This window comes from Trichomycterus rosablanca, chromosome 6, assembly GCF_030014385.1.
Source record: "Trichomycterus rosablanca isolate fTriRos1 chromosome 6, fTriRos1.hap1, whole genome shotgun sequence".
Taxonomy (NCBI): Eukaryota; Metazoa; Chordata; class Actinopteri; order Siluriformes; family Trichomycteridae; genus Trichomycterus; species Trichomycterus rosablanca.
Genome location: NC_085993.1, coordinates 7,856,780 through 7,977,305, shown reverse-complemented (window position 1 = coordinate 7,977,305; position 120,526 = coordinate 7,856,780). Strand labels below are relative to the sequence as shown.

General features: G+C 40.5%; 4 protein-coding genes across 5 annotated transcripts; 1 reads left to right on the top strand and 3 right to left on the bottom strand.

Annotated features, from left to right (window-relative positions):
- The first annotated feature begins 1,088 nt into the window (after nucleotides 1–1,088).
- Nucleotides 1,089–23,264, top strand: rhot1b (ras homolog family member T1). The gene is given in 21 exon segments (XM_062996570.1): nucleotides 1,089–1,125; nucleotides 2,323–2,381; nucleotides 2,466–2,547; nucleotides 3,259–3,302; nucleotides 3,386–3,439; nucleotides 3,766–3,818; nucleotides 4,420–4,528; nucleotides 5,435–5,536; nucleotides 6,382–6,480; nucleotides 6,567–6,675; nucleotides 8,307–8,427; nucleotides 9,313–9,397; nucleotides 9,512–9,657; nucleotides 10,276–10,376; nucleotides 11,515–11,645; nucleotides 12,530–12,613; nucleotides 13,775–13,897; nucleotides 14,420–14,536; nucleotides 14,538–14,623; nucleotides 21,937–22,059; nucleotides 23,097–23,264. Coding segments are annotated over 21 exon segments (1,980 nt in total). The 3' UTR covers nucleotides 23,212–23,264.
- A 5,515-nt stretch (nucleotides 23,265–28,779) lies between these two features.
- cd7al (cd7 antigen-like) lies at nucleotides 28,780–37,056 on the bottom strand. Its single transcript, XM_062996569.1, has 4 exons — nucleotides 36,968–37,056; nucleotides 34,803–35,159; nucleotides 30,673–30,794; nucleotides 28,780–29,378 (listed from the first exon to the last, which is right to left on the bottom strand). Exons 1-4 carry the CDS (start codon nucleotides 37,041–37,043, stop codon nucleotides 29,241–29,243), a joined length of 693 nt encoding a protein of 230 aa, XP_062852639.1. The 5' UTR covers nucleotides 37,044–37,056; the 3' UTR covers nucleotides 28,780–29,240.
- Nucleotides 37,057–40,486: 3,430 nt separating this feature from the next.
- znf207b (zinc finger protein 207, b) lies at nucleotides 40,487–47,054 on the bottom strand. Its single transcript, XM_062997349.1, has 10 exons — nucleotides 46,898–47,054; nucleotides 45,293–45,419; nucleotides 45,041–45,179; nucleotides 44,204–44,344; nucleotides 43,842–43,926; nucleotides 43,662–43,732; nucleotides 43,322–43,467; nucleotides 42,708–42,926; nucleotides 42,251–42,389; nucleotides 40,487–41,393 (listed from the first exon to the last, which is right to left on the bottom strand). Exons 1-10 carry the CDS (start codon nucleotides 46,936–46,938, stop codon nucleotides 41,305–41,307), a joined length of 1,197 nt encoding a protein of 398 aa, XP_062853419.1. The 5' UTR covers nucleotides 46,939–47,054; the 3' UTR covers nucleotides 40,487–41,304.
- Nucleotides 47,055–55,535: 8,481 nt separating this feature from the next.
- On the bottom strand, nucleotides 55,536–89,234 carry rhbdl3 (rhomboid, veinlet-like 3 (Drosophila)). 2 transcript variants are annotated; one of them, XM_062996568.1, is made up of 10 exons: nucleotides 89,049–89,234; nucleotides 85,878–85,898; nucleotides 73,868–74,035; nucleotides 67,858–67,877; nucleotides 66,204–66,423; nucleotides 63,319–63,467; nucleotides 62,891–63,003; nucleotides 59,133–59,233; nucleotides 56,137–56,197; nucleotides 55,536–55,977 (listed from the first exon to the last, which is right to left on the bottom strand). In XM_062996568.1, the coding sequence occupies exons 1-10, from the start codon at nucleotides 89,160–89,162 to the stop codon at nucleotides 55,682–55,684; spliced, it is 1,263 nt and encodes a 420-aa protein (XP_062852638.1). In that variant the 5' UTR covers nucleotides 89,163–89,234; the 3' UTR covers nucleotides 55,536–55,681. The 2 variants fall into 2 exon arrangements, with proteins under 2 accessions (XP_062852638.1, XP_062852636.1); XM_062996566.1 differs by lacking the exon at nucleotides 67,858–67,877 and having other exon boundaries at nucleotides 66,204–66,428; nucleotides 73,877–74,035; nucleotides 85,878–85,901.
- Nucleotides 89,235–120,526: the final 31,292 nt, after the last annotated feature.

Here is a 120,526-nt window from a genome sequence, read left to right as displayed (position 1 = left end):
TGTTATAGACAGAATTTAATGCTCACAAAAAAAAAAAAACTCCTTTAATTTCCTTCGGGATCAATAAAGTATCCATCCATCCATCCATCCTGATAAATCCCTATCTTATGGTCCCATATCTTTATGACTTTGAAGTATGTCTGTGGAAATTTGTTCCCATTCAGTCAAATAAGGATGTGTATGGCTGGGCACTGATGATGTTAAAGAAAGCCTCAGTTGATGTTCCACTTTATTTCAGATGTTTAAGTGGGGCTGAGATTAACCTTTTCTTCACCTCTTTATAGACCTTGCTTTGTGCGCAGGTACACATTCAGGATTTACAGCATAATTTATAATAATCTAGTTTGTAAACCAGGATCTAAACATCAGAGCAACATGGGGTTCTGGGGGCCCTCCATGACATCAACTCAACCCCCTACTGCACCCCATTGGCTGCACTCGGCAGGTCGTTATTATTATAATACAATATTTTTGTTAAAAATATTAAAATAACTAAAAAAAATTGTTGAGGGGGCCCATTAAATTTTTTTTTTATTTTGCACTGTGGCCCATGTCTGAAGAATTTCCGGTCCTGCAGAGTGAATGTTTGAAGATATATATGTTGGTAGAGTTCAGTAATCCTTTTTATTTTTGAATGTTATTCAGTGAGTCTGTTTCCAGTATAAGGAAATACGTCCACAGATTTGGGGAAACTGACATTGGATTGAATTATTTGATAGTATTTATTTAATAGAAGGCTGAGGTAGACTCGCGTTCGAATACGACATGACTGACGTGTTACTGAACCAATCAGTGCATTGCTGCTTGACCTTCTAGCCAATCAGACTAAGGAAAACGCGGTCTGCCGTTATTATTTATTTGCCGAAGCGGTTAGTTTACATTCAAAGTCCAAATAAAAGTAGCGTATCGTTAAACTAAATACGTAAATAACTGTTATTATATTAAACTAATAATTTAATTAATGTTTTTGATTTGACACATCTGAAGCCCGGAGCCTTTGCGCATGCGCAGTATTTCACCGGTATATGAGCGGTTTATTATAGGAGCTTGTTTGAATGAGATGTAACAGAGATTAAGAATTAGGAAACATGAAGAAGGATGTGCGGATTTTACTGGTCGGCGAGCGTAAGTAGTGTGTATGACTGTGTGTGAGTGTGTGTGTTGTGTGTGTATACATATTTTTTGTCGTTTTACAACATGTAGCACCAAAATAGGCTCCATCTATTTGGATAACAGTTGTATTTATTATTATCACTTATTTCTTCTTACTCACATCTAGTGCACGTTCTTATATTGCTGAGATTATATAATAATAATAATAATAATAGGAATAATAATAATAGTAATAATAAGAATCAGGATTTAATACCACAGACAGACAGTAATACTGTACAGTACAGTACTGATCTCAGCTGCTATGCAGGCTGCTTTGCATTTCATTGCTTACTGCTGTGTGTGTGTGCATGCATTCCTGCAGTTACAGTAAGAAGTGTGTAATGCTTAATGTTTAAAGGCTTTTTTTTTGCTACAACTTCATTAATTTAGCCCATAAAAGCACCCTAATGAGAATTAAACGAGCAGGACAGGACAGGCTGATCTTGTCTTTCTTTAGGATTTGCATGGCGGTTTTATATAATAAGGTAAATATTTGTCAAGTTATGCTCGATCATCTTTGTATTTGTTTTTACTATTGCAAATAAAAAGTGGAATAATAAGATGCATGAAGTCTGAGACAAAGTTTTTGAAACAATGTGAATTGTCAGAAGCGTCATTAAGACTATTTGTTTTTATAAGAAAGACATCTGCAAAAACATTGTTTACATCTGCTCTGCTAGTCATGTTATAGACAGAATGTCATGCTCACAAATAAAAAAAAATCCTGATAAATCCCTATCTTATGGTTCCATATCTTTATGACTTTGAAGTATGTCTGTGGAAATTTGTGCCCATTCAGTCACATAAGGATGTGTATGGCTGGGCACTGATGTTGGTTAAGAAAGCCTCAGTTGATGTTCTACTTTATTTCAAATCTTTAAGTGGGGCTGAGATTAACCTTTTCTTTATGGACCTTGCTTTGTGAACAGGTACACGTTCAGGATTTACAGCATAACTTATAATAATCTAGCTTGTAAACCAGGAGCTAAACATCATAGCAACATGACTACCGAGAAAAACATTTTCAAACTGTCAACCAATATTTTTGGAGTGGACTCTCATTGATAGAATATTGAAATACTTTAAGTCTGAAAAACAAGGTTTAGATTTTTTGTCAATACAACATCTAACAATGCTTGTTTTATTATTGTGTTTATGTAAGAACAGCCAGTGTGGGCAAGACCTCCCTCATCATGTCTCTGGTCAGCGAGGAGTTTCCTGAAGTGGTAAGAACTATTAATATTTTATTATTTATTTGTTTACCCACAGTGGTACTGTGGTAGCTGATGTGTTTACATTCATCTCTGTAGGTTCCTTACAAAGTGGAGGATATCACCATTCCTGCTGACGTCACCCCTGAGGGAGTCCCTACACACATCGTTGATTATTCAGGTGCTCACATAAATACCACATGTCAGTTTTGGGCCCCCTGAAAATGTCCCCCATGCATGTCTGAATAAGAACAAACATAGCTACTGGGGTTCAGGGTCGAAACCTAGGTCTGCTATAGGCCAGATTGACATCTACATACAGATATGATTGGTGTGTTGCTTCATTGCACCCAGTGATACTGAGGAAACCAGACCCACCGAATTCAAGGATAAATGGATGGATGGATGCAGCTCAAATGCATGATATGGTAAAAAGTATATGGACATCCCTTCTAATTATTGAGTTGAAGTGTTTTAAGCATCCTCATTACAAACAGGTGTAGAACCAACTATATGCTTAACTTTGTGGCAGCAGTTTGTGGAAGGCTTCTTCCTGTTCCAACATGACAGTGCCCTTGTGCACAAATTAAGAAATGGTGTCAATTAACTCCAGTGGCTTGCACAGAGACTTCAACCCCACTGAACACCTTTGGTCAATCGCAAGCCAGGCATTCTTGTCCAAGATCAGTGCCCGACCTTGGCACAAATTCTATTTTAGAGGAATGAAGGCTGTTATAGCTTAATATAGAGGGACAACTTCATGGTTTTGCAATCAGAAGTTAAACAAGTAAGGTGTCTACATTCTTTTGGCCATACCATTATAGTGGAAGATGATCAGATTTTTTGGTCCCTATTGATTAGTAACTGATGTTGGATGTTTATATGTGGACAGAAGCTGAACAGACGGATGAGCAGCTTTATCAGGAGATATCAAAGGTACAAATTAGATGAAATACAGCAGTAATATGGTGGTTTGGTCAGAGACTGATGTTATTATCTGTCTGTTTGTCTGTTTACAGGCTAATGTCATTTGCATAGTATACTCGGTCAATAATAGTAAATCGATTGAGAAGGTGAGTCAGAAAAATTCTCATGTTTTAGTTGTTAATGTATTACTGTTATGTGTATTTTGTTAAAAATCAAGTCAAGTGTTTGCGGTATGGTTTCTTGTAAAAATCCACCACTGGCTGTTGGAGAGGGCAGGTGCCAGATTGTGGCTCTCCTCAGCTCTCCATCGTGTGGGTGGTTTAAGTGACAGAGTGGAAAATTAGAAAGGACAAAATTGCAACACCAAGCAAAACCTGTTTAAACCTGATTATTTTGTTGTATAATTGATAAACACTGAATTAATATGAATGTTTTAGCACTAGCTTAAAATGATCCTGGTTCGATTCTTCAGGTGACCAGCCACTGGATCCCCCTGATTAATGAGAGGATGGATAAAGACAGCAGGTCAGTGTATGATGGACAGATAGATTAACATCACTCATTTCACAATCTTTATTTATTTTTTATTTTTTTCTTGGACTTGGGCAGCTGTAAAAAGTTCACTGGTGAAAAAGTAATTGCCCCCCTTTTCTATTCCCTTTGTTATTGCATAGTTGTAATTAAAACATGTTAATACATAAAGAACTACTTTCAAAAGTTACCACAAAAAGCTGCCAGAACTCTTTACAAACAGTTGAAAATGTGGGTGTTAAATAGCTGACGACCCAAGTGCAGACAGGAAATATTTAGTAGGCTACAGCTGAGGGAGGGAGAGGAAAGGAGAGAGAAATGGATGGTGCCTGTGTGGGGTTTTATTATGTCATCAGAGACGTCCACGTTCTGACTGATGATTCTTAATTTGGAAGGCAGACGAACATGTGCACTATACACTATATAAACCACTAATGCACATCACTGTATATCATTATTTAATACTAGTGTGTGTGTGTATATGTGAGCGTTGGGGGTGGTTGTGGGTTGTATGTTTTTGTAGTTTGTTCCATTCCACTGGGTCAGATGTGTGTTTTTTTTTTTTTTATTGCTGTTTGTGTGTTTTATGTGTAAGGGTTCCTCTGATCTTGGTGGGGAACAAGTCTGATTTGGTTGAGCACAGCAGTATGGAGACTGTACTGCCCATCATGAACAAGTACACTGAGATCGAGACTTGTGTTGAGGTACAACCTTTTTTAACCTTGCACTTACTAATAATAATAATAATAATACATTTTATTTATATAGCGCTTTTCAAGATACTCAAAGACGCTTTACATAAGACAAATAATCAAAATACTAATGTACTTTGTGAACTGATTGACATTTCTCTCTTGAAGTTTAGCACAAAGTGGTTATATTTATCTCAGCAGCATGATGGGTTTCTCATGCAGGCCCGAAGACATTTAACAGTAGTTTCCAGGCTTGGCCTACACAAAGTGAAATTTCCTGAATCTTTTTTACAATATTAAGTTCTGTCATGAACTTCTGACTACTGATTATGAAATCCTGGTTAAAACATATCTAAATCAATTTATACACAACAATTGATAACAAGTGTAATAAATCAGTTAGATCAAGAATATGCTTCCAATTTTGCAGCAACAGTTTAGGAAAGTTCCTGTTCCAGCATGACTGTGCCCATGTGCACAATGCAAAATCTATAAAGAAATGAAGAAAAGTTTGGTTTAAAGAAACTCCAGTGTCCTGCATGGAGCCCTGACCTCCGCCCCACTGAATAGCTTTGGAATAAACTGGAACTTCAGTTTTAGGAGCACCAGGCTTTCTTAACCAACATCAGTGCCCAGCCATACAAATGCTGTTTTGACTGAATGGGTACAAAGTCTTGTGAGAAGCCTCCTCAGATGAGTGGCTTTTGCTATAGCTGAAAAGAGGTCATTCTATTTTAAAAACATTTGTTTTTAAAATGGGATGTCCAACAAGCTCATGGTCAGGTGTCCAAATACTTTTGGCTATATAGTGTACCTTCATTAAAAAGCTGCTCAACTTTGTACATTTAAAAAGTTCCTTTGTCTTATAATTTTTCATTTTTAGTTCATTTAGCATTTTTATGTTCATGTGTTTTTCAGTGCTCGGCAAAGAATCTGAAGAACATCTCAGAACTGTTTTATTATGCTCAGAAAGCTGTGCTCCACCCATCAGGACCGCTCTATTGCCCCGAAAGCAGAGAGGTGGAGTGAATTATTTTCATTTTTTTTCTCCAAAGACATTAGAAGTATAATAAATTGTTTTCATACTTCTTTATTAAAGGTGCCATGTTTAGTTCTGTTGGTTACAATGTAAACTACAACAGGAGATCCGGTGCAATTATACTATAATATAATGCTAAACTTTTAGTAAAGGTATCAGCCATGTTTTTATCTGTTAGCAATAAATATTGGCATGGTGTGACAGGCTTGTATGTGCATGTCTGTATTGTGTATAGCAGGAGTGTGTGAACGAGCCAGATCTCTGCTGTGTTTTTTAAATGCTGGTTTCTCAGCCATATGAAGTTGTTTTAGAAATACAGTATGTGGACACCCCTCCTTATTGAATTCCAGTGTTTTTGACACACCAGTTGCTAACAATTGCTTATAGCTGTTCCAGCATGACCTCACCCCTGTTAAATGCTTTTGGGGTTAATTGGAATGTCAGTGGCAAGCCAGGTTCTCTCATTAATATCAGTGGCTGATCTCACAGTTGCTCACTGAACTGAATTGAAATTAATTTAATTGCATCATACAAACTTCAAACTGTAAACTTCAAAAGTCTTCTGGATTGGACTCTCGGATTGTAGCCAGAAAAGTAAAATTATGGCCTTCGGTTTTTAATAGAACAATTGTCCAAGCAGGTGGTCAGGGATAGCAGGAAATAAGGGATAGTGATGATGAATAAAGAATATTAAACAGTCCATTTTTATTACTGTTCATTATGTGTACTTTGATGCTGTTTACCTGAGCAGTTTTCCTCTGAACTGGAGAATATTTGATCATTATTGTGTTACACATGATGAACATGTATGTTTTACTTTCTCTAGATGAAACCAGGATGTGTTCGGGCTCTCACTCGCATCTTCAAGATTTCTGATTTGGATAATGATGGAATCCTCAACGACAATGAGCTGAACTTCTTCCAGGTCTGAAAGATACCAAGATTAGGTCTAGTATTTCATCTAAATATATTAATGATCTAATAACCTGATGTGTGATATTTTTTGTTTAGAGAGTGTGTTTCAGCACGCCGCTCGCCCCTCAAGCTCTGGAAGACGTGAAGAATGTGGTGAGGAAGAACACTGCTGATGGAGTGCATAAGAACGGCCTGACTCTACAGGGTGAGAGACAGAAACACACCAACATCATGTTTGCACCAGAGGTGTAAAATGCCAGAAGTTCTCAACATTCTTTGTCCAGTGAACCCACCTACAATAAAGAATCATCCTATTTCTCTTACTACATTAATGTAAAGAGGTTCATATTGACCAGTGATAGATACATGATTATAATATTTGATAATAAGGAAACTATCACACATGAGATGCCTTTTGATTCATTATAACCAAGCCTAAACAGACCTGATTAATACACCAACCAGCAGGGCTAGGCAGCGAGTCGCCATGCGGTCAGGCAAAATGCTATTGCACATTTATGGTTAGTCAAGGTGCTTTTCACTTCAAAAATATTTTCATGGTTGTGACAGAAGCTCCAAATGAAATGATGGTAGGGTAAGAGCCTCCTCATTCTTGTTTATATTTATTAGTTAAGTTTGTCTGCTTAAAGTCCCCACATGAGCTTGCTGACAAAACCCATTTGTATTATGGCCACCTACAATTATACACTCACACTCACTCACTTTCTTAACCGCTTATCTAATTAGGGTAGGGGGGGTGGAGGGGGGTGCTGGAGCCTATCCCAGCTTTTATAATGGGCGCAAGGCACACAGTAACACCCTGGACGCCAGTCCATCGCAGGGCAGACACGCATACACACACACACATACACACACCCATTCACCTTTAGGCCAATTCAGTGTCTCCATTTACTCTGGCTGCATGTTTTTGGACTGTGGGAGGAAACCGGACACCCTGGAGGAAACCCACACAGACACTGGGAGAACAAGCAAAGTCCTCACAGAGAGGATCCCCGCCTGGTGATCGAACCCAGGACCTTTTTGCTGTGAGGCGACAGTGCTACCCACCGAGCCACCGCGCCTCCCTCAATTATACATTGTAAATAAACTATATCCAACTCTGTAACTATGAGGCTTTCAACCAAAAGCCAACTACGCTGGTTAAATTCTGAAGTCAAATGGCCAAATATCTAACCAGATTTGTACCAGAAGCTTGCTGATCTCAAAAAAAGTGCTGAATAAAGTGAAAACAGCTAAGGGATTTCAAGTAAACCCAAAATAAACAGAGATACTCCAGTTTTCTTCCACCTTCCAGAAACATGCAGAAGGTTGACTGGTTCCCTGACGAAGCCCTTAAGTGTGAGTATGTACATGAGTGAGTGAATAAGCGAGTGTGAGAAAATGACTGAATGTTTAATACCCTGTGTTGGCCTGTCCAGGATGTTTGCCCATATTACACCCAGGGTTTGTGGAACATTTCTTATATCTGCCACACTGACAAAATATAATAGCTTATTGAGGATGAATGAATGTGAGACAAAAAAAAAAGACTTGTTTATAAGGAAGTACAATAAATTAAACCACCAAAAAGTGAATGTGGAAACATTTTGAAAGGATGTAGAGGAACAATTTATGATGCAATGCACTCAAGTGCTTCTTCTAAAGGAACTTAAATGTGTTAAAAGTTTCTTAACCATTTAGTCACAGAACAAGAACAGTTGCAGAAATAGACATCCCAGAACTGCTATTGCGTAAAAGTCCCTTACAGGTGTATGTAAACTTTTGCCATGTATTATGAACTGCAGTTTTATTTTTGATGTTTATTATTTGTTTCAGGCTTCATCTTTCTGCAGATGCTCTTCATTCAGAGGGGACGTCATGAGACCACGTGGACGGTTCTGCGTTGTTTCGGCTACGATGATGACCTGGAGCTTCATCAGGACTTCCTTTTCCCTCTGTGAGAATTTTCATCTGCTGTTAACACTACCCCCTCCTACCTGCCCTTACCTACTGCCTCTCCTGTTAGCCACACCACAAAACTTGTTTCTCCTATTAGCCCCACCCACATTGCATGTTTCTTCTCTTAGCCCTGCCCACATCACCTCTTCTTCATGTCAGTCCCACCAACACCATGTTTCTCCTGTTAGCCCTGTCCACTTTACATTTTTCTTATTAGCCCTATCCACATCACTGGTTCCACCCACCTGTTATCCCTGTCCACATCACTGGTTCCACCCACCTGTTATCCCTGTCCACATCACTGGTTCCACCCACCTGTTATCCCTGTCCACATCACTGGTTCCACCCACCTGTTAGCCCTGTCCACATCACTGGTTCCACTTGTTAGCCCTGTCCACATCACTGGTTCCACCCACCTGTTAGCCCTGTCCACATCACTGGTTTTACCCACCTGTTAGCCCTGTCCACATCACTGGTTCCACTTGTTAGCCCTGTCCACATAACTGGTTCCACCTGTTAGCCCTGTCCACATAACTTGTTCTACCTGTTAGCCTTGTCCACTTCTACCTGTTGGCCCTGCCCACATCACCTACTCCTCTGGTAAGCCAGGCCATTACATGTTACATGTGTTAGCCCTGCCCACATCACCTTCTTCTTATGTCAGCCCCACCTAAACCACATGTTATGGTTTACTATCATTTCTTCCACCTGATTTACATGTTATCCCTCCCAGGTCTCCCTATGGCCTATTTCTTTTGTCTTCTTTTAGCTGATTTATCTGTCTTTTTGAGGCTCTACCCCTAAAGATTTGTTCTTCTAAATCTACTCTAAATTACCTAGTTTACATAATTAATATTGTTTCCTGCATGTGGTGTTTCTGCAGATTAAAAACTCCTCCAGACTGCAGCACAGAGCTGAATCAGAACGCCTCCTTGTTCCTGCAGAGTATCTTTGATAAACATGACAAGGTAACGACCCTTCTGCTATTTGAATAGTGTGCACTCTCACTCTTTTGAGGTGATCGAGTCGAGATCGAGCACTCTTTCACAGAAGTACACATTATGACTGATTGATTATTTCAGGACAGAGACGGTGCTTTGTGTCCGATCGAGCTGAAGGATGTGTTTGAGGTTTTTCCCTACATGCCGTGGGGGCCGGACGTGAATAACACGGTGTGTACGAACGAACACGGGTGGATCACAAATCAGGGCTTCATCTCTCAGTGGACGTGAGTCTTTTACTTTTAAATTTATTGTGACAATGACTAACAGAAGAGTTGATGCAAGAAGATGATAGCACATTATACTGTATATTACATACAACTATACTATATGGTCAAAAGTATTGGGACACTCTTTTTAAGTATTAAATTCAAGTTTCTGCTACAATAATTGCTAAAACTGAACAGCTTTGGAATTAACTGGAACATCAATTGAGACTTTCTCCACCAACGTTATTGCCCAGCTATGCAAATGGAGAAATGCAAATGCAGAAATTCCCTTCATACTTCATAGTCTTGTGGAAAGCCTTCTCAGAAGAGTAGCTGCTGTTCAAGCTGAAAAGATCACACAGAGGTCACTCTATTTTAATACCATTTGGTTTTTAAATGGACTGTCCACACGCTCATTGTCAAGTGTCCAAATACTTTTGACCATATAGTTTATTTACTACAGCAAGAAAATAATTCTTGGCCACAGATGACATGCCTGATTGTGATTCAGTTCAAGTTATTTAGAATAATAAGGACTAAATAATAAGGAGATTAATGGAATAGGAGAGTCTGGGTTCTGTGCATAGTCATGGGAACTAGTGATGATAAAAAATCAAAACTGTATTTCCTTTGCAGGTTAACAACTTACCTGGATGTCCAGCGGTGCCTGGAGTACCTCGGTTACCTTGGTTACTCCATTGTAGCTGAGCAAGAGTCACAAGCCGCGGCCATCACAGGTTAGTTATCATGTGTTACCACTCAAATGCCCCTCTCATCTGGGTGTATTCATGTTAGGCCAGGAGTCTAACAGGTGTAACTGGCCTGTGCCTGAAGAAGGCTGATGGATGGGGGTTTCATTGCCACTGCAAAAGTGTGACCTCTGCTGGCTGGCACATATTGCAAGCATTCGAATCTTTTCTATTTTACATCAAATTTGATGATGTATCATCTCCTTCTATTGGTCCGACATGCTTATGTCAACTGTTTTGAGTGGATGGGGAGATTTTAGTAAATTAGCAAATGTTTTTTAAAGGGAAGGGAAAATGATCCTGTTTTTAAAAATATCAGCTGATTTGGACAGAATAAATAAATCTTGATGTGTTGAACATGGCCACTTGGTGGCGCTCTTAATGCGTCATCCAGCTGTGGATAAGTGAATATATGAATGTGTTTAAGTGTATTTTAAACACCTCAGTGTGTGTGTGATACAGAGAGAGCTGCACACTAGCAGCACTCTTCATACACACCTGCCACCAGGTGAGAGACAGGGAGTGACCATGTCTGACACACACACGCACGCACGCACACAACTCATTTTCATTCTTATTACTACCTCATTACTGTTAATGTTATCATTGTTATTGTTACTGTTTTCACTGTTTTTATTATTATTTTATTGTATTCTATTTTGTGCATCTCTATTCTCTAACTATTTTGTATATATTTGTTATTTTTTTATTGTTTTATTTTTCTTTTCTCTGTAACTGAGCTTTGGCAAAACAAATGTCCTTATTTGTCATGCCAATAAAGCCTCCTTTGAGTTGAGTTGAGTTAAGATGAGAGAGAGAGAGAGAGAGTGTGTGTGTGTGTGTGTGTGTGTGTGTGTGTGTGTGTGTGTGTGTGTGTGTGTGATTTGGAGGTGTGCAGATGTTGCTGAACGTCTGAGGTGCTTCATCAGATGCACGGTGTGAAATTTTCATTAGATAAACGTCACACCTGTGACACTGATGTGGAACTGGGATCCACAGATATGAAGTGTCACTGTGAGGATTTCACTGGGATTCCTTACCCTAACTCACTAGTACAAATTCTGGGTGTAATCTCAAGATGTGTATTCTTGTGTGTGTGTTGGTGTGTGTGTGTGTGTGTTGTCAGTAACACGTAGTAAGGATGTGGACCTGCAGCAGAAACAGACTCAGAGATGTGTGTTTCTTTGCAACGTGTTTGGCAGCTACGGCAGTGGCAAGACCAGTTTCCTACAGGCCTTTCTTGGACGCAACCTCACTGTATGTACACACACACAGAGATACACATGCAATTATTTATTAATTCATCTGCTATTAATCATGGGCAGTCAATCAACATACAGATGGTTTAAGAGGTGAAAGGAAACCCACCCAGACATGGGGGAAACATGCCAAACTCTTTACAAACTAAAGGCGAAGACTGAACCCAGGACCCTACCTCTCTAAAACAATGCTTTATCCTGAACACTAGATGTGTTCCATCACAGGACGTCACACACGTGCCCAATAAAGCAACCATTCCACCTTCTGGAAAACCATGTGAACAAGTGAATAACATGTAAATGTGGAGACCAGATTCAAACCCAGGTTTTCAGGACATGTTGCTGTGTTTCAGCATTTAGGAGCAACAAAGTTCTTTTGTAAATAATTTATGATTTATTTATTTTTACCCAAATAGTTATGCTGAATCAATGGTGTTTAATGAAAATACCACCAGAAGTCAGCTCTTCCATCTGGCTGGGCTGGGCGGCTGCATGAACAACGATTGGCTGTTGTTCATACAGGGTTGGAGCCAGATAGGGACTTCTCATAACTGAGCGAATTGCGACCTCTGCTAGCTGGTTGATGGCGTCTGCACAGAGTCAGGAAATAATGCTGATCAGGGTGTGGCTCTCCGTGCACAAAGCTGATCGCATATGAACTCTCCTCGTGCAGGTGAAAAGATGCAGTCGGCTACTGCACACGTGTCGGAGGGGGTATGTGACAGTCTCGCTCACCTCAATTAGGGTGGGGGTCAGCTCCAGTGGAGAGGAAGCATAACGCAATCGGGTATAAATTGGACGCGCTAAAATTGGGGAAAAAATGGATTAAAAAATCTTTTTGCCAGCGTTACATTTGTGTGAGCATTTGGGTTTCTGTTGCAGCATCAGCAGGCGATGACAGAAGAACACAAATCGTACTATGCAATTAATACAGTGCACGTCTTCGGCCAGGAAAAATACCTACTGGTAAGATTCTGCTATATTATTATTTACTATTGTTTACCTGTTACCATATCAAGCATTGGGGTGGTAAAAGTGGCAGGAGAATTGCAATAAGTTAATTGGCTATGATTGGGGGGAAATGAGAAAGATACAAAAAAGTGGGAAAAATACAAAACAAAAATTTTCAGGTGACATGAATGATACATTTTCTTCCTCAGATAAATGAAACATTTACATTTACATTTACGGCATTTAGCAGACGCTCTTATCCAGAACAACTTACAGAAGTGCTTCCATAGTAAACATTACCTTACTCTAGTTAAAGTAATCAACAGTCCAAGAACACAAATCTGCCGAAACCTGTTAGAATCAAAGTTTTTTTTTTTTTGCAAGAAATGAATGAGTGTTAGTAAGTAAGTACATGACAGCTTAAGTGTTTGTAAAGAGGTGATGAAGGTTTTTAAGCATTTTTTTAAAGACAGCAAGACACTCAGATGTTCTGACAGACGGAGGAAGTTCTTTCCACCACTTGGGTGCCAGTACAGAGAAGAGCCTTGATGCTCGTCTTCATCGAGTCCTGGGTGGAGGATCAAGTCGAGCGAGACTAGTGGCTTGGACGTTGCGTGGTACAGAGCAGGGTTTGATTAGACCCGAAGGTCCATTTTTGGCTTTGTAGGCGAGCATCAGTGTTTTAAACTGAATGCGTGCAGCTACAGGAAGCCAGTGAAGAGAACGCAGCAGTGGGGTGATGTGGCAGTGTTTAGGATGGTTAAAAACCAGACGGGCAGCTGCAGTTTGAATGAGCTGCTCCTATGATAGTGGACATAGGAACACCTGCCAGGAGGGAGTTGCAGCAACAAAAAGTTCTGTGTGTGTAATAAAGTTCACTTTGTTATATCATTTTGTTTAATGGCTAAAATCAGCAAGGGTGCCATTACTTTTTTACACCATTGTAATTATTTTTATTTCATTTTCATGTTAAACCACTGCTTTATCCTGGTCCCACGATGGATTGGCATCCTGTCTGGCATGTGTTACTTCATTATGCCCAGTAATTCCAGTGAAACCAGACCCACCGTGACCCTGACCAGGATAAAGAGGTGGTAGAACATGTAAATAAATGCAGAAATGTACTGTATATTCACACACTGAAGCATCAAATCTTCGTTGTTTTTTTCCCTGCAGCTGCATGAGATCTGCTCTGATTTAGATTTCCTGTCTGAGTCTGATCTCTCATGTGATATCGTGTGTCTGATCTATGATGTCAGCGATCCCCACTCATTCGAGTACTGCACTCAAGCGTTTGAGGTGGGTGAATTTCACATGACAACTTATGCAGAGTATAAATATAAAGTATAAATGAACAACATTAAAACCACACTGGCATCTGTCGAGGGGTGAGATATATTAGGCAGCAGGTGAACAGTCAGTTCTTGAAGTTGGAAGCAGGACCAATGGACAAGCATAAGGATCTGAGCGCCAAATTGCAATGGTTAGACAACTGGGTCAGTGCATCCCCAAAATAGCAGGGGTGTGGTGTTACTGGCATGCAGTGGATAGTACCTATCAAAAGTGGTCCAAAGAAAGACAACCGGTGAACCGGTGACAGGGGTCATGAGCACCCAAGGCTCACTGATGCATGTTGGGATTGAAGGCTAACCCTTCTGATCCAGTCTTACAAAAAAGCTACTGTAGCACAAACAGCTGAAAATGTTCATGCTGACTAGATATGACAGAAGTTCAGACAGACAGAAAGACAGACAGACAGACAGGTGAAGGCAGATTATTACCGCTGGTCTGTAATTATTTCTGTCTCTGTCGTATCTGCAGCAGTGTTTTTTGGACAGTAGGGTGCCGGTACTTTTGGTGGCCATGAAATCGGACTTGCAGGAGGAGAGACAGCAGTACAGCATCACACCACATGACTTCTGCAGAACCTACACCATCCCCCCCACCTCAACCCTACAGCTCTAATACTGCAGGAGCACCCGGCCGAGACATCTTCATCAACCTCGCTACCATAGCAACCTACCCGTCAGTACCAACACACACACACACACACACACACTATCATCAGCCTTACTACCACAGCAACCTACCCGTCAGTACCAACACACACACACACCATCATCATCAGCCTTACTACCACAGCAACCTACCCGTCAGTACCAACACACACACACACCATCATCATCAGCCTTACTACCACAGCAACCTACTCGTCAGTACCAACACACACACACACCATCATCATCAGCCTTACTACTACAGCAACCTACCCGTCAGTACCAACACACACACACACCATCATCATCAGCCTTACTACCACAGCAACCTACCCGTCAGTACCAACACACACACACACACCATCATCATCAGCCTTACTACCACAGCAACCTACCCGTCAGTACCAACACACACACACACACACACTATCATCAGCCTTACTACTACAGCAACCTACCCGTCAGTACCAACACACACACACACACACTATCATCATCAGCCTTACTACTACAGCAACCTACCCGTCAGTACCAACACACACACACACCATCATCATCAGCCTTACTACTACAGCAACCTACCCGTCAGTACCAACACACACACACACCATCATCATCAGCCTTACTACCACAGCAACCTACCCGTCAGTACCAACACACACACACACACCATCATCATCAGCCTTACTACCACAGCAACCTACCCGTCAGTACCAACACACACACACACACACACTATCATCAGCCTTACTACTACAGCAACCTACCCGTCAGTACCAACACACACACACACTATCATCATCAGCCTTACTACTACAGCAACCTACCCGTCAGTACCAACACACACACACACACCATCATCAGCCTTACTACCACAGCAACCTACCCGTCAGTACCAACACACACACACACACACACCATCATCATCAGCCTTACTACTACAGCAACCTACCCGTCAGTACCAACACACACACACACACACCATCATCATCAGCCTTACTACCACAGCAACCTACCCGTCAGTACCAACACACACACACACACACACACTATCATCAGCCTTACTACCACAGCAACCTACCCGTCAGTACCAACACACACACACACCATCATCATCAGCCTTACTACCACAGCAACCTACCCGTCAGTACCAACACACACACACACCATCATCATCAGCCTTACTACTACAGCAACCTACCCGTCAGTACCAACACACACACACACACCATCATCATCAGCCTTACTACCACAGCAACCTACCCGTCAGTACCAACACACACACACACACCATCATCATCAGCCTTACTACCACAGCAACCTACCCGTCAGTACCAACACACACACACACCATCATCATCAGCCTTACTACTACAGCAACCTACCCGTCAGTACCAACACACACACACACCATCATCATCAGCCTTACTACCACAGCTACCTACCCGTCAGTACCAACACACACACACACACCATCATCATCAGCCTTACTACCACAGCAACCTACCCGTCAGTACCAACACACACACACACACACACTATCATCAGCCTTACTACTACAGCAACCTACCCGTCAGTACCAACACACACACACACACACTATCATCATCAGCCTTACTACTACAGCAACCTACCCGTCAGTACCAACACACACACACACCATCATCATCAGCCTTACTACTACAGCAACCTACCCGTCAGTACCAACACACACACACACCATCATCATCAGCCTTACTACCACAGCAACCTACCCGTCAGTACCAACACACACACACACACCATCATCATCAGCCTTACTACCACAGCAACCTACCCGTCAGTACCAACACACACACACACACACACTATCATCAGCCTTACTACTACAGCAACCTACCCGTCAGTACCAACACACACACACACTATCATCATCAGCCTTACTACTACAGCAACCTACCCGTCAGTACCAACACACACACACACACCATCATCATCAGCCTTACTACCACAGCAACCTACCCGTCAGTACCAACACACACACACACACACACCATCATCATCAGCCTTACTACTACAGCAACCTACCCGTCAGTACCAACACACACACACACACACCATCATCATCAGCCTTACTACCACAGCAACCTACCCGTCAGTACCAACACACACACACACACACCATCATCATCAGCCTTACTACCACAGCAACCTACCCGTCAGTACCAACACACACACACACCATCATCATCAGCCTTACTACCACAGCAACCTACCCGTCAGTACCAACACACACACACACCATCATCATCAGCCTTACTACCACAGCAACCTACCCGTCAGTACCAACACACACACACACCATCATCATCAGCCTTACTACTACAGCAACCTACCCGTCAGTACCAACACACACACACACCATCATCATCAGCCTTACTACCACAGCAACCTACCCGTCAGTACCAACACACACACACACACACCATCATCATCAGCCTTACTACTACAGCAACCTACCCGTCAGTACCAACACACACACACACCATCATCATCAGCCTTACTACCACAGCAACCTACCCGTCAGTACCAACACACACACACACACACCATCATCATCAGCCTTACTACCACAGCAACCTACCCGTCAGTACCAACACACACACACACCATCATCATCAGCCTTACTACCACAGCAACCTACCCGTCAGTACCAACACACACACACAGCATCATCATCATCAGCCTTACTACCACAGCAACCTACCCGTCAGTACCAACACACACACACACACCATCATCATCAGCCTTACTACCACAGCAACCTACCCGTCAGTACCAACACACACACACACACACACTATCATCAGCCTTACTACTACAGCAACCTACCCGTCAGTACCAACACACACACACACACACCATCATCATCATCAGCCTTACTACTACAGCAACCTACCCGTTAGTACCAACACACACACACACGCCCACACCATCATCATCAGCCTTACTACTATAGCAACCTACCCGTCAGTACCAACACACACACACACACACACACCATCATCATCAGCCTTACTACTACAGCAACCTACCCGTCAGTACCAACACACACACACACACACACATCATCATCGACTTTACTACCATAGCAACCTACCTGTCAGTATTAACACACACACATTATCTGTTGATGCATGCTCAATAATCAATAAAGACACACATGGCCATTGTAATTAATGGTCATTGTGAATTTCATATGGACCTGATCACCAGTTCCATTGTTATGCAATGGGCAGTGATCAGTCGTTATGCAAATCAACTGCATATAAGGTTGGGTTATTCACCACCAGCTCAGACTGAAGAAGTCATTCGGATTGAGTGACGAAACGTATCTCTACAACAACCTTGTGTCCAGATGAACTGATTCAACTTTGTGGACACACACATTATCATCAGCCTTACTACCATAGCAACCTACCTGTCAGTATTAACACACACACATTATCATCAGCCTTACTACCATAGCAACATACCTGTCAGTATTAACACACATACATGATCAGCTTTACTACAATAGCAACATACCCGTCAGTATTAACACACACACATTATCATCAGCCTTACTGCCATAGCAACCTACCTGTCAGTATTAACACACACACATTATTATCAGCCTTACTACCATAGCAACCTACCTGTCAGTATTAACACACACACATTATCATCAGCCTTACTGCCATAGCAACCTACCTGTCAGTATTAACACACACACACATTATCATCAGCCTTACTACCATAGCAACATACCTGTCAGTATTAACACACATACATGATCAGCTTTACTACAATAGCAACATACCCGTCAGTATTAACACACACACACATTATCATCAGCCTTACTGCCATAGCAACCTACCTGTCAGTATTAACACACACACACATTATCATCAGCCTTACTGCCATAGCAACCTACCTGTCAGTATTAACACACACACATTATCATCAGCCTTACTACCATAGCAACATACCTGTCAGTATTAACACACATACATGATCAGCTTTACTACAATAGCAACATACCCGTCAGTATTAACACACACACATTATCATCAGCCTTACTGCCATAGCAACATACCTGTCAGTATTAACACACACACATTATCATCAGCCTTACTACCATAGCAACCTACCTGTCAGTATTAACACACACACATTATCATCAGCCTTACTGCCATAGCAACATACCTGTCAGTATTAACACACACACATTATCATCAGCCTTACTACCATAGCAACATACCTGTCAGTATTAACACACATACATGATCAGCCTTACTACAATAGCAACCTACCCGTCAGTATAAACACACACACATTATCATCAGCCTTACTGCCATAGCAACATACCTGTCAGTATTAACACACACACATTATCATCAGCCTTACTACCATAGCAACCTACCTGTCAGTATTAACACACACACACATTATCATCAGCCTTACTGCCATAGCAACCTACCTGTCAGTATTAACACACACACATTATCATCAGCCTTACTACCATAGCAACATACCTGTCAGTATTAACACACATACATGATCACCCTTACTACAATAGCAACCTACCCGTCAGTATTAACACACACACATTATCATCAGCCTTACTGCCATAGCAACCTACCTGTCAGTATTAACACATACACATTATCATCAGCCTTACTACAATAGCAACCTACCCGTCAGTATAAACACACACACATTATCATCAGCCTTACTGCCATAGCAACATACCTGTCAGTATTAACACACACACATTATCATCAGCCTTACTACCATAGCAACCTACCTGTCAGTATTAACACACACACACATTATCATCAGCCTTACTGCCATAGCAACCTACCTGTCAGTATTAACACACACACATTATCATCAGCCTTACTACCATAGCAACATACCTGTCAGTATTAACACACATACATGATCACCCTTACTACAATAGCAACCTACCCGTCAGTATTAACACACACACATTATCATCAGCCTTACTGCCATAGCAACCTACCTGTCAGTATTAACACATACACATTATCATCAGCCTTACTACAATAGCAACCTACCCGTCAGTATTAACACACACACATTATCATCAGCCTTACTACCATAGCAACCTACCTGTCAGTATTAACACACACACATTATCATCAGCCTTACTACCATAGCAACCTACCTGTCAGTATTAACACACACACATTATCATCAGCCTTACTACCATAGCAACCTACCTGTCAGTATTAATACACACACATTATCATCAGCCTTACTGCCATAGCAACCTACCTGTCAGTATTAACACACACACATTATCATCAGCCTTACTACCATAGCAACATACCTGTCAGTATTAACACACATACATGATCAGCCTTACTACAATAGCAACCTACCCGTCAGTATTAACACACACACATTATCATCAGCCTTACTACAATAGCAACCTACCTGTCAGTATTAACACACACACATTATCATCAGCCTTACTACCATAGCAACCTACCTGTCAGTATTAACACACACACATTATCATCAGCCTTACTGCCATAGCAACCTACCCGTCAGTATTAACACACACACATTATCATCAGCCTTACTACAATAGCAACCTACCTGTCAGTATTAACACACACACATTATCATCAGCCTTACTGCCATAGCAACCTACCCGTCAGTATTAACACACACACATTATCATCAGCCTTACTACCATAGCAACCTACCTGTCAGTATTAATACACACACATTATCATCAGCCTTACTGCCATAGCAACCTACCTGTCAGTATTAACACACACACATTATCATCAGCCTTACTACCATAGCAACATACCTGTCAGTATTAACACACATACATGATCAGCCTTACTACAATAGCAACCTACCCGTCAGTATTAACACACACACATTATCATCAGCCTTACTACAATAGCAACCTACCTGTCAGTATTAACACACACACATTATCATCAGCCTTACTACCATAGCAACCTACCTGTCAGTATTAACACACACACATTATCATCAGCCTTACTGCCATAGCAACCTACCCGTCAGTATTAACACACACACATTATCATCAGCCTTACTGCCATAGCAACCTACCCGTCAGTATTAACACACACACATTATCATCAGCCTTACTACAATAGCAACCTACCTGTCAGTATTAACACACACACATTATCATCAGCCTTACTACAATAGCAACCTACCTGTCAGTATTAACACACACACATTATCATCAGCCTTACTACAATAGCAACCTACCCATCAGTATTAACACACACAAACGCATTATCAGCCTTATCGCCATAGCAACCTACCCGTCAGTATTAACACACACATACACACTATCATCATCAGCCTTACTACCATAGCAACCTACCTGTCAGTATTAACACACACACTATCATCAGCCTTACTGCCATAGCAATCTACCTGTCAGTATTAACACACACACACACACACACACACACACACACACACACATCATCATCAGCCTTACTACCATAGCAACCTACCTGTCAGTATTAACACACACACTATCATCAGCCTTACTGCCATAGCAACCAACCGGTCAGTATTAAAACACACACACACACACACATCATCATCAGCCTTACTACCATAGCAACCTACCTGTCAGTATTAACACACATATTATCATCAGCCTTACTGCCATAGCAACCTACCTGTCAGTATTAACACACACACATTATCATCAGCCTTACTACCATAGCAACCTACCTGTCAGTATTAACACACACAAACGCATTATCAGCCTTATCGCCATAGCAACCTACCCGTCAGTATTAACACACACACACACACATCATCATCATCAGCCTTACTACCATAGCAACCTACCTGTCAGTATTAACACACACACTATCATCAGCCTTACTGCCATAGCAACCAACCGGTCAGTATGAACACACACACATTATCATCATCAGCCTCACTGCCATAGCAACCTACCTGTCAGTATTAACACACACACACACACACACACACACACACACATCATCATCATCATCATCAGCCTTACTACCATAGCAACCAACCCATCAGCACCAACACACATCATCAGCTTTACTACCAAAGTTGTGTTTAATAGAGGGGGGGAGGGGGGGGGGGGGGGTAACAAGCCCTGTTTGACTCCCTGTCCAGGGTCTTCCTTCCTCGCACCCAGTGTTTTGTGGTGGAATAGTTCTTCAAATTTCTACTGTCATTCAAATGGTTTGGACCTTAACCCTTCTGATGTACAAGTGTAACACTTAAGTGTGTGTGTGTGTGTTGCAGGCACCTGCGGCTGCGCAGTATGTGTACCTGTAACAGGTGTACAGCCTGCTTCTGTCAGAACTTCCTCAACTCTGAACTACTACACACTGTCAAAGTCAAACTGCACACCTTCATCTCCAGCAGGTCCAACCACTCCTCTGTTCTACCCCTCCTCTTTTTACCCCTTTTCTGTTCTACCTCTCCTCTGTTCTACCCCTCCTCTGTCCTTCTCTTGCTATGTTTTGTTGAGGTCAGTTTATTCTTGATGGATAGCTAGGAACCTCCTGCATCAGAGTTAGATGTGCTTCTGAGGAGGCTTCTCACAGACCGCATATTTAAATGTTGGTGGAACCTTGACTAATTGGGTATGACCAGCATTGTGTTTTTATATTGTCACTTTGTCACTCAGTATCACAAAGAAAGTTGTCTAAAGTTTCTTCCTATGTCTGTTTTTTGTTTTTTTTACACTGCTGATGGGTACAAATGGCCAATATTAATATCATTTTCATTTTTCAGATGCAGTACAGAACCAAGTTCTTATAATCTTCTGTTTCTTCAGCTGCTGTTCAGTCTTTCAGTTCCTCTTAAACACTTCATTATTCCTTTATTACTTAAGCCTGTTTCACCAAGTCCACTTTCACAGTTTCCTTTTGTCTGTACAGCTTTAGACACAGCATGTGCTTACCCTTTTTCACCTTTATGCTTTTCTCCATGGCTCTAACATGGCGTAAAAATTCCAAATAAATAAATAAATAAAATTCTCCATGGCTCTGTTCACTTTTCAGTCTTAATTTGTGACACAGATCTGTTTTTTTTCACTGAGTGGTCTAAAGGGCTACCCCACCATTGTTGAGCTCTCAAGCTGTTGTTGGTATTCTAGCTGTGCTATCATCCATTCAGGCTCCCACTCAGACACTTGGCTGTGTCTGAGCGAGGGAGATTGAAGGAGTTACTCATTGCTACTGCAGTGGCAGCTTCTGCCGGCTGGTCAAGGCACCTGCATGTGAGAAATTGGTTTCTCTCCCTCCACATTGCCCCAGGGCTAACAGAATGATATGAGGATAAAAATAATGTTTAAGGAACACATTAGATGTTGACCTCTGAACAGTTTTGGAATGAACATGAACAGAAATCAGGGCTTTCTTACATGATCATATGATTTCTATCTGTGTGTGTTTCAGGTGTTTGATGGTGGAGGATATGAGAAGTTCTGTCTGGTTTCGGGTCAGTTGTGGGGTGGCGCCGATCTCCATGTTGGGATTTACTGTGTACAGACTTCTGATTAAACTCCGGTGATGCAAAAAAAACCACTTTTTAGATTTTATACTGCAGATTTTGCTGCCTTCATATAATCAGAATTATTGCCGCTGCAGGTTCCTGATCTAAAATTTGCAAAGTATTTTTTTAATAGTAGTATTTGAGTAAGGTGGTTTTGGCCACTTTACTCACCTTATAAGACAACATATGCAGTATTTTTACTTTTATTTCATTGAAACAAAAGTTCCCGTCTTGAAAATCTGGCTAATGTTGCAATAAGCTCAAATGTCATCTTTTTGAGCATTTTTGAGCATCTACAGCTCTGGAATATGAACTACACAGAATTGTTTTGAGCAAAGAGGATTTTATTTCCTACATACAGGTAACATCTAACTTTGATGTACTAAAGTGATGTTTGTTATCAAGCCGTAGCTTAGTGGTTAAGGAACTGGACTAGTAATCAGAAGGTCACTGGTTCAAGCCCCACCACTGTGAGGTTGCTGCTGTTGGGCCCTTGAGCAAGGCCCTTAACCCTCAATTGCTCAGACTGTATACTGTAATGTAAGTCGCTCTGGATAAAAGCATCTGCTAAATGCTGAAAATGTAAATGTGTAGTAAAGATAAAATCTCTCGAAGGATTTGGAATGTGTGGTTAAAGTTCAGGATGACTAAATTTTGACTCTTTCAGTTCATGGCAGGCCTCCAGGATTAAAACTGGAGAAGTGTACAGGCATCATCTTTGCTCATGTATTTTGTCATTAACTACCAACTTTGTAAAAAAAAAAGTCTTATATGAACTTGTTTTAAAATCACATTCGTCTCTGCTAGATTTGACAGTTTTTCTTTTAAGTTAACGCGGAATGTAAAAGGTTTTAAATTCACTTTAATTAAACCGGTCCAGGAGAAGAGAGACTCTTCTGTTTCATTATATTTTCTTCTTGTTCTTCTGTCTTGTGTGTGTGATCAGTATTAGGTTGTAGATAAGTAGATACTGAAACCACCACAGCACGAGCAGGTAATGAGGTCTTTTAAATACTCAATTAAAAATGACAAATTCAATGGAAAAATATTTGTTATGAGCATTTGTTCATTTATAACAAGATAACTCAGAATCTTATTGAAAAGAAAACACCGTAAGTCCATGGGCACAGCAAACAAATACTAATACACATCCAGAATCATCTGAGAGAAGTGCTAAACATGCTGGATTGTATAATATCATTTCTGTTTTTTCCGTGGAAGCAGATTAATTCTGTTTAAGGTCATACAGTGTTAAATGTAAACACACAGCAGATAAATAAAAGGCATGAAGCTCATTATACAACTTATTTGCTTAACCAATCATAAAGGTTTAGAGATACACTATACAGTCTAAGTATGTGGACACACATACTAACCAGTGTACAAAATTAATTAAAAAAAATATATAATATGCTTTTAACTTTGTGGCAGCACTTTAGAAAAGGTAATTTCCTTTTTCTGCATGACTCCGCTCCTGTGCTCAGCATGAGGGCCATTAATCTTATAAATGAAGTTTTGACAACTGACAAAAGTCCCACAAATACACTCCAAAATCCTGTGGAAAGCCTATTCAGAAAAGTGATGGCTGATGTAGACGCACTGGTGCCCAATAAGCTCAAGTCAGGCATTTACATGTAGCTACCCTGCCTGGCCAAAAAAAGGTCACACACTCTAATATTTCGTTGGCCCGCCTTTAGCTTTGATTATGGCACACATTCGCTGTGGCATCGTTTCCACAAGCTTCTGCAATGTTACAACATTTAGTCTCATGCTCCCTGAACCACTCTTTCATAATTTGAGCCCGATGAATCCTGGCATTGTCATCTTGGGATATGCCCGTGCCATCAGGGAAGAAAAAAATCCTTTATGGAATAACCTGGTGGTTCAGTATATTCAGGTAGTCAGCTGACCTCATTCTTTGGGCACATAACGTTGCTGAACCTAGACCTGACCAACTGCAGCAACCCCAGATCATAGTACTGCCCCCACAGGCTTGTATGGTAGGCACTAGGCATGATGGGTGCATCACTTCAGCCGCCTCTCTTCTTACCCTGATGCGCCCATTACTCTGGAACAGGGTAAATCTGGACTCATCAGACCACATGACCTTCTCCCATTGCTCCAGAGTCCAACCTTTATGCTCCCTAGCAAACTGAAGTCGTTTTTGCCGGTTAGCCTCACTGACAAGTGGTTTTCTTAAGGCTACACAGTTTAGTCCCAATCCCTTGAGTTCCCTTCGCATTGTGCGTGTGGAAATGCTCTTACTTTCACTATTAAACATTTCCCTGAGTTCTACTGGAGTTTTTCTACCATTTGATTTCACCAAACGTTTAAGTGATCGCCAATCACGATCATTCAAGATTTTTTTTCCCACCACATTCCTTCCTCGAAGATGATGTTTCCCCACCATCCTTCCAATTTTAATAATGCGTTAGACAGTTCTTAACCCGATTTTAGTAGTTTTAGCTTCTCCTTAGATGTTTTCTCTGCTTGATGCATGCCAATAATTTGACCCTTCTGAAAGAGATTAACATCTTTTCCACGACCACAGGATGTCTTTCGACATGGGTGTTTAACAAATGAGAAGCTACTCACTGCATCAGTTAGGTTTAAATAACTTGTTGCCAGCTAAAACATAATCACCCATGCAGTAATTATCCAATGTGAGGGTCTTACCTATTTGCTTAGTTAAATCCAGGTGGTGACCTTTTTTTTGGCCAGGCAGTGTATATAGTGTAAGTTAAATATTTTATATAATGCTTATTATAGAAAGTTAGCAAAACACACACACACACACACACACACACACACACACACTACAGCAATGTGTTGCATGTGTTCACAATTATGCAAGATTCATTTCACAAACAGTTACAGGAAGAAATGTTGCACATAAAATCACGCGGCAGCTTTAAAAACAGAGAAACTTGAGCACGAATTTGTGCAACAGCAGTCTGATTATCAAATATGACAAATGGTTCTGATACAATATTTAATTATGATGAACCTGCTAATAAAGAAACTTCATAAATACAGATACACACCAGAAATCCGTGTGTCTGCTCAGATTCCCCTTCTCTCACGTCCTAGTAGATAAAGACTGTAAACTGTGATCTTGACTTACATCGACTGCTTTGCTACACAAAGTTAGAAAACACACACACACACACACACGTAAACAAATTAAAGGCCTCATCAAACCATAATGAATGCATTCACACAGTCTGAACAGAGGTGATTCTTACTAAATAATCTTAATTTCCTTAATTCAGGAAATAAGGAGTGTAAGGTTTTAGGATAAAAAAGTGCTTGTTGATAATAATAATTTGGGGAAGCTTTAACATGAGTTGGATTTTGGGTGCAGAAACTGAACATGTGTGTTTAAGTGTGTTCATTGCAGAAATAAAGTTTATGATTAATGAATTATGATTATGCATTAATTGTTTAGGATTATGCAATAAACAATCACCCACTCTCCAGTGGCTTTTACTTAATACTAATACCTTTAGGACTGGAATTAGATTCTGGACTACAAAGAGAGTCTTTACAACACATGTAATTTTAATAAACTCACTGTCAACAAGACAGTAAATGCCAAACGCAAATTATATTTCTGGGATGTTTTTTGCTTAGTTTTAATTGAACTGATCCTGTAGAAGAGAGCCTGTGGTGTGTGATTATTTTTCTTGACTGCCCTGTGTGTGTGATCAGTGTTAGGTTGTAGATCTGTAGATAGTGAGGCCACTGCAACACAAGTAGGTAAATACTCGACTAAAAATTACAAATCCTTCGATGGAATTCAGGGTATTTTTCTTAATGGTAGTTTTTGTTATCATGACAAATTGCTACTGAAATCAGATTATCAGATTATTATTGACCATGTAAACACAGAGTGAAATGTAAGTAACATCTACTGCCAATAGGTATTAAGAATCCATTATTTGAAATACATAAAATGCTTTTAACTTTGCAGAAACAGTTTAGGGAAGGCTCCTTCCTGTTCCAGCATGACAGGTTCAGGTCAGGCATCCACATTTGGGCATATAGTGTACATTTAATATTTTATATAATGCTTATTATACAGAGTTGGTGAAACACATACACACACACACATACACAATACAGCAATGTGTTCACAATTATGCAAGATTCATTTCAGTAACAGGAAGAGATGTTGCACATAAAATCACACGGCAGCTTTAAGAACAAACTTGAGCAGGAATTTGTGCAACATGAACTACATCAGTCTGATTATCAAATATGACAAATGCTCCTAATAAAATATTCAATTATGATGAACCTGCTAATAAAGAAACTTCATAAATACAGATACACACCAGAAATCAAACCTGCACAATGTGAACAATATTATGAAAAATAACATTAAACAAAATATCTCAACAGACTGGTGAAACTGTCTCCTGAAGAGGGAGAAGTGCTTACAGTTAATATTAATGTTAATGGTTTTTGAATGGAATGTCCAACCAGCTCATGGTAAGATGTCCACTTACTTTTGTCCACAGTGTATTTTAACTGCAAAAGCTAACATATATGAAAAAAGCAACTATAAATACTGTATAATCCCAATGTTAGAAAAATGAGAACTCACAGGCATCACTAATATTTCAGTTAGAGATTACCTGAACGGCTGTAGACTCCGAGAATTCGCAGGGGTGCAGAGGTGGTATTATTAAACTGTACAGAACGTTTACTCAGCACCTGCAATACAGCAAGCTGCTTTACAACCAAGACCCAAGTTTTTATTCGCCGTCTCATCCTTTAACAGAGCCTGTGTTGTGGGTTTAACTTTGTCAGAGATTTTTTGAGAGGCTTTTTAAGCTTAGGGTAGCACGATGGCTCAGTGGGTAGAACTGTCGCCTCACAGCAAGAAGGTCTTGGGTTCGATCCCCAGGTGGGGCGGTCTTGGTCCTTTTTTTTTTCCTTTCCTATTTAGCACACTAAATTTTGTCTCCCGCTGCTAAGAGATACCAGATTGCATCTGAGGAGAGCACGTCATCGTACACGCCTCTTCCGACACGTGTACAGCCCTCCTCTTCTCGCCCCTGCATTCTGCACAGGCATATCTTCCGCCAATCAGGATCCTTACACAGCGTATAAAGATACACCCACCCACACATAGTCCGGCCCCCACCCTGCAGATACGGTGGCCAATTACTATCTGCTGCAGGCACTGCCAATTATGCCCACTAGATGGCGGCCAGCCGACCGGTGGCAACACCGAGTTTCGAACCGAGGAGTTCAGAAACTCGGTGCTGGTGTGCAAGTGGAATAACTGCACCACCTGGGCGCTCCGTCTTGGTCCTTTCTGTGTGGGGTTTGCATGTTCTTCCTGTGTCTGCGTGGGTTTACTCTGGGAGCTCCGGTTTCCTACCACAGTCCAAAGACATGCAGTCAGGTTAATTGGAGATAAAAAATGTCCATAACTGTTGACATTAAACTTGAACTGATGAATCTTGTGTAATGAGTAACTACCGTTTCTGTCATGAATGTAACCAAAGTGTGTGAAGCATGATGGTAAATCGTAATAAATAACTTTTTAAGCTTGAATGTTCTTTATTGGCCAGTTTTCTTTCTTAATATTTACTAAACACATTATAACAATAACTGCCAAAACTGCAGGACCAAAGTATTAACATAAAAACAGATTTAAAAAATAGAGGAAGCACAGAAAGATTGGCTCTTAAATACAGAGCATGTTCAGAGCTGCGAGCTGTAGACCAAATGATCAAATATGAGAACTGTATGAGAACAGTATGAGAACTGTTGCTGGAATTAATAAACATGAATTATTCAGATATAAAATTGAAAACTCCCTGTATCAGGCTGTACATGGAACAGAGAAGAGGCACTGCTTCAGACAACAAACTGAATGGCTGTGTCTCAATCTGCACTCTTTTTGCTATATATTGCACATTCTTCAGTGAATAGCACATAATTTGAAACACCCTACAACCTCATTTTGGAAAATGGCATGTAATCTTAAATTTTTTACTCTTTCTTCTCCTTTTCACCTGCCTGTGCAGTCATTAGTTGATGTATGGGTTCTCTTTTTTGGGATGGGCGTAAGTAGCGTCTTCAGTATTCTTCTTTAGTTTCTCTCTCGCACCGCTCATCTCCTCATAGATGGGAACAGTTAACTGTGGGCTTGGTTTGTTTCTTCTGCTCTGTATTTTTGACAGACAAAAAAGGAAGTTAGAACAAGGGAGGAGTTCACACATGTCCACACACACACACACACGCACACACACAGGTGTAACCAAACCAACTGCCTCCTCAAACCACAACGGATGAATTTACACATTACTACACCCATATGGTGGTCATATGGTGGCCCACGCCCACACACGAACACTCAGTTTCCTGGGTGAGATTTCACACTCTGATATGAACAGTGGTGATTCTGATCTACAGCTTCAAAGTTCATACGGAAACCTGTTTCATTTCTCTGCTCTGTAAACATAAACAACTCGACATTCAAACATCTAAACACTCCTCACTCAAAGTAAAAGTGCAAATATATTTTAAATACTCTGCTAAAAGCTACAAATCGCATCTATTATTTTTACCCGAGTATAAAATACACTGCATGGCAAGCATGTCCATGAGAGTGATAGACATCTAGTTCTAAAACCATAAACAGTAAACTTGGAGTGTTCATTCATTTTTTAAATATTTTTATTTAAGCATTTTCTCTCCTTTTTCTCCCTTTTTTTGTAGCGCGTCCAACTGCCCGATTGCGTCATGCTTCCTCTCCACCAATGCCGATCCCTGCTCTGATTAAGGAGAACAAAGCTATACCATTCCCCTCCCCGACATGCATCTTATCACCTACACTTTGACGAGTGCAGTGCAGCTCAGCACTGTGTACGGAGAGACACACCCTGAGAACACTCCTTTCTCACCATCAATCAGCCAACAGAGGTCGTAATTGCATTAGTTATGAGAGAGAGAGAGAGAGAGAGAGACCCTATCCAGCTTAATCCCACCCATATCTGAACAACAGGCCAATCGTTGTTCATGTGCTCAGCCTAGCTGGCAGGTCGAGCTGAGATTTGTTACGATGTATTGAAGATCCCAGCTCTGGTTTCAGTGTGTGTTTTTACCGCTGCGCCACCTGAGCGGCTGGAGTGTACATTCATTTAAAGGAACGTTTGTAGGGTCAGAGACTAACGTAAATGAGAAGGTGTAGCTCGCTTTAATTTCAGCCCTGTTCAATTGGGTTGAGGTCAGGGCTCATCAAAGTCATGCTGGACCTTACGTATTTATGAAGCCATAACATCTGAACACAGTAATAAGGAGGGGTAACCTCATACCTTTGGCTATATGATGCATTAGGCATAAGTACCTCTAATTATTTATTATACACACAATCTATATTGCTTTTAGTCAAAGTCACTTATAACCCCCCCCCCCCCCCCACACACACACACACACACGTACACAATCAGTGTTACTTACACGATAGGCTGCAGCAAGGATGAGTAGAATGATGAAGAGCAGTCCTGCTGCAGCTGAGAGAGCGAACAGCAACGGCTCATGATTAGAACGACTGCAATCTGTTGCTTCTGATGATAAAAGAGCTGAGGAGCATAGAACCAGATATCAGATGTGCTGTCTGTATATTTTTGATTTAGCAGATTTTGTCACTACAAACAAGTAAAGCTACCCAGAGCTGTTTCTTCAATTAACATTTTTGATTAACAACATTAAAACTCAAAGACTGGGATGTTACATAATTTAGGGAGCCAAGCCTTTGTGGGAGCCAAGTAAAAAAACTGCTTAGCTTTGCTCTGATTTAATATTTAATTAGTTGATTTAATTCTTAACATCGTCTGTCATGCATTATGTAAAGAACATCGTATATATTCACTTTTTACATTATTTATGTCTAATTAAGTTATTTTATGTGACAGAGTTGTCTGTTCCCAATTCCCCTCTTGCAATTCCGTTGTCATTTGTACCTCACCCGCACTGGCCAAGATAAGCTAACATCATCTCACCACTCTCTATAAACACAAAGCAAATTTGATGAATGGAGAGTTGCACTTCATAAAAAAGTTCACTTTTTAATGAGGTCTGACTAGAACTACAACTCCCATAATGCAATGTGCCATTTGGCCATGCATGTAATGAATGACCCAAGACAAGGAATTGGAAGATGTGACGTGAGACCATGAGATTCAGCCCAAATCTGTGCCACTTGAGACGTATGCTAAGGCAAGGTGGAATTTCATTCAATCCATAAGCTTTATAAAATATCTTATTAATTAAACTAATTTGACTTGTAATGACAGCACCAGGAGTCCAACCTGTCATGAAAAATGGTTTCAGGATACTTTGGGTCAGGCACGTGCACAGATAGACCCCTAGTGGTGCTCAAGCACCTGCCCTTTTGCCCTGGATGAGAAAAGTGCCCTTTTTGCTGGAGCCCATTTTTTTCTACATTCATCAACATTTAAAAATAAATATTACCCTCTCTGTCATCAATTTCCCATAAAGTGTTTCACTAGTTTTGTTTTATTTAAAATCTTACTTATTTTGATGTGAAAGCCTGAAAAAAAAACATGAGCACAAACATTTTGCAGGAGAATGTCAAGTAGCTCTCACAGTAAAGTGTTGAAAATAGATACAAACATACAATATTTTATAATTACAGCATCCTGGCCAAAACGCCGTGTAGGAAAAGTCACCTTTAGTCAAGGAGTTATTTTCATGCAAGCATTTATACTTCAACAGTTTACAAATGAGGAATAATTTTGCTAGGTAATTAACATTACAAACTAATATTTGTAGAAGGCTAAATATAATGCTCTATGATATAGAACAGCATACAAAAAATGATGAATAAATAGGAAAATGTTATTTAACTGTTTACTTTATTTTATTGGCATAATAAAAGGCCCATTGTTAACATTAACTACCCAAAGTGGGTTTCTGATTTGAAATCAAAGGTAGGTCTTAAGTTGAGCTATTTTTTGATGATTATTTAATATATTGTTTGGTTATTAAAAAGCGTGCACAATATGGCCTTGTTTTTGTCTGTTTTTTATTTATTTATTCAATTTGATAATTTGGGTTATTTGATTAGATGTGTATTGATTGTGTTAACAAAAATGAACATATAAGTTAAATATCCTACTGTGTTTTTTTTTTTGTTTTTTTTATTAATAATTTTGGTGATGGGTGCCCTTTTTTTGGCTTGAGCACCTGCCCCCAAAAATGTCTGTGCACGTGCCTGCTTTGGGTGTATGTCTGGTTTCCCTCAGGGACCCCATTTTAAATTTCAAATCAAATTTTCTTGTTTTTTCTTGCCTCTGTTGCCTTCAACTCACTCATTAGGGGTTTTTGGACCTGGAATCTGTAAAGTTGCTTTTATTTATTATTTTTATGACTGTCCATTGTAAAAAAAATTATATGAATCTAAATTGGACTCTACTTAACATCATAGTAATACACCACGGTTAAAATGTTTTTGCCTCCCTCAAGATTTCCTGGGTGTTTTTTTTTGCATACTTGTCACACTTAATAGTTTCAGATGCTCATATATGTCGAAAAGAGAACATGAAAAAAATCCCAGTTTCCAAATGATTATTACATTTCATTACTGAAAGAAAATAATAATGCAGCACCTACAGTGGATTAGGAACGTATTCAAATCCCTTGACCTTTTGCACACATTATTGTGTGGATTTGACTTTTACATAATAGATATAATTATAAATGTTACCATTAATCTACATTCAATTTCTGTTGGCAGTAATTACAGCTGCAGTCTGTCAGACAGGATGGCAAGCATACAGTATGTGAACTGCCAGCTTTAGGTCTCTCCACCTATAAGAGCTTTTTCTTTTTTTTTTCTTTCTTTTAGCCAAACATTCCTTTAGTAATGTGAACACAGCATGACAATGTGTCAACATTTCCTAGTCATTATCTCCTTATTCTTCTTCCTCTTTCTCTTTATCCTTCCTTACACTTCTTTATCTGTTCTACTCACTCGTGTTTTTGTTTCCCTTTCTTTGCTCTTTAGGGAGCTCTTAGGTTACTTGTACTTTCTCTTGTCTCTGTTTAAACTGTTTAGTTACATCTTTATATTTCCTTTATTTATTTACAATTTCTTTTTAATATTGTTGCTCTTTCTTTCTGACATCTTTAATTTGATGAGGCAGTAGATGTGTAGGCAGTGTACGTGACAATACGAGGTGGAGCTGATGACTTTTTTTTTTCAGCCGCAGGTTTGTAGGAATATATGCTGTAGTGATGTAACACCTTAAGTGTTACTTAGCTGTGTGTGCAAACTGCTAACATTGTAAAATTCAGGTTGGTTTTCTCTCACATACCAATAGCAAACATGTTAAATGTGTTATACAGCTTCAGGTTTTTTCCACTGACTAAATTTTATCATGTCATTTGACTTTGTGGCCATTGACAGGTGGGGACTTCTCTGTGCCCATTCAATAGGGCTAGTTTAACTGCACACAGAAAAGCTCATTGGATACACAGCCATTATAAGCAACTTTAGGTCACAAGATTAACAGTAAAACCTCTTCAAGGAGAGGAACAAGGAACACTGGTCTCAGTGGTGCCAAGGTTGGAAAAAATCCAAATCCAAAATTCCAATAAAACTTTTACCTTATGTCGAGAGAAAATTCAAAATAATAATAATAATGATGAATCGCCCATAAACCAGAAGCTGCTGGAACACAGGTCCCACTGTCCAGTCAAGCAAGCTTTACAGCAGCTGTACAAGTATAAACCCCCTGCTTCAACATCAGCGCATTAATGCTTGAGTGAAATTTGTTGCAGATTACATAGACAAAAAATCTTTGGAAGACAAGTTTTGTAGTTAGATAAATCGTAGATCAAGTTATTTGGTCACAATGACTGAAAGTATGTTTGGAGCTCCAAGCAACCTACTGTACCTACTGTCAGGCATGATGATGGTGGTATTATATTGGAAGCTGTTTTACTGGAATAATGAAGGAGGAAAATTACCTCATTTTGTTTTAAATCTTGGATGCCATCGAGGCCAAAACACATGAACAGTGTTTTTTAAATACAGGAAAACTTTATTTATGTCAGATTTCTCAAGGTTTTACTGACTGAATTAAAACTTTAAATGTTTAATTAAATACAAAGATTTGAACGTAGCATAATTAAAAAATGTAATTAAAAAGATGCTTACATTTACATTTTCGGCATTTAGCAGACGCTTTTATTCAAAGCGACTTACAGTACTGTGACAGTGCACAGTCTAAGCAATTGAGGGTTAAGGGCCCTGCTCAAGGGCCCAACAGTGGCAACCTGCCAGTGATGGAGCTTGAACAAGCAATCTGTTGATAACTAGTCTAGTACCGTAACCGCTAGGCTACAACTTCCCTGCTTAGTTATGCTCTTATTTTTCTTAGAATAAATATGATTGTGTGGCAGAGTTGCTGATTTTAATCTTCATTAACTTTCCTTCCTCTGATAATTGCAATGTTAAAACATCATTATAATGTGGTATAAAATCACACATCACCACCACCCAATAATAACAGTTCAGGTATGAGGGTTTAAGGTATGAAGAACAAGATATGATGTTTACTTACAGAAATCTCTGACAAAGAGGAAAAACATATTCTTGCTAACATGGCTGTGAAAGTTTGACTGAAGATCATAGTGAAATTTACAGATGTACAGGTCAATATCGTAGCTCTGCAGGTCGTTGATTGTCACGTTGACTCTTTGATTGCTTGTATCATGTTGCACAAAGATGCGTCCCTCCAACTTTGGATTTGAAACTCTGGGTTTTAATCCAAAGTGTAAATAAAACACATCTTCGGGATTCACCCATTGACGCTGCAGAGTAAATGCAAACGGTTTAATGTTGCTTTCATCTGGGTAGGTACAGGAGAACTGCACAGAGGAGTTGCATTGCATGTTGAGAAACACAACATCATCTAATACTGGAAGAAAAAAAAACATCATTACAGATTCTACTGTGTGATACAATCAATCAACTAACATTCTACCATGCTCTGTGTTCTATTTACAAATGCTAAGCAGGACCAGCAGAGCTCAGTTTAAGAAAATATACAAGAGACTTTCAAAGTGAGTTCATTATTGATGCACAGATCAAGAAAACAGTACAGATCTAAATGCTCGACCCCTACAATGTGTGGAAATGTTGGGTCTGTTTTGCTGCTTTTTTGTCTGCATGGTTCAGGTCCAAGCAGGATCAATACAAACAAGTAAGTTTTTCAAATCCAGATTATAGATCGTGCGTTCCTTAATGCGTTGAAATTGAAATAAAAGACAAACATTGACTGTCGCATGAGCTATAAGTGATCCTAAGAATTAAGTTAAGTCCTGCAATGGCTAAATGCCACTGAGATCAGAACGGGCTGTAAAGCTTTAAGAGGTTAGCAAGATATGCAGGGGCTTAACCATTTAGTTTGTAGTTGATATGGAATTTACCAGGAGCTGATCTATTTTAAAGTAATGATTAAACAACTGCCTAGCAACCCACTGCAACAGTCTGATCTAAAAGCTATAAAAAGTGTGTACTAGCTTCCCAGGATCATTTAGAGCAAACACACGTCTTACTTGTACTATATTTTCTGAAAAGATGAAGCTTTGTAAAGTACTATTATTGTATGTATATACAGAGCAAGTATTGTGAGTGATATTAGTGATCTGTTCTGGCGGATCTAGAACCCAACATTATTACTCCTGCTTCATTAGAATTTAAAAGTTATTACCTCACTACTTGATGTTTATATAAAACAAACAGAAAATTGAATTATGCATTTTTATTTTTGTCTTTTGGCTGCACTGGTATTCAGGGGTTACCACAGCAGATCTGGTCCACATACCAGACTTGGCACAGTTTTTACACCAGATGTCTCTTTCAATGCAACCCTCATCCAGACTTGAAACCAGCAGTAAAAGTGCACTGACAAGTCCATCTCCCAATGGCTAGGCTGTTTCGGCAATCAGTCAGACATGTCCGTGTTTTACCCAACCAGTCGGCTGAACCACTGAGATTCGAACCCCCGATAGCAGTAGTGGGCTAGCCTACTTTACTGCTGTGCCAGATCAATGTATGATCGTTAATTGCCATTCAACATTTGTGAAGCCTAAAACTAACAAAATTTGGTTTTTATTTTATGCACAATTTTTTATTCATATTTGATAACAGTGTAATTGTGCATTCTTAATCAGATGACGATTAAACAGAATTTTTTTTTTTAAATGAGTTTTCATTTTTACTTTTGCAAAAAAACTATTATTAGAACTTAATATAAAATACAACTGTTATACATGAGTGTTTTAAAGTATTTAAGTTTAAAACATTTGTGCAAACCTGCATTTTTACTTCATTTTTGTTCTCACTGATCTGAAAGTCAGACACTTTCACATCTACGTACATACACTTATTATACAGATCAGTGATGCATCCAAGTGCATTTTTTCAAACCAGTGTTCATTCATTTAAATACCTAATTACAAGTATTTAAATTAAAATTATTTTGCACATCCTCTACAGAAAACACTTTTTAAATCTAAAATTGTCATTAAAAATAGTTGTTTTTTACAGTCTGGATAAACTAAGCAAATAAAAACTTTTTTTATCTTGTAGGAAATACTAACTAATGGTAAATCTCGGATTACGAAACATTTGTGTAACTGTATATAATGTAGTTTCAACAGCTTAAAACAGACTAATCCACACAAACTGCATGATGGAATTGTACTGATAAGTGAAACTTACTGGCGGTTGAGGTGCTGATGAGGAACCACAGGGTAATAATTTGACCCTTGACGAGCAGGTTGAACATGGTAAACATTTCTCATTCACTGCTGAGAGTGGAACTGTGCTGGTGGATGTGGTGCAGAACTGTAAATCCTGTGTGTTCAGAAACAGGAAACCCTAGTGGCTTCTACACTTCTCACAAAAACAGAGTTTTTTCAACCCCACAATATTTCATTTTGCTAGACTTAGTTAACATTGTATTCATTAATATAAAGGTGTTATGCACAAGTTTAGACAGCGGTTTTGTTGATTATAAATAAATTAACGGTGGTATTTTAAGGTACATTTTAGTAAACAACCTCTTGGTTGCTACACTTAATATAAAAAAACAAAACATGCTATTTCATTTTTTTGGTGAAAGAATCTGTGACTTGTTAATTCTCTTTAATCTTTATTTCATGGACACAAATAAAGGATTCAAATGATCAAACTCATTGTAGTTTGTAAATATAATTACATTATAACTTATAATACCTCTAAAAAAAAGTTTGTACAGAGGCATGTTTAGAATGTTTGGCATTAGGAAGATTCGGCCATTTCTCTCCATGGAAGCTACTCAGATTCTTGTGCAGTCACTTGTAATCTCACGGTTGGACTACTCCAACTTCCTGATGGCAGGTGCTCCCATGTCCACTATTAAACCCTTGTAGCTCATTCAAAATGAAGCTGCCCCTCTGGTTTTTAACCAACCTAAACACTGCCACATCACCCCACTGCTGCGTTCTCTGCACTGGCTTCCTGTAGCTGCACGCATTCAGTTTAAAACACTGATGCTCGCCTATAAAGCCAAAAATGGACCAGCCCCAAGTTACCTTCGAGGTCTAATCAAACCCCGCTCTGTACCACGCAACCTCTGAGCCACTAGTCTTGCTCGACTTGATCCTCCACCCAGGACTTGAGGAAGACGAGCATCAAGGCTCTTCTCTGTACTTGCACCCAAATGGTGGAATGAACTTCCTCTGTCTGTCCGAACATCTGAGTCTCTCGCTGTCTTTAAAAAACAATTAAAAACCTTCATCACCTCTTTACTAAGCACTTAAGCTGACTTGTACTTACTTACTTACTAACACTAACTCATTAAAAAAAAAAAAAAAATAAATAAATTAAAAAAAAAGGTTCTAACAGGGTTTAGCAGATTTGTGTTCTTGGACTGTTGTTTGCTTAAACTAGAGTAAGGTAATGTTCACTATGGAAGCACTTCTGTACGTCGCTCTGGATAAGTAAAAAAAAAAAAGTACATTTAAAATGTAAATGTAAATATGTTCCATCAGCTTTCCTATTAATGACATGGTTTGTGAACTGATGCTTCTAATTGTTTAATTTTTGCTTGATAGGGGACTTTACCTGCTCGACAGTTCGTGGCTGCCATTGTTTGATTTGCCGCTTTATGATTCACCACTTATTTTCAATAGGAGACATCTGGACTGCAGGCTGGCCAGTCAAGCACACACACACAGTGTCTATGAAGCCAGGCTGTTTGTAGAATGCACAGAATGATGCATGACATTATCTTGCTGAAATAATCATTGATTTCCTGATAATTTATGTCTCCTTAATGGCAGCATGTGTCTCTCTAAAATCCCCAATTTACATCTTTGTGTCGATTGTACCTTCACACATGCAAGCTCTGAGCACTGATGCATCCTTATACCATGACAGATGTTGGCTTTTGCAACTTTTACTTATAAGTCTGTATGATCCTTTCTGTCTTTGGCACAGAGAACTCAATGACCATTTCTCCTGAAAACAAGCTTAAAAGTGGACATATCTGACCACAACACATTTTCACCGTTTCCGAGATGCACCTGAGCCCAGAAAACCAGGTGGCATTTTTGCAGATTATGATTTGTATTCTACAGTGCTGCTAAAATCAAGCCTAGCTTTGTTCAATTAGCTTAACAGTTAAATAAATTACTTGCTAAATAAACCATCAAGAGGTCAACTTTGATGCTGATATTTAGGTGATGTGGGTGTTGGATAACTTTGACATACAATAGAATCTGTGAACTGACATTTCAGACTGATTTAACTGAGTAAAAAAGTTCTGAACCATCTCAGAGTGAATTTAGTCCCATGTGAAATGTAATGTGAGTTTGTGCGTCATTGCTCTAATTGAGGAACTATGAAAACATTACTAGCGTGACCAAACCAGACTACCTAAAAAGAAAACCCAAACACTTCATAGCTCTAACCAACATTACATAAACACACTGTTGTAACTGCAAAAAATAACTTTGCTCCAAACACAAACTTGTTTTAATTGCGTTCTGCTTTTTAACTATTTAAAGATCTAATTAATTGCAACAAAAAAGGGTATAATCGAGCATTTAGGATAGGGTTCCATTTTTCACACCTGAACCTGTTTCTACCTGAACCTACTTCTGCTCATTTAAAAAAAAAACAAAAAAAAACTGGTGGCTGTACAATATTGTGTGCTTGTTAGCTACACCAAAGTATGTGGACACTTGATCATGAGCTTATTGGACATCTCATTAACAAGCACACCCTATTAGAAGTCAGGGTTCTGTAATTTCATCAGGCCACTGGAGTTCCTCCTCGACAAAGCATGGCTTTTGTGCCCCGCTTTGTCTACAAGGGCAGTCATGCTGAAACAGAAAAGGACCTGTCTTATTATAATCCGCATGAGTTTAACTTTCCATTAAAAGACAAGGATTGGTGTATCTATTCATTCTGAGTAAATTTAAGTCCATGTGAAAGTGAGCTGAAGTGCTGCTGCTCTATTTGAAGAACTATGAGAACTTGTAAGCACAAGATTGTTTTGCTCAGACCAAATAACCAAACCAGACCACCATCATACTACACACTATATGGACAAGTCAGACAAGTTGGCCTACATTTGTTTGTCTGCAATGGAGTTAGCATGAGCACTTCGACTGGGACAGAAGAGTTTGATGCACTATGTATTGTGACTCATTCACCTCATCACCAGGATAAAATCATCTTCAGTTTCAGCCATAACTTTCATAGCCTCTGGCAACAATGTTCCTCCCTCCTTAAACGACTATAAGTGGGTACTCAATACGGCAGCCTGTGTGCACACCTTGCTGTTTCAGAGACACTTCACAAGGAACTACTATTAACCCAGCATAGATAGATCCCTCGGTCACATTCACAGGGGTCCAAATATTTTGGCTAAACCATGTATAGGTACAGAGAAGTCTTCAACTGTACTGCACTGTAATCAATAATAAGAGATTAGGAGGCCATTCTATAAATTCAACATTTTATCAAACCACTAAATGAAAGTTAGTTCACAAATATGCATTTACTGTATACATGGAATTTAAATTCAATTGGACAAGAAGCGTGTGTTTAATCACAGAAAAGAGTGGCAGAAATCATAAAAGTTCCAATAGGTGAACAAACCTATGATGTTCAGTTATTTATTACACATGGATCAATGATCAACTTGCCTGTCAAATCTAATGTCCAGGAAACACAAACACACAAACAAAATCAAGAAGAAAAATTAAGAAGTTTATTATTACATTTTCGAAAAAAAAAAAAAAAAAAAAAAAAATGGTCCAAACACACAGCCAAATTTAAGCCCTGAATCAAAGTACAACCCACAAACACGGGACACCCGAAACAGGCATGTGCCCATAACATCTCATATCACAATAACTCCACTTTTCAGACCATAAACATATTTGCACCAGTACATTTAAAAAATTTAAGCAAAAGTGACTTGCGTTCATCAAAAAATCTGATTGGTTTTAAATATGTCCAAAATGAGGAAACTGCTGTCCTCAAACTTCAGAGTGAAACAACACTATGCCAGCAACATGGTGGCACCTACATATATGTAGACAGCCTCCTCTGTAATGAGATGAAATTTGGAATATTGTGATATCTAGCGCAGCTTTTATGGGTACATGCCTGCGCTGAAGCCCTCACCAAACCAATGTTGGGGACCTGGAGTCCAACAGCACGTCAATGTGCTGTGAAGGCTTCATTAAGCACAACCAAACAAAAACGATCATTATAATAGGTATTATGGGGGAACTTGCCTTGAGGTAATGTTGATACTGCTGACTGTTAAACATTTGTACAACCTAAATAAAACACAATAAGAAAAATAACGTATTGAAAAAAATCCACACACCTCACATGGTTGTAATTCTCGCGTGTGTTTGTGTGTGTGTGTTTGTGTGTGTGTTTGGTTAATGTGATTGAAATGTCCCGTGTGATATCAAATCTTCATCTGTGGGTGCGCAGCTCAGTTTTTATTGGCTAAATTAACCGCACAAAATAAGGGCAAACCTAACCACGTGTCAGTATCGGGTCATGCCCTGGTACTGGGGCACCTGTCCATACGGTGGCATGTAGCCTGGCATTCTCTGAGGAGGAGCAGCATACTGACCTACAGAACAGAAACACAAAAAACAAAATCATTTCATTTGATACTAACTCAGCAGAATGACAGTAATTCTTTTCCTTTTTTGCATTAAGTGAAACTGGGCAATAGTAGCTCAGATGCTAGGGCTGCCAAGCTGTTGCCACCTGAGCAGGGCTTTTCTCATTCAACTGAACAAACTGTATTATAGTATTCAATTACTGAATAAAATGTGTCTGCTAAGTGCCATAAATGTAGATCTAGAGACAGAGGTGTATAGTAATTCATTTACATTTATCAGATGCTTTTATCCAAAGCACCTTGCTTAGGAGCCTAACAGTGCTAACTTGGCAGTGATGGAGTCTAAAACAGCCACCTTCAGATTATTAGTCCAGTACATTTATTACCGAGCTGCCACTGTTCAAGTTTTTAGCCACATTTTCATTAAATTACCATCTTTCATGGTCATTTTACATTAATGACCTAGAACATTATCATTAAGTGCTAGCTTAGCACTAAGACAAACAAAATGCAGCATCCCAAAAGCAAATGTAACAAATCACAAGCAGTGTTTTTTTTTAGCTTGTTACTGCCCATATTCTTCTTAAGCGCATTACCATTGGTGGGTTCAGTTCAAGCATCATTACATAAAGCCAGATAGGCTTATTCTAATCTTTACTGGCAATCAGTAAAGAGAAACCCGACATGTTGGTATAGTGGGTCTTTACATTTAGTCAGTCACAAGACACCCCAAAGCTCCTTATATTTACAGCATTGTGACTAAATACATGAATACAGCACTAGAACACCAAATTAAAAAGCTGGCTATTTATCATCAGAGGTATTTTTATTAGTGAGCAGTCAAAATTATAAGGATAACTCACCATGCATGGGGTGCCTGACAGGTGGCTGTTGTGGGGGTATTGAACCCATAGGTCCAGTAGGGGGCGCTGAAACAGTTACAGGTAGGCCAGGCCGAGGCATTAACCTCTGATACCTAGGCAGCTGAGCTCGTCGTTCCTCCTAAACACAAGAGACAAAATACACACCAGGATTAGACTTCAGCACAAATCTAATATCTTTACTTATTTTCTCACAGAATAAATACATAAACATAAACAAAATGTCTTTAAATAGCCATGGGAGAATTAAAAAGAAAAAATAAACCATGACAGAAGCTGACCTAAAAACGTCAAAGTCCTTCTTGCTTATAACAGTAAAGAAAAAAAAAAGAAAAGAAATGATTCAAACTGGCCAGTGTAATGTGAAAAATCCAATTTGCATTACTTACTGTAGAATAAAAAGAGGATAATCGGGAGGCACTTCTCCCCGAGCACTTACCAGCGAGATATCCTCATCAGGATGCATCAACTTACTGGTAGCACTGGAGCTGGAGATGGTGGCTGGCTTTGCAGGGACTGTGGACGCTGGTTTAGCCACAGTGCTACTAGCAGAGCCAGGGGGAACAGAAGAGGACGAGGATGATGACGAAGGAGGCTGAGTGTACGCCGGGAATGTTGGTTTCGGAGGCTCAGTAGGTGTGGGCGCCGCCTGCTGAGCCTAAACAGATTGACAAAAATTATTCCAGCCATAATGGAAAAACATCTGACCTTAAATAGATTTCAATTTGACATTTTCTTGTTCCTAAATACCCAACACAGATAAAACTAAAACTTGCAAACACACTGGAAAAAATTGTTTCCGAGGTGCAGGACGTCTGAAACTTTTCAGCATATGCCAGTCACCTGACGAGAGTTTCATTCAACCCACAAGAAGTTGTCTCCAAGGGGGAGTGTCAAAGATTAGTGTATTTTTTTAAAGAATCTCAGTAGAAACTGCTAGTGCTAAATCTATATTCTCACTTCACTCAGTTACATCAACAAACCAAAAGTCAGTCACATCAACCACGCCATCGTTTTCAAAATCTGACAAAATATTTTCCCCTTAAATGGTACCTGAGCAGCACTAGGGAAGAGGGGTTTGGTAGCAGTGGACTGGGCAACTGGTGCAGCTGGTCTGGGTGGAACTCCTGGAGCAGTCACCGGTACTGGCTGAGCCATCGGGGGCATGCCAGGCCTGGGGGGTACATGAAGTGGCATTCCTGCAACAAATAGAAGTGGACACACATGTGGATCAATTCTGGAGAGGGGTACATCTGACAAGTAAAAAAAAAAAAAAAGGAGAAAATTTTAAACTCTTCAGATGCCAAAGAACAAGGGAGGACTTGCAGAATGAAAAAGTGCAAAAAAAAAAAAAAAAAATAGTATAAATGTGATTCCAACTAAGGACACCTACCTGGGGGGATGCCTGGCATCATCAGAGGCATTCCAGGCCTTGGGGGCATCATTCCTCCCATTGGCATCATTCTGGCAAAAAGCACATTAGAATAAACATGTGCACTTTATAAAATAAATGTTAAAAAAAAAAAGTAATATATAATCTATATACTAGTGTTTCTTATAACTGGACACCTACCCAGGTGGCATGCCGGGCATCATTGCAGGCATTCCAGGCATTCCAGGCATGACTGGTGGCACACCAGGCATCATAGGGGGCATACCTACACACACACACACAGTTATCAAATGTCCAAGCACAAACATGGGCTACATAAATATTTCCAAATGTATTCCCAAAACTGCAGGCAGGAAGAGAGAAAAAAAATTTCATTAAAAAATTGTCCAAAAGTATATGGACATGTGACTATAAAGTTATTAAATATCCAATTACAAACCATGAGCACTAAAAATATATCAATATTATAACTGTCAACATTACTGAGGAATTTGTCGAGGTTGATGGAGCAGTTGTTACTCAGATTGTACACTCTAACCCACCTGGGTAGTTTGCAGGAGGCATGTAGGCACCCTGTGGCTGGACAGCAGGTTGAGGGACCACCGAAGGACCAGGAGCTTCATCATCATCGTCGTCATCATCTTCATCAGAGTCGTCCTGGTTTTGTTTTTTCTTCTGGCCTTCTGCTCAAAGACAATTTGAGTAAAAGTTATTACATTTATATACAATAGAATAAAGGTGGACTTGAGTAATTAACATATGACTAACAAAAAACTTTATTTCACAGCAGTTTCACGTTACTGCAATAGATTGGTGCCCTGTTTAGGCTATTCCTGTCCCCAGACAGGGTAAACCAAACCCATGGCCATCCTCACCAAATAAAGGGGTTGATTTAAAATTTAATAAAAAAAAAAAAGAAGAAATCAACCCAAGCACTTGATCCATCTGCCTTTTATTCACAGTTTTGACTTTAAATGGGACAAATTCCCAACACTTCTAATATACAGTGAATTTAGAAAGTATTCAGACCCTTTGCTATGGCAATCCAAATTGTGCTCAGGTGCATCCTGTTTGCTTTTATGATCCCTGACGTGTGCCTAGAACTTAACTGAATCGATTGAACATCATTTGGTAAAAAAACAGGGTCTATAAGGACAATAACCAAACCATGAAGTCCAAGGAACTGCCTGAGGCTCTCCACTATCAAACTGTGGCATGACAGAGAATAGTGCAAGAATATTAAACAAAATCTAAGGAATAAGTGTTTTAGGACCACAATGGTCTCAATCATTTAAAAATAGAAAGAAGCTTGATGCAACTAAAACATGATGTGACTAAAACAGAATAATTTGGCATTAGAGCCTGCACCCAATTCTTACCTTGAGATTTCTGTTCGAGCACCCGCTTTCTGTCCTGCATGTCTTTTTCTGGAATGCCCTCCATGCCATAGATCTCTAGCTCAACGTCAGTTCGGCCTGGTATTGCATTTGGGACCCCGTCTATTGTTTCCTTGTGCACCTAAGAGAAAGAGAAATGAAGAATTATACTTCACTTTACATTCCACTACAAAATATGATGAACATAAAGTTCTCTTTTTTGAACCAACACCAAAATTACGTGAGCTTACATACCTGCATACAGTGTATAGCCAGGCCGGGTCCCGTATACAGCTTCTTGTGGCATATGTGACATTTGAAATGTTTTGCTTTTTGATGCTGGATGAGGATCTTCTCGTCTTCAAAATCTCTGTTGCAATACCTTTTGTGTAATTCGGTTAAGGATTATAATTAGACAGAAAGCCCAGCTGAACGTCTAGCTGGAATCAGAGTAGAAACTTAATACAGCACATTTAGTTTAGTCTATTGTTTTATCAAATGTATCTTTCACGCTGTTGATGGAAACTGTCAGACTTTTACTGACCACACTGCCTCAAACGTGTTAGTGAAAGTTTTGCTGCTTTAGGGCCAAGGCGATCTGCTATAACTGATGGAATCAAAACAGAACATTCTGACAGAGAACACCCAGTCGTCAGTCTGTTCCTAAACTGCAAAGCAAATGGCTCAAAGTAAATATATTTAAAAAGGATGTATTTTACACATTTTCACTCACTCTCATACTAAAATTGTTATTATATATATAATTTTACCACTGATCACTCCACATGCTGCATATGTTTAGGATGTGTAAGGAAACTGGAGTGCCTGTAGTAAACCCACACAAACACGGAAAACAAACATAACTCCTCAAATAAGTCTTTAGGGCCCTTGTTGCTGTACGGCTGCGCACCCACTTCACCACTGTTCCTATTTCTGTTCAAACTTTTCAATGAGCAGGACTACAACAAAAATAGTGCACCCCTGGGTTACATTGTGAACCATAACAGCAGATTGTGTCAGAGAGTCTGCCATGTTTGTACTTGTGAGCAGTAAAGATTGTGGTGCAGTGAATGAGATCTTGGTTGTATGTTCATAAAGTATTTAGTATTTAGTAACTGTATATCCACAATGGTAGGTAGCTTATAAATGCACGTATCAGACCAGTGTTCCTAATAATGTGCTTAATGAGTGTGTTCTGTAATGGCTCTTACTGTTAAACAATAGCCATCATCATTTTAATGTCCTAAATAAATGTACACCTGTTTAATTAAGGCCTTGTTTGTATATTTTTTTAAACTACAAAATAAACAATGCACCTGCAATTACTTGGCGAATAAAAATGGTTATAATTAATGATACAAATAAATTAAATCTATTTAGTTGAATCGTGTGGAGGCAAAATTTAACAGAAATACATTTTACACTGAAACTTGTGTTCTAGCTAAAATTACACAATGTAACCTTCCTGTTAGCTTAGCATAGTTAACACTAACGTTTCTATCGGCTGAGAGGACATTTGAACACTTTCAGAAACCGTTTTCTTACATTTTACCGTAGATTTAAACATAATAATGAAACTTTGGCCGTTACTAGTTAACAAAGTCGAATTTCTATTGACAACGAACATTAACAATAAACAAACGCCTTATACCATGAATTTAACGTTAGCACTGGCTTTGTCCCAAATTAATCGTCGTTCCCTATACATGCAGACTAAACATTGCGTGTAATAAAGGCTTACTTTACACTATTTAGTGCACTACGCGTAGCTCACCTAGCTATTTGAAACACACACAACACAAGCCGCCTCGCTATCAGGCTACGCTGTTGTTTGGAGCCTACAATAAAGTAAAAGGATACCAGCACCAGGGTTTCATCTGCTTCTTCTTCTTTCGTCCCATCGTATGTCTTATAAAACCTCAATACAAATTCACTCTAAAATTAAATAAATTACTTTAATCCACCAGTTTTAGCTAATGGAAAAATGGCGCGTCGATATCCGCACTCTTTCGATGAACTCCTAATGTGCGTTACGCATGCGCCTCTTTTTCACACATGCGCAGTTTGATCCGGGTTATTTTTCAGTCATACGCTTTTTCGACAGCAAGCGGCGTTATTGAGCAAATCAAACACGAAACCTACTGTATATAAGCTACATACACCGATCAACCATAACATTAAAACCACCTCCTTGTTTCTACACTCACTGTCCATTTTATCAGCTCCACTTACCATATAGAAGCACTTTGTAGTCCTACAATTACTGACTGTAGTCCATCTGTTTCTCTGCATGCTTTTTTTAACCTGCTTTCATGCTGCTTTCATGTTCTTCAATGGTCAGGACTCTCCCAGGACCACTATAGAGTAGGTATTATTTAGGTGGTGGATCATTCTCAGCCCTGCAGTGACACTGACATGGTGGTGGTGTGTTAGTGTGTGTTGTGCTGGTGAGTGGATAAGACCCAGCAGTGCTGCTGGAGTTTTTAAATACCTTACTGTCACTGCTGGACTGAGAAAAGTCCAGCAACCACAAGCATCCAGCCAACAGCGCCCCGTGGGCAGCGTCCTGTGACCACTGATGAAGGTCTAGAAGATGATCAACTCAAACAGCAGCAATAGATGAGCGATCGTCTTTGACTTTACATCTACAAGGTGGACCAACTAGGTAGGAATGACACAGTATTTAAAAACTCAAGCAGCGCTGCTGTGTCTGATCCACTCATACCAGCACAACACACACTAACACACCGCCACCATGTCAGTGTCACTGCAGTGCTGAGAATCATCCACCACCTAAATCTGTGGGGGTCCTGTGAAGGTCCTGACCATTGAAGAACAGGGTAAAAGCAGGATAAAAAGGTATGTAGAGAAACAGATGGACTACAGTCAGAAATTGTAGAACTACAAAGTGTTTCTGTATGGTAAGTGGAGCTGATAAAATGGACAGTGAGTGTAGACACAAGGAGGTGGTTTTAATGTTACGGCTGATCAGTGTATAGCCTCCACTGACAAACAGTGGTGTTTAATGTGTCTTGATGAAGAGTTGTGAAGAGTTGAATAACAATTTATAGGAGAAAAATGTGTGCTTCAGATTCTGTGTTCACAGTACTTCTGCTGCAGTAAAAACATCTTCTGTGTTACCCGGTCTTTACCTGACGAACTCTTTCCTTTAGCTGCAGTTTTGTGTTTTGCTGAACTGGCACCTTTATCTGACACTGACACGTACGTGTCAGCTTTGCGGGTCATGCATTCTGCTTCCCAAAAATTCGACCAAGACAAAAAAGTTGATTTTTTCTGTAATTCGTTTGCCCTCTGCACCCCATCCGTCCAGAGAATGCATGATCGGTCATAATGTGGGTGGTGGATCATTCTCAGCACTGCAATGATACTATCATGGTAATGAGATGGTAGTGTGTGTTGTTCGGGTGTGGGTGCAGCAGGTGCAGCATTGTTGCTTGGATTTGTGAATCCTGTTTAAACGTACTGACCTTTTATTAGAAACAATACCCTGCTAGTGTTGGTTGTAAGTGTGCAGTTAGAGACTAGAACTATCTGTTTTATGCACCATGGGTGTCAATTCTTTCAAACAGACCTCGGCAAGAGTCCACTTTTCGATATACATTTAATGGGTAAAATCAAATTAGCCCTATGGGCACAGAAAAGTCATTATCACTAAAAAAAAAAAACACTCTAAATTAATCATTAAAGTTGCTGAGTGGATGTTTTTGCCCCAGAACATTTTTAGAAAACCCACAACAAACTTGGCATAAGGTATGAAGGTATGGGGGAGTTTTGTTACATCAGGGCCCAGGAGACTTGCTGTTGCTGTAAATTCCTCAGGAAAAATAAGAAGTCATTGAGGTAAAGCTGAGATGTAACCGGGTTTGCAAGTTCAGATATGAATGCCTTTAAACAGAATTAACGTCAAAACCTGAATAAATGATATGGTGAGACCTGAAACCAGCAGTTCATGTCCGATTAAAAGCAGCTCCATAAGGAAAAGTGTTGGACAGCCTTGTTTCTTAAATACTAAATAATGGACAGTGGTAGGCTAGTGGGTAGAGCTTTGGACTATTAACCGAAAGGTTGAGAGTTCGAATCTCAGCTCTGCCATGCAGCCACTGTTGGACCCTGGAGCAAGGCCCTTAACCCTCGCTGCTCCAGGAGCGCCGTACAATGGCTGACCCTGTGCTCTGGCCCCAGCTTATACAAACTGGGATATGCGAAGAAAGAATTTTGTTTTACTGTACACCTGTATATGTACACCGATCAGCCATAACATTAAAACCAACTCCTTGTTTCTACACTTACCATATAGAAGCACTTTGTAGTTTTACAATTACTGACTGTAGTCCATATGTTTCTCTGCATGCTTTGTTAGCCTCCTTTTATGCTGTTCTTCAATGGTCAGGACCACCACAGGACCACTACAGAGCAGGTATTATTTAGGTGGTGGATCATTCTCAGCACTGCAGTGACACTGACATGGTGGTGGTGTGTTAATGTGTGTTGTGCTGGTATGAGTGAATCACACAGAGCAATGCTGATGGAGTTTTTAAACACCTCACTGTCACTGCTGGACTGAGAATAGTCCACCAACCAAATATATCCAGCCAACAGCACCCCGTGGGCAGCGTCCTGTGACCACTGATGAAGGTCTAGAACCAACTCAAACAGCAGCAATAGATGAGCGATCATCTCTGACTTTACATCTACAAGGTGGACCAACTAGGTAGGAGTGTCTAATAGAGTGGACAGTGAGTGGACACGGTTTTTAAAAACTCCAGCAGCACTGCTGTGTCTGATCCACTCATACCAGCACTACACACACTAACACACCACCACCATGTCAGTGTCACTGCAGTTCTGAGAATGATCCACCACCTGAATAATAACTGCTCTGTGGGGGTCCTGACCATTGAAGAACAGGGTGAAAGCAGGCTAAAAAGGTATGTAGAGAATATATGGACTGCAGTCAGTAATTGTAGAACTACAAAGTGCTTCTATATGGTAAGTGGAGCTGATAAAATAGAGTGAGTGTAGAAACAAGGAGGTGGTCATAATGTTATGGTGTATATATGACAAATAAAGGCATTCTATTCTATTCTGTTAAACTAAATGTGTGTGTGTGTGTATAATAGTGCTGATGGGTGCATGGCTGTCTATTTTTGCATAGATTTCTTAAAATAGGACAGAAGAAGGAAGTTGTGTGTGTGTTTTTGTCGTTTCTAAGCCTCAGAGGATTCAACCAAACCCAAACTCAACCCAACACAGAAGGTCAGATGCGGACACAGTTCACACAAAACACCAGAAATGCTTCTTTTTTTTTATCATAAAAAATGTTTAATGAGTTTAATATTTACACATCAAATCTACAAAATATGCACGATAAAATAGATTCAGTAAGAGTCTGGATTAGCTTGTAGTGCATAGCCTCAGATAACAGCTACATCGCTGAGCATTAACATGTTAAAAAAATAGATAAAACAGTTATGGTTAAAACCAAATGTTTCTCTGCCATGGAGCATGAACAGCAGTTAGCATGAGGTAACAGCTCTCAATATCTGAGCCTTTAATGTTTGAGGTTAGCAGTAAGTCTACGAGGAATCAAAATTCACACACTGGTAACTAAACAGTAGAAAACATCTGTAACTGGATCAGTTTTGTCTTGCTGCTGTGATAAATGCTTGTGCATAGACCTAAATTCCAACCCAGTCACTAGAAGGCATGAAGACATACACAGATGTGTTGAGTTAAAGGCTAGATAATGTATCACAATATTCAAAGCACAATACTGTTATTGTGGATGTTTTGATTATTATGACCACCCTGTGGCTCAATCAGAAGGAAGCATTTTTTATATCCTAAAATAATTTCCCCATCATTTAAGATGCAGGTATAAAGGTAAGTGATCTTTGTTGTTTTGGACATTTTTTGAGCATTTCCCCATCTTGTTCAACCACCCTGCGCTGGCTGATGAGAGCTTAGACTATCACACTTCCCTCCAACACAGTCATGCTATACTGTCTGCAAATCATCCATCAGGCACCTCGACCAGTCAGCAGAGGTTGCAACTGTACAGCAACAATAAAACCCGGTTGGTCAATTCTGTCTGTCTGGACACCCAGCCAGGTCAGCAGCAGTGGTGACCAATGCACCATCCAAGTGCCTGATTAGACATTTCTGGACAAACATTGTACATAATTGTGATTTGAAAGGTAATTTGAGTAAATTTGGATAAGGCAGATTGTTTACTCTCAGTCAGCTGTCTAAATTCATGGTTACATTAATGCTACATAAATACTTATTAATGACGTCATATGTGCTGCATTTAACATGTGTACCACAAGTAACTTCTGTTAGCCCAACGCTTCTCTGACCAGCCCATCATTGTTAGCGTTTGTGGTGAGGTGAAGTCATGATGTTTTGGCCCATCAGTGTATATGAAAAATGAATTGTACGTTAAACAACATGCCGACTTCTGACAGAAAGTAAACAAGCTGCCATATATTTTGTAGACATGTGGTCGAATTGGCCAGACATACGGCTTTAAAAAAGCTGGTAGGTAGAAACACTTCTTTAATTTAAAATTTAGGTCACAGACTAATAATTCCAATGTCATACCTGCACATGCCTACTTTCAATGCCCATTTTAAATGTGCACTAGCACTGTCTATAATGCACAAACACACACACAGATACAGAACTGCATTAGACAGAACACACATCATCATTATTCCAGTGTCTACCACAGTTACAGCTCCAATTACAAACATTAAATATTCCATTACATAACAGTGTATACTGGTGCAGATGTGCAGCGCTGGGTTATGAAATCTAGGCATGAAATCCAGTGTGGTACAATCACTCCTGGTAAACAGCATCAGTAGAGCTAATGAATGCTGGGAAAGATATGTTAGAACAAGGCATAAACCCAGAAGAGCTGGGATTCATATTTTCAGGCATGTTAATAAAATGACTGAGCACTAAGCTGTTCTCTCATCTAACTCTTATGATTTATAAAAATATAACATCCACTGAAGTCACATCATGTTAATCACACAGTGTCGCTAACGCAGGATCACACAGGCATGGAGGAACACTGGGTAAATATTAGCGCTGGTGTACTGGCTCTAAAAATGGAACAGATTTGTAGCTATGAGGCCAACATACACTATACAGACAAAAGTTTTAGGCAACCTAATATTTTAATATAACAAAATATAACTTAAAAAAAAACATATAACTTAAATATAACTAATTATTGAATTCTGTTGAATACTGTTTCAGATCGAGGAGGGTTGCAGGCTTACACACGCCTCTTCTGACATGTCTGAAGGCACTGGCCGTATCAGGTTCTTACAGAAAATCTCGGTACATACAGAGGACTATGCTACTTTGTGTTCTTCTGCTACCTGTGACACCTCAAACAGACTGTTGCAGGTTACCCATCCGACCTTCTCTCCCTCAGACAAGGGCAACTGTGTCTGTTAAATTCAGAATTGTGTTGGTAGATCATGTATTATTAATTATTTCATTTTTTAAATAAATAATATGTACTAAATAAATTGTATTTTAATGGCTGTGAAGGACATGGTGGAGAACACGAGTTAAAACAAATGTTAAATTGGTTGGTAATCATATTGAATCACTCCTCCAGATAGTAAGCAGAATATAATTGTTAGAAATAATGTTTTTAGTTGCTCAAGTGGCACAGTGGTAGCCCATCATTGCTGAGATCCTAACCTCTCGAATTCGACTCTCAGCTCTGCTATAAACCCGTGCCTGCAACGAGGCAGCTAATCACAGACAGCAATGCATGGCTTTATACACACAATACTGCAGAGTAAGACGTCGCCCTTAACAGGTGAATTTCTGTGCACATGTTCAAGGGGGTGCATGACAGACTCATTCCTGCTCGATCAGGGCCGAGGGTGGCAGCAGCGGCCCTCGGCTCAATAAGAAAGAGATAAGCGCCGCTCAGGTGGCGCAGCGGTAAAGTACGCTAGTGCACCAGAGTTGGGGTTTCGAATACATTGTATCCAATCTCAGTTCTGCCTTTCCGACTGGGCTGGGCGGCTGCATGAACAACGATTGGCTGTTGTTCAGGGTTAGAGGGTAAGAAAGTCGGATCACAGGTCCTTATAACTGGTGCAACTGCGGCCCCTGCTGGCTGACTGATGGCGCCTGCACAGGGCTGAGGAATAATGCTGATGGGGGTGTGGCCCTCCGTAAACAGTGCCTGTCGGTGTATGAACTCAACTCATGCAGGTAAACAATGCTGTACTGACTGTACGTGCCGGAGGGGGCGAATGTCAGTTGAGAGGCGTCCTCAGTCAGCGGTGAAGGGCCAAATCAGTATAGAGGACGCAATCAGGGTAATTGGACACGACTAGAATAGGGGAGAAAATTGGAAAAAATTATATAAAAAAAAAGAAAAAGAGATAAGCTCCAATTGAAAACAGCTGGATTAGGTGAAAAGAGGAAGAAAACATTCCAAAGCTTTCTTCCTGATGACTGACAGGCTCTGCAGGAAATCTGTTCATTAGGAAGCACAATGATAAACTGTTAGCTTAAGATGTCCTTGCTTATTAGCTACATTAGCCTCATAGCTCCACTGTAAACGTAAAGACTCAGATGCTAAACACCTTGGCTTGTTCATAATACAGGAGATCTGTTTTTTAAGCTGCAACATGTAATTTCAGCAAATTTGGACACCTTTTCCCTTATACATTTATATTTATATTCCTTTATACATTTAATTCAAGCTGAAAAAGTTTGTCACTTAAATGTTTTCAAGTTTGTCATGTAGAACTTGTGACTAATTAGACCAGACAGTGTTTTTATAATACATTTTGTTTAAGACAAATTCATCCCAACTGCATTTTCAACCTTGGCCTCATGCGTGACATCCATACAAGTCAGGAATGACTGCATGCTAGCACACACCCTCATCAACATGTGTGAAGCTATCGGGATATTCCTTTCACCAGCTGGTGGTGGTTTCTAACATACTGTCGTAAAATACATACATGGAGGAACACGCTATACCAAAGTATTCTTTCTGCCACATGTGCAGGCACCTTGATCACTGTTCCATAAGCAATGAAATGATATCCGACTGTTTCTTTCTCAGATATGACCAAATGAGTCTGTAAGGTGTTTAACCAAGCCAGGGGCACCACTGCCACTCGAACCCGGGAACCAGCAGTGGTGGGCTTGCATGATAGACAGCTGCACCATCCAAGGCTGCTCTGCAAGAAGGAAATCTTCCTCCTGCTTTTTCTTTGTCAATGCCATCATCTGCAAGCTTCAGTCGAGCTTCACGGAGCAGATTTTGGAGCAGAGACTTCTTTTTTGCCCAGCAGCCTCTAACCACATGGCAAAGTAAATCTGGCTAGATTGTGGACAAAGCCACCGTGTTTCATTAGGTTTCTATTTTAGGTTTCTGTTGGTGGTCTTCTGGATTACATCTGACCATCTGGACATTCTTCTCACATCATAAAGAGACAGTCTAAGTCTTCTTGCTGACCTTGGCAAAAAGGTGCTTTTTAATGGATGCAGTGAAACTGAGTCACCCGCTGTAGTCAATAATATTGATCAATGATGAGGATTTAAGAGGCAATGTCACAAACAGCTTTCTACACTATCACATAAAATATCTAAGTTTCTGTCTGTATATTTTTGACCCAAAAAAACACAGTAAAAAAAAGGCAATTTCGCTCAGGTGGCGCAGCGATAAAACACGCTAGCACACCAGAGCTGACATTCCGAACTCGTCGGTTTGAAACTCAGCTCTGCCATCCGGCTGGGCTGGGTGCCCACATGAACAACAATTGGCTGTTGTTTATACAGGAAGGGAGCCAGACAGGGACCTCGTAACTGAGCGAATTATGACCTCTGCTGGCACAGAGTCGAGTGAAAATGCCTTGATCAGGGTGTGGCTCCGTACACAAAGCTGATCCGCATATGAACTCGCCTCATGTAGGTGAAAAGATGCAGTCTGAGCACTGCTATGGGTTGTGAATTGGTTGTGCCTGAGGGAGGAAAGATCAAATAGGGTTTCTCTTTATTGCTGCTGCAACAGTGACTCCTGCTAGCTGATCTAGGCACCGACACAAGTGGTGGAGAAACACATAGGGCATAGCGTGACTTTCCATACATAGTGTGGCTCTCTGTAAGATTCCACTTCACACATTTTGTAGGGGGCTTGTGCCAGTCTGTGGTTCATTTCAGCCAGCATGGAAGGAAATTACTAAATTGGGAGAAAAATCCACTTTTTGACCTCAAATGTGTGTTCATTTTTTCACTTTTTTGCTATGAGGTTTTGTATGCAGCTTTAGAGACTGTGCACCACTGTGATTTTTCTCCAGCCTGCAATTCTGCATTCTGTTTTGCTGCATCCCTTGTTTTTTTTTGGAGAGCACACAAAAATGATGCAGTTTAGGCACTAAGCACACACACACACACACACTTTTTACACACACACACTTTTTTGTAGAATGAGGTACCTTGCATTTGGTTTTTAAGCCACAAATAGCTAGGAAGATTAAAGGTTACGTGGTGAAACAACAACCCCCACATACACACACTTGGCACATGCTAGCTGTAACCCTACATATCGTTATACTGGTTACGTGCGAGCTAGGTGCACACACACACACATAGCTCAGGTGCTGGTGGCAGCTTAACGTCCAGCAGGTCATAAGCAAAGATGTTCCAGAAGAAAGCAAAGATGATGAACAGACCATACACACTGATGAAGATCCAAAACAGGAATTGATCCTGTAGACGCTGCTCAAAGTTCTGCAGGACTACCACGCCCAGAGTCAACCCCACTCCCACTCCTCCCAGGTGTGCACAGAAGCTCGGATTCGGGCACGGCGGCACGGCAGGGGGGTAGAATCTCAACCATACGGCTCGGCCAAACTCCACACTCACTGGTAAAGAGAGGAACATGAAAAGATTATTACAGGCTCAGTTACATTACTGATCGACCAACCAATCGACAGACAGCCCACAGGCACCACCATACTGCTGAAACATGACTACACAAAGCAGACAGACACTGAGTGCTGAGAGAACAGAAAGAGACTTACTGCACACCAGCGCCATTGCCATACGGAAAAGCTTAAACTGGCACTTCATTCCAGACCAGTTCTGTACAGAGAAAGAGAGAAGTGATTGTTCACAGGTTCCAGTAAGAGTCTCAACTCTCATTCAATCCCCTTTAGCTTTTCACTCAAAATAAACGGTTTTTAAACTTGGCCAGACTTAGCAGTTTCAGATTTTTACCTTGGCCAATTAAAAAATATGCAAGTTTCGGGAAAACTGTGTGAGTGGTCGTTCCTGATTTCAGAACTGGTGACAGTCTAGTAGTTTAATCACTTTTTACAGATGCCAAACCTCATAAAGAGAATAACTACTGGCCCTGCAAGATTAATCTTCCATTCATTATGCATAATCCTTTGAATCACTTTATTTATTTTTTATTATTCACTCACTGAAGAAATGTTTAGTAAAAACAACACGACTGGTTGTGCACTGGTGTGTTACAAATGCTTACAAATGTAGTGGCGTGGCGTGTTTTTACCACTAGGTGGAGCAAAAGAGTTCGCAAAAATAAATGGTGTATTTATATATGTTTAAATATATATATATATATATTTTTTGTAATTGTTTGTCATGTTTTAACTTTTTTACTGTGTTAGGATTTTTGAAGCTATAAGTGTTTTAAAACAAGATCTTTGTTCTACCTAGCAATACCATCCAACACACAGTTATATACATTTTAATAACTAAACGATTTATTTTCCACATTGCTAAGCTATATTGTGTGCAAGGCAGGTACAGCTAGGGTGCCAATCCATAGCAGGGCTTTGGCATAGCCAATCATGCCTGTGGGGACACCCGGCTGGCCAATAGCACTGCTGGGATTCAAGCCCGGATCCAAGTTGTGTTGGGGAAGCATAATAAACTGCTGCCAGCTGAGCATCTTCACTTGTAATATGCTGATGTGAAACGCTAAATTAACTGTAATTGGCTCAGAATGCAGAAAGACTCTGAGCTGTGTAACCAAACACCATGAGACATGAATAATTATTTTATTATTTTAAATTCACAATCGAGGTACATAATTAATCTTAAAACATTCTAGCGCTCCTTGTGGATGAAATGCCTCTGGTTACAATGAATTGTCATGCTTTCTTTATCCCTCACAAGACAACAAACTATCCATCATATGGGAACAGGGAATCCAACAGTAATCAGTATAAAACGTTCTACACTCCTAAATGAATCATATTGTTGCTGTATATATTTTTGCCACAGTAGATTTGTCCTGATCCTGAAGTCCTGATTCTAGGTCAGTTTGCAACCCGAGACCTGATTACACAGCAATGCTGACACATTATCAGTGTGTGTGTGTGTGTGTGTATGTGTGTGTTGCTGAGTAGTGATAGGTAAACGAGGCCATTAATATTTGATGAGCATGAGCAAGCTTTTTAACAGCAATTCTTGCAAGGTCAGAGCCCAGTGCATCATGGGAAAGGTGAGGAGGTGTTGTGCATGACAAACACACACACGCACACACACTGCACATTACAACAATAAACTGGAATGTATGGAATGTTTAAGATCCCACACTTAAATGTGACTAGCAATCTTACTAAAAGAGGCATGGTTTTTGTGCCTGGCAGTCCTACTAAAGGAGGTGTGGTGTTTGTACCTGGCAGTCATAATACAGGAGCCGTGGTCTTTGTGCCTGGCATACTAAAGGAGGCATGCCTTTTTAATCTGTAAGACCCCCTTAAAAAGGCGTGGCAATTACTATATGATTACACTGTATATTATGCACTATAACACTATACTATATTACCCTAGGGCTACCCTACATTATACTACACCATGCTATGCTTCATGCTATAATCCACTATACTTGAGTATATTATTATACATCATGTACACTCACCAAGAACTTTATGAGGAACACCGGACTGGTACATACATCATACAAATAAACATTGTGGATATACAATTACTGACTATAGCCCATCTCTTGCTCTGTACACTTTGCAACCCTGTACCCTATTTATCAATCAAAAGGGACCCCCACTGACCTGATAATGTTTGGGTGTTGCACTTGGACTAACATGATATAGACATGGTAGAGTGTGTTGTATAAGTGTAGCAGGTACAACAGTGTTGTTAGTTTCTTTTTAAACACCTGGGAGGAAAATCTGGGTCAATGCTTGGAGGAGAAAAGCAATCCAACCAAAAATATAAAGCCACCAGCATCCTGTGATCAGAAAGTGTTCACTGATTAAAGACTTGGGAAAGATGAACACACACTGTGTGACTTTAACTGTCCACTCACAACATTCTTTAAAAATCACAACAAAGGGCCGCTCAGGTGGCACAGCGGTAAAAACACACACTGGGACACCAGAGCTGGGATCTCGAATACATCGCATCAGGTCTCAGCTCTGCCTGCCGACTGGGCTGAGCGGCCACATAAACAACGACTGGCCTGTTGTTCAGATAGGGGTGGGATATTAAGCCGGATAGGGTCTCTCTCTCATAACTAATGCAATTACGACCTCTGCTGGCTGATTGATGGCGCCTGCACAGAGACGGGGAAAAGAGTGCTGTCAGGGTGTGTCTTTCCAGACACAGTGCTGATCCCCATTGTACTCGTCAAAGTGTAGGTAACAAAATGCATACGGCTGCTGCCCACGTGTCGGAGGGGGGCGTGGGTTAGCTGCGTTCTCCTCAATCAGAGCGGGGATCGGCATTGGTGGAGAGGAAGCATGATGCAATCGGGCAATTGGATGCGCTAAAAGGGAGAAAATGCATTCACAAAATATATATAAAAAAATCACAACAACACTGCTGCACCTGCTGTATTCATACCAGAACACAGTCCAGGTTGTTACCATGTTAGTCTCATTGCAGTGATGAGAATGGCCCACCACCCAAATATTATCTGGCCAGTGGGGGTCCCTTTTTGATGCTATTCATAAGAATACACTATATTACTGTATATTATATAACACTGCAGTTGCACATTACAACTGTATAAGTTAGTGTGTGTTACCATGACGACATTGGCCAGATGGGCAGAGACAAGGGCGTACACTCCCCCTGATGATCCAACCACAGGAGCAGCCATGTCTAACACAGACACTGCGAGAGAACCTGCAGACAAAACAGACAGATATGAGCATCAGTAATGAGAGGTGTGTCTGCAGAATCCAAAATAATTTAATATGACACCCTCAGTTCTACTGCTTTAAAAATTCCAATACAAATTGAGTACAAATTTCCTATGACCTCGTTCACATCGTAGGCGAGTTCTCAAAACCAAGGCTGAGAACGGCTGGGTAAGCTGCAGGCTCACTAAATCTAACACAAAGTGCTTTGTTTGACCACAGACCTGGAGGAATTTCACACTAACACTTTCACCATTAAATGTGGTACTTGGTTGGCACAGCTGTCTCACCCATTCCTGCTAACCCATTCCTGCTTTGCATCCAGTCATTTCTGATGGAACAGCAACTACTGCGGCTCTGATCAGGATAAAGCAGTTGATAAAATAAAATAAAGTTATAAAAATCACCCAATAAATGATCTGTAACTGTTAAAAGGCTAGTTTAGGTGTTTTTTTTTATATATACTGTATGTATATACAGTGTATCACAAAAGTGAGTACACCCCTCACATTTCTGCAGATATTTAAGTATATCTTTTCATGGGACAACACTGACAAAATGACACTTTGACACAATGAAAAGTAGTCTGTGTGCAGCTTATATAACAGTGTAAATTTATTCTTCCCTCAAAATAACTCAAAATACAGCCATTTATGTCTAAACCACCGGCAACAAAAGTGAGTACACCCCTAAGAGACTACACCCCTAAATGTCCAAATTGAGCACTGCTTGTCATTTTCCCTCCAAAATGTCATGTGATTTGTTAGTGTTACTAGGTCTCAGGTGTGCATAGGGAGCAGGTGTGTTCAATTTAGTAGTACAGCTCTCACACTCTCTCATACTGGTCACTGAAAGTTCCAACATGGCACCTCATGGCAAAGAACTCTCTGAGGATCTTAAAAGACGAATTGTTGCGCTACATGAAGATGGCCAAGGCTACAAGAAGATTGCCAACACCCTGAAACTGAGCTGCAGCACAGTGGCCAAGATCATCCAGCGTTTTAAAAGAGCAGGGTCCACTCAGAACAGACCTCGCGTTGGTCGTCCAAAGAAGCTGAGTGCACGTGCTCAGCGTCACATCCAACTGCTGTCTTTGAAAGATAGGCGCAGGAGTGCTGTCAGCATTGCTGCAGAGATTGAAAAGGTGGGGGGTCAGCCTGTCAGTGCTCAGACCATACGCCGCACACTACATCAAATTGGTCTGCATGGCTGTCACCCCAGAAGGAAGCCTCTTCTGAAGTCTCTACACAAGAAAGCCCGCAAACAGTTTGCTGAAGACATGTCAACAAAGGACATGGATTACTGGAACCATGTCCTATGGTCTGATGAGACCAAGATTAATTTGTTTGGTTCAGATGGTCTCAAGCATGTGTGGCGGCAATCAGGTGAGGAGTACAAAGATAAGTGTGTCATGCCTACAGTCAAGCATGGTGGTGGGAATGCCATGGTCTGGGGCTGCATGAGTGCAGCAGGTGTTGGGGAGTGACATTTCATTGAGGGACACATGAACTCCAATATGTACTGTGAAATACTGAAGCAGAGCATGATCCCCTCCCTCCGGAAACTGGGTCGCAGGGCAGTGTTCCAGCATGATAATGACCCCAAACACACCTCTAAGACGACCACTGCTTTATTGAAGAGGCTGAGGGTAAAGGTGATGGACTGGCCAAGCATGTCTCCAGACCTAAACCCAATAGAACATCTTTGGGGCATCCTCAAGCGGAAGGTGGAGGAGCGCAAAGTCTCGAATATCCGCCAGCTCCGTGATGTCGTCATGGAGGAGTGGAAAAGCATTCCAGTGGCAACCTGTGAAGCTCTGGTAAACTCCATGCCCAGGAGAGTTAAGGCAGTTCTGGGAAATAATGGTGGCCACACAAAATATTGACACTTCAGGAACTTTCACTAAGGGGTGTACTCACTTTTGTTGCCGGTGGTTTAGACATTAATGGCTGTATATTGAGTTATTTTGAGGGAAGAATAAATTTACACTGTTATATAAGCTGCACACAGACTACTTTTCATTGTGTCAAAGTGTCATTTTGTCAGTGTTGTCCCATGAAAAGATATACTTAAATATCTGCAGAAATGTGAGGGGTGTACTCACTTTTGTGATACACTGTATATATATATATATATATATATATATATATATATATATATATTTTTTTTTCCTTTATGCATTTTCTCCCCTTTTTCTCCTTTTTAGCGTGTCCAATTGCCCGATTGCGTCATGCTTCCTCTCCACCAATGCCGATCCCTGCTCTACATGAGGAGAATGAAGCTAACCCACGCCCCCTCCGACACGTGGGCAGCATGCCGTATGCATCTTATCACCTACACTTTGACGAGTGCAGTGCAGCCCAGCATTGTGTACGGAGAGACACACCCTGAGAGCACTCTTTTCTCATCTCTGTGCAGGCGCCATCAATCAACCAGCAGAGGTCGTAATTGCACCAGTCATGAGAGAGAGAGACCCTATCCGGTTCATTTCTGAACAACAGGCCAATCGTTGTTCATGTGGCCGCTCAGCCTTAGGCGGCAAGCAGAGCTGAGATTCGATACAAGTTTAGGTGTGTTTACCTGAGACTGTGGGTGTTGCACCAATTCTACCTGCCAAATTGCTTTTTACATTATTAGAACAGGCCCTTTTCTGTCCCAGCATGATTTTGCCCTTGCACAAAATTACTGGTGTGGTGAAACACCAGTGGCCTGGACCGAACCCTGACCTCAACCCATGTGAACATCTTGGAAACTAGTTCCAAAGACAGACCTTCTCGTTTAACATTGATTCCTAAAATTACAAATGCTCTTTTGACTGAATGGGCATAAATTCTTCTCAGAAAGGTGAAAAAAAAAGGGAGGTGGGGTTTAACATGTTAATGCCCAAGGTTTTGGAATGGAATGCCCGGCAAGTTTCTGGTCAGGTGTCATATCATATCACAGTGAATAAACTACTGCAAGGTTTAGACAGAATGATTCAAAAGTAAAATCTCCTGATCGTAAATCTGAGCCACAGCGTCTGCTGTTCCACACAGAGATGAAAGCAGAAACACTGTCTGTAATTACAGAGTCCCTAAAAGCTCAAGATTTACACACACACACAAACACACACTTACACATTCCCGTCAACACGCATTTTTACACAACACATACACACACACACACACATACACTTGTACACACGTTTACTCACAGCTACACACACATACAGTACACACCTACAGGGCAGACAGATTTGAGGGCAGACGTACACAAAGCTGCTCGGCTCCACACTTTAAACCTCTACAGTGTAATAACAGCACTGACGGTAATAATCACCATCCACACCATGATTATCTAAGCCTGTGATGCTCTTACTGTGTTTGTACACCTAATCCCAGTCACCCACGGCTGTCGCCACCCTCGCCGCATCCCAAATGTCTTTCTATTTACTATGAGTGTATCATGGTGGACTGTGTATAGTTGGTATGAGTGTATCATGGTGGACTGTGTATGGTTGGTATGAGTGTTTCATGAAAGTGTGTGATGTTGGTATGAGTGTTTTATGGAAGTGTGTGTTGTTAAGAGTGTATCATGGAAGTGGGTGTGGTTGGTATGAGTGTATCATGGAAGTGGGTGTGGTTTGAGTGTATGATGGACTCACCTGCGAGAACTCCACACAGGTAGATAAGGCCGATCCTGGTGGCTCCGTGGACCATCTCCAGAGGAACACCAACCAACAGCTGCATGGCCATGTTTAAACCCAGGTGCTCAATCCTAACACACACACACACACACACACACACATACACTAATACTAGCATTTCTACCATCTGATACACCATTATCATAGCCCTGTGTGAGCTAATTTTTGAAAAGATCACTCATTTGCCACACTTGTTTACTTGTTCAGTGGGCTAAATAAGGCTAACGTTGCTTAGCATGCTTGTTTGAAGCAGTGTATTTGGATTGCAATTGTATAATTAGTATGTCTAATGCTAGCAAGGCTGGTAACATCACAGGGTGAAAAAAAATCTACTGGTTTTAATCAGATGCTAGAGTACGATAGCTGTGGATAGTTCTAGCGCTTACCCGGTGTGCATAAAGATGTAGGTGAGGTAGCGCCAGGCCTGTGACCTGCACTGAGGGTGGTACAGCAGAGGGCTCTTCAGGAAGGATGGAGAGGAAATCTGGAACACCCAGCGCTCCAAGTGAAATGCGTAATACATAAACACCACCATCTGAATGAGAAAACTAGCATTTAATGCAAATGAACCCAGGTCACATGATCCATCTTTAAAAGTCTCCTCAGCACCAGAAGTCATTCTGTTTTATTGCTATTCTTCAAGTAAAAATTTTTATCATACATTTATAGAGCATTAAGTGGTAGCAAAAGCCCAAACAGAAGAACACTGTGTTCTGTAGTTTTGCGATTATTATGTTTACATATTTTTAGCTATGGTGAAGGACAGCACACATCCCCTCTAAGACATGTGAAGTCTTTGCCAGCTTTGTTTACACCAGCCAGCAGTGGATTCTAACAGAGAGCCAAACCACATAAGAAGAGTCACACTATGCTTTGTGTTCATCTTCTGCTTTTACTCGGCCCCAGGCCTGTGACCTGCACTGAGGATGGTACAGAAGAGGGCTTTTAAGAAGAATGGAGAGGAAATCTGAAACACCCAGCGCTCCAAGTGAAGTGCGTAATACATAAACACCACCATCTGAACAAGAAAATGCAAATAAATCCAATAAATCCAAGTCACATGATCCATCTTTCCATCAACCAGCCAGCAGGGGCAAGTAGTACAAACTCTATTCAACCTTTTCTCCCTTAAGACACAATCCACTGTGTCTGTTGAGCGCCGAGCCTGAAACAGTTATTCAATCACTCAAACCTACTGCTAGCCTGTCGTACCTAAAGTTGGGTTACAACTAGGGCTGTCGTTTAACGCGTTAATTAACGCGATTAACACGTTAAAATTTTTATTGCGTTAAAAAAATTAATCAAGATTAAAATTTTTAATCTGTTTTTATTTGGCTGTTTGTGCCTCGTACATATGTGTCTCTGTGGTAATGAACTGTATGTCAGATGAATTTGTATGTAAAGCGCATAACCTGTACACAGAACTTTACAAACACTGCTGTTAAATGGATCACACTGGACTGTTTATAGCAGTATGTCCAAAGTCCGGGGTGTTCTGTCGACACCGGATCTGGTTTTATACGGCCCGTATCTTCTGTTTTAAACTGCATTACTTGTGACCCGCCAGCGCAGTCAAACAGAAAAAGTAATAAATTATCGTCGCTGTCCGATGAAAAACTACTTTTAGCGGTTTTCACTATTTTTACATGTTGATAAAAAGATGAATGAAATCACGCAATCTCTGTAACGAGTATCTCCATTGGCTGCTAGACATGTCCATCAAAACCGCGTAGCTCTGCCACCCTTCCCTCAGGTACTGTTTGAGACAGAAGTGAAACTGCGTAATGTTTCATCTCTACAGTTTATTCAGGTTATTTTATCACATTTGTGATGTTTGTAGGTTTTTTAAAAACACATTTGTATCTGATATTTATATGGACTAAGCGTTTACATGGACTGTATTAATTAACACTTTTTATAGCTACAGTCAATAACTTCTATATAATGTCTGGTAACTTGATTGTTTTAGGTATTTATAGGTATTTAAATTTAATTTATAACAATATTTCCCAGTCATTTTTCTGCACAACACAGTATTAAAAGCTTTTCTTAATAGATCTATGAAATAATCATATCTGTGTTTTGTTATTGATGCACAATATTAGATTAAAATATTTTGAAAGCATGATTTCTGCTTATCATCAGCATATGCAATTTGTTGAGGGGGTCCAACTTTTTTTTTTTTTAACTGGGGCCCATGAGCTCCTAGTTACACCACTGGTGTTGCATCTAGAAATGGTTCTTGCAATAAAAATGTGCATAACTGTTCAAATTTTGCTTAATTATTAGTTTGCAATTAATTGCGATTAATTTGGCTTTTTAATCCCGATTAATCTCGATTAAAAATTTTAATCGCATGACAGCCCTAGTTACAACATGATTAAACCACTGAGACTCAATAACCAGCCTTCATCTTCTTCAGCTGTGATGTGTTATATAAACACCACCCAATGATTCAAGCATTCAAGGTGTGTAGCAACTATATTGAAAACTAAGGAGCTGCTCACAAAAGCAGGAAGGAGGATTCATTGCACCAAAAAGGCAATGGGTATAAGACGTTGTCCAGAAGTTCCAAAATTTTGGTGCAGCTGCAGACCTGCCCGCCTGTTAGCAATCTCACCAGGATATCAAAGAAAAACTTGTGTGTTACTCCAAAAGGCTTACAGGATGACCTGATTAATACGGCGACAAATGTGTCAGTTGCAAGAGATCATAAGAACATCAATTAACAACTTGGACCTTTAAGACCAGACTCTACGGCGCACATTACTCTTGACCAAGAAGCACAGGAAGAGTGTACTGAAATACTCCTGATGAAATTTAACTAGACCTGCAGAAGCGCTTGGGCGGTGCAGCGGTAAAATAAGCTAGCCCACCAGTGCTGAGATCTCAGGCACTGGAGTTCAAATCTGAGCTCAGCTATCACCGGCTGGGTGGATACACAGACACGCAATCGACAGGACAATGGCTGAACTCTGCTGGCTGATCGATGGCGCTGGACAATGAGAAGGGTGATGATGTGGATCAGTGTGTGTGTTTAATAATAATGTACACGGACAATTTTAAGAGAACTAGATGCTTTCCATTTCAACTCAAAATTATGTGGACTGATGTTCTTTAAATTGTTTACTGAGACTTATACACATCAACATTATACCCTCAAAGTGAGAGGGTGAACAGTTCCTATTACAACTGTACCACTACTTTACTAGCTGTGGTGGAGGACAGTAGGTGTAGCTACAGAAGTCCACTACATTAATGATTTTCTCACCTCTGCGATGGTGATGGTCAGTATTAGCCATGGTGGAGGACAGTAGGTGTAGCTGTCAAAGTACCACTTGCGATCCACCTCTCTAGGCAGCGTCTCATATGCTACATGTCGTACAAATCTCTGGGATAGACCGAGTCCCACTTCTTCCTTCAGACTGGAGCCTCTCAGTTGCCTCCCACCGTGCTGGATCGCTCGCCGAAAACTGTTGGACCGCTTGTTGCTCAACTGAGGAAACAAACACGAACAGTACCAGAAGAGCTACAGTCAGTAAGTGTATATCTATGACCAGGGGAATGCTTTTACACATCTGGATAAAATGAACTGAATTTGAAATGACTGATTACAGGTGGGGCGGCATGGGAACTCAGTGGGTAGCACTGTCACCTCACAGCAAGAAGGTCCGGGTCCTTTCTGTGCAAAGTTTGCATGTTCTCCCCGTGTCTGCGTGGGTTTGCTCCGGGAGCTCCGGTTTCCTCCCACAGTCCAAAAACATGCAGTCAAGTTAATTTAGGTGAATGTGTGTGTCTGCCCTGCGATGGACTGGTGCCCTGTCCAGGGTGTTACTGTGTGCCTTGCGACCACTGAAAAGCTGGGATAGGCTCCAGCGTCCCCCCCCCCCCCCCCCCACCCGTGACCCTAACTGGATAAGCGGTTTAGACAGTTAGTCAGTGAGTGATTACAGGTGCACTTTGTGACCAAAAATATGTGGACACCTATTCCAATTATCAGTTCAGGTGCTTCAGCCACACCAGTCACTAACAGGTGTATACATTAAATTATATTAGATAAATTCTATGCTCATAATTTTGGGCAACAATTTGGGGAAGGCAATGTCCATAAAGATGTGGTTTAAACAGTCTGGAGTGGAGAAATTCCAGTGGCCTACACAGAGCCCTAAACTCAACCCTAAGGAACACATAAATACAATGAATATGAAATCTTGAGGAGTCAAGGCTGTTAAAGTGGGAGCAACCCCACATTAATGCCTGTGGTTTTAGAAAAAGATGTCCAGCAAGCTCACAGTCAGGTGTCTGGTACGTTTGTGTGTGGGTTCAGTTCAGTGGCTGTGGCTGGAAAACCTGAACTCAATCATTTATAAGGGTGTCCAAATACTTTTGGCCATACAGTGTGTGTGTGTATGTGGGTGAATGACTTTCACAAGCTTCTTGTCGCTTGTTGCCAGGACAAAAAGTGTTCTACAAACTCAGGAATGTGCTTCTGCCCCCATGCCATGGAGGATAAAGAACGTCTCAGAGGACTGAAGAATAATGAATGGCATGGAAAACAGTGAGGAAACTTCTGCTCGCCCTTGATCTTCAGATACTGAGGTTACATCCAGAAAACGTTTGATAGCTACAGAAGCTGCCTAATATTTACACACCTGTTTATACAGACCCACAAGATCTTTATACATTGCAGCATTCAAGACAACTGCTTCACTCCTATCAGGGTTGCAATGGGTGCAGAGCCATTAGGAGATAGGAATACATGCTGGACAGAGGGCCAATCCAAAACCTCTGTTGCCTGTTAGATTATTAAACAAAAATTTTACTAAGGCTTCATGACTCTACAGAGTAAAAGCCATTTTCCATTAAAGGAGGAAACCTCAAACAGGAGTAGCTGACCTGCTAAAAATCAAAAGAGGCGCAGACGCTCCATCCTTAATTGGTCAGACTCCACAGTATGAAAAAAATAATAATAGAATTCATGGAGAAGGAAATCACTGATAACTAGAACAAACATCTGTGTTCATCTGATATTTGCAATGAAGCACCAGGACGATCCAAAAAATTTTTTAAATAAAGCTTGTTGGTCAAAATTGGAACTTAAGCCACTCAGGTGGCGCAGCGGTAAAAACACACACTGGAACCAGAGCTGGGATCTCGAATACATCGTATCGAATCTCAGCTCTGCCTACTGGCTAAGGCTGAGCGGCCACATGAACATGATTGGCCTGTTGTTCAGATTTGGGCGGGACTAAGCCGGATGGGGTCTCTCTCCCATGACTGGTGCGGTTACGACCTCTGCTGGCTGATTGATGGCGCCTGCACAGAGATGAGAAAAGAGTGCTCTCAGGGTGTGTCTCTCCGTACACAGTGCTGAGCTGCACTGCACTCGTCAAAGTGCAGGTGATAAAATGCATACGGCATGCTGCCCACGTGTCAGAGGGGGCGTGGGTTAGCTTCGTTCTCCTCAATCAGAGCAGGGATCGGCATTGGTGGAGAGGAAGCATGACGCAATCGGGCAGTTGGACGTGCTAAAAAGGAGAAAAAGGGGAGAAAATGCATAAAGGAAAAAAACAAGAAAAAAAATTGGAACTTAAGTAGTTTTTTTTCTGGATTTTCCCTTTTTATCTCCCAATCGAGTCATTTCCAATTCCAGACTGTAAATACGCTGCTGCTTGCACAACCCTCAATCTAATCAAGGAGAGTCGCATCAGCACATGCCCCCTCTGACACGTGTCCAATCTGCATCCGTTTTTTATCACTTGCCAGTAGGGCTGGGCAATATATCGAGATTTTATAAAATATCGATATATTTTCATACGCGATATAAGATAAGACAATATCGCTTATATCGATATACATGTTGCGTTCCAATTAGATCCCACAGTTCGTCTTTCTATTCTCCCAGTTTGTCTCTGCGCATGTTCACCTGCCCCGCCCCTCTCACTCACTGAACACAACTCGCCCCCCCCCCCCCCCACCGCCAATTCTTTCTGCCCTCAGAACACATTTCTGTAAGTAAAACTCCCATGATAGCATGGAGATGGTGGAGGAGCTGCTTAGTAAAAAGAATAATAATGGCTCAATTATTTGGAGATGGTTCAGATTCAAAGTGTCAGATGAACAGCAGAATAATGTATTCTGTAGAGAATTCCGAAAACAAGTCCAGACAAAAGGTTCCAGCTTCGTGTACCTTTGGTCATTCGTTTTTTACTTCAAATCCCAAAGTTGAAAAACAAGAAAACGAGTCGTTATTCGTTTCAAAAACCAATATTGGAAAACGGAAATACATACAAGCGCATGACAAGCCCTGGTTTAATGCCAAATTGAAACAGCTGCGCCGGTCTAAGGAGGTAGCATATAGAAGTGGGGATAGGGCGCTGTACAACCAGGCAAGGAACACCCTAACCAAAGAGATCAAGGCTGCAAAGAAGAACTACTCCAACAAGTTAAGCAGCATGATGTCCACAAATGAGCCATCAACCGCCTGGAGGTGTCTGCAGAACATCACCAGCTACAAAAGGCCACCTACACAGACAATGGGAGATCGTCAACTGGCCGACGACCTTAACAGACTCTACTGCAGGTTTGAACAGCCCAGCAACGAGCTCCCATCCAACACCACTTCACCACAGGGTTGTGTACTCTCCCCACTGCTCTTCTCGCTGTACACAAATGACTGTACCTCCATGGACTCCTCTGTTAAAATCCTGAAGTTTGCAGATGACACTACAGTCATTGGTCTCATCAGTGACAGTGATGAGTCTGCTTATAGACGGGTGGTTGATCAGGTTGTCTTCTGGAGCAGTCAGAACAATCTGGAGCTGAACACAGCTAAAACAGTGGAGATGACCGTGGACTTCAGGAGGAGCCCCCCAACCCTGCCAGCACTCACCATCCTAGACAGGACTGTGATGGCTGTGGAGTCCTACAAGTTCCTGGGCACAACGATCTCCAAGGACCTGAAGTGGGACAGCAACATCAACTCCATCATCAAGAGGGCTCAACAGAGGATGTACTTTCTGTACCAGCTGAGGAAGTTCAACCTACCCCAAGAGCTGATGGTGCAGTTCTACACAGCCATCATAGAGTCCATCGTCACCACATCCATCACAGTGTGGGGCAGCGCTGTCACAAAACATGACACCAAGAGACTGCAGCGCATCAAGTCTGCAAAGAGGACCATCGGTGTAAAGCTGCCCACACTGCTGGACCTGCATGCCTCCAGAACCAGGAAGCGTGCAGAGAAAATCATCACTGACCCGTCTCACCCTGGCCATCACCTGTTTTGGTGCCTTCCATCAGGCCGACGCTTCAGCCACATGAAGACCCGAACGACCAGGCTACAGAGAAGCTTTTATCCAAACTCCATTACGCTCATGAACAATTGAACACTACTGTACTGTTAATACTCGGGACACTTGCACATCAAAAACTACCTATTTCATTTATGTAATGGCATACACAGGATTTTCACCTTTACTTCCATTCATATTTATATATTTTTATATTTTCTATAGTTTTTATATTGCACAAAACTGCACCTTTTTAAAATTACAATGTAAATTGCACATGCTAAATGTTTACAATGTTTTCTATGTTTACAGGTATGAATGTGTGTGTTAGAGAGAGTGAGCTGTGTGAATAAGATTGTCTTTACTGTATTTTTTTCGTGCACTGCAAGCATCTGTGTAACCAAAAACAAATTCCTTGTATGTGTGAGCATACTTGGCCAATAAAGCCCGATTCTGATTCTGATTCTGATTCTGATGCACGCGCTGACATGCACGTATTTACTTCATATTTAAACAGTGTAAATCAAGCACAAGTGTTATAAACAGTAATAATAACGTAACGGTGCATCTCCTGTTGTTCTGACTCTTGTGTTTGTATATGTGATGTGCATGTATAGATATTTGCTATGTCTGTAAAAAACATTATGGGGAGTGATTTCTGTACTGGATGTTGTACGTGGTCGTGTTAGTTTATACTGGATGTTCGCCCTACGTCCGAGACTCATTTATTTATTTATCTTCTATTATAGTATTTCTTGTTCTTGGCCAATAAACAAGCAAAAATTAATACAACTGCATGAACTAACTCTGCAGTAAACAAGGAGCAAACAGCAATTAAACAACAAATAAATGTTGAGGGGGAACGTTGAGGGAACGTTCGTGAGGGAACGTTGGGGGAACGTTCGGGGGGAACATTGAGGGAACGTTTGGGTGGAAACGTTCGTGAAGGAACATTGAGGGAACGTTCGTGGGGGAACGTTGGGGGAACGTTCGGGGGGGAACATTGGGGAAACGTTTGTGAAGGAACATTGAGGGAACGTTCGTGGGGGAACGTTGGGGGAACGTTCGTGTGGAAACGTTCGTGTGGAAACGTTGGGGGAACGTTCACGGGGGAACGTTGGGGGAATGTTCGTGAAGGAACGTTGGGGGAACGTTCGGGGGGAACGTTGGGGGAACGTTCGTGAAGGAACGTTGAGGGAACGTTGGGGGAACGTTCATGGGGAAACGTTGGGGGGACGTTCGTGAAGGAACGTTGAGGGAACGTTCGGGGGGAACGTTGGGGGAACATTTGTGAAGGAACGTTGAGGGAACGTTCGTGCGGAAACATTCGTGGGGGAACGTGAGGGGGGAACGTGAGGGGGGAACGTTGAGGGAACGTGAGGGGGGGACGTGAGGGGGGAACGTTGAGGGAACGTGAGGGGGGGACGTGAGGGGGGAACGTTGAGGGAATGCTTGGGTAGATTGTTGGGAATGGTTGGGTGAATTGTTTTGGTAATGGTTGGGTGGATCGTTGAGAAAACCTTTGGGTTTTCAACAATTCACCCAAACGTTCCCTTAACAATCCACCCAAATGTTCCCTCAACAATCCACCCAAATGTTCCCTCAACAATTCACCCAACCATTCCCAACAATCTAGCCAAAAATTCCCTCAACTGTTAAGAAAACGTTTGGGTGGATTTTTGAGAAAACGTTTGGGTGGATTTTTGAAAAAACGTTTACATTACACGACAGGAGATACCTTAGAAACAACTTTCTTTTTCTTAGAATAGCTCTTTTTTTTAAGTAAAAATAGTTCTTGTGTGAAGCTTCCCCAGCATGAATTTTAATAAAAGTGCCAGTAAAAAATTTGGAACATGTAGCTTTGTCTCAGAAGTGTCTTTTTGTTCCTATATCAGCCCCGGTTTCTTCTACAGAGGCCGATTTGATATCTTTTGTCACTCTCCTTGCCAGGAGATTGTTATTGCTTAAGTGGAAATCACCTATACCTCCTTCACATACTATGTGGATTAGAGAGATTGTTTATGTAATGAAGCTGGAAAAAATTAGGCATCTTAGGAATGGCTCAGTAAGCAAATTTTACAAAGTTTGGGACCCTTTCTTAGACCTTATTAGAAATATATCTACATTAGACTGTCCATAATTAGCGGAGCTAGTTGTTCATTCAAATATTCAATAAATATTTTAAAAAAAAAAGAAGTGTCTTTTTTTTATGGGATAAAAAAATATCGAGATATATATCGCATATCGCCGTTCAGCGAAAAAATATCGAGATATTATTTTTGATCCATATCGCCCAGCCCTACTTGCCAGTCTTGGGTTCCCACACAGAGTTGTATTGCGTACAGAGACCCACATTAAGCTCCATGTGGCCCTTCATGTGAAAATGGGTCAAGGTTTGCTACTAAATAGCAAATAACCCAACAATTTAAAAACAACATCCCTTAACAAGCGACTGAAATGATTTTAGGTATTTCACCCTCTATAATGCATAACATCATTAAAGGATTTAGAGAACCTGTAAAAATATTTGTGTGTAAAGTGCAATTGTGACTGGTGAAAACCTTCAACACCCTCAAAGGGCACTGCTTAAAATAACTAACATGCTTTTGTGATTACAAAAACATCACCAAATGGGCTCCAGAGTACTTCAACAAACTTCACGTTTACCAAATGTCACTACATCCTCAAACATAAGACTGTACTACACACAGCTTTCTGCCCTGAGACACTACCCACAATGCAGCTCTTGTCCCACAATGCAGCTCTTTCTGTTCCTCTTGTGTTTTGCTAAGCAGTTTGTGTTCACAGCAGGTGCTTTATAGGGGACAATAAATACTAAGGCCCCTCTCTCCCCCCAAAAACCCACATGGACCCCCCACTGAATGCTCCTCATTCTTCCTGTATTGTTTTGTGCAGCACTGATTCAGAGCCTACAGCACATGATACAGAGAATCACTTATTGAAAAGCTTTATACTAGATTTTGGAACATGACTGCATGGATTTCTTTCCATCTAGCCACAACAGCATTAGAAAAGTCAGATGCTGATGTTGGGTGAGTAGGTCTAGCTCCCAGTTACCATTCCAATTCATTCCAGAGATAGTGAATGGGGCTGAGAGCTGGAAAAAATGTTGCTAGGTGCTGGGGATAAGGGACATCAGAAGCTGCTGTTTACTGAGACTGTTACACATCAACATTATACCCTCAAAGTGAGAGAGTGAATATTTCCTATTATAACTGTACCACTACTTTACTAGCTTTGGTAGAGGACAACAGGTGTAGCTACAGAAGTCCACTACATTAATGATTTTCTCACCTCTGCAATGGTGATGGTCAGTATTAGCCATGGTGGAGGACAGTAGGAATGGTAACAATACAATCATCTATTGAAAAGCTTTATACTAGATTTTGGAACATGACTGCATGGATTTCTTTCCATCTAGCCGCAACAGCATTAGAGAAGTCAGATGCTGATGTTGGGTGAGTAGGTCTAGCTCCCAGTTACTATTCATAGAGAGCTGAAAAAATGCTGCTAGATGCTGGGGATAAAGGACATCTGGCAATGAAAAAGTTTTAGGTAATACAGTTCCACATCTGCACAGTAACACTTTTCCTGTGAGCATTGTGGGTAATGTAGTCTATGCAGGACTCACCAGGTTGATGAAGTCTTGGTAACGGATTTTTCCTTCAGAGTTTCCGTTAGCCAGTGCCAGCAGAACCTCCAGTTTATGTGTATCGAGTTCAGACCCGTGAGTGTCGAGTAGATCCCGTAAACGCTCTGCACTGATGAACCCCGAACCCTCCGGGTCATACTGCACACAAAACACACATGAAATATTATTTACATTATTTATATATACAGTATTATATTATTTTTTATCATAAAATATCATACATGTAATAACAGATTACTGGACCTCTCAACATCAGCAAACAGTTCAACTATCGGTTTAAGAACTAAATAAAGGATTCATTTTACAGTAGAACTCAAGGCTGCAGTGGGTTTAACACCACTAGAAAACATGCAAGGCCGTGTCATCCATCGCCATGTGACACACACTCGCACATTCACTTGATCAATCATACCAAGGGCCAACTACTGTACATATCTCTCCTCAGTTTCACTTATCCTGGTCAATCTTGCACTTCTAGTTAGATTCTACTGCATGTCGTTGGCTCTGTACTTGTACTTTGCACAATGACAATAAAGTTGAATCTAATCTAATTTAGGGCAGCCAACTCACTGCTTGCATATGTTTACACATGGACACATGGAGAACACGGCTGAAAGAGAGAACAGAAACAAGGTCTGAAAACCATGTTGTTTTGTACAGCATTGTGTGTGTGTGTGTGTGCGTGTTGTCATAATAAATAGTAAAGAAAGCAGCTTTTCAGTGGCTTTATGGCTTTTGACCTTATAACTCCTGTGGTCAAATAGCAATAACACACACACACACACACACACACACAAGCCAGCAAATCCCTCACACACGCACCAACACCAGATTGTTCCTTCTGCTGCTTAGCTTACATCTCTTATTCCATCTACTGCTCTCTCTCTCTCTCTCTCACGACTCTCCAAATCAGAGCTTACACCCAAATCAGACCTTACACCACCCTGGACTACACATTACACACCACCCAAATCAGACCCCACCCACTCCCTCTAAATGAGACCTCACACGCTCTCAGACCTTTCACACCACATTTCTAAAATCAGAGCTTCCACCCCCCCAAATCAGATCTACATACCTCTAAAACCAGAGCTTCCACCCCCCAAATCAGATCTACATACCTCTAAAACCAGAGCTTACACACCCCACAAATCAGACCTACATACCTCTAAAAATCTGAGCTTACACACCCCACAAATCAGACCTACATACCTCTAAAAATCTGAGCTTACACACCCCACAAATCAGACCTACATACCTCTAAAATCAGAGCTTACACACCCAACAAATCAGACCTACATACCTCTAAAATCAGAACTTACACCCCACAAATACTACCTACTTACCTCCAAAATCAGAGCTTACACTCCCCAAATCAGACCTACATGCCTCTAAAATCAGAGCTTACACCCCCCAAATCAGACCTACATGCCTCTAAAATCAGAGCTTATACCCCGCCAAATCAGATCTACATACCTCTAAAATCAGAGCTTACACTCCGCAAATCAGACCTACATGCCTCTAAAATCAGAGCTTATACCCCCCACAAATCAAATCTACATACCTCTAAAATCAGAGCTTATACCCCCCAAATCAGATCTACGTACCTCCAAAATCAGAGCTTACACCCCCACAAATCAGATCTACATACCTCTAAAATCAGAGATACACCCCCAAATCAGACCTACATGCCTCTAAAATCAGAGCTTATACCCCCCACAAATAAAATCTACATACCTCTAAAATCAGAACTTACACACTCCCAAATCAGATCTACATACCTCTAAAATCAGAGATACACCCCCAAATCAGACCTACATGCCTCTAAAATCAGAGCTTATACCCCCCACAAATAAAATCTACATACCTCTAAAATCAGAGCTTACACTCCCCAAATCAGACCTACATGCCTCTAAAATCAGAGCTTATACCCCCCACAAATAAAATCTACATACCTCTAAAATCAGAACTTACACACTCCCAAATCAGATCTACGTACCTCTAAAATCAGAGCTTATACCCCCCACAAATAAAATCTACATACCTCTAAAATCAGAGCTTACACACTCCCAAATCAGATCTACGTACCTCTAAAATCAGAGCTTATACCCCCCACAAATAAAATCTACATACCTCTAAAATCAGAGCTTACACCCCCACAAATCAGACCTACATGCCTCTAAAATCAGAGCTTACACACTCCCAAATCAGACCTACATGGCTCTAAAATCAAAGCTTACACCCCCCAAATCAGACCTACATGCCTCTAAAATCAGAGCTTACACCCCCACAAATCAGACCTACATGCCTCTAAAATCAGAGCTTATACCCCCCACAAATCAAATCTACATACCTCTAAAATCAGAGCTTATACCCCCCCAAATCAGATCTACATACCTCTAAAATCAGAGCTTACACCCCCACAAATCAGACCTACATACCTCTAAAATCAGAGCTTACACCCCCACAAATCAGACCTACATACCTCCAAAATCAGAGCTTACACACTCCCAAATCAGATCTACATACCTCTAAAATCAGAGCTTACACTTCCACAAATCAGATCTACATACCTCTAAAATCAGAGCTTACACCCCCACAAATCAGACCTACATACCTCTAAAATCAGAGCTTACACCCCCACAAATCAGACCTACATACCTCCAAAATCAGAGCTTACACACTCCCAAATCAGATCTACATACCTCTAAAATCAGAGCTTACACACTCCCAAATCAGATCTACATACCTCTAAAATCAGAGCTTACACACTCCCAAATCAGATCTACATACCTCTAAAATCAGAGCTTACACCCCCACAAATCAGACCTACATACCTCCAAAATCAGAGATACACCCCCAAATCAGACCTACATGCCTCTAAAATCAGAGCTTACACCCCCCAAATCAGACCTACATGCCTCTAAAATCAGAGCTTACACCCCCACAAATCAGACCTACATACCTCCAAAATCAGAGATACACCCCCAAATCAGACCTACATGCCTCTAAAATCAGAGCTTACACCCCCCAAATCAGACCTACATGCCTCTAAAATCAGAGCTTACACCCCCACAAATCAGACCTACATACCTCCAAAATCAGAGTTTATACAACCCCAAATCATACCTACATACCTCTAAAATCAGAGCTTACACCCCCACAAATCAGACCTACATACCTCCAAAATCAGAGATACACCCCCAAATCAGACCTATATGCCTCTAAAATCAGAGCTTACACCCCCCAAATCAGACCTACATGCCTCTAAAATCAGAGTTTATACAACCCCAAATCATACCTACATACCTCTAAAATCAGAGCTTACACCCCCACAAATCAGACCTACATACCTCCAAAATCAGAGATACACCCCCAAATCAGACCTACATGCCTCTAAAATCAGAGCTTACACCCCCAAATCAGACCTATATGCCTCTAAAATCAGAGCTTACACCCCCACAAATCAGACCTACATACCTCCAAAATCAGAGATACACCCCCAAATCAGACCTACATGTCTCTAAAATCAGAGCTTACACCCCCACAAATCAGACCTACATACCTCTAAAATCAGAGTTTATAAAACCCCAAATCATACCTACATACCTCTAAAATCAGAGCTTACACCCCCCAAATCAGACCTACATGCCTCTAAAATCAGAGTTTATAAAACCCCAAATCATACCTACATACCTCTAAAATCAGAGCTTACACCCCCCAAATCATACCTACATACCTCTAAAATCAGAGCTTACACCCCCCAAATCAGACCTACATACCTCTAAAATCAGAGCTTACACCCCCCGATCAGATCTCATCCCATCAAATCAGACCTTACTCCCAGCATTTGTCAGTGTTACTGTGTTACTTCTGTATGCAAATCTCTCATCCTTAAGATCCATGATAATCCCAGAATAATAGAGATGTCTTGCTCTTCACAACCTTATCAGCATAATGCTAAATATTCAACAAGCTTCTCTGCACAAGTGTGTGTGTGTGTGTGAGAGAGAGAGAGATAATATAATAATGTAGTAATATGAGGGGGGTGGGTAGTGCTGGAATTGGACTGGTACTCACTGGTACACAGTACCAGCACTCATGTGTTTTACTTTTGGGTGTATCATGACTTTTTCTTGCACCCTCTTTTTTGCTCTCTTCATATCAACTTTCGGGTGATTCATGACTGTACTGTATATAAACTCCATTACCCAGGAGGCACTAGGTGATGCTCACCTGTTCTCATTCTCTCTACACGACTATTACAAGATGAGTAATATTAATACTAGTCTAAGTAATGTTAATTAAGGTTGTAATACTGCATGATTTGCTTATACTGGCTGATACACATGCCAACATGTGAATAAGCAGAGTACCGACACTTTTTTCTCCAGTTTAAGCACTGAGGGTCAAAGATTTTCTCCAATCCTATTAAATGCATCACTCTTAAATCTGATGAAAATCTTTGTTTACATGCACGCTACAAGTAATCCAATGTTTGTTTGTTTTATTGGGATTTTAATGTCATGTTTTACACTTTGGTTACATTCATGACAGAAACGGTAGTTACTCGATACACAAGATTAATCAGTTCACAAGTTTTAATACCAAACACAGTCATGGACAATTTTGTATCTCCAATTCACCTCACTTGCATGTCTTTGGATTGTGGGCGGAAACTGGAGCACCCAGAGGAAACCCCTGCAGACACAGGTAGAACATGCAAACTCCGCACAGAAAGGACCTGGACCACCCCACCTGGGGATCAAACCCAGGACCTTCTTGCTGTAGGGCGACAGTGCTACCCACTTGGCCACAGTGCCGCCCACAAGTTATCCGATCTTAAATGATGTGCATGTGTAGAGTACCACTTATTTTACACGCCACCAGACATCACCAAAAATTTACTTCATACACTGACATTTAGTCTCTGGAAGCAAAGCAGGAATGCACAAATAAAAGGTCATTTAAAGAAGCCAATCCACCTTCTGCATGATTTGATGGTTGAAAGGAAATCGAAGAGCCTGGAGAAAACCTGCGTGGCAGAAAGTATTAATCTACGCAGGGCTATAATCAGTAGAATGTGGTGGATTAGGAACAGTCAGGGGAAAAAAAAGCTTTCAGTGTCACAAAAACTACATTATTAATGACGGAATCATCTTTCTAGAAAGGGTCTGTCATCTAGTGCACTTCACTAGAGCAGATGTTATACGAGGAGACCCCTCCTCACCCTGACCCCACCCCATGTGTGTGCTTTATTATGTTAATGTGGGTTTATTGAGAGAGGATTGGAGATTTTTGGACCATTTCCCCTCCTCGAGTCTTGTGACATACACCAGTGTAAACAACACCCTTAATAGTCAAATATTACACAGTTGAAGTCAAATATCAACACAGACAACACAAACACTTTCTTCACAGCAGAACTAATTATTTCTACAACTGTTTTTTCTATGACTGAATAAAAACCCTGAACTGTCACCTTAAGCTAGGAACATGATTTTTTTCTGGATGCTCAGAATTAATCCATGGATTGAAGGGTCTTGGATTATATCTAACCATCCAGACAAATCTTCTTACATACCAGTTTGGATTTTCTTTCTGACCTTGGAAAAGAGACTTTTTTCATGTAATTGTTGCAATCAAACCTGTCCTATTTGTATGGGCACACAAAGTCAGCAGCTACAATCAACCCTAATCCCTAATGAGAAATCAGGAGGCTACTGCACAAAGTAAAATGACATGCGGGTAATGCAATCCTTGGACTGGCGTTCTGTCCAGGGTGAGCTGCTGCATTGCACCCAGTGATTCTGGGAAAAATGGACCCACTGTGACCCTGACCAGGATGATTAAATGGTAAAACTTGAAAATAAAATTTAAAAAGTCAAAAGTTAAGCAGCAAATATTGACACAGGGATTAAGTGGTCAATGTCTCTGTGGTGTATTTGTTGAATTCTTGCCAGTTCTCAGATGACTTATGATTTAATGTCAGACCATTAAAGCTTTAAAGTTTTGCCATGTTGAACATGGCCTATTTTGTACAGGAGAGAATATTTAAGCATAACATTTAGAAACAAATACTGAAGCACTGTTGTTTCTATCACTACATTTTATTCAATTTCATCTTATTATTTATTTTTTAAATTCAGGAGTAAAAGAACACTAGTAATTTTTCTTTCTTTTTATTCTTTCTTTTCTCAGATGGAGCTGAACAGGCCTCAGTCCTGCAGGTCAGTCTTTTTATTCTTCTGAAAGATTTATGGTTTTAATAGGGGGATCTGAGGGACTGAGGGGTGGGTGAGGGGTGTTTAAAGGCTCCTGATTGTATTTAGTTAAGTGAAAGGGGTCGAGGGGAATTAAAGGGCACCATCTGAAACACTTTCAACATTTCCATCTGGAGGAACAACAGAAGCAACAGATCCTGAACCCTTCATGCCTCCTGTAGAAGCTGTGATTCAGGCAGATTTAAGTCATTTCATTTTGTATTTGTACATTTGATTGACAAAATGTCTGTAAAGTATTAAGTACAATTTCAAAGCAAATATTCACCAATCAAAGTTGTAGCTGTGAACGTGTCATTGTAGATCTCATGCCAATCAGAGTAAATCCTGGATCCAAAAAGCCAATTTGATTCATACATTATTGATATACAAAGCCAGACTCTGTGACCCATGTTTTTCTAGTGTCGCCATCTGCCAACAAAGGCAGAAAACATGACAAAAACATGAGAAAAAACTTTAATTTAAAATGCAGACAAAAGTACACAGCTGACCCAGAGCTGGTCAGACATCACATTCCAAAACCATTAGGGCGGCCTCACAGCAAGAAGGTCCTGGGTTCGATCCCCATGTGGGGAGGTCCAAGTTATTTCTGTGTGGAGTGTGCGCATTCTCTGTGTGTCCGCGTGGGTTTCCTCCGGGTGCTCCGATTTCCTCCCACAGTCCAAAGACATGCAAGTGAGGTGAACTGGAGACACTAAATTGTCCATGACTGTGTTCGATATATCCTTGTGAACTGATGAATCTTGTGTAATGAGTAACTACCATTCCTGTCATGAATGTAACCAAAGTGTAAAACATGATGTTAAAATCCTAATAAACAAAGAAACAAACCAAAACCGTGATCATTTATTTAAACTTGTTGCAGCAAAATCATTGGCTATGACAGCATTTATTCTGTACCTCTGCACTGAAGCGCCACACCTGCAAAAACTGAAAATGAATCCAAGTGCAGGATGCTTAACCAAAGAAGAACAATACTGTGGCAAAAAAAGTAAAATGGCTAAAATAACAGAAACAACATGAAACAGATAACAAAAATAACAAAAACCAAATAGTGCAGCTCAGGCCCAACATTACGCCACCTATGGGTGGTTCTGTTGTGAAGCCCGAAAGCACCACAGCTTTGGCCAGGTTCCTATAACAAGATAAAGGTATGCTGGCATCCACACCAGCGGAAAACCAGACCAGACCGAGCCCGGGATCACGGTTCCAAAGAAAAAGCAGGTTGCCAAACAGAGGAGTTAACAAATCTGTGAGAGATAAATGGTAATATATAAGAAATACTCCCACCCAGAGAGAATTAATGCTCAGCGAATCACAGGTGACTGTCTGTTAAGAAGAAATAACATGTCAATCATCTGCACCTCCATGCCCCTTTGGGAAATTTGGGAAAGGAAGAAGGACACGATTTTTTAAAATGAGCCACACCATGAATCTCCACGACAGGTGGTCGTTAAACTTTTGAACTGATGTCATGAACAACTGTGTTCACTTAGTCAATATAGCATTTATTAGGTCAGGCAGAATGTTTTACTGTGGTTGAAATCAGGGCTCTGTGTAGGCTGGTAGAGTTTCTCCACACCAAACTATTAAACAGTGTTTTTATAGACCTCACTTTGTGCAAATTAGCACACAAACAGGAGAGGCCTTCAAACAGACTGCTGCCGCCAAGTTTGCCAGAAAGCATATTTATATTGTAAACTCAAGTCAATTTCAAGTATGTGTGGTGAAAAAAACACAAGAGTACTGTTTAGCTATAGGTGTGTGTGTGTGTGTGTCAGCAGTCCACCTGGATGTTCTAAATGAAGCTGAAAGATACAGAAGGAATGTAGCTGTGATCTCAATGAATGCAATGTCTTACAACACACACACACACACACACAACAACAACAACAACCAGTAATATCCACCTACATATAAACTGAATTTCAAAAAACAGAAAGCCCAGGTACTCAAATGGCACTATAGTCTTATAGTCTAATATCCAATCCTACTGCTACCAAGTCTCCTGTCTTGTGTTTGAGTTTTAGCAGAGCTACCAATCTGGCTGAATGCTTAACAAACACAACTGCCCATTTCTGGAGTATCACGGCTTCACCTAAGTTTGAATAGGGGATGTGCCAGCCAGATTCCCTACTTAACCAGCATGGGAGTCAAGCAGCCAGCAGACTTCACCACAGTGCACAGGGGAATTGGGTATATTCAACTGGCATCACGCATAAAAGGAAAAAAGGCCTGTCCTGGACACTTTATCCAACAAAAAAGTAATCAGAAAAACATTACAAAAAACAATGTAAAATATCACAGAGAGTGATGGATAAGTAGCAGAACTTCCTCAGCAGAAACAGAGAGGTTCCTCCAGTTCTTCATCCTGCATTTATCATCATCATACTCCTTAACAGTTTTCACACTAAACAGATGGGAGATTCCTCTCATCAGCACCATCTATTTAAAGCAAAGGAAAGCAATGTCCTGTCTCGTGTGGGTGGATGCTGTATCTGCTGTGTGAGGAGGTTCACAGCTCACAGAATAATCTTCTTCTTTTCTTTTGCTTTCTGTCTCCCTATCTCCTCTTTTGTGTCTCTTTCTGTCTATCTGTCCCCCTGTCCTTCTTTATTTTACTTTCAATTATCTATAACAGTGTATTCACTGAGCCGAAGACAATCAAGCTTATAGAGGTCTATCGATCAGACAACAGGTGATCCACAATCCACAACAGATAATAGGAATTAAACTAAAACTGCTTTTGTGAAAGCAGCCAGAACTAAAAACCTGGTATTCACATGTAAGCCCAATTTAGACAAGAATAGTTTCCCAGGACCATCTTTTGGTCATGTGTGTTGTATTTGTTAGTGGTATGTTGTCATGTTTGTTGTAGCAGTATGTGTAGTGCTGGTTTATGTAGGGCTGGTCTATGTAGTGCTAGTGTGTATAGTGCTGGTTTATATAATGCTAGTGTGTGTTGTGCTGGTTTATGTAGTGCTGATGTGTTGTGCTGGTGTGTTGTGCTGGTATATGTAGTGCTGGTGTGTTTTACTGGTTTATTTTTCCCTGTCTTTCTTCCTTTTTAAGAACTGGGTTGTAAACATGTTTTCATGTTCTGTCCATTTTCTTTATTGCAGCTGTGAACATTTGTGTGTTTTCCATTTGTTACTTAATTTCTATTATTTTGGCCATAAGAGTATTCTTTAGCATTTAAAAGGTCTGTATGAAGGCTCTGGAGTTTAATGGTTCCATGGTTCCACTTGCCTGTTTGGATTTACGATTTGGCTTCACTGATGATATCTGATATGACCCAGTACTGAGCTTAACTATAATTAATTTAAAGTCCTAAATAAAGCAAGCATGTGCGTGTCCAAAGTTCTTCTGATTGTGTGTCATTTGCTGATTTGTGTTTATTCATGCCACTCACTCAGCTTCTTCTGCTTCATTAGGTCTTTAGTTTAGGACCACAAAACCCATAATGCATCAGATTTACAGCCCCACAGGGTCACAACCTCAGTCTTAGGCTCACAGGCTAGATAAATGAATTGAAAACATTCTGATTGTGTGTATGTGTCTGTGGTGTGTTATTTATATGTGTGTTTGGGTATGTTGTGTGTATGTGAGTGTGTTATTTATATATGTTTGTGTATGCTGTGTGTTTATGTTGTGTGCATGCATTGGTGTACATGTCTGTACATGTGTTGTGTGTTATATGTGTTTTTGTGTATGTTGTGTGTTTACACATGTGTGTATGTTATTTAAATGTGTTTGTGTATGTTGTGTGTTTACACATGTGTAAAATGTGTTATTTATATGTGTGTATGTGTATGTTGTGTGTATGTTATTTAAATGTGTTTGTGTATGTAGTGTGTTTACACATGTGTGTATGTTATTTCAATGTGTTTGTGTATGTTGTGTGTTTACACATGTGTGTATGTTATTTATATGTATGTATGTGTATGTTGTGTGTACGTTATTTAAATGTGTTTGTGTATGTTGTGTGTTTACACATGTGTAAGGTGTGTTATTTATATTTATGTATGTGTATGTTGTGTGTACGTTATTTAAATGTGTTTGTGTATGTTGTGTTTACACATGTGTAAGGTGTGTTATTTATATGTGTGTATGTTGTGTGTATGTTATTTAAATGTGTATGTGTATGTTGTGTGTATGTTATTTAAATGTGTTTGTGTATGTTGTGTGTTCACACATGTGTAAGGTGTGTTATTTATATGTGTGTATGTTGTGTGTATGTTATTTAAATGTGTATGTGTATGTTGTGTGTATGTTATTTAAATGTGTTTGTGTATGTTGTGTGTTTACACGTGTGTAAGGTGTGTTATTTATATGTGTGTATGTGTATGTTGTGTGTATGTTATTTAAATGTTTTGGTGTATGTTGTGTGTTTACACGTGTGTAAGGTGTGTTATTTATGTGTGTATGTGTATGTTGTGTGTATGTTATTTAAATGTGTGTGTATGTAGTGTGTACACGTATGTGTATGTTATTTAAATGGGTTTGTGTATGTTGTGTGTTTACACATGTGTGTATGTTATTTAAATGTGTATGTGTATGTTGTGTGTATGTTATTTAAATGTGTTTGTGTATGTTGTGTGTTTACACGTGTGTAAGGTGTGTTATTTATATGTGTGTATGTGTATGTCGTGTGTATGTTATTTAAATGGGTTTGTGTATGTTGTGTGTACACGTGTGTGTATGTTATTTAAATGTGTTTGAGTATGTTGTGTGTACACGTGTGTATTTTATTTAAATGTGTTTGTGTATGCTGTGTGCATGCACGTGTGTGGTGTGTTATATGTGTATGTTGTGTGTATGCACATGTATGTGTGTGTGTGTGTGTGTGTGTGTTGGGGTTAAAGGTCAAGCAGGTGCTGTGGCAGGACGAGGCTCCACTCTCCATCTGTCACTTTCTTTTTATCCGAAACTGTAATTCGGATTACAGGCTGCATTAATTGCATTTTCAAGGATCAATGTCAGGGTCACAGGCATATACACACACACACATACACGTATGCACACATCCACACACACACAGACACACCCACACTATTTTAGGACGCAATGGGTGAAACTTGTGTAGTCCATTTAGCACAGGAGGCCATCATGTTTGTGTTTGATGAACCCTGTTTATTAATTAAAAAAAAGATGATGTTTGGGTGCAGAACCATTCTCATCACTGTAATGACAATAACAGTATTGTGTGTTGTTCTGATATGAGTGTAGCAGGTGCAGCAGTATTGTTCGGATTACCGTACTGCCCTCTTTATTAGGAACACATACCCTGTTAGTGCTGGTTTTAGGTGGACAGTTAGAGATACAATGTGTGGTCATCTTCCTTTAGTCTTTTATCAGTATACACTTTCTGATCACACCACTTTGCTGGCTTTATATTATGGGTTGGAGCAGTATTTTACTCTCAGCATTGACATTTAGTGTTTAAAAATCGCAACAACACTGGAACACTCATACCAGTACAACACACTCTACCATGTCATTACCATTAGTTAGTTATGAAAATGGTCCGGCAGCCAAACATTATCTGGTCCATGGGGGTCCTATTGGGGTCACTTTTGATTAATAAATGGATTCAGTGGGTGTACTGAGCAACAGATGGCCTACAGTCAGTAATTGTAAACCCACCCAAGGACATCCGTGTTAACCTCAAATTAGGAAGAAGAAGCAACAAGCTTTACCTTATCAAAGAGAGATTTCCACTTCTGCATGAGAAAAAGAAAAAGAAAACACTTGTAAGATAAATACAGGATAATACAGACAATTGTACTAATACCATACATGTATTAGTTATAGTTATAATTATTGTATTAATTATAGATATATAAGTGTACTGATATCTCTGTTTTCTTGCACAGTGCTACTATTTGCACTTCTGGTAGCTGCTAACTGCATTTCGTTTCCTTGTACTTGTACTGGGCAATGAAAATAAAGTTGAATCTATCTATCTACCTACCTAATTGTTTTAGCTTAATGGTGTTTATGTAAGTAAAACCACCAGGTTTGATTAAAACTAAAGTCAGGTAGTACAGGAGTACAGGAAGAGGGAAAAAACCCAAAAGGTTTAATTTACCCTTTTAGTGATGCATTTAAACCCCCTAGCTCAGCTAAACACCTGCTAATACAAATGAAAACTGTTCACATGTGTAATGGCATCCCATAAGCTTACAGTGATGTAAAGCTCTCTTGACTGTGGGCAGTTTCACCCATGTTTAGCAGTTTTTAATTTATGTGTTTTGGTGGTTCTTGGAATACATCTAACATATTTTCTTTCAACCTAGGTACTTTCTTCATGTACATTTAATGGGTGCAAACCTTATTGAAACCCAAACCCTATTTATATGGGCACGAAAAGAAAACAGTGGTAGTCATATGAAGAGTTTTAAAATTCCAAGAAGGCCGTTAAATACGTTTCTTATAAGTGTAGTAAACCTTTGACGTGAGTGAAACTACAAGGTTTTATTTGGAATTGTGTTTTGCAGTGGTCAGACAGCATTGGATTCGATTGACAGAGTGCTATTCAACAAATTCAGCAAATCATGAACCAATGGGATTAACAGCTTGCTCTCAACAACTGATGCATTAACAACTACTGATCAGCTGGACTAAATGCATACTGTATCTGTATGTATTAACAACATATAAATAAACAGAACTGAATTAAATATTACAGCTTGTTTAATTTTACATTGTAGAGCTAATGTAACATGGTAAAGTTAAACTGTAACACTAGAGCAAAAGCGTTGCATTAACTCTACAGTATTACAGTGATAATACTATAGAGTTTTCATGTAATAAGTTAATGTTAAGACTGTAGAGTAACTGTAAGGCTGTAGAGTTTCTGTAACACTGTAGAGTAACTGTAACACTAGAGCAATAGCGTTACATTAACTCTGCGGTATTACAGTAATAACACTATTGTCATGTTTTCACGTAACACTAAAGTTAATGTTAAGACTGTAGAGTTTCTGCGCTGCGCGAGCGGCTGCCCGTTACAGCAGGTCCATATTTCTTGTTTCTTTTGGTGTGTTTATTTTACTTTTTGTCTTTTTTTCTCGCGTTTTTTCTTTTTACGTATCGTATCTCTACACAATATATTTTATAGAGTAAATAACTACACACTATGTGTGCAATATTTTTTACTTAGTTGCATTTCTTGTATTCTTGTCTTCATTCTGCTGTAACAAGTTAATTTCCCTAAGGGGATCAATAAAGTCTTATCTTATCTTATCTTATCTTAACACTGTAGAGTAACTGTAATGCTGCAGAGTAACTGTAACACTGTAGAGTTAATGTAACAGTGTAGAGTAACTGTAACGCTTTAGAGTAACTGTAACACTGTAGAGTTAATGTAACTGTAGAGTAACTGTAAAACTGTAGAGTAACTGTAACAGTGTAGAGTAACTGTAAAACTGTAGAGTAACTGTAACAATGTAGAGTAACTGTAATGCTGTAGAGTAACTGTAACACTGTAGAGTTAATGTAAGTGTAGAGTAACTGCAATGCTGTAGAGTAACTGTAACACTGTAGAGTTACTGTAACACTGTAGAGTAACTAAAGCTGTAGAGTAACTGTAATACTGTTGAGTTTCTGTAACACTGTAGAGTAACTATAACACTGTAGAGTTAATGTAACACTGTAGAGTAACTAAAGCTGTAGAGTAACTGTAATACTGTAGTTACTGTAACACTGTAGAGTAACTGTAACACTGTAGAGTTACTGTAATGATGTAGAGTTTCTGTAACACTGTAGAGTTTCTGTAACACTGTAGAGTTTCTGTAACACTAGATTTACTGTAACGCTGTAGAGTTAATGTAAAACTGTAGAGTTTCTGTAACACTAGAGTTACTGTAACACTGTAGAGTTAATGTAACACTGTAGAGTTACTTTAATACTGTAGAGTTTCTGTAACACTGTAGAGTTACTGTAACACTGTAGAGTTAATGTAACACTGTAGAATAACTGTAACACTGTAGAGTAACTGTAATACTGTAGAGTTAATGTAACACTAGAGTTAATGTAACAGTGTAGAGTTAATGTAACAGTGTAGAGTTAATGTAACACTGTAGAGTTAATGTAACTGTGTAGAGTTAATGTAACACTGTAGAGTGAATGTAACACTGTAGAGTTAATGTAACAGTGTAGAGTGAATGTAACACTGTAGAGTGAATGTAACACTGTAGAGTTAATGTAACAGTGTAGAGTGAATGTAACTGTGTAGAGTTAATGTAACACTGTAGAGTGAATGTAACAGTGTAGAGTTAATGTAACAGTATAGAGTTAATGTAACACTGTAGAGTGAATGTAACACTGTAGAGTTAATGTAACAGTGTAGAGTGAATGTAACACTGTAGAGTTAATGTAACAGTGTAGTGAATGTAACACTGTAGAGTTAATGTAACTGTGTAGAGTTAATGTAACACTGTAGAGTTAATGTAACTGTGTAGAGTTAATGTAACATTGTAGAGTTAATGTAACAGTGTAGAGTGAATGTAACACTGTAGAGTTAATGTAACACTGTAGAGTTAATGTAACTGTGTAGAGTTAATGTAACACTGTAGAGTTAATGTAACACTAGAGTGAATGTAACTGTGTAGAGTTAATGTAACACTGTAGAGTTAATGTAACACTGTAGAGTTAATGTAACTGTGTAGAGTGAATGTAACACTGTAGAGTTAATGTAACAGTGTAGAGTGAATGTAACACTGTAGAGTAACTGTAACAGTGTAGAGTTACTGTAACGCTGTAGAGTTACTATAACGCTGTAGAGTTAATTGTAGAGTTAAGGTAAGACTGCAGGTGTTTATTGGAGGTGTGTACAGTTGGTGTTAGTATGTAGGTGTTGCACTCACTTGCTCCTCAGTGGGTTCTTGATCTCCGTCCTCAGTCCCCAGCACTTCTATATCCTCTCCCTCCGCGTGCGCCGCCACAGCCGGGGACGAGTTCACGCGCGTCCCGTTACTCATTCTCGCGGTTTATTACGTGTAATTTAGTCAGCTATAACCGAGTCGCTGCAGGCGGCGGTACCGAGTCGCCATGTCTCCCCCGTCCTCCTGCGCAGCTCGCTATTATCCCATACTGCGACCTGTCCGGCATCGTCACACCAAAATGAACTGACACGCTCGTACCAGAGATGACGGAGGCGCGTCCCCGTCTTAGCTCGGCGCGCCCCCGCTCCATCTGTCACCCAGCGAAACAAAGTGACGATTTTGGAAGATTCACTTCCCGTATCGGTTCTTTGAACAGGCAAATCGACTCCCGTGCAATAACGAAACGCTTAATTTTATTGCATCTGTTGCTCTTAAGGGCTGTAAGGTGACGCAGCTGGTTGAGAGGATGCTGCACGGCAACATGGGTCCTGAGGATACGGGTTCAACCCATATAACCGGTCACTGTCGGTGACGAGTTTGGCATATTCTTCCCATGACGTCATGGATTTTCTACGCGTTATCCGTTTATCGTTCATGCATGCTGTTAAAACATACAGAAGTGGGGGTCGACAGCTTTGGCTTGTGTAAAATTATCCTGGTGGACGGTGGCTCCGACTGGCCTCCGGTGGCCTGCGAATCTGACCAGGATAAAGCTTTCAGTGAAAGAATGTTGCTACGCACGTTTCATGTCAAAAAAAAGGCGCAGCAGGGAGTATGGGTGCCGCACATCTTCAAGGTCCTAGATTAAAAATTCATCTTTAGTCACGGTCTATAAGGAGTTTGGCATGTTCTCTACAACATCCACAATTTGTGCTGGCTGCTCTAAATTGCCCATAGATGTGAATGAGTGAGTGAGTAGATGGATGGGTGCAAATATAGATGTGAGTGAGTGAGTGAGTAAATAGATGGATGGGTGGTGGATGGATGCATATATAGATGTGAGTGATGGATGGGTGGTGAATGGATGCTTATATAGATGTAAGTAAATGAGTAATTAGATGGATGGCTGGTGGATGGATACATATATACATGTGAGTGATGGATGGGTGGTGGATGGATGCATATATACATGTGAGTGATGGATGGGTGGTGGATGGATTCATATATACATGTGAGTGATGGATGGGTGGTGGATGGATGCATATATAGATGGAAGTGAGTGAGTGAGTGAGTGAGTAAGTAAATGAGTGAGTAGATGGATGGCTGGTGGATGGATGCATATATAGATGGAAGTGAGAGAGTGAGTGAGTAGATGGATGGCTGGTGGATGGATGCATATACGTATGTGAACCCTCGACTGAATCTGGAGTTTATTTTGTTCTTCTCTGTTCTTGTATGTGTGGATTTCCTTGGGGTACTTTCCTCGGTTTCCTCCCATCTGCAAAACATGCCAGTAGATTGTCTAACAGCCTAGTCTAAATTGTCTGTCTGTATGCAATGCCCTCCGATGCACTGGCATCATGTCTAGAGTATGTTCCTGTTCCTGCCTTCTGCCCAGTGTTTCCAAATGTTGTCAAGCTCACTCCAGAACTGAGAATTCTTAGGTCCTGGGTTTAAACCTCGACTCCAGTCACTGAGTGTTAGTCTCATCAGTGTAACCTGGTTTCCTTAGACATGCCAGTGAGTGGATTGGCTGCTCTATATTGCCCATTATGTGGATGTCTGGTACTGTAAGTTGTTTTTGTTAGTTCTGATAATGACCGCACACCAATGAATCCTAACAAGTTAATGTAGTGTTCTTATGAATTACATTTCCATGACTTTGGTGTTCAGTGTTCTTCTAAAGGGTGTGAAAACTTTTGCATCCACACAGTTAGATGCAGCAACGTATAATAAAATAATGGTGTCAGGTGTTCTGATTTTCTATCTCACACAGCCCTCTAGTGTATATCGTGTGTATGAGCACCAGAAATAACACTTACACTACCCGCCATATGGCCACATGCTTTTCTGAAACCCATAAAACCAGTACATTTGGGATGAACTGGATTGAACGTTGAATGTTGATTGCGAGCCAAGGCTTTGTAAATGCTTTTTTGTTAACTATACAGCTACACATTTCAACTATCACACTTCACACTTTTCTTGTGAAAAGCATTCCAAAAGGATCAATTATAGTGACAATGTGATGAGACAAGGCAATAGTAATGACCATGGTTTTAAAATGGGGTGTCCAGTAAGCTTACAGTCAAGTATGCACATGTTTTGGCCAAATAATGTATGATATGTCTGCAAAAATAAATAGAATCGACAGCACAAACCATTTTTTAAATCTATTTATTTATTATTATTTTTATTTGGTTGATATTAAAATGAAACAATAAAACAGCAGCAGTGTTACCTTGTCTGACTTGTGCATGGTTTGAACACATTTGAATTAAAAGGCATCCACAATTTTCGGCTTATGTGATCATTTATAGCAAAGTAAAATCTCCAATGTGCATCCACGAGAATTTGAGATTATATTAAACAGCAGACCATAGATTCCTTTCATACCTCATCACTGTACCTTATAAAGTACTTGGTAAATGTGTATATGTTTAAACCTTCATAATAAATCAGTAGAAATAGTTAAAAGTCTAAAGGAAATTAGTTGTAAAGGGTGGACCTGTACCTGTAAACAGTCAAAAAACCAGCATTTACTTTGCATAGAATTTGCATTATCAAATGTAAATGTTAAATCTTAGATCCACCAGGCCTGCAGTACTAAATTCACTCTGCTTTAAAACAATATGTGTCACCAGACATGCAAATCAGTCCTGAATGAGTCACGACAACATTATTCATACATGGATGAAACAGCACTCAATGATCTTTACCCTAAATATCGTCTGTTTTACCCTACCTCTTATAATAAGCATATACAGTAAATGACTAACAGCCTGGCTGGGCTCACAAATACAAAAGATGCATTGCGGTATATGAGTGCTATATCAGTGCACTCATAGTGGTGGTCCCAAGCCCAGATAAATATTAGGTTTGCATCAGGCAGGGAATCCGGCATAAAAACTGTGCCAAACCAAATATGCAAAAGAATGATCTCCACAAAGTTCTACTTATTGCAATATTATGTTATAGGATTTGATTTAAGGTGACTAAAACGAAATAATAGAACATTTCAACTTTCAAGCACTTAGATCTATTAGATACATGATGGATGAAGAGCACACTTGCTTGCACTCTTCCTACGTGGGAGTTTAATAGCTTTGTAGAGCACGAAAACTGGATGCAAAAAACCCAAAACGATGAAGATAGCCAGACTAATAACCAGCGCTATGCTATAAGTGGCCATGTCCAGAGTTTCCTGAATGGCAAAAACAATGGTGCTTGGGATGGTCTGGATCAAAAATGTAAGCAGATTTAAAGTGACGACTTGAAAAGCCTTCTTTTTGGCGCCATCCCCCTTCTCCCTGTCCCCTGGGCCTGGGTGGTTCAGCTTTTTTAGAATGGACATGCAACAGAATACACTCACTAACAAAATGAAAACACCGTAGGTTAGAAGGACTTTGTAAGGCATGTAAGGGAAGGTAAACATGCAGTAAGTACCAGAAGCCAACCCTGTCGACCACACCATGATGGATAACCCCACTCGAAATCTGAGAGGTTTTAACCTCAGGAAGGTAATGGGATGGTCAACGGCGATGTAGCGCTCCAAACAGACCAAGCACTGGAAAAGAGAACGAACAGTCATCCCAACACCCGGGAAAAACCCAAGGGGATGGTAGAAACACAGAGTAGTGTTTATGCTGCACATGCTGTGAAATGGAGCCAGAAGAACGAAAAAGATTTCAACAGCGGCTTGGTTGAGGGAAAAGATTGTAGACGGATCCATTCTTCTGCGTCTACCCATGAGCAGGATAATAACATAGGTGTTTAGAGGAAGACCCAGAAGAATGTTGATGATGTGGAGGGATATAACGAAGAAGGGTGTGACCATGTAGTGCCAGGATTCTTTAAAATGGATAGTTAAGTTGGTGTTCGTGATATTCATCATTCTGGGCTGGTTCTGAAACAAAAACACACAGAAGAAGGGGGAAGGGAAAACATACAAAAGTATTTCAAATACATTCATTAAACTCATCTACACTATACAGCCAAAAGTATGTGGACACTTATCTTAACTACTGAGGTAAGGTGTCTCAGCCACACTTAGTGAGGAATAAGACCTTAGGACTAACTTGGGAATAAGATTACTTTCATAAAATAAATCAGATGCTTACAACTTATTAGCAACAGTTTAGGGAAGGTCCTGTTTTGTTCCAGCATGACTGTGCCCCTGTGCACAAATAGGGATCTATTAAGACATGTTTTCAAATTCTGATGTGGAGAAATTCAATGGCCTGCACAGAGCGCTGAACTTCAGAACCCTGACCTTAACCATATTATACACCTTTGGGACATTAATTGTGAGAGGCCTTTTTGTCCAACTTCACTGATTTCACACCAGTTATTTAAACTTAATAAGCACAAACACCAATCACACACTGCAAAATCTTGCAGAGCCTGACCAGTAAGGTGTAAGCTGTTATAGCTCCAGAGGGAGGAAATAAATCTGTATTACAATCAGATGTTCACATAATTTTGGCTATAAACTGTGGCTGTCAACAAATTTTACATACAGTGACAGGCTCTCATATAAAGATTCTTCTGATGCTACAGTAACTGAACTCTTATACTGAACTCTGTACAATGTACATGCCAGTGATTATCTGCTGCATCCTATGTGCTACATAGTGTACACCATTGGGAGTGTACTAGTATTGTACGATACAATTTGGAACCAAGTCTGCTTTAATAATATTCCTTTAGGCTCTGCAGAGAAGGCAGATCTTGTCTTTTTACATTTTGTTCCCCATCCCATCCAAGTCAAAATCCCTCACATTGAGCTCTCAGGTGGCACAGTAGTCTGTTAAAAGCTGGGTTCATGTCTCAGCTGTGCCATCAGCCTGGACGTGCCTGGTCAGCACTCTACAGACACGACTGGTCGTGACTGAGGGGGGAAAGGCTTGAAAAGCCGTATGAGGAATCATTAACTCTTTCTGCCTTGTCCTAATACAGAATGCTTTTCTATTTGTGTTACAACTCAATGTACGACTGTGTGTGTGTGTGTGTGTGTGTGTGTGTATACTAAGCATTTAAGGAAAGACAACTGGCAATATTGTTTTTCTTTATTAAATTTAAATAAGCAATGCATATAATAAAATAAAAATCCATAAAAAGATCCATAAAATGTGGTCTGTTCTTGATCCAGGTTTGTACTTTTCATCTAACACATTGTTTCCCTATTTCCAGTGAAGATCATCTAAGTTCCAGCTTAGATAACCCAATGGTCCAGGAGTTTCTAATTCTGGGATTACTTCTAATCATCTGGACAAGTTCTAATTTAGCACACGGCCAAAGTTTTGGGTTGTCCTCCTGACCCCTTGCAAAAGACCACTGATTCATAGATGTTTTTTATGTGCAGGCAAACTAGCATTTATTAATTTGGGCACAGAGAAGTCACCAGCAGTAAACCTTATTGACTTTTCTAAACCAGATAATAATCTATGTTGCCATTAAAAACCACAGAATGAAATATACACACATCACATGTAAAAAACATTTAAAGTTAGAGTTTACATTTAAAAGAATAAAAGATCGTATAAACAATAATGAAACATCAGGTCACCTACCAATATTTAGCTATAATAATGAAACACAATATTTAAGAGGTCATATTTGCTTACATTTGACGCAGTGTGATCCTTGTTTACCAAAATCTCGTCTTTCCCCCCTCTTACACTCAGGCTGTTGTATAAGTGGTTCCTCTGAGTTGTACCAGCTGTATTATTGTTGGATTGTTGCATTAATGTCTGTACAAATTGTCATTCATGCAAATCTAATATATCTCATATACAAGCAACATTGTGACGCCAGACAACACACACACACACATACACACATACACACACACACACACACACACACACACACACACAAGTAATTGTGTCAATTTAAGTCTGGGAACAGTGTAAAATGTTCAAAAGATGCATGTGATGCAGTCAAAAGAAGCATCCAGGAAAGTTTTAATTCTGGTTCCTCTTATAATCAGGGATGGGCCTAAGCTTGATACTGCCAAATGTTTCAGTAAATAATCCAAAAGTTTTTAGAAATTTTGTGGATATTTATTTCATTTAAAGATGGAGAGAATGTAAACTAATGTTGGCTTTTGCTAAAAACCATTAAGACTATAATATACACACTGGATGCTAGTTGTCAACCATAACAAACCACAACCAACTTCTCTGTGTTTGAGCCCACCTGAAATGAACTGACACAAAGTGGTAACAAACTGGTCTGGTCTGAGTAGACCTTTTCAGTTGTTTAAGGAAATAATGGACTTCATGTTCTCCAAGCCAATGAATAAAAACATTCAGATTATTTGTCAAAAAAACAGGGCCTGTCTTGGTATGAGGGTGCACTAGAGTCTATTGCTTGGGTAACTCGGCATCATTAACGCTGAAAGATATCAGAACATTTTAGAGCAACATTTGCTGCCTTCTAAACAACGTCTTCTTCAGCATGACAATGCCAAGCCACATTCTGAACTGGTTAAAACAGTATGGCTGCATGACCTGAGAGAACTATCAGGTACTAGACTTACCTGTCTGTAGTCCCAACATGTCAGTTTATTAAGCACAAGGTGACTTAAGGTGCCATAATTAAGCACAAAACAAGACAATAAAGCTCAATCGTTGCAGATTAGAAAAACATTGTCCATATTTTGGTCCATAAAACTGGACCAGTTAGTGTCTTCAGTCCACACGTATTTATTTAATTCTGTTAAAATGAAGGGTGGAAAATGAATGGTAAACACAGTGGTAAACATGATCTTGTTAAAGGCAAAATATTTAGCATAAGCACATATTTTGCCAGATAAAAGAGGTTTTAAATACATCAAAGTTCAAATAAATAGAAACAGCATTTCACATCCAACTTTTTTTAGAACTGAGATTTGTCACTCAGTTTAGAGCATCCAGTCCACGTACTAACATGGTTTTGAGCAATCAGAAGTACACAGAGCACTCTGAGGTAAACACCCCGTAAACACAAAGAAAACAAACAATACTCCTCAGTGACATTGACCAGTGACGTGGATCTACCAGCTGCACTCCCATACCACCCATTATAATCTGTGTACTGATATGTTCTAAAAAGGGTCTGTACAAAAGGTTTAAAATAAAAAAATATTAATAAGGTTTGTAAAACTTGACAAAAAGAAATTCTGTTTTTAATGAAATAGGGTTAAAAACATGGTGCAAAAGTGATTGCACCCAAACTTACCAAACAGTCATGATTTTTGCAACCTCGCTAAACAAATATCTCACTAGTCTTGAACCTTATCATTAAATTCAAGCAATCATGATAAAACTGGAACCTTGTGTGTGAATTTGGAGTAGCAAATCCAACTACTCTCTTGAATTTGGAAAAAAAAAAACCAGTACCTAGAGGAACCCAATGCCAACACTGGGATATCAAGCCAGTCTTCAAAAACCTGGGTCATTGGAGCTGTGCAGCAATAATACTACCTGCTGCACAACCCTGCTACCCTGTTCTAATCCGATAGATATTATATGCCTTTACTTAACATTTAATTAACATCTGCAGAGACAAAGCATGGGGCAGGGCTGTGCTGACTTAGTATATAAGGTACTACAATGTTAATTGTAAGGTTAATGGTTCAGATCCCTACACCGGCATAATGCCACTGTTGCAGGATTCTTTGGAATGATCCTTCAGATAAAGCCGTCATGTACTAAATGCCCAAGCTGGACAACCAGCACTAAACTTGACTAATGAATGCCCACAAGCTTTCTCCTAGTGTGAATGTGGGATCCTATATCAAGTGGGATTGAAATGGATTGGATCCTGCCTCACTGGTAAAATGATTTGGTTAAGAACCAAATGTAAATTTGAATGCAAATTATAGACTTTATGACCAGAATGAGAATTTATAGCTTTAATAATAAATTATTTTAAATAAATCACAAGATTTGGTCAGAAATGCAGACAGAACTGAGTGAGCTTAGTGGAAAGATGTTCCATACCTTCAAAAATATTCACATTTTATAAATGACAGTTTACCAGCTTTATGAATCATAAAAACTGGCTTGACAAAACCCAAAACAATGTTGAATCCCAGGCTAATAACGATGGCTAACCGAAATGTTAAAATGGACAGTGTGTCGTGAATGACAAACACCACAGCTACTGGGATGTTTTGGAACAAAAACGTCAGCATGTTGATGGTAACGACTTGAAAGGCCTTCTTTTTGGCACTAGACTCCCTCTCTCTGTCCCTGTTCCCTGGTCCTGGGTGTTTCAGCTTTTTAAGAATTCTCAGGCAAAAGAAAATGTCCACAGTCAAAATAACAACATACATGAATACAAAGGTTTTGTACGGCAAATTAGGGTAGGTAAACATTGAGCCAATGGCGCAGGACAACCCGATTATCCACGCCATAATGGACAATCCCACTCGGTATCCAAGAGGTTTGAACCTTAAGAAACCAACTGGATGGATGACAGCAATGTAGCGCTCCAAACACACCAAGCACTGGAAAAGTGAGCGCATGCACATTCCACCTCCGAGGAAAAAACCCAGTGGCATGGGGAAACACAGATTTGTCGTTACGACACATAAACTGTGAAATGGCCCCAAAAACATGAAGAAGATTTCAGCGATGGCCTGGTTGAGGGTGAAGATTTTGAGTTGATCTACTTTTCTTCGTCTTCTAATAAGCAGGATGATGACATGGATGTTTAGTGGAAGACCCAGAAGAAAGTTAACAAGGTAGTTGACAATACTGCAGTAGGCAATGAGTTTAAACTTCCACTGTTCCACTGGATCAGTGATAAAACTTGTAGTGGCATTCATCATCTGGGACTGAAGAAACTCCTCCAGAATTAAAAATTCACAGCAGATAAACTAGAAAAAACAAACACAGCACTAATAATTGTAATAATAATCAGTATTATCAGGCATTTATTAAGCCCTTTAAAACAAATGCTTTTTACACTACAATAAACAAGGATTGTTTGTTAAAGAATGATAATGAAATAAATTATATCCATTAATTAATGCAAAAAAAACCCCATCGATATTACACAATATGGACAAAAGTATTGGAACTACCTTTTAATTATTGATTCCATGTGTTTTAGTAAAACAACTGTTAACAGGTGTAATAAAACTAATTATATAAAGAAAATTATGTGCTTCCAACTTTGCCATTTAAGATTTCCTGCTCCAGCATGACTGTGTACAAAGCAAGCTCTATAAAGACATGAAGAAAAGTTTGCTTTAACGAAACTACAGTGACCTGCACAGAGTCCTGACCTCTGTCCCACTGAACAGCTTTGGAATGAACTGGAACATCAGTTGCGGCTTTCCTGACCAACATCAGTGTGCAAAGTTTGAATACAGAGAAACAGCATTTCACTCACTCACTCACTCACTCACACTCACTCACTCACTCACTGACTCACTCTCACTCACTCACTCACTCACACACTCACTCACTCATTCACTGACTCACTCTCACTCACTCACTCACTCACTCACTCACACACTCACTCACTCATTCACTGACTCACTCTCACTCACTCACTCACACACTCACTCACTCATTCACTGACTCACTCTCACTCACTCACTCACTCACTCACTCACACACTCACTCACTCATTCACTGACTCACTCTCACTCACTCACTCACTCACTCACTCACTCACTCACACTCACTCACTCACTCACTCACTCACTCACTCACTCACTCACTCACTCTCACTCACTCACTCACTCACTCACTCACTCACTCACTCATTCACTGACTCACTCTCACTCACTCACTCACTCACTCACACACTCACTCACTCACTCACTCACTCTCACTCACTCACTCACTCACTCTCACTCAAACTCACTCACTCACACTCACACTCACTCACTCACTCACACTCACTCACTCACTCACTCACTCACTGACTCACACACTCACTCACTCACTCACTCACTGACTCACTCTCACTCACTCACTCACTCTCACTCACTCACTCACTCACTCACTCACTCACACTCACTCACTGACTCACTCTCACTCACTCACTCACTCACTCACTCAATTGAATTCAATTCAATTTGCTTTATTGACATGACAAATTTACATATTTGTATTGTCAAAGCTTACATTAGTATATATAAATATTTGAAAAAAGAACAAGTATATACATAGAAAAAAAAATGGTAAGAAAATATTCAATATGTAGTAAAACAATTGTTCACACAAAAAGAGAGAAAATATTAGTGTGTGTGTGTGTGTGGTGGGTGTGCGATGTGTGTGGTGTGTGTGTGGTGGGTGTGCGGGGGTGTGTGTGTTCGGGGGGTGGGTGGGGATTTTATTTGGTGATTCACTCACTGTCCCGGAGTGTGTGACACTCCTGTACATATCTGGCTGCAGTGGAGGCTGATGGTCCCTCTCCTAAAATAATGGCCAGTTTTTCACTGTCTGTCAGCGTTCTGAAGCCGCTCACCTCTCTTCCAAACTGATCAAAATATTTGTGTCTAATTGTTGTGTATTTTGGGCAGCTTAGAAGGAAGTGCACCTCTGTCTCAACCTCACCTGTCCTGCAGTGACCACACAGTCTCTCCTCTCTGGGGATCCAGGACTTTTTTAACCTGCCTCTCTCGATGGCCAGGCTGTGGTCACTCAGTCTGTATTTGGTGAGGATCTGTCTCTGCTTCGTATCTCGGACAGTGAGGAGATACGTGGCCAGGTTGTATTCATGTTTTAGGGTCAGATAGCAGTTTAGTCTGTTTTGGGATTGAGTTTGGGTTCTCCAATGTTCCAGATAAGTGTTTTTGAGGTGTTTGATAATTTGGGTGATTCTGATTGGTGTTTGGGAAGCAGTGCTGGTCAGAGAGTTAGGGTTGTTAGGGGTCAGTGTGTTGGTCAGTCTCTGGACCAGCTGACACAGGGGACTCTTTTCAGGGTAGAGCTCTTGGGATTGGAGTGCCTGAAACTGCAGGCTTGTTGTGGGACTGGATTTTAGGTGCATCCAGAATTTAAGGGCTCTTTTTTTAATATTAATGACTAATGGGTATCGGCCTAATTCAGCCCTGCATGCATTGGTTGGGGTTTTTCTCTGTATATGTAAAATCATTCTGCAGAATTCTGCATGCAGGACTTCAGTGGGATGCTTGTCCCATCTAGTGTAGTCATGATGACTGAGTGGACCCCATACTTCACTACCGTATAGCGCAATGGGCAGGATTATACTATCAAAGATCTTTAACCAGATTCTAATTGGGATGTCAATCTTAATTAATTTGTTTTTAATTGAATAGAGGGCTCTGCAGGCCTTCTGTTTCAGTGCATCCACTGCCAGACCGAAGCCTCCTGAGGCACTGATTTTGAGCCCCAGGTAGTCATAAGAAAAGGTGTGGTCTAGGGCGGTGTCTCCTAGATTGAAAGTGTACCTGCTCTCCTGAGATCTGGCTTTCTTTTGGAAGATCATGATTTTAGATTTATCAGGATTTACTGTCAGGGCCCAGGTCTGACAGAACTTCTCCAGCAGATCCAGATGCTGCTGAAGCCCCTTTTCTGTGGGCGACAGCAGCACCAGGTCATCCGCATAGAGAAGAAATTTAACTTCCGTTTTATTTAGTGTCAGGCCGGGATTTGCAGATTGCTCCAATAACACCGCTAAATCATTGATATAGATATTAAATAGAGTAGGAGACAAGCTGCAACCCTGCCTGACACCACGCCCCTGAGTGAAGACCTCAGTCATTTTATTGCCAATTTTTACTCCACATTTATTATTGACATACAGTGATTTAATGATGTCATAGACTTTACCCCCTACACCATTTTGGATAATTTTATAATATAATCCTTCTTGCCAGATTGAATCAAATGCTTTTCTAAAATCTATAAAACATGCAAAAACTTTAGCATGATTTTGTTTGTGTAGATGTTGGTGGATTAGGGTGTGTAGGGTGTAAATATGGTCAGTAGTGCGATGATTTGGTAAAAAGCCAATCTGTCCATTACTCAGGACACTGTGCTCGGTAAGGAAGGCCTGTATCCGGGCGTTAATGATACAGCAGAACACCTTCCCCAGGTTACTGCTCACACAGATGCCTCGGTAGTTGTTGGGGTCAAATTTGTCTCGACTCTTGTAGATTGGGGAAATAAGCCCCCTGTTCCAGATCTCAGGAAAGCAGCCGGATTGGAGAACGATATTGAACAACCTGAGCAGAGCCTGCTGTAGCTGAGGACCGCTGCACTTCAGCATCTCGGTCCTGATGCTGTCAGGTCCGCAGGCTTTTCTGGATTTGAGTTTTTTAATTTGGGTATTCAATTCTTCCTGTGAAATTTGGTAATCAATTGGGTTCTGATAGTTTTTTATGGTAGATTCTAATATATTTAGATTTTCTATGATTTTTTGCTGTTCTGAATTAAAATCACCTGGTGGTAATTGTTCATATAATTGTTCAAAGTGATTTTTCCAGGTATTTGGATTTTCTATGGCCAGATGATGTGGGTTTTTGTTGCTCAGGTTGTTCCACAGTTCCCAGAATAGATTTTGGTCAATAGAGTTTTCAATTTTTTGTAGATACTGAGTATAATATATGTGTTTTTTATGTCGTAAAATCTTTTTATATTCCCTTAGATTTGTAGCATAATTTGATCGAATTTGATGATTGTTTGGTTCTCTGTGTTTTTGGTTGGATAGATGTCTTAATATCTGCCTGATTATTTTACAGTCTTCATCAAACCATTCTTCATTTTGTGGTTTTTGGTTTGGTTTGGTGTTTGTAAAATTTAGACCTGCAATTTTAGCGGATTTATAATATATTCCATTAATTTTTGAAACAGCTCTATCAACACCTGATTGGCTTAATTCAAATGATTCTGATAAAAAATTGTTAATATGATTAATGATTTTTGAGGAACCAACAGCAGATTTAAATTTAGCTTCGCTGTCATGATTCCATCTGAATGTTCGGTTTAACTGGGATGTTTTGCAGTGCTCATATTTCATGGTTTGATGCTGACTGAGTCGTTTAAGATAAACATTGATTTGACAGTGATCAGAAAGTGGGAGTTGTGGTCTGACAGTGAACGCACTAATAGTGGAGGGGTCCATGTCAGTGATCGCATAGTCGACTACACTAGCTCCAAGAGCTGAACAGTATGTAAACCTCCCTAAAGAGTCCCCTCGGATCCTACCGTTAAGAATATACAGACCTGAGGATCGACAGAGGTGCACTAGCTCTTTACCATTCCTGTTCAGGGCGTGGTCAGGACTGTTTCTTTGAGAGCAGATAGTGCTGAAGTTGATGGATGTTTGTTTAAATATATATTTGTTACCAGTAGAATCGATGATATCGTTCTCATTGCCTGTTCTGGCATTTAAATCTCCAACAAGCATGACATTCCCCTGGGCCTGAAAATGTCTGATTTCCTGCTGAAGGTTCTCAAAGAAACAATCCTGATAGTATGGAGACTCTAGAGGGGGGGTGTAAGCTGCACATATGTACAAGTCATTTTCACATTAAATTATGTTTTTATTTAATTTTAGCCAAATATGTGTTGAATGTCTTTTGGTTTCTGACAAATATGATGATAAATTGTCCTTATACCATATTATAACCCCCCCGGAGTCTCTACCATGTTTTATATTGCTGTGTTTTATAGAGGGCAGCAGAAGTTCCCTGTAATTTGGGGGACAGTGAGTGTTGGTGTTGTCTTTACACCATGTTTCAATTAGTATGATAATGTCTTGGCCAGAAATGCATGTTAAAAAATCTAAATTTGTGGTTTTAAAACCAAATGTTGAGGAATATAGTCCTTGAATGTTCCAGGAAGAGATTGTAAGAGATTTTATTCTAAGTAAACTATTAAATATTGATTATTAGCCATATACAACAGAAAGCAACAGTAATAATTAAGTTAATTAAGTATATTAAGTATATAAATATAAAAAGGATATATTGTTTTGTGTAATTATCCAACAAGTCTGCAGACGAGCTGGAGCAGCTGCCTCACTTCCTCAAGGGCTGGATGGTCTGGTTGTTTAATACCAGATACAACCTGTGCATAGGAGGGTTGTTGGCAGGTTGGTGGTAGAGCCTCTGCTGCAGTGATGCATCGGGATCTGCTGGATTCTGCAGTGAGATGTTGGGATCTGCTGGATCCTGCAGTGAGATGCTGGGATCTGGTCGGTGCTGCAGTGAGATGCTGGAATCTGGTTGGTGCTGCAGTGAGATGCTGGGATCTGGTCGATGCTGCAGTGGGACGCTGGGGTTTGGTGGGCGCTGTGTTGCTGGATGTGGCTCTACTGTGCCCTGCATTACTGGGAGTGGCTCTGTTTGGTCTGCCTCTCTTGGGTTGCACTGTACTCATAGGCCTATGATTTATGTCATGAGGATAAGGCGTCATTAACCCGGGGCTTTGTACGGCTCCTCCCAGATCATATGCTAACATCCAGATGTTGTCTTTGTCCACATGTACATGGTCATGTAGGTGTTCTGGAGTTAGCGCTGGGTGATGGGCAATTGTAATGCCCGTGACCTTGGCACATTCTCTGCTGACAGCATCATTAATGTCCTTGATCATCTCACATGGAATGTCTCGTCGTGGGAGTAAGGTAGAGATGGTGATGTTGGCTTTTGGGAATTCTTTACGAGCTTTTTGAGCCATTTGTACCACCATCAGTGACAGACTTTTCCCACAAGAATGAAGCTGGTTTGTTCCTGTGTGTATGATGATGTTATCAGGTGCACCTATCTGTGTATGATGAAGCAGATTATGTGCTGCCTGGGTTGTGGGACACCAGAATTTCCCCACTCTGTGTGTTAGGAACATCTGCCTGTGTCTCAGAAATTTCCCATTAGAGTCGATGAGGATGGCTGTTTTAGGAGGACAAAGTGAGGCTGAAGATGGGCGGAGCCCCGACTAATTCTGAGCACCGCTGGAGGGGCGGAGCTCTGGTTCTTTTTGTGTGGTGCTGGAGGGGCGGAGCTCAGACTCTTTCTGAGCACCACTGGATGGGCGGGGTTCTGGCTCATTCTGTTTGGCGCTGGAGGGGCGGAGCTCGGGTTCTTTCTGAGCACCGCTGGAGGGGCGGGGCTCTGGCTCATTCTGTGTACTGCTGTAGGGGCGGAGCTCCGACTCTCTCTGAGTAGTGCTGGAGGGGCGGAGCTCCGACTCTCTCTGAGTAGTGCTGGAGGGGCGGAGCTCTGGCTCATTCTGTGTAGCGCTGGAGGGGCGGGGCTCTGGCTCATTCTGTGTAGCGCTGGAGGGGCGGAGCTCCGACTCTCTCTGAGTAGCGCTGCAGGGGTGGAGCTCCGCCTCTTTCTGGCTGCTGTTAGGTTTGCTGTTCGCATCCGTGTGGTGTTTTGTAGTCACCTTTAGCAGCTGGTCTGTGAGGGTGGAGATCCGTCTGTCCTTCTGCTCCAGTTCCTCTTTAATTCTCATAATTTCCGTTTTGAGAATCGTATTTTCTCTCTGGAGCAGATTCACAGTTTCTTCTATCTGTCCCATTTTCACATTTGCCTCGATTTTGTGTTGGTTCATTTCAGCTTTCAGTTGCTGCAGAAGATCCTCCTCATGAAGTTTATTTTCCTTCATCTCTATTAACTCCATCTCTAGGAGTGAGAGGCAGTCCTGAATGCGCTTGACTGTAGCGGGTGATCTGGGTGCTGCAGGGCTGGTGGTAGTTGAGGCTGTGTTGGAACAGGCTGCTAGAAGAGGGCTGGAAGCTGAGTGTGGGGGTGAGGTAGACAGCACAGCACTGGATGTAGGGGCCTGAATGGGTTTGTTTCTTTCAACAAGTGACCTCAGTCTTTGGAAGTCCTTTTCAAAGTTCTGAAGTTGTATTTCAGGTCCCTGGATCATAATGGTTCCAGTTTTATAAAAATGTATGTTAAATTTAGGTGTGGTGTCAAGGTACAGCTGTCTAATTGTTTTACACATTTTATAGTTCCTCTGGTCAGCTAGAAGAGTAGTGTGCCAAATATTTACATTTATATTTTCAGCATTTAGCAGACGCCTTTATCCAAAGCGACTTACATTACAGTTACAGTATATAGTCTGAGCAATTGAGGGTTTAGGGCCTTGCTCAAGGGCCCAACAGCAGCAACCTGGCAGTGGTGATCACTGGTCCAGTACCTTAACCACTAGGCTACAGCTGGCCAGATATCTGGGTGATCAGTGTAGAACACCAGGTCAGATTTAACTTCTCTTCCATTGATCAGAGTGAAATCAGCTTGGAGTGTCTCAGGATGTTCTCTCAGTATTTCTGCCTTGTATTTTTTCTTTTTACTCTCACTGTTGGCCTCTTCAGGGTAGCTGATAGTTAGAGAGCTGAGGCTGTGCTCAGTTTGCTGGCTCAGTATTGTGTTCATTTTCAAACTGACACAGATTCCAATGGCAGTTGGTGGCAGTTGAAGATTCTGTCTAACTGAGTTACAGCTAACAGTCCTTATACATGTTTCAAATACATAAAAATATACACAAAAATAAGCTTACCCCCTTTCTTATTAGCCAACTCAGCCTGGTTTGTTGATTGGTTGTTGTTTTCCTGTGATTTTCTTGTTTTTTTTTCCAGATTTCTCCACTTTTTTCCTCTGTCTGTTAGTCAGTCTCTGTTGTTTTGATTTGACTGAGTGGGCCTGAGTTGATAGGTAAAACTTGTTAGTTGTATTTCTTCTTCTTCTTTTTAGTTGATGGATCCAAAAATTGCTCTAAATGTGCCTGATATATTCAGCTAGAGTTTAGATTACTGCTAACCGTCGTATATGTCCAAAAAATCTACAAAAAAGCTTAAAATTTCAGGAGCTCATATTCCTTGCTGTTGTTTAGAATCTCTCTCTCTCTCTCTCTCTCCCACTAACACACTCTAACACACTCACTTTCTCACACTGTCACTCACTCACACTCTCACTCACTCACACTCACTCACTCACTCGCTCACACTCACTCACTCACACTCACTTTCACTCACTCACTCACACTCACTCACTCACTCACTCACTGACACTTTCACTCACTCACTCACACTCACTCACTCACTCACTGACACTCACACACTCACTCACACTCACTCACTCATTTACTCACACTCACTTACTCACTCACTCACTCACTGACACTTTCACGCACTCACTCACTCACTCACTCACTCACTGACACTCACTCACTCACTCACACTCACTCACTGACACTCACTCACACTCACTCACTCACTCACTCACTGACACTCACTCACTCTCACTCACACTCACTCACTCACACTCACTCACTCACACTCACTCACTCACTCACTCACACTCACTCACTTACTCACTCACACACTCACTCACACTCACTCACTCACTGACACTTTCACGCACTCACTCACTCACACTCACTCACTCACACTCACACTCACTCACTCACACTCACACTCACTCACTCACACTCACTCACTCACTCACTCACTCACACTCACTCACTCACACTCACTCACTCACACTCACTCACTTACTCACTCACACACTCACTCACACTCACTCACTCACTGACACTTTCACGCACTCTCACACTCACTCACTCACTCACACTCACTCACTCACTCACTCACTCACTCACTGACACTCACTCACTCTCACTCACTCACACTCACTCACACTCACTCACTCACTCACACTCACTCACACTCACTCACTCACTCACTCACTGACACTCACTCACTCTCACTCACTCACTCACACTCACTCACACTCACTCACTCACTCACTCTCACTCACTCACACTCACTCACTCACACTCACTCACTCAAGTTCAAGTTCAAGTTCAGTGGTGCTTTATTGGCATGAATGTAATTAGATACACTATTGCCAAAGCGGTAAACAATAAACAGTAAATAGAAATGAGAAAATGATGACTTCCGGTGGCGCTATGTAGAAGGAGGCAGCAGAAAACATAGCTCTAATAAAACCAATTAAAATTAGCACCTTTAAGCGATATAAACGGCAGAAAGAGAGATAAACTTATAAAGAAAGGACTGAGGAAGCCCAGCGAAAGAGATGGAAAGGAAAATGAGGTCTGTAAGGAAAGATAATACTACAGAAGGAGGAACCGAAGTTGAGAAAGAGATGGCGCGGGGGAAATTGCTAGCGGAAGAAGAACAAGACTCGGTAATACTGATGGAAATCCGCAAACTCAGACAAGAACACACAGATGCAGTGAATGATAGCAAAAGAACTTTGGCAAGACTAGAAACAAGTGTGAGAGAGTTAGTGGAAAGAACAACTAATCTAGAAAATCGCGCAGTAAACATGGAAGAAAGGCTGGGAAACACGGAGGACAGAACAACGCAGCTGGAGAAGTCAGTCGTTTTTCTACTACAACAAGAGGTAAAACTAGCCGCAAAGTGTGACGATTTAGAGTCAAGGATGAGACGTAACAACATAAGGATTCATGGCATTCCGGAGGGATCTGAGAAAAATGACACTATCGGTTTTATAACGGAATTTATTCGCACGTCAGTGCAAATCGCGGATGATCTAGAAATCCGTATTGAAAGAGCACACCGTTCTCTGCTTCCTAAACCGAAAGAAAACGCCCCCCCCACGAGCAATCATTGTCCGGTTCTTAGACTGTCGGATAAAAGATCACATAATACAGCAAGCGTGGAAACAAAAGATCACGTACGAGGGGCGGATTGTCTACTTTAATCAAGACTACACAACCGAAGTACAGAAAAAGAGGAAACAGGTGAGGGACGTGATTAAAAAACTAAAGGAGAAAAACGTGAAGGCACAATCACCATACCCTGCACAGCTGAAAGTGCTATTGCAATCAGGAACTAAAACCTATGCCACACTAAGAGAAGCGGCACCGATGTTGAGGGAAATGGGGATCAGTGTGGAGGAAGATGAGACAGATAATCTACGGAGAGGGATGACACAAGAAAACTGGACCATGGCGACAAGGAGAAGGGGAAAAAGAAAACAGATGCAAAATACAGAGGCTAACTGGCAGGACCCCATAGACTGAATTCATTTATATGGGCAGTACGGTAGGGCTCAAAGAAATGATTTGAATAAACACATAAATGAATATAGTCCTTGAAATTAAAGAGACAATTAACATCAGCCTAATGTAGAATACACTTTACATAAATAAAGGAGGCTAATGAGACATTGTTTATATAAAACAACAATAATATTGGTTGGGTGGAGTTAGATAGACACTCAGTTAGAGTAAATGGCAACTTTGTGTAACAGCTGGGAAGTTGCAGATGCACATAGCATTATTCTCCCAGAGAGAACATGCCACATCTCTCTGGGCATGATACTTTTGGAAGTCACATACTGTTGTTATTGTACATTAGTTCGAAAGGAGATGCATATTGTTTATTTTTTGTACAATGTGGTTTTTTTGCTTTATTTAACTGTATTGTTTTCTAAGAGGTACAGAACCAATATGTTTCAAAAGAAAATTACATGAATAGGTTGAATCTTGTTTCGTATAATGTCCATGGACTAAACCACCCCATCAAAAGGAAGAAGATTTTGAGCCAACTGAAAAAACTAAAGTGCTCAATTGCTTTGCTACAGGAAACACATTTAATGGAGGGTGAATGTAAAAAACTGAAAAGGGATTGGGTAAATCAAGTATTTTATGCCTCAGGTGGGAAAAAAAGGGGTGTAGCCATATTAATCAATAAGTCCGTACCATTTACTGCAGAAAATGTAATACAAGACAACATGGGAAGATATATAATGGTAGTTGGCTCCATAGGTGATATAACTCTAACGATATTGAATGTGTATGCTCCAAATGAGGAGAAAGAAATATTTTTTTAAAAAAACATTGCAAACGTGATTACCAGTAATGGAAGGGGGATGATAATAATGGGAGGAGACTTTAATGTGGTACAGAATGGGAAAATAGACAGACTGCCACCAGAACAGGGACCAATCACAACAAAATCTAAGGCACTAAATAATTTGATTAGAGAATTAGGTCTAGTAGATCCATGGAGAAATAATAATCCAAGAGAGAGGGATTTCACCTTCTATTCAAATCCACATGGAAGTTATTCAAGAATAGACTTTTTCTGTGTTTCCCAGCAATATACCCACAAAGTTCTGAACTGTAACATAGAAAGCATAACTATAAGTGATCATGCCCCCGTCACACTAACAATAGAGATAGATAAAGAATATTTTTATAAATACTGGAGACTTAATGTATCGATCCTGTCAGATGAGAAGGTGGTAAAAGAAATAAAACAAAGCTTACTGGAATACTTTCAATTAAATGATAACGGTGAAGTATCACCGTCAATCTTATGGGAGGGGGGTAAAGCAGTAGTAAGAGGAAAAATAATAGAAATAACATCTAGACTAAAAAAAATACGGATGAAACTACAAAAAGACCTGGAGAGTAAAATTAAAGAATTGGAAATAGAACATAAAAGTAAAGGAGATAACAACACACTTCTCGAATTGAAAAACACCAGGCACAGACTAGAGGAACTTTTGACATATAGAGCCGAAGGAGCTTTACGCTTTACAAGTCAAAGATACTACGAGATGGGCAACAGAGCAAGCCGTCTACTAGCATTCCAACTTAGGAAAGCACAAACAAATAGGACAATCTCGAAAATCAAACACCCTACTTCCAAACAAATTCTGGGAAAGCCAAAAGAGATAGCAGAGACCTTTGCAGAATATTATAAAGAATTATATAATGACTCAGAATCTGACATCACAGACAAAAAAACACAAACATTTCTTGAAAAACTACAGTTACCATCATTATTAGAAGAAGAGGCAGATGAAATGATAAGACCAATTACAATACAGGAAATTTTGGATACAATAAAAACCCTTAAAAATAATAAATCCCCGGGCACCGATGGGTTCCCGGGAGAATTTTATAAAAAATTTGCAGAAGAGATTACACCAGTGTTAGCTAGCATGTTTAATTATTCTTTATCATCAGATGACCCACCAAAAACCTGGTCAGAGGCCATTATTTCAGTCATGTATAAGGAGGGCAAAGATCCAACTGCTTGTGAGGGATATAGACCTGTTAGTTTGCTCTGCATGGATATGAAAATATTAACAAGCATACTGACACAAAGAATGCAGAGATACATAACTAAATTAATTAAAACAGATCAAACAGGCTTTATTCCAGGGAGGCAGGGGGCTAATAATATTAGGAGAACGTTAAACATTGTGTCATGCACTAAAAAGAATCCACAGCCAACCATGTTGCTCAGCCTAGACGCACAAAAGGCATTTGACCGAGTAAAATGGAATTTTCTATATCATACATTGGAAGTTTTTGGGTTTCATCCAACCTTCATAAAATGGGTAAAGGTAATATATAAAAATCCAAAATCACGGGTAAGAGTTAATGGTTACTGTTCAGAATTTTTTTATCTTAAAAGAGGAGTAAGACAAGGCGATTGTCTTAGTCCATTATTGTTCGCAGCATGTATTGAACCATTGGCCGAATCAATAAGAATAAATAACAATATAAAGGGAATAAGAGATGATGGGGGCATAGAACATAAAGTATCGTTATTTGCAGATGATATATTGATATACATTAGTGAGCCAACATCATCTATTTCAGCATTATTGATTAACTTAAAGGAGTATGGGGAACTATCAGGATACCAAACCAATGAATCTAAGTCAATTGCTATGATGCTCTCAGGAAAATGTCCAGAAGAACTAGAGGGGAAAGTTCAGTTTAAATGGAATAATAAAGGATTTAGATACCTGGGTATTATTATCACACCTGTATCATCTGGATTATATGAAGAGAACTATGGGAAATTAATAAAGGAGATAAAAAAGGATTTGATTAGATGGGAGATATTGCCTTTGACCCTGACAGGAAGAATAGAAACTATTAGAATGAATGTCCTACCAAGGTTGTTGTTTTTATTTCAATCACTGCCTATTCGGGTTCCTAGCTCTACTTTTAAAGTATTAAATAAATATATATTAAAATTTGTATGGCAAAATAAGAAAGCTAGAATTAAATATAGGACACTTCTTTGTCCAAAAGACAAAGGAGGATTAAATCTACCTAATTAAAAAAATTACTACTGGGCTGCACAATTGAGAGCGGTAATCATGTGGATAACTAAAGAGACAGATGCAATATGGGTGGGAATGGAGCAAAGGTCATGCCAAGTGGTACCATTGGAGTCACTTCCATTTTTAACTGAAAGAACACAGAGAAAATTAAAAATAGGAAATGAATGGATCAGGGGAACAATGAAAATATGGACAGTGGTGCGAAAGAAGTTAAAATTATCCAATTCCATTTGTAGAGCCACTAAAATAGCAATAAACCCAGATTTTGTACCATCTACTATGGATGCAGGATACAAAATGTGGGCAAATAATGGGTTAATATACATTGCACAACTGTTCAGTGGGCAAAACATGAAGTCATATGAACAACTTAGACAAGAATTTGAACTACCAACTCACAACTTTTATAAATACCTCCAAGTAAGACATTACCTCCAGAAACATAGGGAATGGGAGAATATTTGCCGAGAATCATCAAAAATAGAGGAATTATTAATGACATATGCAGAAGAAGAGACTAAAAAAGGAATAATATCTAAACTGTATAAAGCGTTACAGGCGGACTCTGAAGATAATAATATAGAGGTTAAAGAAAAATGGGAGTTAGAGGCAAATATTATAGTAACAGATGACGAATGGGAAGAAACATTCATAGCAGGCCATAAACTAACTAATAGTCCAACATGGAGGGAATTTGACTGGAAAATAAAAATGAGATACTTCAATACACCTTCTGTTACATCAAAATATAGTAATACATCTGAGCTATGTTGGAGGAACTGTGGACAAGTGGGGGACTTGACTCATACATTTTGGGACTGCCCTAAATTATCAGAATTTTGGAAAAGAGTTCAAAAAGAGATTACTAAAATTTTAGGAATCAGATTTGCATTAGACCCTGCACTATATATACTAGGTATACCACCTGACAATGTGACTGACGGGGACATGATATATTTATTAAGAATTCTGCTTCTGGTAGCAAAGAAAGCGATTACAGTGTGTTGGTTAAAACCTCAACCACCTAACATTATACAATGGAGAGATATGGTTAAAAAGGTTTTTATTATGGAGAGAATTACAGCAAGATTACAGCTAAGATCAGATTCGTTTAACAAAAAATGGTTACCATTAATGCCTGAAATGCAAGAACTGTAACTACCTCTTCTCTTAATTATTATTATTTATTTATTTATTTAATTTATGTTTTTTACCACTTTTGTTTTTTCTTTTTTGTGATTATGAATGCATCTCATACATGTTGGAAATTTGTATGTATTGTTCTGTGTGATAAATAATAAAAAACCAGTTCAAAAAAAAGAAATGAGAAAATAAGATACATATATATATATATATATAAAAAAAAAAAACCTAATAAAACATTAAAAATACAACTCTAGAATTTAAGTTATTTACAGGATTATTAGTGATCAATAAAGTCAAAGAAAAATTAATAAAATAAATCAAAATAAAAAACCCTGTAATACCAATAATAGTCAATAATAATTTGTGGTCGGCCTCACTGGTTGTCCCTCAGATTGTGACAAGCTGCTACAAATTGTGCAGCATGTGTGATCAGTCGGCTCTTCTCTCCCAGTATGTAGGGAAGTTTGTGTGTGTTACTGCAGTGTAGGAACTCAGGGGAGATGCTGCTGATCCTCCCATAGTACACACTCCTGATAGAGCTGTACTTGGGGCACTCTGTTAGGAAGTTAGGTCTCCACCACTGCCAGCTCACAGTGAGAGCACAGCCTGGCCTCTCTGGGTGTCCAGCTCTGTCTGCGCCGCCCGGTTTCGATGGCCAGGCTGTGCTGGCCACAAATTTTTATCCACAAATAGTTTTCTCCTTTTTTTACTACTTCAATAAAATGTGATAATTCTGATTTAAACCATACGAGGATTCCCCCTGAGTTCCTACCCTGAGTCACTCCTTTTAACTTGGTAGAAGGGACCACCAATTCTCTGTAGTGTGGGGGGCAACCAGTGGGCTCTTCTCCTTTACACCATGTCTCTTGTAATATTAAAATGTCAATATCTCTAATTTGATTAACAAATTCAGGGTTTTTACTTTTTAAACTGAACAAAGAAGAGTTTAAACCTTGAATGTTCCAAAGTGAAATTCGAAATGATGCCATTCTGTTTGAATTTAAATGTCATTTAAATTTGGAAATGAGAAAAATCTTGAAATGATAAGTTATTTATATGTTATATATAATTATTAGTTTTGCACTTTAATTAGTGCAATTTTTTTTCATCATACTTCATTGGCAATATATCTATCAATCTATGTCCATTGCCTGTATGTATCTCTACCTCATCATAGACCATGTCCCATCAGACGTGTGCAGATGTGACTGAGAATCTGCTGTATGTCTCTGAGTTCAGACACATTAGGATTTGCCCCTCTACTGACAACCTGAGCATAGGTTCCAGGCTGGGTCTGGAGTTTTTGAGCAATTGATGCTGGGTCCTGGGAGAGTGATGCACTGTTAGTATCCATGGTGACTGTTGGTGCTGATGTTAGTGGACGACCAGTGTTCCCATGGTGTCTCTTCTTCCTGCCTGGCTGTGGAAGATAATGGGGGATGTGGTTCTGTGGCATCAGATGGGGGGCTTGTGGAGATGCTCCTACTGTAGGTCTTGGGGTGCGTTTTGGTGGTGGTGAGTTTTTTGAATTTCGTCCAGCATTGTGTTGGAAGGTGCTGAAGTTGCGGGCCAATGTGATGTCTTTTAGTGTCTTTGCAAAAACAGGAACTACCTCTTTGAATAGATGGACGTGGTCATAGAGGCAGGTAGTGTCTAGAGTCGGGTGATGGGCGAGGTGAGTGTTTGGCCGGAGAGCACATTCCCTGGAGATACTGGTGTTGATCCTCTGAATTGTGTAGGGATGGAAATCTTTGCGAGGCAGCAGGGTGGAGATGATGATCTTTGTATTAGTGAAGGTATTGCTGGCCTTCTCTATTACTGCTCTTAGGGATGAAGCCACTCTCTCTTGTTGAGCCCTGAGGTCATTTGTCCCAGTGTGGATTATGATGTGGCTTGGTGATCCTAGTTTTGCCTCTGTGAGTAGCTCCAGTGCTTTTTGAGTAGATGGGCACCAGAGCTTAACCACTCTGTGTCTGGGGAAGAGTTTTTTCTCATTTATGAATTTTCCATTTGAGTCCATTAACAAGACAATGTCATACTCATCTGGAATTCTCCTTTCTCTCTTTGTATCCTGGATGTTGGGTTCTAGATGTTCTTGTTGGCTGACAGGAGGTTGTTGAGAGTTAGTGGTTGGAGTTGGAGGAGGCTGTTGTGAGCTGGTGGTTGGAGTTGGAGGAGGCTGTTGTGAGCTGGTGGTTGGAGTTGGAGGAGGCTGTTGTGAGCTGGTGGGGGTTAGATGTGAGTGCTGAAGCTGAGTGGAGTTCTCTGTCAGAGGAGTCTGGTGCTGACTAAAGGAGAGTAGCTTTTCTCTCAGACTCTGTACTGTGTGGTCTCTCTGTCTCAACTCCTCTCTTAGTGTAGACATCTCCTTCTTGTGGTTGTCTCTGTCTTTCTCTCTGTCCCTTTGTAGTTCTCTCACCTGCTCTCTCAGTGCCGCCAGCTCTTTTAGATAGTTCTCCTTGTCTTTCTTTGGTTGTTTAAATGGCTGCTGCTTTAGGACCATCTCTCGAAGCTGTACTAACTCTACCTCCAGTCGTATGAAGTGCTCCTTCATCAAGTTAATGGAGGTGTAGAGTGAAGCATGTTGGTTCTGCTCCTGAGCAGGAGGCTCTGCGGGCTCTGTTGTGGTACTGTATAGGGGGGCACAGTCTTCTTTCTGCAGAGTGTTTTCATTTAACTTTTCTTGCTCTGCAATTTCTCTAAGATTACTAAATGAGCCCTGAAATTCACTCAAGTTTCCCTGTATCATGACAGTTCCATTTTTGTATATGTTGACTGTGGTCATAACTGTCTCTGTGTCATTAGGGTCTTTTATTTTCACTTTCCATCCGTTACAGATCCCCTCTTTTTTCACAGATGAGTAGCAGGAGATTAGAGCTTTATGCCATTAGCTTGGGTAGTCTGAATAGATGAGATTGCTGGCTTCACCAGTTTTACAAAGATCTGCAAACAGAGTTTCTGGCTTCTCCTTCAGGAGCTTCTGCTTAAACTGTTTTTTGGCAGTTTCACTCTTCAGTTCGGGAGGGTAAATGACTGGGCAGTACTGGACTGGACTGCAGAGTGGAGCTACACACTCCACAGGGCAGGGGGGGATAGGTGACAGTTCTGATTGGCTCATTCTGAGGAGCTCATGTGTATATTTGGTAGTTCGGAATGTTGAGGAATTTCAAATGTCAGCTGCCAACTGTCACTTTAGCTTTAGCCTTTAGCTTATCCCTAAAGTTTTAATGACTTAAATAATGGATTTTTCTTTCTTTCTTGTGTTCCAATTTTTAAAAAAATGTATCACTCACAGTGCTGCAGATGTTTGTGATGATCCCGAAAGACATGAACGTTCCTCTGATTGCAGTTATTTCTCCTATAGAGATTTCTCTCCTACTCTGCTGCTCTGCTCTGTCTGGATATGAAGTCTCTCGTAGTCGACTTGATATCTTCCAATATCTCACAGATTTTTGTCGATTTTTGTCCCGATTGTTAAACTTTCTACTTAAAATCACTTTATCAAAGTGATTTTCTCAGATTGGTTCAGATTTTTTCTCATTTCAAAACAAAAAAAACATAGAAATCTGGGAGCTCATAGAGACATGACTTTTTGACTCTTTAGAATCTTCCTAATCTCACTCACTCACACTCACTCACTCACTCTCTCACACTCACTCACTCACACTCACTCACTCACTCTCGCTCACTCACTCACTCACTCACTCACTCTCTCACACTGTCACTCACTCACACTCAATCACTCACTCACTCACTCACACTCACTCACTCACACTCACTCACTCACTCTCACTCACTCACTCTCTCACACTGTCACTGACTCACACTCACTCACTCAAGTTCAAGTTCAAGTTCAAGTTCAGTGGTGCTTTATTGGCATGAATGTAATTAGATACACTATTGCCAAAGCGGTAAACAATAAACAGTAAATAGAAATGAGAAAATAAGATACATATATATATATATATAAAAAAAAAAAACCTAATAAAACATTAAAAATACAACTCTAGAATTAAAGTTATTTACAGGATTATTAGTGATCAATAAAGAAGGTCAAAGAAAAATTAATAAAATAAATAAAAATAAAAACCCTGTAATATCAGTAAAAATCAATAATAATTTGTGCTCGGCCTCACTGGTTGTCCCTCAGATTGTGACACGCTGCTACAAATTGTGCAGCGTGTGTGATCAGTCCTCTCTTCTCTCCCAGTATGTAGGGCAGTTTGTGTGTGTTACTGCAGTGTAGGAACTCAGGGGAGATGCTGCTGATCTTCCCATAGTATAAACTCCTGATAGAGCTGTACTTGGGGCACTCTGTTAGGAAGTGCAGCTCTGTCTCCACCGCTGCCAGCTCACAGTGAGAGCACAGCCTGGCCTCTCTGGGTGTCCAGCTCTGTCTGCGCCGCCCGGTTTCGATGGCCAGGCTGTGCTCACTGAGTCTGTACATCGTCAAAACCTTCCTCAGTTTTTTCTCTTTAATTTCTGTCAGGTAAGCCGCCAGAGAGTAATCTCGATTCAGGGCTGAGTAGCACTGGAGTCTGTGTTGTTGTTGAATTGTCTCAGTCCAGTATTTGATGTAATTTTGTTTTTGTTTGGTTATAATTTGGTTGGGTCTAATGTTTTGGGCGAGTGTGTGGTGAGGCTGATTGGTGTGTGTGATGTTAATGTGTTTTAGGTCACTGAGACTCAGGACCAGCTGGGTTAGGGGACTCCTTTCCATGCTCAGCTCTTGGCATGTCAGTGCTTTATAATGGAGTGAGTGGGGGTCACTGGATTTGATATGTTTCCAGAAGTTTAGAGCTCTTTTCTGAATGCAGAATATTAGTGGGTACTGTCCCAATTCTGCCCTGCAGGCCGTGTTGGGGGTCTTCCTCTGCACACTGAGGAGATTTCTGCAGAACTCTGTGTGCAGAGTTTCAATTGGGTGCTTGTCCCAGTTAGAAAAATCATTTTGGGTTAGGGGCCCCCACACCTCACTACCATACAGTGCAATGGGTTCGATTACAGATTTAAATATTTTAAGCCAAATTGTAATGGGTATTTTAAATTGAATTGATTTCTTAATGGCAAAAAGAGCTCTCCTTGCTTTTTCTTTAAGTTCCTTCACAGCCAAGCCAAACCTGCCAGTGGAGCTGATTGTTATGCCCAAATAAGTGTATGCTTTTGTATGTTCTATTTGTGTGTTATTAATTGTAAAAATATAATTCCCCTGACTTTTACACCTTTTTTGGAAGACCATAATTTTGGTTTTTTGGTGGTTTATTTTCAAAGCCCATGTCTCACAGAAGTTCTCTAACAGTTCTAGACTTAGTTTTAGTCCCTCTCTTGTAGGTGACAGTAAGACGAGGTCATCTGCATAGAGAAGACATTTAATGCTGGTGTCACCTAAAGTGAGACCAGGTATGTTACTGGATTGATCCAGTTTTTCAGCAAATTCATTAATATATAAATTAAACAGAGTGGGGCTCAGGCTACAGCCTTGTCTTACTCCTCGTGACTGGTGAAAGAAATCAGTTCTAAGCATTCCCATTTTTACTGCACATTTGCTCTGTGAATACATTGATTTTATGACGTCATACATTTTACCCCCCACACCATTCTCAATAAGTTTATAAAATAATCCATTATGCCACTCACTCACACACTTACACTCACTCACACTCACTCACTCACACTCACTCACTCACACTCACTCACTCACTCACTCTCACTCACTCACTCACTCTCTCACACTGTCACTCACTCACACTCACTCACTCACTCACACACTCACACTCACTCACACTCACTCACTCACTCTCACTCACTCACTCACTCTCTCACACTGTCACTCACTCACACTCACTCACTCACACACTCACACTCACTCACACTCACTCACTCACACTCACTCGCTCACTCACTCACTCACTCACACTCACTCACACTCACTCACTCACACACTCACACTCACTCACACTCACTCACTCACACTCACTCACTTGCTCACTCACTCACACTCTCACTCACTCACTATCTCACTCACTCACTCACACACTGACACACTCACTCTCTCACACTGTCACTCACTCACACTCACTCACTCACTCACACACTCACACTCACTCACACTCACTCACTCGCTCACTCACTCACACTCTCACTCACTCACTCACTCACTCACACTCACTCACTCACTCACTCACTCACACACTGACACTCAACTCAACTCAAACGAAGCTTTATTGGCATGACAAATAAGGACATTCGTATTGCCAAAGCAAGTTACAGGGAAATATAAACAATAAAAATAAGAAAGAACAAAAATATACAGAACAGTTACATGTGCAAAAAATATAGAATAGAATAAAATATTAATAAGAACAGTGCAAAATAATAACAATAAAAAGTATAATATTTACAATAATGAGGTAGTAAAACAATCAGTTTGTGCGTGTGTGTGCGTGTGTGTGTGTGTGTGCTTGTGTGTGCGTGTGTGTGTGTGTGTGTGTGTATGGGACATGGTCACCCACTGTCCCTCACCTGGTGACAGGTGTGTGTATAGAGTGCTGCTAGTGTGCAGCTCTCTCTGTGCTCCCCCAGTAGATGGGGCAGTTTGTCGGGGTCTGGGAGGGAGGTGAAGTTGGGGATGATGTTATTAAATTTAGGGAAGAATTGGGAGCGGACGTGGTGGTACTTGGTACACCGGGTGAGGAAGTGCAGCTCCGTCTCTACTGTACTGAGAGTGCAGTGCTGACACAACCTCTCCTCCCGGGGCAGCCAGGACCGGGTGTGTCGCCCCGTCTCCACGGCCAGGTCGTGTGCGCTCAGTCTGTACCTCGTCAGGGTGTTTCTTAATTTAGGGTCGGATACTGTGCTCAGATAATCTGCTGCACTGTAGTGTCTGTTTAGGGTCAAATAACACTGCATTTTACTTTGAGTTTTGGTTTCAGTTTCCCAATAATTCAGATATATTTAGTTCTGAGTTTTTGTGTAATTTGGTTTATTTTAATTGGGTTTACAGATTTCTCCTGTTCCTGAGTCTTTATTGTGTTAGTGTGTGTTAGTGGTGTGGCGGCGTGTGTTAGTAATGTGTTTGTGTGTGTTATTAGGGTGTCTGTGTGTGTTAGTGGTGTATGGGTGCAGTGACTCAGGACCAGTTGGATTAGGGGACTGGTATGTTTGCTCAGCTCTTGGTGTTTCAGGGCTTTATAATGATAAGTTTGGGGGTCGCTCTCATTTAGATGTTTCCAGAAGTTGATTGCTCTTCTCTGTATGTTTATAATTAGTGGAAATCGGCCTAATTCTGCCCTGCACGCATTGTTCGTGGTGTGTCTGTGCACCTTTAGGATGCTTTTACAGAACTCTGTGTGCAGGGTCTCTAATGGATGTTTGTCCCAATTATGGAATTGATGGTGTGTAAGCGAACCCCAAACTTCACTGCCATATAGAGCAATCGGTTCAATTATTGATTCAAAAATTTTAAGCCAGATTCGAACTGGAATTTCCACGAATGTTTGACGTTTTATGGCGTAGAAGGCCCTGCGAGCTTTTTCTCTCAGTTCATTTACTGCCGGGTTAAAGTTTCCTGTGGAACTGATGTTCAGTCCGAGGTAAGTATAATCTTTAGTGTGCTCAATTTCATGCTGTCCTAATTTATATGTGTGTTTGGTTCCCTGAGATCTGGCTCTTTTCTGGAAGGTCATAATTTTGGTCTTTTTGAGGTTGACTGTCAGGGCCCAGGTCTGACAGTACTGCTGCAGCAGGTCCAGTTTGTGCTGGAGACCCTGGGCGCTGGGGGACAGCAGGACCAGATCATCTGCATATAGCAGGAGTTTAATCTCTGAGTCGTGTAGAGTGAGACCGGGCATGGCTGAGTGCTCTAACATGGAGGCCAATTCATTAATATAGATGTTAAATAGAGTTGGACTTAAACAGCAGCCCTGTCTCACTCCACGCTCCTGAGAGACGGGATGTGTTCTCTTACTGCCGATTCTTATTCCGCACTGGTTTTCTGTGTACATGGATTTAATAAGATCGTATGTTTTACCCCCTACACCACTCTCCAACATTTTATAAAACAATCCTTCATGCCAAATGGAATCAAAAGCTT

What these genes read in the sequence shown, in the direction of transcription:
- cd7al (XM_062996569.1), bottom strand. Translation starts at nt 37,043, where the DNA reads ATGTTTACCATGTTCAACCTGCTCGTCAAGGGTCAAATTATTACCCTG. An exon ending in CATCAGCACCTCAACCGCCA is followed by an intron (nt 35,160 to 36,967) that starts GTAAGTTTCACT and finishes TTTTTCTTCCAG; the next exon opens with TATTAGATGATGTTGTGTTT. An exon ending in TCCTTGCTGCAGCCTATCGT is followed by an intron (nt 29,379 to 30,672) that starts GTAAGTAACACT and finishes TCAAAAATACAG; the next exon opens with AGCAGAAGAAACAAACCAAG.
- znf207b (XM_062997349.1), bottom strand. Translation starts at nt 46,938, where the DNA reads ATGGGACGAAAGAAGAAGAAGCAGATGAAACCCTGGTGCTG. An exon ending in GCCTCCTGCAAACTACCCAG is followed by an intron (nt 43,927 to 44,203) that starts GTGGGTTAGAGT and finishes GTGTGTGTGTAG; the next exon opens with GTATGCCCCCTATGATGCCT. An exon ending in GATGCCAGGCATCCCCCCAG is followed by an intron (nt 43,468 to 43,661) that starts GTAGGTGTCCTT and finishes TATTTGTTGCAG; the next exon opens with GAATGCCACTTCATGTACCC.
- rhbdl3 (XM_062996568.1), bottom strand. Translation starts at nt 89,162, where the DNA reads ATGAGTAACGGGACGCGCGTGAACTCGTCCCCGGCTGTGGCGGCGCAC. An exon ending in TCATCAACCTGGTGAGTCCT is followed by an intron (nt 67,878 to 73,867) that starts GCATAGACTACA and finishes CATACTGTGGAG; the next exon opens with TCTGACCAATTAAGGATGGA. An exon ending in GGCAATGGCGCTGGTGTGCA is followed by an intron (nt 55,978 to 56,136) that starts GTAAGTCTCTTT and finishes TCTCTTTACCAG; the next exon opens with TGAGTGTGGAGTTTGGCCGA.